This window comes from Calidris pugnax, unplaced genomic scaffold, assembly GCF_001431845.1.
Source record: "Calidris pugnax isolate Ruff unplaced genomic scaffold, ASM143184v1 scaffold219, whole genome shotgun sequence".
Taxonomy (NCBI): domain Eukaryota; kingdom Metazoa; phylum Chordata; class Aves; order Charadriiformes; family Scolopacidae; genus Calidris; species Calidris pugnax.
This window is the reverse complement of record NW_015094507.1, coordinates 5,328,560-5,472,738: the sequence shown is the minus strand read 5'-3', so window position 1 is coordinate 5,472,738 and position 144,179 is coordinate 5,328,560. Positions and strand designations below refer to the sequence as shown.

The 144,179-nt window shown below is 38.8% G+C and overlaps 3 protein-coding genes across 3 annotated transcripts in view; 1 reads left to right on the top strand and 2 right to left on the bottom strand.

Moving 5' to 3' along the window:
- Positions 1-54,830: 54,830 nt before the first annotated feature.
- On the bottom strand, positions 54,831-105,834 carry FRK (fyn-related Src family tyrosine kinase). Its single transcript, XM_014964789.1, has 8 exons — positions 104,927-105,834; positions 83,996-84,117; positions 77,617-77,780; positions 76,833-77,001; positions 65,597-65,755; positions 60,405-60,586; positions 58,060-58,225; positions 54,831-56,045 (listed from the first exon to the last, which is right to left on the bottom strand). Exons 1-8 carry the CDS (start codon positions 105,355-105,357, stop codon positions 55,858-55,860), a joined length of 1,581 nt encoding a protein of 526 aa, XP_014820275.1. The 5' UTR covers positions 105,358-105,834; the 3' UTR covers positions 54,831-55,857.
- A 13,838-nt stretch (positions 105,835-119,672) lies between these two features.
- The window catches only part of NT5DC1 (5'-nucleotidase domain containing 1), a 131,451-nt gene continuing 106,944 nt past the window's right edge, over positions 119,673-144,179 (top strand). Inside the window, exons 1-6 of the mRNA XM_014964608.1 lie at positions 119,673-119,806; positions 121,691-121,782; positions 123,769-123,840; positions 125,320-125,426; positions 126,732-126,811; positions 129,222-129,303. Of these exons, the coding sequence (XP_014820094.1) occupies positions 119,714-119,806; positions 121,691-121,782; positions 123,769-123,840; positions 125,320-125,426; positions 126,732-126,811; positions 129,222-129,303 (526 nt within the window). The 5' untranslated portion in view covers positions 119,673-119,713. The remainder of the gene's footprint in view (positions 119,807-121,690; positions 121,783-123,768; positions 123,841-125,319; positions 125,427-126,731; positions 126,812-129,221; positions 129,304-144,179) is intronic.
- Positions 135,564-144,179, bottom strand: part of COL10A1 (collagen, type X, alpha 1) — a 37,254-nt gene continuing 28,638 nt past the window's right edge. Inside the window, exons 2-3 of the mRNA XM_014964607.1 lie at positions 143,060-143,213; positions 135,564-137,687 (exon numbers count right to left, since the gene is read on the bottom strand). Of these exons, the coding sequence (XP_014820093.1) occupies positions 135,820-137,687; positions 143,060-143,198 (2,007 nt within the window). The 5' untranslated portion in view covers positions 143,199-143,213 and the 3' untranslated portion in view covers positions 135,564-135,819. The remainder of the gene's footprint in view (positions 137,688-143,059; positions 143,214-144,179) is intronic.

Genomic DNA, 144,179 nt, shown 5'->3' with positions numbered 1-144,179 from the left:
AATTCATAACTGGACCAATTCAGTACAAGATAAACCAAGTAATAGACATAAAATAAAAAGTTAGAAAATTGTGGGGCAGTAAGAATTTACACATAAAAGCAAATTCTGTGGATAATTTTTTCAGTAAAGACTAAATCTGCTTTTCTATGTGAGGGCATTTAACCCAGAGCCCCAAGCACCCTGAGAGGCTGCTGCTCCTCTTCCCTGGTAGTCTGGCCACTCATGCCCACAGCCAGCTCTGTTGCTGTGTGGCTGTGAGGTTTGACTATTCAGAAGGAGCCCGTGAGAAGAGGTCTACCAGCAGCTCCGCTTGGCTCCCCCATCATTCAGGGGCTGCATGTCAGCCCCAGCCCTTGCCCTTGGTCCTCTCCTGAACTGCACTGTGAGCATCTTGGTGCCTAGCCTTGATCTGGACCCTAACCCTGACCTAGTGACGCAGCTTCCCAGATTGACCTGAGACATGCCTTGGCACCATGGACTTGTCTGGTGATCTGGACCCTTGTCTGGCCCCAGTCAGTGTCTGCAGATCTGCCTTGCTCCCTTTGCTTGGGTGCTTACCTCCCTCCACTGCTCCCACATCAGTGAGGCCACTGCCCTGCTGGTCTTCTTATCCCGCCCTTGTTGTAGCGCTGAGCCTTGTGCTCATGATACAAAACCAAATTAGTTGTCAAGAAAATTAAAATGATGGCCTCAGAATTTTCTTTTTCTTAAAGTTCATGTGCAACCTTAATAATAACAGCTTTTTTATGCAGTCAGATCTGATTACATTATATTTGCAACCTGCAATTTCTCATTTTCTTAACATTCTTCCTTTGCCTAGCTACTATATGAAATTATTTTACTGCCCTATGAGATAAAATAATTTCATTGTTGGATCATGCAAACTCTTTGCATTTGTACTTTCTTTGAGACACTGTTGTTACTAGAAAGTCTTAAAAGCTTTCTTTTCCTAATTAACCTTTTTATTTCTTGTCAAACTTCCTTTTTGCATAAAATAAATTTATATGCACAAAAGTTGCCAACCTGAAATAGCTGACTGTTCTCATAGTTCAGTGCTTTACTCTGAAATTCCATCTGAGAATCTGTTACTAGATTATTCAATAGAAGACGTAAAGAGGTGCAAGGATGGAAGCACATGCTCCATTTTGGCCTCTGGAAGTACATAATTGGAAGTCAACGGGACTGTTTTCATTCTGCAGATTTAAAAATATGCTGAAAATATGCTGAAATTTTGTGTCAGAATCAAATTCATATATATCTATATTTAAATTTAAGCACACCAACAGGTCTTGTCATGATTATTTGAGCTGTGGTATATAGCTGGCTATCAAAATGGATGGGGGAGATCAGGCTGTATGAAATAAAAATTGTTTCCACTGAAATTGTGTCCATCTACATATTTCAATCATAAAATGACATGTTATTTGTATTACAAGCACTTTATGATATTAAAATTAATATATTTTGTTTCACAATTCATTTATCCTCAGTCATACGATGATAAACTTCACCACTACCCAGATTAACACATCAGCCTTAATAAGAGCAAAGATCCCAACCCAGTTTATTGTCCTCAAGCACGACATCCCCAGAAAGTTACATACCTGTTTTAAGAGGAAACTACTTTCTAAAGGGTAATAGTCATAGGTTACATCACACCGCTACTAAACACTCTGTAAATGATAGATGTGCTAATACTATAAAACAGCAGTTGAGAAGATTAGCAGCTCCTAGAGAATATGCAGCTCTTAGAGAAGAAATTAGAATAAACCAATGATGAAATTCAGATAGCAGTGGTGGGGTCCAAGCGTAAGAGGAAACATTAACCTCTTCTAACCACATGTACCAGACACTTTTGGCCATAGTTGTTACCTCCAGCGCCAGAAAGCCTGTGATCTAATAATGCCCAATTGTTGCACTGTGTCACATTTGGCAATCACATCGTCTGTTTACAGGTGCCAGTTCTGATTGTTCTGTCCAGTCTCCAGCATCAAGGCATGATTAACTCTAGTTTCTCTGTATTGCAGAGAAATTAAATACTTCAGTGTGAAATAACATTCTCAAGCTCTCCCAAGAAGACAAAGAAGAAGGGCTACTACGGAAACAATGGTTTTCTGTTCCATAAGTAGATCTAAAACCTGAGAGTTCAACCATGATAAAGATTGCACAAACCATCACACTCTGACAGTTCTCTATCAATATTTGAGATCAAACTACATGTCATATTTGCATCTGATACCAGTGAGAAGTTCAGCAAGGAGACTTCTGCCTCCCGGGAAGCAATGACAAACATACCCAGGGCTATTGCCAGCACATTCCCACTTCTCTCCTGCCAGCAGAGGTAGAGAAAATCTTTATCAATTACAGCAGACAGACAGTTTCTGTGCTATTACCTGACACCGAGCCAGACACCTTCTATCAGAGTTCAATCCCTTTCAGTCCAAAGAGGTGAGAGTTCTGATCTTCATCACTTCTTTTAAAGTTGAAAGTCACAGACCAGGTGCACAAGGACTAGATCCCCAGGTGGCAGCTCCCCAGTGTCTGTAAATCTAACTGCACTTCTCAATCTAACTGACTCCTTTCTCCCTTGCCACTGTGAACAGTGGCTGATTGAAAATGACCAACAGCAACCCCTTCAGAGCAAAGTGCTTTCCAGCAATTTACCCAAAAGTGTGTAATATCCACAGACAATCAAGTAAAATATAGGCTATTTGTATATTTTCCTTCTCCTGAAACCTACTCTTGCAGCCTCAGCAATTCCCATTCAGCCCATTTAAAACCAACTTTTGGCTGAGAGAAGCAGGCTGCTTTGCTACTTTTTCCAAACACTCCTCTCCAGATGCTCCTTTTAGTCACTCTATTGTGTCTTCCCTTCTATTGGGAACTTTCTGAAGCATGGGTTTCTCTTTTCTTCTCTGTATTTTTAGCCTTGGCTAAGTAAATGAATCACTCTGTCCTGCACCTAGAAAACAGCATTTTCTAAGTTAACTGTCTAGCTGCTATAATCTATCTCAAAATTGTGTATCTCTGTTACCTATCCCACAATAATTTCATCTTCTGTTTGCTCTCCATTTTGTAGAATCCTCTGAATGCAAGTTGCAAGGTTAATATTAAATATGCAAATTAAACTGCTTTTAATAATAATTGTTTTAAATCCTAATTTTACAAATTATCATCTACATGTTTATATCTAGAGTGTTTCCCTCTTTGTGTAAGGCTGTGTTTTAATTATCTAAGTCTTCCTTAATCAGACATTTATTATGGAATACAATGGCGAGTTAAACTAAAACAAATTGGATTCCTGCTTCTCTGTTCTTAGGGGCTGCTGTATGTCTAGCAAGTCAACAAGTATGATCCCAATTAGGAGCAAGATGTTCTTCAGTGGCTGAATCAGTCTTATCTTACAGACTTTTTGTGAATTGATCTTCATGTTGTGGTTTCCAGTTTCTGTTTCAGAACTCAAGGGAATATTTTTCCTTATTTGGTTTATTTTTTTTCCCCACAACAACACATCAGTGGGTTACCAGCAGCGCACTGTTCTCTAGATTCTAACTTCTCCATTCAGCTGTTGCCATTACTGAATTTCATGTAGCCTCTAATCTTCACTCCATGTGGGGCTATTGCATTTCTAACAACAAAGAGGACACAAGCAGTGACAGAGCAGTTTTCAACATCCTTAATCTGAAACAGAGAGCTGTCCATTTCCATTTCCATTTCCATTTCCATTTCCATTTCCATTTCCATGGATTCCCATCTTTTCTTCCCGAGATCCACCATTTTGCCCAGTCAGAGCCATCACCCCTAGCCTGCCATAAAACTCCCACTCATCTCATCTGGTGAACTGTATTCCTTTTTTCACCTCTTCCCCATATTCCTCATATTTCCAGTGTATTAGTAAGACCCTTATTCATATATTTACTTTAAAACCTGCTAAGCACTGTAAAGCTATGAAGCCTCACAATACTAAAATATGGGGGGGGCTTTATTTTCTGTTTTATTTTAAAATTATATACAAAATCCCATAGATATGTTGAAGTTCCTCCTTGTTCCTATTGTTACTCTGTTCAGGTTTGGCTCCCCAGCAATTCACTTCTAACCTCCTGCTCACCATATTCCCCAGGGTCCTGGCATTTGATCAAGACCCTAGCCACAGCTGAAGCCAAGTCCACACTCTTCTGTGGCCCTTCTTGCAGAAACTAATGCTTCTGGCATGTACATCAAGTAGACTCTTCTTATGAGGAACCCACACAGCCAGCACTACAAGAGTTGAAAGAGAAGATATGTCCAAAAAACCCCACAGACTGATATATAGCAATTTTAAGCTCATGCAATTTTGTAAAACCTTAAAGGTTTCCAGATGCAACTGTACTGCATCTCACATTAAAAACTCATATAAGACACTTTCAGATATATTGCTTTGAAAATGATCTGTATTTTTTTAGCAAAACCTAAGGTCTAGTTGCTGGGGTTTTGAGGTATTTTGTACCAGTACTAGAGGACGTGTGTATGAGCAATACTACTGGATACATCTATGTGGCTATAAATTCCTCTGAGATCTTTGTCCATAACAGCTAACCCAGTTAGGTCTGTAAATTTTTTCCACACTTTAAAATAAACCTCTTCCCTTACTCCTTAGGCATTTTTGATTATAAAACTCAATTTCTGTTTAACAGATACTATTAAGTCAGGATGATTAGTTCAAAAAGCTACCCTTCAAAAAAAAAAAAATACACTCACAACTATTTTGTCCAAATCCATAGGCTTTTAAAGTGATTATAGCTGGAGTGGATTAGTGACTTGTAAATATAGTGACTCAGCTGCCTTTCCTATTTCTCCACCACTCTGCATTATTGTCACGCTCCACTGTGACAGGGTCTCATCACACACATTGGGTTTAGTAAGTGAATCTTGTCAAGTGAGCTTCAGTCATGCCTAAGGCTCAGAGGCTTGTTGCAGTCAGCATTCCTTTGGACTGCTCTGTCAGCAGAAACCAGAAAAAAAGCTCCCACTTATGTTTTGAATCTGGGGCACTGGCTACCTTGAAACACCAATTTGAAGCTCAAATGCTGTGCACTCAAAAAAGGAAATGTTAGTTTTTCTAGTTTTGCTTTTACCTTACACATATCACTTTTGCCATAACTTCTCAGAGGCACTTGAAAGGAAGAGAATTATCAACAAGAAATATGTCATTCCCTGAGCTATTGCAGTAAAAATCCAATAAGAGTAGTACCTATTTCATCATAAATTACTTGCAGATCAACTTCAAAATAGAACTGTTCACTGAAGCGTTTGACTAGATATTTCAGTAGAGAGATAATGTATTTGTTTTAAAGTGAATGTACAGCTAGTGGTGATTTTGGCAACTAAATACACACAAGAACTGCTTGAAAAGTTTGAAAAATATGTTTTAAATAGTTAAACATACAGTATACTTCATGGACTAGATTCTCTGATTGGAGTTGTATCTTTTAAACCATTCAGTAGCCAGAAGTCCCTTCCAGACCGGGTTCTTCATTTCTCACTCCACAGACACTGCATTTGACACTGCATTTCTCACTGCACAGACACCTGTTGAGGTAAGGGAGGAGTCCCAGAACATGGAGAATTTATTCCTTTCCTTTCTGCCTGCTCTTCAGTGACTTATGTGCTTCAAAGCAAGCAGCAGCAGAACCTGATCCTCAATAAAAATTGCTTCCTGAAACCTTCACTTGCATTTTTGTGTGTAGATCTACAACACTGAACAGACTCTGTCTCCAGATATTTACTCTTTGTTTATTGCACTTTTATGTAAACAAATTCATTTGCATCAAAATTGGAACTTTTCTATCTTCAGAATTTAATATCATCCTACTGCATGCTCCTTGCTGAACTGTTCCTTTTCAAATATGACAAGTTCATAACAACACAAACAGAAGACAGTCTTATTGAGAGGTAAGCAAGGACCATTGATAGGAAAAATATTTGGCAATAAAGATTCTGTGTTGCATTTCCTATTGCTCTAAGCAACGTTTGCACCCTTATTGACTGAATTTCAAGAGGTGGCCCTAACACAAGGAGAAATGTAGGAAGCAGTTAAATTCTGAAATTCTTTTTAAAGCTTTCAAGTAAGGTCTTTGTAAGACAACTTTAATTCTAACTGAATAATGCAGAGCAGTTGCAGAAAGTAAATTATAAATTAATAATCACAAGTCTTCACACAGAAAACTTGATTCTTTCTGTTTCATATGAACAGAAATAGCAACATGACCTACATGTCAGTCTGAATAACAAATACTCCCAGTGAACTCTTCACTGACGACATAAACTCTATGTATAGGTTTATTGCTAGTCAGAATCTGAAAAATTAATAAAGATTTCCCTTTCCTTAAAGCACACAAACACAACACATACTCATATTACATATACACTTTATATGTGGGCATATAAATATGTATGAATGTCTTACTGAATCACACTTTAGTAATGGGAAAACCTAAACTTCTTCACTGTACCTTCTGCTTCTCTGTTTTATGAAAACCGATGTGAGATGGACGGGCAGACAGTGGGCGAAGGCATTCAAGTACAAGATCATTTAATTCACTCCTTATAGACAGTTCCACTGTGCTAAGAAAGTTTGGTCTGATTCATCTGAAACTGTGGCCAGTTCCCAAATGAGCTGGCATAAACTTCATTCCATCCCATACACCTCCCCATGCTGTCCCTTATCCTTGGAAGCCAAACTAGTCAGTGGTGTCTTCCCTTTGCTGCTGTCTCCTCTATTGACCCCAGAGTCACACAGCCCTGGAAGGGCTTGGCAGGCAGCTTTTTCCCCTTCATTCATTCCTCCTTCTGTTAGGCTTGGACCAGTAAAGCCCTGCTGGCTCCCTTTCAGTGGCTAAGCCATGGTTTAATGGGCCTTGGTTGCACTTTCAGGCTGGAGGCTGTAGAGGGGTAGGAATTCCCCAAGGTGGCAGATATTAATTCAGATAATGTTTTTTGAAAAAACAACATTAAAATGGTGGTAAATATTTTCCTGGAGAACATTTTTAGGCATACAGGAAAATAAACCTCTGGCAAACAGTTAAAACTATTTCACTAATGCATAAAATTATATTAAGCTCTGATAGTTACACTTATTATTATGTAAGGAAATAAGTTTTTTTTTAATAAGTAGTCAAGGTTTGCTCTTTTCCAGGAGGCATGTACATTTGAATTAGAACACGCTATGAAATCAATTAATGACTACAAGGTTTTTTATTCTAGAAAATGAAGATAATTATATTAATGATCTTAAATTCATGTTCAGATATTTAGGATTGCTTCTTTCCATTTTTCAATAGTTGGGTCCAATAATATGAGGGAAAACTAGGATATGTGCTAAAGTACTTGCCTATTACAGTCACTGTTGTATCTGTGTGTCAGTCTTTTCAATGTGAGCCCAGGCTCAACTGCCCACAAGCTTATTTATAGCTGTAACAAAAGTGTAACTGGTCTTTCATAACGCTGTGCACAGAATCATTTTTAGATGTTGTGGTATAGCTGAATTGAGAAAACATACAATACTTCACATCTTTTGGAAACAGCGCCAAAATATGAACATATTGTCATTCACTGACGTTTAAGCCTTATGCCTTAGAGATGACCAAGATAAATAGCCAGCACCATGTTAATCTTCGAAAAGAACTTGTTCTTCATGTCATGAAAAATTCTTTCTTTCAAGTGATGGAGTTTACCCTGTAAATTAAATCTCTAAAGTAATGGAAGAAATAACCCATGACACCGGTGGGGGAAATTAAATTAGAGTCACTAATAGCAGGTCAGCACAGTCCGAGCAGAGGTAATAGAAGTGACCACATGAATGATAAGCAGGCCTTCACTAGGCTGTGACATCTATCTCCCAGACACTGTGACAAACATTCATCTGTGTGGCAAGCAATTCACAATTCAGGCAATAGCATGTTTATAGTGCAGCCTGACACTGGCAGAGCCAAAACATGCCAGTCTTTCTCAGCAGGATGCTCTAATTGAAGACCATTAAGACAAGTAAAAATCTTTGACCCCAGTCTCTCGCCAAATCAATCTGCCACTGCTGCAGATAATCTTTTTACTTTATTTATTTATGAGCACGGAAGATATTTTCTGAACTAGTTCCCATTCCTCCCGATATCCAGCCTAAACCATTCTATGAATATTGCTAAGCTACTGTAATTCTACCCTGGAACACTAAAATGTAAGGAGGTGAAAAAAAGGCAGGAAAATGCAAAGAACTGATTCTGTTTAGGAATTGTGAAAGATCCAGAGCATGCTTTCTCTAAATACTTTAATATCACTGCAATAGCCACTGGCAAAATAACAGAGTAAGAGGTTAAGGTAAAATGGACCCTTGCATGTCATACAAAGTACCTCTGAAATTCGAGGGCTGATTTATTTCCTAATACCTGAGCATGATCACTGATCTTTTGATGTAAACATAATAATGAAATAAATAACATATGGCCAGAGAAAATACAGGTTTCTATAAAATACAAGACTAAAGGGTAAGGTTAAGTTCTACCACCTCTTTTCACTAAAACAACCTACAAACGCACACCACCATCATTACCAAATATTTTCAGTAAAGATTAAGAATACAGACAACAGAGGTGCAGTAGGATGACAAAAATTGAAGTGTTTGACAAAGTAAGTGTGTGAGTAAGTAAGAAATAAATAAACAAACCTTACAGCATATGAGCTTCTGTTCAGATAAAAGAAGCTGAAAGAAATGCTTGTTTACGTTATCCACAGGATATATGTGATCTTAACCTTTTAGTCATTACCTTAAAACAAACAGCATATTAAAATGGAAATTTCCCCAGAGTTACTGATTTGCAAAGTGAAATAATGAACTTCATATCCCTTGTTTACTCACACGACTTGTTTCCATTTAAATGGTGATTAGGCTTACTCAGTACTAATGATCATTTGGCAGTATTATTACATGGTTTAAAAATCCAGAGGTACAACTACAAGGATAAAATGCTACTGAAAATGCCAGTCAACATTTTCTGGTGTTGCAGCAGACACTAGCGCTCTGAGTTTGACATTTCTAAATAGTATCCTGGCACAAAAGTACCTCTGTGCCAAGGCTCAGGCAATCTTCAGAGGCAAAGGATTGGTCTCTACAGCTCTGCAACACTCATTTTCACTGCTGAAAACTTCCTCCTGTGAACATACTGCATCCTCCTGCACGCATTGAGAGCTGTTCAGGATATGCTATAAAACAGCATCAGCATTGGGTTCAGACCCCACTGATGTCAACAGGGGTCCTGAAAAAATGGCCAGCTGCAAATATGCAAAGTGAATATAAGGCATATGGTGGTGTGCAGATGATACATCAAAAAAAAAAACAAAAACAAAAACAAAAACATTAATTAGTTAATTCATCAAAGCCCACTCAAAGCCTAACTTGTGCATTTCCATAGGCTGGATTTCAGAGCTTGCTAAGGTACAGATTCTCTTAATTTAATCTTTAAAAGTTGTAACTATCAGTTCTAGAAGTTCTAAACTTCCTATGTAGTATATATTCTTTTCTCAAATAAATATTCTGACTCTGGACTTGTTTTCCAACAACACTAAAGAAAAGATGTATCACAGATCTCTATGGTTTCTCAGAACTAACTTGTCTGAACTACAAAACTACTTGAAATCAACCCATGTTTTAGACCTTAAGATTTTACAGATGGCTTTAGCTGATGTAATTTGAGTTGTGTGGTGAAGAAATGGTCTGGCTCATTTGTCCATCTGCGGGCACAGATTCCCACAGCTCCTTTTGGGCTGCCTCTGGACAGTGTACCTTGATGCATTCAGCGAATTCTCTGGTCTAATTTAACAGGATTTTTTGGTGGTTGCTTTCAGACCAGCAAAGAATCAGAATCACACCATAACAAGCACTATGAAGAGAAGACTCAAGGGTGGAAGCATGTGGCCAGGATCACATGAGGCAGCATTCCCCTCTTCATATGTATGTAGCCTTAGATCAATATGTGTCAGACCACGAGAGTACACCCTGAGAAGTATGCCCTTCATAAAGCTCTGATGTATTTCTAAAATTTCCTCAAGGATAGATCCTCAGCACAGAGTAGAAGTTAATAGAGTTTTTGCTGGCTTACAGTAGCCTAGAATCAGGCCCACAGCCATATATGTGTTTGTATTTAGGTATTTGTGTATATATTTCTGTAGTTCTTCATGATATGTCACACATTTTTCTGTGTAGGTTTATAAATATGTGCCTAACCGTATATATATGTATCAGATACAAGATATACAGACATTACACACTACTGAAATCCTTTCCTGCACTAACATCAGACCATTTCCAATATTACATTAATTTGCAGCATTTCTCTCAACTCGAAAGACAAGGAGAAAAAAGTTGGACATTAAGCAGTCCCATTATAAATTCATTTGCTAGGGTTTTTCTTAGCACAGACGATGATGAATTAATTTGGTATTCAAGTAATGCTAATTTCTGCCTCCAATAAGAGTTTCCTCATAACGCACCATTAGTTAAATATACCATCACAATAAAAATCTAACACAAAAAATTGCCTTTATGTTACTTTAAATAATGAGCCCTCAAAGAAGTTGAATTGGCACTATAAATTAAGTTGCGTTATTATAAGAATATACTCTTTAGGCAGCATTGGTTCACAAGAGCAAAGGCCTAGCTCAATTGTTCTGTCTCCTAATTTAATTGTATAAAAAAGAGGGAGAAAAAAAAAAAAAAAAACGCTTCTCTAGGGCCCACATATACTCCCCCATGTACCCCACAGGGATAAATCATAGATTCTAGCTTCAGTATTAAAAGAATAAGTGCCAGCCACCTACCCATGTGTCATTATCAAATTTCATTAGTACACACCTACCTGTGTGCCAAAGCCTTTAACAGAAGTATTATGTAAGATAACATTGAAGAACACTGGTAATCCATCCAGATATGGCTTCTCTTTTCAACATAACCAACTGGACACTTCTCCTTCAGCTTGCTTCCTGAACATCTGACAAGCTGTATACAAATCACCGTTTTGCTCTTGTAACTGGCACCTTCCTGTGGAGCAGCTTTAATTCAGAGAGATTAGTTTTACTACGTAAACCTCCTCTAGCATATCAGAAATATGACCTACACTTTTTACTGGTTTTGCCATGGCATACACAATACGCCGTAGAAATTCAGGTATGTTTGTCTTGCTCATTAGTCAAACTACAATATTGTGAGGGATTTTTTTCTTCTTCTTCTTCATACTTTATTGCTTTTCCTAAAATTTAAGCCACAAACACTGAAATTTTTGCCTGAATTTCAGACTGCATCAGTCTACAGGCTACGCAGATAGGAACAGTGAATACTTGTCCTGACCCACGGTGATTTTGATAGTTTTTCAATGCAAAATAAAAATATAAAAAATCAAATTTAGCAAAGAGATTCACTGAGTCTATGAATTTTTAATTTGACACACACCTGCTCTCCCACACATTGATATAAAAATATAATCCAGTAACTATCACTGGCAGCACTAAGCACAGCATAAGACCTGGTCTGTGTAAACTGGTTACATCCATGTTAGTGAATTGAAAACACAGGTATGAGTTCCACCCTGCAGTTTTCCATAAAATTATTTCCTTATATGATTTCCTTAAATGATTAGTGCAGTTTTAGCCTGAGTCAATCAGCACTCTCCTCAGTAATACTCGGGGTATTACTAGAGTTGATCAGACTGGGACAAACCTCTCCACTGTGGAAAAGGGTATAAGTTTAGTTATGTGAATGCAGACTCTGCCATAGCAGGCAGCCTCAGCACCAGAGAACAATCTTTGGCTCATTTAATTTGTTTCCTGAGTGTAAGCATAACTAAAGGATTACATTAGTAGAATTTCACCTTCTAATAAATAGAATCGTTCAGGAATTTCCAGTGAAACAATTATTTTTTTTCTTTAGAAAGCACTGGTTCATTAAAACTGAGACCTTTTGCAGGAATGATCATATCAGTTTCAGTAAAGATAGAATAGTTAATCAAAATTAGAGACAATGACATTAGCAACCAGAAAGGTCAACAGATGATGGGATATTTGCCTAGCATGTGAGATAATAAAGTTCAAGTCCCTGTTTTGAGTCAGCTAGAACAAAGATTTGTGTTCTCCTCTTACTCAGCCTGCACAACTATTTTGAACTAATAGCTACTCTGAGATGAAGTGCATCTATTTTTTTCATTCTCTATTTTTTACCTGGTAAAGTTTACCTGGTAAAGTTATATGTACTATGGCTCAACTGAATTGTATTGACATCAGAGATCCATGGTACAGCCTTGCCCCAAAAAACTGATGTCTTCAAACTCATTTTGGACTGATGACATCTGTTCATAATCAAAATATCCATTAGTCATACCTGTACAACTGCCTCATCATTCTGGTGTACAGCAGATTTAAGTGGTTTCTTCAAAGTAGGTCATAGTTTCAGAGCACCTCAAACCCCTCCAGTTTTCCTTGACAAGTGTCAAAAGGTTCCTGCCCCACTTGCCAGTATATGAGGTGGTCCTCTTTACTACTTTGCATGTGTATGTGTCTTTCTTCTCTGTGCAGTTTTTCCACTTTTTTATTTTTTTCCTTCTTTTTACTTTTTTCTTTTTTGGCACAAAAGAAGAAGCTTGCATCTGTTCTTTTTGTTCTCACGGTTTCATGTGCTCAAAAAAAAAAAAAAAAAAAAAAGAGAAAGAAAAAGCCTGAATTTAATGCTTCTGTACTAGAAGATTTAGTGTGCTTTTCAGCCTGTCACTGAACTGATGAAAGGCAGCACAACTACACAGTTTTCCCCAACTGAGCTCAGATAGGTTTGTTCACTAGAGTTCAAGTCTCCTGCCAACAACTCACTGCAGTTTCAAATTATTCTTCTTCCATATTCAATCTCTATGAGTGGATCAGCCCGTGCCCCTTCTTCCAGGCTGTAAATTTGCCAGTTTTAAAGATTTAATAGCATGATTGCAGCAGTGACAGCTCCATTTGTGGCACACCTTCCTTCCTACAGTTGATAGAGGTCTGGTGCTCGGCCATAAAGTTCAACTCTCCAACACCTTATCAATCAGCTTCCCTGTGTGACCCACTTCAGGAAAGATTTAAATGAGGTAGTGCGGATTCTTCATAGTGAAAATACATATTGGAGGGAAGAGCAAGCTTTACCTTGTTCCTCTAATACATCAGTTCTTTCAATTGATTGTTTGGCTTTGATAGTAATTCACAAATGGTACGAAAGGTGGAATCTGTGGAAAGGGGAACTAATTTCTTAAAGAAAATAAAACAAGTTCTTTTTTTGGAGGATCCTAATGGCTTCTTCCAGACTTAAAAATGACCTGTTCATGCCATGAAGCAAACATCATTCGCTGTCACTTTTGCTTCAAACCAGCTCATCATGGTCCCCAGTGTGAAATTCAAAACCATTGGGCTTCTTTCCCAGTCTTGGATTATGCCTGCTATTCCAAAAAATACACGTGAGAAGGGATAGGGAAAAACTACAGACTTGCTGAGAAGTGGAATTCTTTGTCAAGAGCAAAAGAAGCTATCTGGATTAACTGTTTATCATATAGTTTTTCTTTCTGTCTGTATTGGTGCAGACATTGGCATGTTTAATTTAGCTTATTTGGCAGGGCTGCCTGGGATCTGTTAAAAAAAAAAAAAAAAAAGAAAATTGTGGAATTCAGGAAATTCTGAGGTCTGGGAGTGATTAGAAGGAGGATATTTAATCTTCAAAAATGGACACATGGTACAGGGCAAACACGGCCTTCAAATTTCTCCTCTCCTACACCTTCATGACAAAGAGATGACTGCACTGATTTGTATGGAAAATTAAGCAAGGTCGCCTTGCATAGTAGCTACTTTCAGACCCGCCAACTACTGAGTAGTTACTACTGCTAAAGTAGTAAAGATGACCAGCTATCGTAATAAAGGATATGATGAAACTCTCAAAGTTATGAAACAAGACTCATAAACCAAGCTATAGCCTTGGCTACAGAATTCTATGAAACACAGAATTTCAATCAAAATCTATCGCTTTACTGGCTGTTCTACCTATTTTTGTGTATTTCACAATCCTTATTAATCAAAAGTAAGCCACTCCAGTTTTACAGGTAGTAAAGCAATCCATTTTGCAGATAAAAATACTGAAAGGAAACAGAAAGTCAGAGAATTTGAGGGCAGCTAAGTTATGTATTGACCATTTGTCTGAACAGCCACAATAATCTAAGACTTCATGGATTCAGCCTCTGCTTCAAAAGAGACATTCATTTCCCAGACATTTAAACTAACTACTGCACTCAGCAGTAGGGTTTCTTCTGTTTCCAGTGAGAAATATAGAACCAACCTTGAACAATTATCTTCAGAATATGAAAGACTAAAGATCCCAAGCACAGTGACATCCTAAGGAGAAATCCTTGATACATCTTGTTCAGTAGATTGGGCATGTTGATGAATCCCTTCTTCTGTGAATATCAGCCTAAAATTCCCATAAGTTTGAGCTCACTCGTGCTTATTTTATGTGTAAGTTTTTTATTTTTCTTATACAAAGACCAATAACTCATGTTTTGTGCATATGTCTGTGTAGATTTTCCCAGCACTGTAGCACTGTAGTGCAAAAAGACACATGATCCACTGAAAACATTAGTTTCATCTTCCTTGCTGACCTGCTCTTCATGAAGAATTGATGCATCTCCATTCCACTCTGATTGTTCCCTCTGTTACACCTCTAACCCATGCATCTGAAACTTCAGATGTGGAATTTTTTTTTGTACATGTGAGAGAAAAACAAGTAAATTAGTGTGAGAATGATGGAACATTAAAGTTTTTTACATAGCTGTATTGGTTTGCATGGCAATGTTTTGGTAGTGGAGGGGGCTACAGGGGTGGCTTCTGTAAAAAGATGCCAGAAGTTTCCCCTATGTCAGATAGAGCCAATGCCAGCCAGCTCCAAGATGGACCTGCTGGTGTCCAAGACTGAGCCAACCACTGACTTTTGTAGTGCCTCTGAGATAACATTTAAGAAGGGGGAAAGAACTGCTGTGCAACAGCAGCTGGAACAGAGGAGTGAGAATGTGTGAGAGCAACAACTCTGCAGATACCAAAGTCAGCAAAAAAGTAGGGGTAGGAGGTGCTCCAGGCACCAGAGCATAGATTCCGCTGCAGCCCGTGGTGAAGACCACGGTGAGACAGGCTGTCCCCCTGAAGACCATGGAGGTGCATGATGGAGCAGACTGCCACCTGCAGCCCCTAGAAGACTAATGCTGGAGCATATGGATGCATCTGAAGGAGGCTGCAAGACTGTGGAGAAAGGAACCCACACTGGATCAGGTTTTTCTGGCAGGACTTGTGGCCCTGTGGGAGATACACACTGGAGCAATCTGTTCCTGAAGGACAGTACCCCATGGAAAGGACCCACACTGGAGAAGTTCATGAAGAACTGCAGCCAATGGGAAGGACTCATATTAGAAAAGTTCATGGAGAGCTGTCCCCTGTGGATCTGGGGAAGAGTGTGAGGAGTCCTGCCTCTGAAGAGGAAGGAGCAGCAGTGACAGCATACGATTAATGAATCACAATCCCCATTCCCCATCCCCCTGCACCTCTCAGGGGCAGGAGATAGCAAGTTTGGGAGTGAAGTTGAGCCCAGGAAGAAGGGAGGAGTAAGGGGAAGGTGTTTTAAGATTTGTTTTTATTTCTTATTACCCTGCTCTGACTTTGGATTGGCAATAAATTAATTTCCCCAAGTTGAGTCTGTTTTGCCCATGGCAGTAATTGCTGAGTGATCTTCCTTTCCAACGCTCGACCTATAAGTCTTTTGTTATAATTTTTCTCCCCCTGCCCCCCTTGGGGAGGGGGAATGATAGAGCGGCTTGGTAGGCACCTGGCATCCAGCCACTGTCAACTACAGTAGTAAGAAACATACAGTGAAGTTTTACATAATAATTAGTGTCAAATAATTAATTTCCACAGTAAAATTGGTTATGTTTGTATTGGCTTTCTTTTCCATGGGTTTAATATTCTTCCTGCTCCCCATCCCATAAAGCCATCTTCACTACTATTCCCTACTTGCTACTGGCAGAAGAGAGATTTATAAACAGACATGACAGTTTATTTGCAAATTCATGCTTGGAGCTGAAAGAAACACTGCCCAAACCACAACAGCACCCCAAACGAGACCTCACATCAGCAACCCAGGCAAAAGGAAGGCAAAATGTGAACTCTGGCTGATGCTGATGCTGAGAACCAGCACTTTTGAATAGAGGGTCACTAAAAATGAGCAATGAACCAGTTTTCTCCTCATTGTCATGCACTTTGTGTTAATGTATTGTTAAGTCCTACATCAACTCAGAGATACTGATTGTATTAATAATCAATCACTGGAAGTCCCTCATCTCTGTTTGTAGTTCTCCTTGAAAACACCCTGACACCATCACCTTGTTTCCCTGCCTCCATGAATCAATTCTGGCAGCAGTCCTCAGTCTCACCTAAGTGACACAGCTGCTTGAGGTGCTGAACAGAATGGAAAAGAAATGTTTAGAAGAAAGAGGCAAATTGAGAATGACCACACTGAAAGATCACTGAAAGAGCCAGGGTTTATTAAAAGGAATGAAAAGTCAAAATAAAACAGAGCTGTTCTACCTGCTTTTCAAACAGAAGAATTCTGTACAGGAGACCCAGCTCTTCCTGGTAGGACCACAGAGGAGAAACAAGTTTCTGGAAGAAAAATGCATTCCAGGAAGTTCAAAGCACCCCTTCATCTTTTCTTTACTTGAACCCATGTTGTGGTTTCAGCAGCAATAGTTATTCCTAGCTACTAATTTATATTTCTTTTACACAGTGACCCTCATTTCTTCTCTTGTACTTTGCTCTACTATGAATCAATCACATATTGGATCTGTTGATGGTGGAAAAACTCTTTTCATGTATTTCACTTCCGTTCACCTTCTCTGGCTGGCTTTGTTATAGAATAGAAACACACAAGAGAAAGCTCCCCTGAGCAGGCGTCTTTGACTTGGTTTTCAGAGATGCTAAATACTCACACTTCGCCATCTCTGAATATCATGCCATTTATTCCATTTCAGGTCCTGGCACAGTTCTGCAAGGTGCTCATTCTGCCTGTTTCTCTACATCACAACATATCTATTCCTCTGGGTTTCGTTTTGGGGGGAGATTGTTTTGTTTTTCCCCGGATTCATTGCTGTTTACTCTGTTTATGTGTAATCTACCAATTTTACTTGGCCTTTTCTTTTGATGTTTTCAGTAAAGAACTACTCATAAGTTTTTATCATTCTTTCAACTTCTCTATCCATAGTACCTTCTATTCCCTTCAGCTACTTTTGACCTGTTATCATTCATGCACATTAGGATGAAGTCACCTGTTGCAAGTACGACGCACTCTGGAGTATGTGCTATAGCTCCCAATTTGCACTGCAGTGTGGAGGGAATGATTTTTCTGTTCCTGCTATAAAGCCTTAGTGATTAGTTAAAAGCTTGTACTTCTAGTTCAGGAGGCCATTCTATAGACTCAAGTAAGAGAAGTCAATGGTCTCTTGCTCAAGGCATGAATTCAACAAAGTTATTGACATAAGTTGCAAAGCAAGAATAACGCTACAGAATACATCACTCAATACACTTCCAAAGGGGTTTATATATTGTAGTATTTTCTTACTTTTTCCAGAAAAATTCTGTTACATTTTGACTTCATGTTCCACCCTGAATCTGAGGAACTTTTCCAGGAGAATGCCTACAAATGGATAAAACTAATGTAAAAGTATATAAGTCACTATAATTAGCGTATTCTTAGAGCTCTTGTTCAGTCCCATGCTGTTAGCCAAGATGGCAACTATCACACACATGTCTTCACAGGTCCTTTAAACAGTAGTAGGTAAAACAGTCTCAACTCAAAAAATTTTTACTTAATTTAATTTATTCCAAATAAACACAGACTTGCAATCACTGATTCCCTTTTCAAGAAAAAGAAAACATAAAACATAAAAAAATAAACACTTAGGCAAACACATTCTCAAGACTAAATTTAAGCCAATCACCTCTTCTTGCACCTTCCCAGCCTTGACAGCCATTGTTTCCACACAGTCACTCTCTCCCAGTTGCTCCAGTGAGGTGACAGGCAGCACAGGAGGTTGGAGTGGAGTGTAATGGTTTCTTTCTGCTTCTCTTCATTTCCTAGCAGATTTCCTCTACTCCTCATGCTCTTATTGAGTTTCCTCCACGTCTCTGTGCTTTTTAGTATCACTCCATGAGCAACAGTCCTCCAGGGGTGTACCTGACCTGGTGTGCGGCCACCAGCAGGCCACAGTCCCTTCAGTTTGGAGTGCCTCCTTCCAAGAGTGTGCCCCTGGCCATATGTTTCTTCATCAGTCCCCTCTCTTTGTGCATGTCCAGGAGTGTCTCCTAATGTATCTTTTCATGTATCTCAGCAGAATGTCTCCAGTGATATTAAAATTGTCCTATGGGTTATCCATCAGAGTTTGCTCAAAGAATTATGCTGAACATATCCTTTTCTTTCCAAATTACAGACCATAACATTAATTTCAGGTTTGTCTTAGATCCCTGCCTGCCTATGAAGTCTGCATTTAGATCACTCCTATGAATCAACTTTTTCTGTGAGGATGTGTGAATATGTGTTTTCTTAGTTCTGTATTTAAGCTTTCTTTATTTAAACTTATCACATGCAAAAAAATATAGCAAAAAAATCCTGAAATAAATGTCGTAATTAAAATCAAATAAAATATGCAAGGAACAAAATTGGGCAAAGATTAACGTTCTGTTCCATACTCTGCCTCTAATAATCACTGTCAGCTGTTTCCATAAAGACTTCTCAGAAAGAAGCCCAAATTACATTGTGTGGCATAGGTTCCTACAACAACAAGTCTGCTATCCATCACTATAGCATCCAGAGTTGTAAACTCAGCAATGGGCATCAGCTTGTCAAATTCTCATAAAATATGTCCAGCATCTCTCATCAGTCACAGACTTTGAAGGACAAATGCAATAACAACTGCCTGGTCAAAGCATTTGAGGTGTAGGGGTGATAAAATTAGTTCATAGTTTCCTACTTTTCACCTTCTCAACTAGGAGATATTTGCATGTTTGTAAGATACACTCTCTGTATCTTGCAGTATTGACTTTGAGCAGTAAGGATCAAAGGCATCTTCCACATTCAAATATTCTTTACTCTATTGCTAATAATGTCTTAAAGGGAAAGGAGGGAGGAGGCAAATCAGCTCTTTCTCCTGATCTCTCTGAGTAACTAGATGGAAATCCATACTGAGAAAATCAGTGGACGATTGCTATTTTACATGAGTAAAAATACTATTAATCTGTCTTCCTTTATCATACTTGGATGATCATTAAGCCAAGCAGGCAAGCTGTTAGTGTTTACAATATCTGATATTCCCCAACAATATACACAGACTAGTAGGAGGAAAACAACTCTAATTCTGCCCTATTGCCAATGGGGATTAATTTCATTCAAATAAACACGTTTATGAAAATAAAGAAAAATTCCTTCTGCAAACAGCTGGTTAAATTTGACTTTATTTTTAATTCATCCAAAAAGACCAATTAGACTGGGTGCAGTAATTGTTCTCCCCCTGCTGATGCTTTACTAATTGCCAATGTTGGTGTGTGTAAATACCAATTAAATCTGTTCCGATTTACTCTTTTTAACTGATGTTCAGATTTTGAGGGGAAAAATGGCTTTTAAAATGTATATAGACAGTGTGTGTCCTTTGTGATTTTCACAGTCTGTTCCACTTAACAACAAATGAAGATAAATACCAAGCAAAATCTGTTTGGTGTTTCTATAGAACAAACAGCCCTATTTAGAAGGTGTTGCCAAATATCTGGCATTTTATTATCCTTTATTTATTTATTTATTGGCCATTAACTTCTAATCTTCTAGCCCATTTGGTCACTTGCTTCTGGTTTCCTATGTATCAACCGCAGAACAATGACAATGACATGGTAAGTGTTATCTCACCATTTTACCTCGGTATTAATTGCCAGTGATTTGTCGGTGAAGGGTGACAGTAATGACAAAGGGGGTGACAAATAGGAATGTAATTCAAGTGGAGCTAAAGAAAGTATGAAAATACCTCATTGGGTTTTATGTGTTTTGCTTGACCCAAGTAAGCATCATTCCTTTAAATCATCATTTCAGATTGTTTTCTTCTGACATTCGGAAGATAATTTAGCAAGCTAGTTTGGTAAGGATGATTGACTAGAGATGTAATAGCAGGTAGTCCGAACCAGAGGTGGAACGAAAGGAATAAGGAGTAGGAAAAAAAAACATTTTAGATTAGATTAGAAATAAAACCTATATGTGACACATTTAGACTTAACTCTGATTAAATGGTGAAAGCTAGAAGGAAGCTGAAAATGAAGTTTCCTCGGTGTTGATTGCATTATTAGGTTTAAAGCAGTGAAGCTCCATCACAAAGGCTTTTGTGTTCAGCAGTTTCACCAGTGCACCTCATTCCTGACCAGAGGGGTTCAGCTGGGAGCCATGCAGAGATTGCAGATTCAGCCAGCTCTGAGATAACCTGCTGCTGAGGGCAACACTGGGAATTGGTGGGCAGTAGCAGAGCGGAGTGATGAAATCAAAGGAGCTTATTTCACACTGGATTCCCTTATAGCTATTTGACAGGAGCCTTTTTTTGTTGGTATCTTGGATCAGGGTCTTTTTCAACCTCCAGTCATTCATTGGGGTTGTGATTGTGTAAGCTGGGTCTGTGCATTAGAGCTGTGCTCACTGCACCTATGTAAACAAGAACAGAAGATGGAGACAGCAAAAAGGTACATTAACTTCTTCTACTTACAGAAAGAAGAGCAGAACTCTCTGGTTTCCATCACAGACCAAGATGAAAACCTCCCAAACTTTTAGCAACTATAAGGCTGATTATATGGTTGTGACTGGTTTTTGGCTCCAACTCTTAGTTCTAGTGGACTTCTAATGCAGCCCTCATGATTTGCCTTTTCCTAGCATTATAATAAATCAAGAATAATCCCACTGAAGTCCTCAATTTCAGATTGCTACCCCTGTAAAATATTCCTAATGGAAGTGGAACTCTTACATAGTGTCCTTACAGCTACTGATAGCAGGCTTGTGCTTTTTTTATTATCTTCAATGAATCCTTTAGAAGGACATAGAGGATACCTTTTTGGAGCAGAACCTGAAATCCCTTTTTCACAAGTTGGATGCCGAAATTAAAAAGTTGTTAATATGTAACCCAGGTTCCCCATACATAATACCTCTATAGTACCACTAGTTATGTAGTAATTCCCAACCAAAGAAAAAATAAATGCTGGTTTCTGTGGTGGGAGTTTGTAAGGCTCTTCCTCAGGGGCTGGACTATATTATACTGCAGCTTTTCCTGCTATTTGCTCAAATCCTAGATTTAGCAACACAAAAGATTCAGCATCTTGAAGCTGTTCTCATTTACATGCTGGTCCAAACTAGCTAGTAGTCAGTATTTGAATAAGGAAACTCTATTTAGAATAAACATCCACACCATTTTTCATGTCATATAAGCCGAAACAAAGTTGTAGCAATGGTAAGATACAGAGGATGTGCCATGTGAACAAAGCAGGAGCCTTCACAAGACTTCAGAGTGTGATTGTTGATTTCTGTTTTCACTGTCATAAAACTGGCTTTAGCTTGGAGTTAGACTGCTCACCACTGGAAATGAGGGGAAAGAGCATGGTCCAAACTGACATGATGCCTTAGGACATCAAAAAACCTTACAGAACAGCTAGACAAGTCTCAAATTCAAGGTCTGCATCTTCTTTTATTCAGGCTTTTCATGTCTCTTCCAGCTAGCAATGTGTCTCTTTATTCTATTTCTTCTGGTTTTTAGATAAGAAAAGAAAGATCGTTTAGCCAGTCCTAAACCAAGGACTTCAATCTTCACCCAGAATCATATTCCTAAAAGTACAAATATTGCTATGCCTATTTATTACATTGTAATCTTCTTTCTGCCTACATGTGTATGTCTTTGTTGCTCTCTACAACTGGGCTTCCATTTGCAGGACGTGAGGGATATAACAGAAATCCTCAGGATTATTTTTCATTCTTCTTTGTGCCTTGCACCATCACAAACATTTCTGTTCTGCGTAAAGCTCTTTTATTTTCTGCCACTGCTTCTTCTTCTTCTTATCTCCTCACATAATTTTATATCTTTCTTAGTATAATGCTCTATTAAGCTGTATAGTGTGTTTTCAGGTTAACCATCTGTCTTAATGGACTTGACTCTCTGCTACAAGCCCATTTTATATTTCACCTTGACAAATGCAACAGAGGGCATTCTGTGGACATCAGAGACCAGAATTTTCTTAGTTCAAATGTGATGTGTAGTACCTAGCAAAATATGCAATAATAAATAAAGGTATTGGTGATTTAGAGGAAAAGTACGAATGATAATGGGAGCTATATCACTTTTTATCCTTGATCCTTTGTTTATGAATTTAATCCCAATCAGTACAAAAGGTTCCATTTATTTCTCAGTCATCCCTCCAGCAAACCTGCAGGCCATGTCTACTAGGTAATAGCTTGCAGAATCTGTATATGGAATACAATTTTAAATGAGGGAAATCAACATCACATCATATCCCTGTTTTCTTCCTTCCATTTTCACCATCTTCTTCACTCACTGATGAGGAAGGTTAATATTAAACATTGTGTTAATGGTTGTCAAATCAATCATGGTTTTCACTGCGTTATGCTAGAAAGAAGCAACACACTTTATGAGAAATCAGAGAAGGGATGAATGAGATAATGTAAAATCACTTATATAGGCACTCTGGAGATGGAACCCCGTTTAATATTTAATGTAGTCATTAACCTGAGAGTGGAAGGAAGAGGGTAATGGATGGCCTATTGCTTTTACCTACAGGACAAGTTTTTGAAGTGAACTGTCTCCCCTGGGGCAAGTATCACACATGCTGAAAATCTATAAAGAGGGTCACAGATGAGAGGAGTTTGAGCAGCCTCAAAATTCCCATGCGAGCATTGTGAAAACTGCAGGCAGACCAGGTGGTGAAACTTGCCGTGCTATGCACAGCCGTGGGCCATTGCCATCCAAATGCTCAATTAGTTTATTATGGCAACAGACACACCATACTGGTCAAATAACCAACACATCTGCAGAAACTACAGAAAATAATCAATTATTGAAGAAGATTGTCTACAAGTAGCATTAGTCCCATCCTTTCTTGTTCTTCTCTTTCTTTTTTTTTTTTTTCACTCTGCCTAGATGCCCAGCTGCTAGAGATTACCCCTGAGAATCAGAAATCCATGAGCTAAATTTAACTCTGAGAAACATAGGAGTGGAGGAGGTTGTTTGTTTTGGTTGGTTCGTTGGTTGGGTTGGGGGTTTTGGGTTGGGTTTTTTTTTTATAAAAAGCTCAAAAGCTCATTAAACATTTACAGGTGACCTTCTAAATAGAGTAAATATTTCCTGTGTCACAACAGCAGAACGTACAGTATGTTTTTATGCAGAGTAGCTAAGTTAGATGATAACCACTGCAATAACAGTCAGGACACGTGCCCCACTGTCACAAGGACATTGTGCCCAGGTATGAATTTACCCCAAAGGTGCAATGGGTAGTAGTGCAATGTTTTCCTCACCAACACCATTTAGCATGGCACCCACCCTCCCAATCATATGGACCGCCCCACACCTTTTCCCAATAAGAACTGGACAGCATCCAGGGTTAAACTGTATTTCCCTGCCTCGATGCTAATTAGAGCAGCTATCGGGTCCTCCCACTTCCCTTTAAGTGTCTATTTCTAAGCACACTGATGAAGCAGGGACCTGCTGTCATGCTGGACCATCTATTTTCACAGTTACAAAGAGCCAACGTTGCATGTTCTCTTACGAAGAATGAGTGTGGAGCCTGCCACACTCCCATACATGAATGGTCTTCCTCAGCAAAGGGGATATGGTGGAGGTTGTTCTTCACTGCTGCTCTGACTGATAGTCATACAGTTAGTATATCTGTAGGTCAGTATAGACAAAGCATATGTCTGACCTAGAGGGCAGTGGAAAGATTGAAACTTCTCAGCAACAGGAATGACAAATCTTTTAAAAGTGCAGAAATACAGGTCTGGGGATTTTTTGTTTGTTTTTTTTTGAGCTACAAGGCAAATATCATGAGATATCAAACCCAGATAAATTACTAACTGCTAGCAAGTGCTAGCATTTTATTAACTTTTGCCACAATACTGTATATTGTACTAAACTCTATGCAACAGAGACAGTTTCTTCCCTGAGGAATGTACTGCTATAATGAACTGACACACAGAAGTCAACATCATCATTGGTTGCATCTTATCCACTATTTTTGGATGACTGGACTAGCTTGGCAAATACTTAAAAAAACCCAACAGTAACTAATGCTACAAGAGAAAGAGTAGTTTTATTAAGAATGGTTTCTTCCTAAAGAAGTTTCTCTTCCACAAAATCAAAGACCAAGGTCCTGTATTTTGAAATTTAATTTTTTTTAAAAGTGTAGTTCAAAAAAATACCTTATGTTTTTATTTTATTTCCAGGAATGAACAGAATGTTACTGCATCATTAAGCTTTCAGTATAAGCAGTAAATAAATTTCTGATATGCCTGAGAATCTATGTATAAAGGAAAATGTTAAGGTTGGATCTACACACGCTTTCACATCTGAAATCTAGCCTGCAGGCAACTCTCAGATGTTCCTATGACTTTGCTTCACAAAGGCTCTGGTACAATTGGTCATCCACAATTTGCATTGGACTCTATGTGAAGGAAGAAGAAAGATCACACCAGTAGGAGCACAGCAAGGTAGGATCATAAATAAAGCACCTTCATCTTGTTATGAAAGGGATTGCATCATCTTATCCTTAATGTTGCACCATTATTTATCACACATGTAGTATCATTGCTGTAACACTTCCCACGTAAATAAAAAGGCAAGATACTTGCTACAGGGAAATTACAATCTAAATTAAGCTCATGAATGATGATCAGCTGATTGTCAGTGAAGTTCAGAGACAGAAAGAAGCACAAGACAAGCAGTATTGCTCTCCAGGGACAGTACGTTATTAATAATGAGTAAATCAGTACTGCATGCTTACTCTTAGCTCAATTAATTTATGATTATTAATATAACAACAATATTATGGATACTGTAGCAAATCAGGTGATAGAGCACAACTGCACATAGCCAAGACAAAACAGCTGAAAGTAGGCATATGCTTTTAGTTCTTCATTTTGTTAAGCAAATAACCTGGTACCTATGAAATTCTGTCTTTGCTCAAATGAGTTGTTACCCTGCGCCTCTTGACTGTGAGCACTGTTTTCATGACTGAGCCTTTGGGGAGGTACTGACTGTATACCGAAGCACCCACCCATTCAAGTGTGCAATGCTCAGAGCCAATTCAAGACATGCATCCATAGGGTCAGCCCTGCTTGAGCTGAAGGTCTGAACAAGATGACCTCCAGAGGCCCCTTCCAACCTCAGCCATTCTGTGATTCTGTTTAGAACTGTAGCCTTAACACTGTTTGCCTCTGACAATTTGGACATACATTTGTATGTGAATGGAAAGTCCTTTGGAAGATGTGACTACTGGATTGATTAGCTTAGAGAGTATGTTTCTGGTAGCTCTGTCTCCATTGGATCCAAATCTCTGCAGCAGAGAGCTAATGAGTTCACAGCCAATATTCATCCATCTCAGTGTTTGAAGACAAGGATCTAAGTGAGTTCATCACACAGCTGCTTTGGCCTCCTGATGTTACGCTAGGGAGTCACCTATTAGGGCTGAAGGTTCTGTCTTTCTAATAATTGACATTTTTCTCTCTGATCTTTCAGCTTTTGTGCTTGCCAGACTACACTGTTTACTGTATTGGGTAATAAGAACAGCTTGTTGAACCACAGCAATATAAAAGCTATAAATCATTCAGTAACATTAAGAGATTGTGATTGAACTCAGATATTTTTTATGACGGTTTGGTGAATCTAAAAGTAGAAAATAGCTTATTCTGTACCTGTAATTTTTTCCCACATATGAAAAATGCTAAAAGAGACAGAGTTCAAAGCCAGAGGGGAAGTGGCCTTTACCATGAAAGATTTTTGTATAGTAATAATTAAAAATATATTTAATCATTAGAACAGGTTGATGAATCACAACATTAACAAAATATTCTAGTAAGGTCAATGGCGTTATCCATACTTATGGTAAGCAATGGGGACATTAAGATGAAATACTAAACTCTTAGTAGCTATCAGGGGAGGGGAAGAGGATATTTTAAAGAGCGACAACCAAAGCAGGATGCTTTATATGCTTTTTTTTTTTTAAGTTGCACTTCAAATTGATAGTTGTTTCTAATGCTGATAAAGCAGCAGAACTTTACAGTTTACACTGCTTTCACTGTTTTTCAATTCATGGTGAGCTTTGGTGTGTGAACATACATAGTGCCAGGAAGCTGTTATTGTTTTGGGATAGAGACAACAACATAGGTGTTTAGAAGAAGAGATGATAGACAGATAGACAGGTAGGTAGATAATATTTACAGTTTCTTTTAAGAACTCTGGATGTTATGCAAGGCCATGGGCCCTGAAAGGATTACCCATGAGCGCTGAGGAAGCTGGCTGATGACCCTGTGATGCCATTCTTGGTAACCTTTGATTGATCACGGTAATTGGGAGAGGTGCCTGAGTGCTGGAGGAAAAAAATATCACTCCTGACTTCAAAAAGGGCAAGAAGGAGGACCCAGTCAGCCTCTCTTCTGGTTTGAGGCCAGTAACAAGCCATGCACTCCAGGTGTCAATACTGGGTTCAGTACCACTCAACGTTTTTATTAATGATCTAGCTGATGGGCCAGAGTGTACCATCAGCAAATTTAATGATGATACAAAGCTGAGAGGATTGGCTGCTATGCAGAGGCATTGGTCTGAAAAAATGGGCTGACAGGAACCTCATGCAGTTCAACAAGAAGAATTGGGAAGTCCTGCACCTGAGGGACAAACAGCCCCAGGCACCAGTACATGATACACTGGACAACACCTTGCTGGAAAGTAGCTTGGCAGAAAAAGACCTGGAGATCCTGGCAGACACCAAGCTGACCATGAGCCAGCAAAGTGTCCTTGCTGGAAAAGGAGATAGTGGTATCCTGGGTTGCACTAGAAAAAGTATTACCAGCATGACAAGGGAAGTGATCCTTCCCTTCTATTCAGTGCTGGTGAGGTCACACCTGGAATGCTGGGTGCACTTCTGGGCTCCCCAGTACAAGACAGATACGGAGCTACTGGAAAGAGCCCAACAAAGGCCCATGAAAATGATGAAAGGACTGGAGAATCTCACATATGAGGAAAGACTGAAAGAGCTGGAACTGTTCAGCTTTGGGAAGTGGAGGCTCAGAGAAAACCTAATCAGTGTATACAATTACCTGAAAGGAGGGAGCAAAGAGGAAAAAAAAATAAACACATAAGCCTTATATTATTACCTGATCATTATTTTTTCCAGGGAATAGTTTAGCATTACTTCCAATAAACTATATTAACTCTATAATGTAAATATGTATGATATACATAAAAGTATGTCAATGTTAGAGTGCCTAATTATTTTTTGTTTTTAATAAAGCACCTTTAAGCATGTGCTCACAGCCTAAGTGAATTGTGAATAAGCACAAGAAAGACATAATTAAAATATTCTCACTTATGCACAAAAAAAATCCAATGGTGCAATAAAAAGAGATAAGAAGGGAGGATATTAAACACTGAGCTAAGGGTAATTTTAGTAAATTCACTTTTGAACCCACATTTTATATGTGATAGGAAAGAGCTTAAGGTTCTGATTATACTAAGTGCTTAAGCACCTGTTTAATTCCTTTGGAGCCAATGGAAGCTGAACACGTGCTTCTCTAGGGCAAAACAGGCACACACATGCACTTGGACAAGTTAGAACCTGTATTGACTCTCTCCTGTTGATATTTTAGAACACTCCTGAGACAGCAGCATGATGGAGATTCAGTTCGGAGCAGCCGTCTGCATTCATAATGTAGCTCTAGGATATCCCATGCATACCCCCATTATGGGATTTACATATAGATGAGAGATCTTAGGGATAACACTAGTTCCCCAAGCCCAGGTACACAACAGAATTTATCTAACATTTAAGCCCTTCCGATAATTATATATATCCGGGTTTACCGATAATCATGCTGTACTGTGCAACATCCTTCATTGTATAAGGATCCCACTGCTGTCCACCCTGACATTGATGCATCAGCAGGCCTAGCCTGGCAATATTAGCAACACAGGGGAAAGATATGAGATAGGGTACGAAAAATAAGCAAGAAGATAGTTTCCACACAACCACATGCGGATAACCACATAGTTATCTGATCACTTCACTTCTTAAGTGCAAGCACCAGCCTTGCACCTCGTTGTGGGCACAATAATCTCTGTTCCTTCACAACACCACCGTTTTGGGAAATCACAACACCTCGGCTTGTTGTATTTTAAGACCTCCAGGCTCACAGCTGCAGCAAGCTAGAAAAGTCCAGAGACCAAAAGACACTCTCACAGCCTTCTGAACAAAGGGGGACGAATTGCAGCAGTCCTATTTCTAGATCTAAACTTGGTCCCGAAACGATAAGGCACTAGGTTTTTGAAGAGATCTATACCAGATAAAAACAGAACCTGTGGAGCAACAGTTGTATCACTAAGTCCATTGCTGTGGGATGTACAGAAACATTTGCTGCTTGGTCTACTTCTGTTTGTCATCTGCGACATCCTAAACATCAACACAGCTCTCAAGCAGGAAAGTCAATTGCACCAGAGTACTGCTAAGAAATTCTGATCCAGTATCTGCTGGGAAGGTTTGAAAGAATTCTTCAATTGTATTCTGACCCTAAAAATCACATTACAAGTATTTTATGCATAGTTAGACCAGTTTTAGAGGCCAAGGGCGAGGGCAGAACACCCCTATATTTCAGAGTTCTGGTATATCTTTCCTTATACTACACTTCCACTATACTGTATGAATACTGATATCGTGAGGAAGACTGCATGCTTCATCTTGCAGACTAGAGGAAAGGCTTGCTTGACCCTGGAAGATAATTACTTTCTTCTGGCACCCACAGAGAGAACACTTGTAACCACAACATATAGAGTACTCTAATGTATCTGAAAGACTTGAGGACCTAACAATGGTACAAAAAAAAGGCATTTTTTCTTCACATTCTACCTCCACCATCCAGCAATTTCTACCTGAGACACAGTTATGCCTCACCCTGATGGAAGCTGGCTCTTTTCATAATGGGAAGGAGAAAAGACTTTTTCAAGGGCTTAATAATACTTCTTCTGCCGTCTGTTTGCCACTCTGCTATCACCTAATAGCACACAAAATAATAGTGCCATGACTAACGCCTGCCTAGAGAATTTCATGTATCAATTCCCTTCCCACTCCCCTGCCGAGTCAAATGTTACTGTCCTATCTTACATCCTTCTTCCATGTGAGCTCTACCACCTACTCCCACAAGAAGCAGCAGTTGGGTCCATCTGATGGTGCTGTTGAGAGAATGTCATTTCTGCAGGTTTTCACAGGTATTGATTTAAGCTAATAGATACATATTATGCACTGCAAAAAAAAAATTACTATTTTCATTACTAAGAAAACGCTTTCCTGCTGTCAAGAGAAAGCAGAAATGGTGTCCTCACATTAAAAGGCTTTTAGGAAGGAATAGGCATTGAACTCCTGTTTGCAGCTTATTTCTTACAAGACTTTCTGTTCTCCTGAGAATGAAAAAGGCCATACTTCCTCTGTGCTTACCAAGATTAATTGGAGCCTATGTCTGGAGAATACATTCACATAGGCCACCTTATTTTACTAGGGCAAACTCAAATTAGCCACAGTCCTTTCAAAGGAACGAGATTGGCCTCCATTCCTGGAAACATCTAAAATCATATACATACATATGAAGAAAAAATTCTCTGACAAAACCCTTATTAGCTGAAGCATAGGTCTGAGAATTGTATTACTTTAATATTATGCAGGGTACTCTGGAGCATTGGATTGGTGTACCAAAACTAGTATAAAACCTGCAGTCAAATAAAAGGACAAGGGATCCTTCAAACCCACCTCAATTTGAACTGAACTATTAACTTTCATTCCTTCTGGGGCCTGATCTGAATTGTCCCAGTTCTTCCATTTACACCAGCCTCTGCTGGGATTTTATCACTCATTGACAATGCTGTATCTGCTGAGACATATGGTTTAAGGATACCAAAAATTATAGCTGTCTTCCTTACATCCTTGCAGAATGGTGATGTGGTAGCAGCCTCAAAGAACCAATTCGAATGTAAATCTCCAGACAAATGCTCCTCAACACTGTAAAATATGGAATGCAGCCCACATTCAAAAGCATTATGGAATCTGACAGATCTATAGTACATGTCAAAAAAGCACACTTTGTACATTTAAAATTCTGCTATTTCAACAATATTTTTGTCTTTACACCAAAAGGGGTTAATCTGGTTATTAAGAGCTTGAAAAGCCATTCTTTTTAATATACTCTTTTGTTAGAGTTAATTAAGGTACAGAAATGCAAAACAGCAATTATGTTCTTCCTTTCTTAAATAGTATAGCAGAGTAACTGCCGAACTTATGTAAATTGAGTTCTTTTTAGCAAACACACATACAGACAATGACTCTAGTTAGGCCCAGTCCAAACAAATTCTACATCATGTTGAAGTATAATGAAAATAAGTAGAAAGGAGGTTGCAAGCACACCACTAATCTGTTCAGAATGCATATGCAGACCATGCTATATAGCAAATCAATCTAACACATTAGAACAATAGAATAATTAGCTACAAATTAATGGCCAGTCAAGAATTAGGCACACAATAACCCAACTTCTCAGCTATGAAAATTGGCACAAATGTAGGACCTGGTCTGCTCTATGCCTCAGAAATCATTGCAATTATAGATAGAAAGACTAGAAAGCAACATTCAAAGGTTGTCTCATTTACCCTCTGGCCAAAGGTGGGATCAGCTGTACCAATGTCACTCCTCACAAAAGTTTCTCCAGTCTATTTTCAAAAACATCCAGGAATGTGAACTCCTCAATTTCTCAGCAGCCTGCTCCTATTCTTAACCATGAGATTTTTTTTTCTAAATGTCTAATCTAAGTCTTCCCTGCTGTAATGAAACCCTCCTTGACCTACAAACATTGATCAAGGAAGAGATTATTGCCTTTCATGTCATAGTCATCTTTTACATACCCTTTTGTCTTATCCTCTCTTGAATAAATCATCCCAGATTTTCCTGTCTTTCTGCATCAGCCATGGTTTATATATTCTTTTTTTCCTGTCCTCCAATCTCTGTCACTAAATTCCTAATCACAGAAAGGAATTACTACAATTACAGAAGACACGGAAAATTCCGCACAGCTAAGTCTGAGCTCTGTAAGGGTATAGGTCTATGATTTGCTAGATCAAGCACTTTGACTCAGAAGGTTCTTACATATTTTGATCAGAAATAAGTGCATAAATAATTCTGACTATTTGGACTTTGTCATCTTCTGATAGCAATTATCACTGGATCTGATCCTACTGTGTTTGAAGATTGAAATTCATCCAAGAATGCCAACTCAATCTCACTATGAATGGGAGTTTAAACACAGGAAAGTGCAGAAAAGGACATCGTTCTATTTTTGCCCCAGAAAGGATGAGAGTGCTATTATACTCATAATATATTCTGATCTGCTTTGAAATTCTGCTTCTTATGAAGGGGTTAGTTTCCTTATTATAGACTTCAAAATTCTTTCAGATAACATATCATCGCCTACTGACCCTGATGATGAATTTCACCAGGGTGAATTTCATCTTGGAAAAACAGAAATTTGAATACTGACATTTGTTATGCAATAGGAATGTATAATCTCTCATAATCTCAGTCTGTCATAGTGCAAGAACAAGGAAGTTAACGGAACTTGCTAATTATACTTATTCAATAGTGCAATGCTGAACCTTTGCCTTCACAGTATCACTGCAATATAACCTTGATCAGTCCTTTCCCCAAAACACTGAATTTATTAACTGATCAGCTGAATTCTCATATCGCTAGACATAACTAATTTTTCTTTATGTTTGTTTTTGGTTTTGATTGTTCTACACTTTCAACTGATTCCTTCTTGCTTTCAACAAAGTGATCAAGAGGACTACTCTGTTCACATCATTGATCTCAGAAATATACCTTGATATTAAATTCCTGCATTGATAAATAGGACACCGTGGAGTTTTTTGTGGGGAAGGGGTTGAATAGTATAGCAGTGGCTCCCCTGAAATCTCTTCTTCACAACCGCCATTTATCAGTGAAGTTTGTTAGGCCTGATCCTTTTGTTCTAACCTTTTGTTATTGTTCATTTTATTGCTAACTTTGCATCTCAGTTATTTCACAGCTGTACGTATCTTAATATACCTTTATTAACTCACATCAGTCTCCCTGTATTGACTCAAGAAACTTGCAATATCTTTCTAACTTCCAGAAGTTAAAGCCAGGGTGAATACTTCAAAAGCAACATCTCCTGGTCCCTCAGCTACCTCTGACTGTGTTGTTCTTTCAACAGAGCACAGCAGAGAGCCATGCTGACAGCAATATTAGCTCAGACCCTGAAAACAGTGAACATTTACTCAGGTTTAGTGTTGTGCTTCTTCAATTCACTGCTCAGAGGGAGCCTGTGCAGTACCAGCTCTGTATGGAGCATCATTAAGAGATGCACATATGCTCTGGTTTATTTCTCTTTGGCCAGAGAAGTATCCCCCAACTGCAGATTCTGTTATTATACCACTATGCATCTAAGCTGTTTGCAGTTTCCAGGTTCTGATGAAACAGGGTCCCAACACAGTCTTTCCTATGTCCATGCCCTGATTCCCTCAGGAAAGTAGCCTGGGAGGAGTTTCAACTGGGAAAGAAAGTGCCCAGGTTAGAAACCAGCCACTTTCTACGTTTTTATAGGTTTTCCAGGCTGAACAGTGAAGAACCAGAACTGCAGGAGAAATTATCTCATAAGCATAATTTATTCTATATCCTTTTCAATACTTGCACTTTCCATGTGATTCTTAATTAAGAATGTTCCTCACTGCAAACACCGCAGCACTATCTGTGTATGCAGTGCCTTTTGCTATCTTTGCTTGAAACACTCTGTATATTCATCTTATCAATTATAGCTGTTGCAGCCACACACAAACACACACACACAAAAAAATTTGCCACTCTAGGCTTCTGCATTTCTGCCTTCTTTTCCTGCTTTTTTGCTTCTTTTCACAGCTCTTGAGGCAGAACAAACTGTAACGATAGGGCTGTCTGACCTGCTGGGTATATGGGGTTCCACTGGTTGGATATCCTTGGAATCCAACACATAGCTTTATTTAATCTTTAATATTTGTTGCAAATGTATGTTCTTAACTTGAAGATTACAAATGAGAGAATGCCATTATCTTCCCGATTCATTCGAAAAGGCTTTGAACCTTCCATTTCTGAGTGGTTTAGAACACCCACTGTAGGTGAGGGCAGCAGGACTGGAATTAATTTATTTTACTGGTCAGAGTAGAATCTTCCCCTGTGACAAAATTTGCAAATGGGGCAATAGAAATAAAAAGAACCAGTTCACTTTCTCTGAAGTATCTTACACATGAAAAGATATTCTAGGAAAAAAAAAAAGATTTCTTTTTTAGTGTGGAAATTCAGAAGTGACTCTGAATATAACCAGGCAGACCTTGAACACAGGCAGGTATTTCAGGAGTTGCTTTAAAGATGCAGTGATATTTAACTTGTCAGATAAGTTTCAAGTTAAAAACTGAAACCTCCTCAGAAGGGTTACCCAATTTCAGAAATTATAGGTAAAAAAAAAAGTATGCTAAGACAACTTGTTACTACTCCTACCAACTCAGAAATGTTCTCTGCAAAGACTTTCTGGCTGCAGTGTCCACCTACTGTCCAAATTAGTTGCTTGAATTTCCACCACTTTGGGGATTGGAGGAGAAGGGGATAGGGAGTAGAAGTTTTATTCTATACCTCAACCTTTTTGTGTAATTATATTTCAAACTTTTTTTTGTTATTTCATGCCAAATACAGAATGCTATTATGGATTTATTGCAGTGTAAATGCAAAAGGGACAATTATGCTTGAGAATTTACTTGAAAAAGTGAGAACGGACCCAGGCAAATGCATCAGCACTTCACCACTTACTGACTGTGTAAGCCAATAACTTATCCATAAGGACCAGAGAAGCAGAGGCAAGGGTTAAAGCCCTGTGTCAGTCCCAAAGGCTTCTACGGCGGAGTGGCAAGAGGAGGAGGAGGAGGAGTTTCTTAACTTCTCCAGAACATTCTATTACAGATTCATAGAGGAACAATCCCAGTTTTTGTCTGCTCCCTTGACAGCTCTGACTTTACCCAACATTGTTACATCTTCTTCAAATTCTCCCCGTGAAAACCTCATGAAGATGATCTTTCAAAGCTTCAAAACATATACCTAAGAGAAGCCTATACTTTGAGGACATAGGCTTAAATCCATATTCCTTGAAGCTGGGTCTCTACCAGGTGAGAATAATGGAGAAACTGGAGAAGTGCTAAGCAAGACCGTCTGGCCCGATAGGTTAAGAATTCAGTCACCTTCCCCAGCACAGGTGTTTCTGCCAAAATGTACTGAAACATTATACTCTGATACTCTTCAGGTGTGAGTAGCTTCTGTCTCCTGTGTGTGCTTGTGGAGATTCACTAATGGCCACTGGTGATGAAGCACTTTGACACCTCTGTCCCTGGACACATTTCAGAGGAGCCAGTGTGTGTTATCTGGTTTCCACTGCAGATCCTCTGCAGAAAGAAGCTAATATTTGCGAACTCGCTGGCTCCATCATGTGTTCTTCAAACAGCACTGTAAGGGGGAAAATGCTCCTCTGATTTTTCACGTTTCTAAGCTTAGAAATGAAAACACGTCTGTTTTAAAACAAACACTTTGAGTTACAAAAGACTGTGCAATGCCTCTGATGAGTACACCTGCACTGCCTGGCTGAGAATGAAAAGGCACACCTGTTCCTTATGATAAGAAAATCAACCAGAGTAAACAGACTATCTTTTGTTTTGTTTTATGTTCTCAAAGCTGAACTAGAATTTTTTTAACTCACTATTTAGAATAATGATGATTGTAGTTAACAGTGAAACGTGGGTGCTAGATTTATCATCAAGCCTGGCTCTGGTTCTTTTTCATTAGCTTGCTATGGGTTTGTGCAAGTCACAGAATTTTCTGCCTTGGTTTACCTGCAGTTAGCGCTTTGTTACATGAGAATCAAGTTTGAAGATATATTTTTGCAGGTCATGATAGAGATTTGGAAGCTTTGGAAGGAAATCATTATATGCTCTGTCCCAATTGTCCCCTATAAAACCTCTGAAATAATGTCAATAACAAATAGACAATATTATTAAGGTATCATGAACTCAGTTAAACAACATTAATTAATTAATATTTCTTGCAGATTTTCATGCAGGAGAAGTAGAATTATTGATTCTTTTCATGAGACATCCTTCATCACTATGTACTTTAATGAAAGAGAAAGTACAGGACGTGATTATGATACTTGGGAAATGCTCAGAAGGTATATTTGCTGCCATTTCTACTTGGTGTGACATGTTTAAGGTAACAACTTACAGGCATCAACAACAGTGTGGATGCAATTAATTGTGACATTCATCTGAATAAATGCAGATGTCAACAAATGTAGATGTATACATCCAGGTTAGTCCCCCCAGGCTCTCTTTGTAGTCATAGGAAAGAAAGTGTCTTTAGAGAGAGGTACAACCTATTCTGAGACAACCAACCAAACCATACCACACAAAATACCGACTAAACTTCCTTTCCATTTCTCTCAAATGACTACAAAAGGAGCTGCAATCACTAGTCAAAGTGCAGACACTGAGACTGTAGTTATCTAAAGACATGTGAGCTGACATCTGCATCAAAGTTTGGAGTATATACATGTAGGAGCTTCATTCACAGTTCTACTAAAAAAGTATTGAGAGTGATCTTTAATAATTCACTCACTCTCTTGTGCTTCCATTTCTTCATTTGCACAAAGGTGATCAGGAGATTTATTCATTATGAAGACCTTTACAGTACTCAAGTGAGAGGAAATATTTAATCTAAAATAATAATGCTATTATTATTGCAGATGACTTGGCAGGGGGAATGCCATTTTCATGTCTGTTCTGAAAATAACTGGTTTGGTTTTAGCCAAGGAAATGCTGAAGACAAAATACTCACTGCATTCACTTCTTACTAGGTTAATTTTCCTTACGGAATATTTCCAGTCCAATCATACCAAATAAACTTCCCCTGAAAATATTAAAAATCATTACCCAAATAATGTGGTATTAGTCATCAAAATTACTTATTTTGTTTGTGCATCACTATATTTCTGTTCCAGATAAGTATGGCTTTTTCATGGCATGCCTCCTTTCAGCATAACACAGGCATAACAAATAAAAGGCTGGATCTGAAGGCAATCTATACGTGCTAATGGAGGTGCTGCATCATTTTTATTCCTTTTCATCAAAACCTCCTAATTATATATTCACCAAGTAACACAGTAAAGTAGAGGAAGAATGGGAGAAGGTGGAGGTAGAGCCTCTTACCTGGCCTCGAGCCAGGCCTACTGATATCCTGTGGTCTGAGTGCGGAAATCAAAGCACAATCTTTAGAATATCTAGTAATTGGAGCACTAAGTGATTTCAATGTCAGTAATTAGCTTGTCATTTCTTAACATAAGTACAAGAGAATGCTTAAATAGGTATAATAGAATTTTACTTTATAGAAATTTTATATAACTCTATTAAAATACTTTTCTACGGCCCCAGTATTGTGTATTCTTGCTTCTGACAATGTATCCTCTATGGCTGGCTCACAGTAAACAGCCTTACTCATTTCAGATGGCATAAGCTACCATCCAAAATCTAGAACTGTCTTATTTGAGAGGTGGAAGATTCCAGAATGTACTTTGTTTTGGACACAGGACTGTCTCAGAAGACACATTGTCTGAACATTGCACTAAAAAGCAACAGTGTCATTCTTAAGTCAACATAAAGGTTCGGTTGCTAATAAATTATGGGTCACCAGAGAAGCCAGTGATCACTCCCAAACTTAAAGAGAAGATTGAATGGTTTTCAACTAATCAATGAACCAGTGGGACAAACACCAGAGGAGAGGAAAAGAAAAAGTTGCAAAGGCTTTAGGAGATGGATTAGTGTGCAAGGAAGAGAAGAAATCACACTGAACTGAGAGCTGATCCATGTGGAACCTACACTGAGTAGAAAACTCCAGAGTGAACTGGATACGAAATTTTGAATTTTTTTTTTTTAAATTGGGAAGTATCTATTTTGGATATAAAAGCCTCTGATAGAAGTACATCACTTTTAATTTAGTTCTTGATAGGACAGTTTTTTTCATTATATATTTATGTCAAAACCAGAGGGAGTGAAGGAAGAGAGAATGAAAATCTGGCAGATAGTCACCAGTGAACTAAGAAACTCCTCTAAAGTATGGGAGAGTCAAGTCTCTCATTCTAGCCTTTTGGAAGAAAATTGAATCTTCTTCAACTTGGCTAGATGACCTGATCACTTGAGTGTTAGTTATTTTTTGGACTGAGGGGAAGGTAGCTGTGAAAAATAGGGATAGCCTCAGTAATCTGTAAGAAAAGCATTTCTGACACAGGTTTCACCAAGCAACGATAATCCTAGCATGGTAAGGTAGCAAGATCAAGCAGGATCACTGAGTCCACTGTGCACACAAACTGTCATGAGTGAGTCAAAGCCTCTACTCTTTCATGTGTTACAACTGGCAAACTCACTTATTTGGGCTAAAACTTATTAAGTCTGACATATCCTGGGACATGGAGGCATTGCATTGCAATGGGGAACGTGTATGTGCGTCTCTTTCAGAAATAGATCATTTTGTCAGTATTATTTTCTGTCATAGATTGTTTAGTCATGCCTTTATAAAAATGTTGCACTGACAGCTGTGTCTCTTCCTATGGTAATTTCCAACCTTTCTGCAGAGGTAAAGAACAGCTAAAGGACTGCAATCTTTTAGTATCCCATGGGATTCCACAACCTCACAAGTTCTCAATTTTCATATGGACACTTTCACCTTCTCACCTTGTAGTTAAAAAAAATTTGGATGCATATTAAAAAATTACACTGTGTTGCATCTTTACAAAAAAATATGTTTAAGCCTCTTAATGCAGTTTGATTGTGAACAGATTTATGATTTATTTCTTGCTTTGGTAATTGGGTGCAATTCTTCCTTTTTGCATAGAACTAAAAATACGTATTGAGCAATTAGTGAAACTTTTTAAGGAAAAAAAAGCTGTCTAACAAGTGCAATGGATGAAAATCATCCTTCCTTCTTGATGTGTCATAGTGGGCAAATATTTTGGGGGGTGTATCAGCCTGGCTCCATTAGAGTAAACAGTGAGTCTGTTCCAGGTTTCTTTGTTTCCACAGTTACCTTTTTAAATGTGTTTTGAAGACTGACTAAACAATAGAAAGACTTATGCAAATCTGTGATTTGTTGTTATTATTATTGTGGAATAGATCTGATCTGTGCTCGCACTAGAAATAAAATTAGAATTCCCCCACCAAGGGAAAAAAAGAAGAATGAAGCAGGAAAACAGCCACGTTTTATCTGGGCATGCAAACAGTAAACTGCACTCCATTTTCACACTACACTCCTCTGAGAGCCCTTCATCACGTCTGTGCTTACGCACACTAGTTTCCATTAGATGTTTCTGGAGACGTGCAACACTTAACATCCATACATAAAGGGCCATTAAAGCATTAAGAGCAATAAGGGGCTAACTAGGCAGTTGCAGAACACAAATATCACAGCTTGTGTATCACAGAAATGAAATGGTGAGCATGGTCTAAGTGTATTCATTGGGAGTCCAGGGTTTGGTTTTCTGACTCTTATGAATTTTGTGATTTTTAAATAGTAAGTCCAGGCCAAATTATTTCACCTGGTAATGGTAATGATAATGATAGCTGTGCAGTGACTGTAGAACAATCTACAGGAGTTCACATTTCTTCCATAAAGAGCAGCTCTGTGCCTCGTTTTCAAAGATGTATTAAGGGATGAGCCAGTCCCCAAAGAAGGCAAGGACATTTTTCCTACAGATTTTAAGGCAATTTTGAGTCTTTCTAATATATATCAGAGACTGTAGAAACATTGCCACCAGCTTCAGCCTGGACGGGCTGGTCCTTTGGAAAGGGAATAGGGGAGACAAGCCTTTTCATCTCTGGCCTCTTTACCACTCTCTTTAGCATACCTTCTCCTTGATAAGAAAACTTGAACTGGCAAAAATGTGTACACACTGTGTGTTCAGCCAGCATCTGAACTCCATGCTTTGGCCTGCTGGATTGCATCCATGGTTAGGCATGCAGCCCAGCTGGGAAAGGGTGGCTCGAGTGCCCCACCGTGGTTTGGAGTTGGCAGGAGAGTTCATCTCAGAGGCCCTTTCTACACTACAAGCAGTTTCTTTTTTGTTTTACTTGAATGAAAGTTTCAACAGGTTTTCACTGGAAGTTAATGAAAAAATTATCTGTTATTGCTGCTGGATTTTCATGTTAACTATCCAGTTTTGTTGAGCAATTTCTAAATCTTTAATTGTAGTTCTAATGGCGTTACTTTTAAAAAATATAATTAATTGGAATGTCATCTTAAATTCCATAAACCCAGAGATTATTCATGAATCTAAAGTAACATAACATTTGGTAGTTCAGGGGTTAGAGAGAATTCATTTATACCGTAATATCAGACAGTGTCAGGATTCAAATAATATGAAAATGTGATTTTTAGGTTCTAAATGTTCTCTTCACTATTCTAGTTTCTTTAGAGGAGTCAGAAAATCTCTTAGAGACTAGCTGTGTGAATCAAGTTGTTTAAAGGAAAGTGGTAGTCTCTTTCTATAGAGATTTTAAGATTTTCCATTTGGCTTATAATTAAAATGAAAAGCAGAAGTGCTCTCTTTGCTCAGAGCAAATTCCAAAATCTTTAGCATAAAAAGAAGTGAAAGATGTTTCTATTTCTAGTGAAAGAAAACATTTTAACATCTGAAGAGAATTTAGACTCAGTACTTAACTATTTCATTAACAAATCATATCGACATTTGCAGACAAATAATTTTTATTTGGATGCACATTTTTAAAATTCCTCTGATTAGATTAATTTAAAAATGGGATAATATCAGAACTAGCATTTTCTGGTGTCTTTTTCATTATAACTCATTCATTTCAAATTTTTGTGTGTGTCAAGAAATTTTGAATAGCTCTGTTACCTAACTATTACATACAAACAGCATCTAACATCATCTTTTTACACTAGACAAGAACAAGCATTGCTTTGCACAGATAGTCTTTTCAGTGGTGATAGCTTTTCTGCTTCAACCATTTGGAGCAGAATGATGTTTACAATTCCTCTTTACCTTAATCTATCTGCTAAAAAAACTGCACAGATAGCTTCCTCAGATTATACAGAAAATGTCTGCAAAGTCTAATAGAGGGTAATGAAAACATTTTAAGTCCTATTGGTGTTACAGGTTTGTCAGCCCAGTAGCTGCAACTGGAGAAAGGAAGTCGTTACTTGAGAGATTCTCAACTTGAGAAGCTTACTAAACTCTACAAGCTTATCTACAACCTGCTTAGAAAACTTATGCCTACCACAGATGAGAAAACGTCATTTTATGTTTATTCAAGGACACCACAAAGGACAGAATACTTCTCAGACAGTTGAGGAATTCCAACAACATTACAGAGACAAGAAACGGGCAGCAATCATCTCCCTCAGCATGTTTCTTCTCTGTATGCTTGGTACTTCGCTTTGAATGCAAAAGAGCTTAGAGGTGAGACTTCTGGATGGATACCAAAGGTTATAAACTTTTTGATTAGAAGACTTCTCAATTAAGCACTTCTTTTGCCTCCATTTTTAAGGGACGTTCTATTCTATGAAATGAAAATTAGTTACAGTGTGTTTTTTCAGGAAGGTTTTTTTTTTTTTTCACGAAAAAGGTAACTCATACAAAATACTACAAAGAAACTTCAATACAAAAGTAGTGAACCTGCATGTATTTGTCTGGTCTGAATGACTGCATATAATTACATATTTAAACCATATTCTAAATTATAGGTGAAAAAGAAAAGAAAAAAGAAAGGCAGTAAAATGAGAGTTTGAAATTAAAGATTGAGTTAAAAAGAAGAAATAATTAAAGGTTTATAGAAAAATTATAAAGGAAAATTATCTTTACAGTGCTCTGTAGGTATCTATTGAACCTATTTAACAGTAAAAGCAATCATTACAGAAAGTGAAATTTTTTAACACATAGAAAACTTAATGAAAACTCTTATTCTTTCAGCCATTTAAATGTAGGTTACAAATTTAAAAAGAAACAAAACAAAACAAAAAAGCCCAAGACCAAAACCAAAACCTAAACACCCCCCTCAACCAAAGAAAAAATCAAAGCAAAACCCCACAAACAAACCAATAAGCCTTTGGCTAAAATAACCAATAACCAGGCATTATTTTTTTTTCTTTTAATATTTTATGGGTGGATAATTTGCTCAGAACTGAAGCAACTGACTAGTTACCATAGGCTGACCTCTCATCCCCCGCGTTCTGCATGTGGGGATTTGTCTCTGTGAACAGAGTTAAAAGATTTTTGTCTCCATCTTTCTACCCAGAACTGCAATAGAAATTCTGTACATAGACATGTTTCAGTATATTTTAAGCATAAAAGTGCCATGCTCTGGGCAGCTCTCCTAGTATTTTCTTCAGTATCATGATTTGAAAACACTTTTTAGTATAGTTAGAAAGTTAGAATAGTATAGTTAGAAACTGAATGGTGTTTTCCAAATACTTTGCAGCATGTATATTTGCCCCAGATACCACCCCTCAGTTGTAATTCTTGGCATGTGATATCCCTTTTCATTGTACCATATAGCACAATTTATGCCTATAGCTTCTTTTCTCTTGAATTCTCTGGAGAGTTTTATGTTTTTCCTGGGCTACAAAAAAAGAAGCAAGTTATTAATATTACACCTGCTGCAGATGAAAAAAACACTATTTAATACTCATTAATGAAAGTCGTTTAAATAATTTCATGTTTCGATAGTAGCACATCTCCATTTGTCTTACACATTGTGTTGCAATGGCCCGTTTGGTTCAGAAGCTTACAGTGAGTACCAGGTATGGAAGAACACTGGGCTCAAGGAAAGACAAGATAGTATCTGTCTGTAATTTAAACTCTGGCAGCTGGCACCCCCTTACATGCTAAATTAAAGCATTTTACAGCGATACATCAACCAGATCCAAGGGCAGAACATAGCCCTGAGGAAGCAGCAGATTTGAGAAATGCAAGATGCCAACTGCAGTTGTTTCCTTGTCTTAAAGACAGAGAGACACTGTTTTCCCTTTACTCTCCACAATTTCCCAGCACTTTGTGTATTTATGAAAGCTATCAGCATCAGATACATCAAAATCCGCTCACTCCAAGCACCCCTGGATAACTTGCTTATTTCCCCAGCCTCCAGTCTGACTTGCCGGGGAAGGTCTGCCAGCCCAGCCTGTTCAATAGCCATCTCCGCAAGTCATAACACAGCAGCTCCAGATGGAAGACAGGGCAAACATCTCCCTCCAGAGTTATCACCGATTCGGTTTCCATCAATCAACCAGCAGCTGGGAGTGAAGAATCATTCACGGCTTCGCCTGGCTCGCTCATGCCAAAGACTCAGCACATTAGAGCTGCGCTTTCTTTCACAGCCTGTCCTTGGGGAAGGAGAAGCCCGAGGCCTCTCACAGATTTCTCACATGGCTACTCAGCCCACCAGCTTCAAGCATCACGCCAAACTTAGTGCACGAAGGGGATTTTGTCTTAGCACTTTGACTTGGAATTTTTAATTCAGAGAATGAAGCTTTCTGGCTTGCCAAGCCAAGCATGTGGTTTACAGGTGAGATCTAGTCAGTCTTCTCTCCTTCCAAAAGACAGAGGAGCCTTACATGTATTATTCTAATGGCACAGGAGCAAGTGACTGGCAAGGCAAAGGCACGTCTGGGCTAACATGTGGGAAGAAAGCACACTGAATAAATGCGATTGCTCATGCCCGTTCTGCAGTTGGTAGAAGTGGTAGGAGTTGGCTGGTGAACTGTGATAATGGTGAGAATCCAGTTTCTGCTCTGTAGTAGCAGACGTGGCAGGAGGTGGCTGTTCCTTGAGCCAAGACAAAAATGGAGAGTGAACAGTTGGAGCACTCTGGCAGCAGAGTTTTGGCACAAGGCTGCACAGCAAACGCTATGCCGTGCCAGCATGACCTGCTGAGCGGTGCTTCCAGCCCTCACCTGCACGAGTGGATGGCTGCAGAAGCCAGTGCCTTGGAGGATATGAAAGAAATAAAACTGTGTGGAAAACAAACACGTAGCCTGACTGGTATCTTCTAATCTGTTACAAACACAAGCAGTAAACACCAGAGAATACATCTGTGCTCAGAACTAGGTGGGTTGACAGATAAAGCCGTTGGTTTCCTTTGAATTAATAACCCCCTGCCCCCAAACAAAGATGTTTGCTTTTACAGGAGGTCAGGGGCCTACCAAAGTGGGAATGGAGACCTGTCTGCAGGGGAATGATTGACTGTCGTTCTCAGGAATCACATTCAGTGGCCCAAATTTACCCCTTCATACTGTGAGCAGGCCTGGAAGTCAAAGGTCTCATTTTGGGGGATTTTTTTAAAGTATAACCCAGGCATTTCTGCCACACTGGCACTAGCTGCCTGGCTAAAGTGGGCAGGATTGGTTTGCATAACTTCAAATGTATTCATCTGTTAAAATTTTGACTCAAATGTTATTGGCATTGTATATCTGGGGAAAAAGGAATAGTGAGCAGACAAAAAGAAAATCATACACTGCAGGACAGAGGGGAGAAAAACAATCAACCCAAGAGGGAAAAAACAGTAAAGAAAGAAATTCAGCTAGGAAATGAAATAGTTCTATATACAAATTATATATAGAAAGAAAAAGAGAAGAAGGAAATCTACTTCTGTAGGCTAGCCTTTTGTGATCATCACTTTTATCCCTAGTTTCTATATAGGTAGCAGACCTTGCTTTTGCAGAAAACTGTCCATTAGGAAAAGAAAACTTGAATCACCTATGGGGAAAAAGAGAAAGGCCATAGGGCCGAATCATAGGAGTCAAAGATTTGAAACATTGAACTAAAGGTACAAAGCGAAAAAATACAGTGAGGAATTCATAAATTCTACATAGTTGCTCCATTCAACATAAGACATTGTTCACTGTCTCTAGTCCTAGGAGATGTTTTATTCACCTAAAAACCTGTCTTCAGTCTGTCTGAAATAGTATTTTAGTTCTAAGATACAGGGATGTCATTAAATAGAGGGCAACTTACATTGCCGTAGGGCTTCCCAATTGAAAAAATGCTCTATCAGGTGAGGGGATTTGGCATCATTGTATTGCTACTATCTACAGAAGTTAAATAAAAAATTATACCTTCTTTGTGACTTTTGTACCTTGGAGTCTCCAGGGAAATCAGGAAGATCACAACTGAGTTAAGATTCCAAATTGTCAATCTGAAGCAAAAGGGGTTTTAAACATTTTAAGTAGGGAAGTGGATCACTCCCCGGTTTCAACCAAAGGAGTGGAAAAGAAAAGAAACCCAGCCAGACTCTGACCCTGACCCTCTTTCTGATTTCCCATAGCAGCACTGAACAGATCTTTTGTAACCTATTGACAAGACTCTCTAAGATTTTAATATTCCCTCCTCCACTCCCATCTCCCTTTTTCCCAAACTCATAATCTCTGGAAGCCCGTGTGCAACTCGGTGATAAAGCAGGCTCATTTGTGGTTTTAAACATTGTCTCTGTTTCCTTAGAACATTTTTCTGCTCATTCTTAAGCTTTCTTCTCCCAACCCACCCGTCACAATTCAAAAATGTCTTGTTAATGTTTTATAGACAAACTCCTCCTGGTTTCCTCATAGACACAGCAACACCCTTGAATAATTTATACAAGCGTGTTTCTGCTCTACTTTTTTCCTGGACTTCAGTAAGCTTCCATGAAGGAGAGGGAGGAAGAATAAAATAAGCAAATTCTAGCGAGTATCTGCCTCTGCATCCAGTGTTTGTCCTCCATCGTTCCCCTCCTGTTTGGAAAGACGGGAAAGAAAATTCCTCTCTCAGAAATGTTAAAGGTTGTATTCAAGTTCAAGACCAGCAGGGCTTTCCAATAACAGCTACAGGGATCACAGCAAGTAAAATCAGGTTAAGCAAACACCTGATTGTCAATATTATGCTTAGCATCATAACTGAAAGATGTTTTAGCAAAATATGGGGTGAAACAGGAGTTTGATCATGCAGGGGTCTCCACTCAGGGTCCTACATTGCCTCCCAAGATGTTTTGTAGCTTAAACCATTTACACCTTTGCTGAAGCAAATTTAAAAACAAAACAAAGCAAAGCAAATCAAAGCAAAACAAAACAAGACAAAATAAAACCACATACATACGAAAAGCACTGCCACCACAACTACACACCACCCTCCCAGAAAAAATTAAATATAACCTTGCAGGACAGAAAAAGGTTGCAGGACTGCTGGTTGCTGGAATGTCCCTTCTTTAAGCTGAAACAAGAGTAATAGAAAAGTGCAAGGGTGGGAATCGGGCTGGAAAACCCCTGGCAGCAGCCACTTATGAGGCAGCTGTGCCCTCCTCCAGCTACCAGCCCTCCCTAGAAAGCAAATGCCTCCCTGGGCTGGGAGGGAGAGCCAGCTGGCACCAAGGGCACCTCAGCCCAGCCACCCAGCCCTGTACCACACCAGCCCGCCGCCTGGTGCAAAGCTGGAATCCAGGGCACTCTCCTGGCCAGGGCTAGTGTTTGCCCCTGCCTGTTGCCTTATCCTCCATGCAAAGGCCTCAGTTCACAGTAACCATCCTGTTTCTGCCAGGTGTTTTGGTTTTATGAACAACTACTCCAAAGGAATGAGCTTCTCAGTCACATTTTCTAAACGTAGGTATTAAATCTTGAACTATATTAATTTGCAGCTTCTTATTTTTTACGTTAGAAACCAAGTGATTGGTGTAAGCCATTAGGTGCCTAGAGATGTGGGTCTGCCCCCAACTCTGCCTTGTGCCTAAGAGCGTGATTGTTTAAAACAGGGAGACAGAGGTGGCTGCTTCTAATGCCACACAGGGCACATCACTTCGCTTGCTACAGACTGGTGTACCTAAGCCTTGCTGTCCTCATTCACCATGTAAACTTTGAAAAAGCTTTTTGTAAAGTTTACACCAGTACTACTATCTCCTATGCCACACAAGGAACTGTTGTCAAATAGCCAAAGGCATTTGTGTCTTCGAAAACAAGCTTGGTGGATTTCTTTGAATTATTTTTTTCTAGCCAAGGTCAACAAATGATGTCTAAATTCTACTGGACTCACACAGTGTCACAAGGACACCCAACCTTTTGGCCTTATCGTCTTGGAAACATCCAGAGGAGGACTCCAGCTTATTTAGCTGTCATACGTTCATGACCGCAGTGCAGGTCTTTAGACCAGAACACTTTATCCCCATAGGCATTCTTCCTCATCTTATGTCTTTTTATCTCACCTTCATCCACTTAAGGCTGGTAAATAAATTTCAGTGCAACTCAAATTTACACTGCAAATCAAAAGTGAGTCTGAAGCTTGTACAGGCTATTCTTAATCTCTTAACTGAACCCAGGAATAGTTCATCTGCAGTAACGGGGTAAAAGCTTTCAGCTGAACGTTTGTGAGGTACTGAACTCTGACTTACGATGGGTGAGAAACAATGGCATTTTAAAAGCTAGTCCAAAATGCCACTCAGGAAGCTATTTATTAAACTTTCATCTCTCTGTTTTGAAACCAAAATACTGAACTTGGGTAACTAGGTGATTTAGCCTTCTACTTATCAGTTTCTCAAAAGTACAGAGTATATATCTCCATTGCAGCTGTTGAAACTTATGCCAGCCTACCTGATATATCTTTACCAGTTAGTGTAGGGGTTGGTAGCAGTGAGGCCAAAACACCACAAAACTGTAGAGAATAACCCCTCGATACATTTCTCCAGCTTTCTCCATGAGGATGGCAGTAGATTCTTGTTCCCTACAACTATTTATTAGTGGCACCTGAGTTATCTTGTAATGTAAAGCTTGCTCTGTCATATCCATGCAGATTAAAGTCACACCTTTGTCTCAAGTATGGAAATACCATAAAGAAAATTGCTATTTCCTAATTTGAAAAAAACTATTTGAAGTACCGGAAGGTTTCTTAACTGCCTTCATGTATTCATGTTGAGAGTGTGGAACTGTAAATTTTAATTTTACAAGGACAGAAGTTTAATTTTACTCATAAAATATATAAGATAATAAAGGGTCAGATTCTTTAGTCTTAAGATAACAGCACCATTATGATTTAGATATCAGTCCTAAGTTAACTTCAAATCAATATCTGACACTTGCACTATATTTAAATTATATTGCTGTAAAGTACATCAAGAATTCACTGTTGAGAATACAGTTATTCCACAGATCAGGATAATGAAGTGCCAATGTAATAAACAACTTATAACTGTAAGTATGTTTCCCGCAATAAAGTTCCAAAATCCATCTTAAATAAATCTTGTATAATATCTCATTATAACTAATAATTTAGTTATATGAAGAATTAAAGAAATAAATTATGGTTATTCTCTAATACTCTGGACGTTTTATCTCTGCCTTTAAGAATCATTTCACATGATAATTGATTGCTGGCATCACGTCTCTTATCTTGAGGGTGAATATGAAAAACTTCTCAGAGTTTTGGGACCTATAAGAGGATGTGATATGCAACTTATCAGACCTCCAGAAATGACAAGTATTGTGAAATCTTTTATCACTATATGAGGCAGGGATTAGCAAATATATTCTCTTTATTAGTGTGACAATTGATTAGAGGGAAATCATAGCTACATTACATGGTCCTGAAGTGGAGCGGGTAAGTGTCAGGAGTCAGACATGCAGTGATATGATCATATACCACATTGGGGCCGCAATGGGTAGTTATTGGGCCACCCTGAAGCTGTTTCATCCTACCTCTGGCCCTACATAGCAATCTGTGGTGTTACAGGGCTATAAGGGGCTAAAGCTACAAGCATGACGGGAAATGAGCTTGGCATAGGAATGCTTCCAACTTTTGACCAATTCAGTCAGTTTGACACCAAAAGTTACCCTTGCCAAGCTAAATCAAATTTATCTAGAATGTTGTAAACATTAGTAACAGCTTTGGTTAGGACTTGGTTTTCCTGTGAGGCCAAAAAAGCTTAATAAACTTCAAAGTAAGAAGGGTAAAATGAAACATCCATACAAATCTAAGTATGTAAATGGATAACTGATCCAAAACCAATTAATTTATTGCTTTGAATTCTCTATTTTATTCCTCATCTCTTATTAATAGTCTCCTGAGAAATTGAGTTAACTTACTCAAGTCCTTCATCTACTTCTGCTAACAAGGAAAGTCAACAGTACTAGGAATGGGGCTTCTGCTACTGTAATCTGAAGTCTTATGAAATCTCTCAAATCACAGGAAAGGAGCTTAGCAGGGTATAATGCTTGCTGAAACAGTCTTTCCCTGCAGAATTTCCAAGGCAAGAACATAGTCTTGGTTGTGCCTGAGCTCCAATGCACACCAGTGACGTTTCAGAAATCAGAGGTCTTACCCACATCAAAAGTCAGAAGGATCCCAATTAGGAACTGCTGTTTTCAAACAGCCATAGCCAGAAGACAGCAGCTACCCGAGCTGGAGACCCTGTATCTGGTTGGGCTATTGCTACACACATCCACAGCGTACAAACAAACACTTCAAGTTTGTCACCACTGTTTGCTTTACAGGTCTCTAAGTACAGACAGAGGTTTTCTTAAAGGCAACTGACAGCAATGAAATTTCCTCTCAGTTTTGGTCTCCAATGTGTGTTTGCCTTTTGAGGCAGGCTGCCCTGGAGCCAGGCCCTCATGTAGTCATAGCACAGGTAGAAAGAAAAAGAACTGCCTGCCCTCTGACCCAGCCACAGCTGCAGATTTATACTTTGCTAACACTTTAGACTATAGTAATGTCCTGTATCACTGATTTTTCCTGCACTAAAAGTCTGGTCCATTCTCTGTTTCTCATCTCATAGGAAAATGCCAGATCAATATTAAGACCCTTATGTCAGGAATTTAGTGAACCACCACAACCTCTTGTGCCCTACTGTCAATGTTTTTCTTTTCCCACCACCTCTTCCTACACAAACAAGCCTGTGTTTTCTCTTTCAGAGGAGGCTGTTGTGAATTTTGTGATGTAGCAGCTCTCATACCTCATTTCTTCCAAATTCCAGTACCTTATTAATCTGACTACATTAATATTATTCATTCATAGCTGAGGGGTCCCAAAGATTTGTATTGAGTCATTTTTCATTAACTCCTAAGGCAGTCTGTCAACTGTGATAGGAGTCTATCTTATTACCTTAATTCAGTGTATGTGTGTGTGGCAGAGCGACAGTTAAATAAATCAGAGAAGACTTGTTAGTCTTGTTAGTGCATGTCTGTCTTTCCATAACTGACCTGGTATCTGTCAGGGATGATGGTATGGATAAGAGCCAGCTTGCTAAGGAGACGGGCAGTGCTAATGGTGGAACAACTGGAAGAGAAGAGACAGTTCTTATCGAAGTGAGTGTGGCTTCAGATGACCTTGCTAACTTTGGAGAACTGGTGCCTACATTTAGAAGATGAGGTACAAGGAACAGTGAAATACACTTTTTTGAAACTTTTAATTTTGGTGCAAATTAATCCAGAGCCAAGGAGTTCTAGAAAAACATGCAAGTTCAGTTTGCATTCTTTTGGCTTCTGAGAGAGATGTGAAGCTGAGATGCTGTTGATGGCACAGAGTGGTCAGGGACTTTTTTATAAGTAGCTGCCTCATAGGAAAAAAAACAAACAACCACAACACTGAATGCATTGTGATCTATTTTTGGTCATTTTAAATATTTGGCAGAGTAATGGAGCACTTTGGAATATGAACAGGTTTTGCTGTTTGCAAATGTAAGTAAACTAATCATAGTATAAAAATATCTGAGTTTTTTTTCTTCAAATATCAAGAACAGAAAAAAAAATGAGAGAAAAAACAATGCTGAAAAACACGCATGACCACCAACACAAACTTTATCATGTTTAGATACTCTTCGAAGCAGTGAGATATAACTATCCAGCTACAGAGGAAAAAAAAATAAAACCTTTTTGATATTGCTGTATATATATTTGAATTCTCTAGTATATTAAAACACAGAAGCCAGTATACTCAAGTAATTAGAGAGAAGAATGCAGTGCAATATGCTTTTCTTTTCTAATAGTGTGAAAAACACAACAGTCTTATACAAAGAGCGTTTTTCACAAATTCAGCAGCAACTTTCTGTTTGCTATGAAATGTTTTACCATTTTGTTTTCTAAAGACATGAAAAATTGTAAAAAGATGATAAACTCTTCCTACATTTCTCCTTTTTTTTAATGGTAATTATTCCCATTATTTGGGAATAATCTTCAAGGCTTGACTTTTTTTAACTTAAGAGTTTTTTCTGTTCTTTTCTAATCTCTCAATGTAACTAAAAAGTCCTTTTACACTATGGGTGTTCTAAGCCTCCTGTAATAATGTTGGTAGAGAACTGGGGGGAGGAAGAAGAAATAAAAAAGTTGTTGTATATCTGTCTTGTCACATATCTGCCTAATTTTACCAGAATTTATTTTGCTGAAAATAGTGGTGGAAACCAAGGTACAATTTCTATCATGTTTTTCAATTCTAGTGATATTTAGATCCAGGCATTGGCTAAAATTCATTTCTAAGATACTGAATGCTTCAAATGTACATTTTAACTTTCTCTATACCAAAATGAGGAAGGACTGAATTCTTTAACACAATGTAGTGGAGTGGAGATTAAAATGCCAAAGTACTTTTCAGTGATTTCCCCAGCTTGCTTATACATGTCATTTCTTATACTGATGATTTTTTCTTTTCTATTAGGCATTCCTGAGAAGCCTGAGATTGAAAAAATACATTACATGCATCTGCTAATAGTAAGTGTGGATAGAATGAAGTCGTCTTCATAGATGCCAGTTTGGTATTTTGTTTGAGTATATGCCAAGTTCTTCTGGGCAAACAGGGGTCTGAGGCAGGGTTCTCTCACATGCTGGAGAACACATCTGGCCCAGATGTTGATGGAACAGAATGGAAGCCACACAGCTTTCGATAGAAATATACCACACATCTGTATGTCTTTGATCACTGTGGCACAACTCGTACATGCAGCATTTTTAACTGCTCCAAAATCCATATGCTACAAAGAACTGACCAGTGAGTCACAGTGACCATGGCAGCACTGAGTGGACAGGATACTACAGCACTTTTTAAAGGAGTGAAACAGAAGCATATAGGAGAGCATGATGAGCAATCACTTGGGTGAGTCAACTGCTTCGTTTCTATGCACCAATATTTTGTTGACTCTGAACCACAATAAAATTATGCACTCTGCTGTTTGCGTTCCTTGCATGCTATTAAGTTACAAATCCATACAAAGAAAATTTCTGCTCGCAGTCAAGTCATTCAGAGAGCATGTATGAGATACAGTGGACAGAAAAATGAAAGCAGTACAAGTGATAGAATGTTCCCTGTTGCCCTATCACCTGTTTGGTGTCTCTGCATATGTTCTTGAATGCAGCTAAGGTGAGCAAAGGTTCTCCAACAGGAGTCAAAAATAAACACTAGGGACTCCCTAATATTTACAGTTCAAAATAATTGCATTGCTCCATCACTTTCTGAAGAATGGAGAGTTTAAGAAAAATAGAGGTTCTTTCTTTCTGGTTGGACGTTTTTAAGTTATCTTTTGTAAGACCACATAAAATTATTTAGCTCTCAAAGAATAACTGAATTACATAAATAAAATATTACATAAAAGATGTCTCGGTTCAATTTATGTGAAGAGAATTTCACAAGGACTGGTCTATTGTAGAAAATTCAGCTTATCTCTTCCTGATCCTTTTATTCTATCTAAACATAGAAATTTATGTCAGTTCAAAAAAATCTATTACTGTTTCTCATAACTGAATCCATTATTTTCCCTCCATGATCCATCAGGTAAAAACAAGTGGAATAGATAGCTTTAGCAAAACCTTGAACATAAAACGCCTTAAGAATAGAATGAGATAAGTTAAACCCATCTAGCTGTGCACTATAACTGCAAAAGATAACCTTGATATTTAATTTAAATCAAGTCATAGCAAAGACTTCTGACTATAATTGTTAACTGTCATAGAAATAAAATTATTATAAAATGGAATTGGACTTGGAAAGATACAGTTTTGCTTGTTGCATTGCCTGTAAAGCAAATTGAACTCTGTGAAGGTTTATCACCCTTTGCTGCCTTGGTCCTCCAGTCTTTCTCGGTAATGGATCCATTTGACTGCAAAAATAGGGACAGAAAGTGCTGAAAGCAAATGATTCATTTTCCACATTACTCTTTATTTCCAGAGCTTTGCCGATTCCATTGCAGTGCTGATTTTTCTCTTCTTTGCTCCCCTGCCAGCCCAGGGAAAAAGAGATACAAAATTAGAGCTCATATTAGAGTGGCAGCATTTCACTGGTATAACAGCAGTTTAGGGACAAACAAAATAATGGAGCAAGTGCAAATACATGGATTTAAACCAGAAAGAGGAATCACTGGATCTCATAGCAGCACCTGTGGTTTCCAAGATTGGCCTCAGCTGGATGGTTGATAGTGGCAAAAGGGCTCTACCAGGCAACGGACTTTCTCAGAGCAACCCAGTGCAAAAGAAAAATGAATTTCCTGGCCCCACAGCATACCTGCCTTCCTGCTTTTCCTTGCTAAGAAAAAGAGGGGGCACTGGTCACAGGACACACACCAATGGGGTGGAAACGGTGTTCAGGCTTGGAAGACAAAGACTGACTGCACCTCCTCACCGATAGTACATCACCTTGAGGAGGCCAAATAAGCACAGGCTGCCTCAAGATAAATACAAAATAAATTTATTTGATGCAGTGCCTATAATAAGCTGCACCAAAGTGGACCTACCTCCTGCTTTCAGCCAGTGCTGCTGCTGGTCTCCCACCCCGGGCCAACACATACAAGAGGCGGCTGGCAGACCCGGCCTCCATCAACCAGCTGCGGCTCTGCGAGCTCGCAAAGAGAAAGCACCACAGATAAAATGGCAGGATGCAGCAGCAGGGGAATCCTGCCTGCCAGCAACAGCTCATCGTGCCAAGCCATGTCACCTGGTGGCCATCACATGCGGGTGCCCGCTCTGCAGGGTGCAGCTCAAATGCAGCTTCTGCTCCTTTCAGCTAAAGGTAGTTCATGAGGCCACACTTAGTAGAAGGAGCTTGAAACAGCTAATTTCAGTTTTCAACACGTGGGTTATTACACAAACCTCTCAGCCTAGAGTGTCATCTCTCCTGGACACCTTTACAGCAACAAACAGAAAGAAGCCCAGCAAGGATGCTTCAGAGAAGAAATCCAATTTCACTTTCTCAAGGAGTCTCTCCTTCTCCTTTGACCACAGGAGAAATTAAGGAGATAAGGCATCCAACTTAGCTGGACAAACAGACCTTTTATTCCTCGTATGTTGGTTTCAGAAGGTACAGATATTCAGAAGGTACAGGTATGCTTTCTTCAGAATTACTGGTGTTTCTTCAGTGGAGCCCTTCAAGACTTCCACCCAAGGGCAAAGGCCATCACAGAACAGCTTGGACCAGCTTGTATAATCTGGAATTCTGAAAACTTTGCTGTTTCCCTGCTGTCAATTTTTTTTTTCCTGGCAACTCATCTTTGGGGGAAAAAAAAATAAAAATATAGAGAGAGCCCTGTGAACCGCACACATCTGTGTTTTCTAAGATTGTGTTTCTTTTATCAACACTTCTTTTGAGTTGGGCAATCTCAACTTTTATTTGCAACATTCTTAATGTTTTCAGTCTGAAAAATCATCTTGGAAATAGTGCTTGAACATCAAAGTTGCAAGTTTGACACAGATAAACCTGCTCTGTGGGATATGCAAGCCTCATGCTGTAACGGTGTAAAACACAGTTCCTAGATGAGAGACACATGGATTGATGGAATTTTGATAATTATAAATAATATCTTGTTGGAGCCATGAGCCAGTAACTAGCATGGGTCTCAAAACAAACAGGGATGGTATTACAGCACGAGACTCTTCCTGGGAGTCTCCCACTTCCTTCCATGCCAATTCTTATCAGGATGGGTTTGGCAAAGCCACTTAACCTCTTCTTCTTTCAGAGTGGATGATTACTTTCCAAAATCACATGGGTGCTATGACAGCTAATTAATTATCGCTGTATTATGTTTTACAAAAGTAATTAGAATAAAGGGAGTTAATAGGGAGAAACACTATGCAGAAAATTAAGGTGAATAGAGACGGAACGCTAGAAAGACTCTAAGGGTAGTGAGACAGAAAGAGGAGAAAAACAATAAATAACGAAAGGAGTTTTGAATAGTGAATACATAAGAGATGTGTGAGGAAAAAAAAAAGAAAAAAAAAAGTGTGCTGCCTTCCAAAAGTAGAGGGGAAAAGGAAATTAAAAATTAGAAGCAAGGCACTGAGATGAATGGACTTGAAGTATAAAGAGAAGAAAATCAGAAAGATGCAATAAAAGCCACCCAGTCTTTAAAGTAATGAATCTTTTCATTTATTTATACCCTTTTTTGATATTAGAGGAAAATGGTAGCACACTTATACTGAGCTCATGCTATGTTAACACAATACAGCTCTTAATTCCTGAATTATGTTGTTAAATAATTAACTGATGAATCATAAGTAAATAATTGAAACTTGGTTCTCTAAGCCTCACAATTGAGAACATAAAATTGTCACAGTGATATCAGGTTTTAGCAGTTTTATTGCAGTTAATTAGAAAAAATGAAAAAAAACCCTAGAATTTGTAGCTGTGAAGACTGCTAGCAGAAGCACCTTGGATCTATTTCCCCATGGAACAAAAAAAAACCATCATCATCTCTTATTTAAATTTCCTGTATCAGAGTTACATCTAGAGAAGATGAAAGCATGGATTGCTAGTTCCTCTGCAAAATAGTTAGACCTGCCCTGGGCATTGTCCTGTGGGAGAGGCTCTGTGAATTGGGCAGTGGGATTGGAGGGGCTGTCGCTCTAAAAGCTAAGGAAGTCTTGAGTTCATATTAAAATATCTTTTCCTCCAATATTCCTAAAATGAAGAACTATAAAATAAATCTTTACACTTCAATGGCAATAACTCATCAGTTCCATAGCACTATTTAACAGCACTAAGAGCAAACAGCTTCAAGAATTCATAATAATAATTGTGTTCATTCTTGTAAAAGAGGAACAGTAGACAAACTATCTGCTATTTAAAAAATAGATGGAAGACATTCTATTTTTTTAAAAGCCCCCCACCCCTCCAGCTTCCTGATGCTTAGTCTTGCAAAACACTTGCCAGCAGCAAAAATTTTCAGTGTCTTTGAGTCTCAGTGCGAGGATGAGAACATACCAGAATCCCTCAGCACCCCCTAATAACCTCCACGAGGAAGGATAGGCTGATTTCACAGCCCTCTTCCCCTTCAGCCATGTTGGCTGGCATCTGTCCATCAGCCCCCACCATGGGGGTCCCTTAGCCCCCCACGCTGTAGGGGTTCATTTCAACATGTTCAGGGAACGGTCCTAGGACTCGGAGTCATTGTCAAAGTAGGTCTCCAGCTGATCGCAGAGGGCCTCAAAGGTGGGCCGCTCATCCGCCACCGCGTTCCAGCACTGCAGCATCAGCCGGTAGAAAGGCGCTGGGCAGGATGCTGGCTGAGGAAGCCTGTACCCATTGTCCAGCATCTGGATCACCTGGTGCCCGGACACACCTGCAGGCAGAAAGTTCATTCATTTGTTAGACTATTCAGTGTCTGCTTAGTGATGCCACATGCCCCTATCTCCTACCCAGGTGAGGCAACAGGATGCCCTTCTGCGAGGCACACGAGGGCAGAGGTGGCCTCAGCATGTCCCCTTTGACAGCAACAGACCACAGGAATCTCTGGAGGGTCCCAAACCAGCAGTTAACATCCACCTCCCAAGAAAATCTGTCCTGCTGCTGAATTTTTCTCACATTTAGAAAGTTTTCCCTAACCTCAGCCCTAAGTTTCCTCTGGCACAGCTATGTGATGGCATCCCACCTGCTCTGTCACCATGAGAAGAAATCATTCCCTTACTTTTGCTATACCTTTATATATTAAGACTATTGTCCTGTTCCCATTCCATTTTATCCTACTCTTTAAATTAACTCTTGAATTGCATAATTTTTACTTCTTTTCCTTAGACTTCTGAATGCAGTGGTGGTTGGCAAGAATATGGAGCCAGACTCCTTTCGGTGGTGCCCAGAGACAGGACAAGGGGCAACAGACACAAACTGAAACACAGGAAACTCCATCCCAATATGAGGAAAATTGTTTTCACTTTGAAGATTACAGAGCACTGGAACAGGCTGCCCAGAGAGGTGGTGGAGTCTTCTTCTCTGGAGATATACGAAACCTGCCTGGAAGCATTCCTGTCCAGCGTGCTCTGGGTGAACCTGCTTTGGCAGGGGAGTTGGACTAGATGATCTCTAGAGGTCCCTTCCAACCCCTACCATTGAGTGATTCTATGGTTTCTCTGTACATTGACCACTGCCACCATGGACCAACATCATCTCTTCTCCTAACTGATTACTGAGGACAAACTCCTGAAAGAAATGCCAAGTAAGCAAATAGGCATGGAAAAAGGACAGTTTCTATTGTAAAGATACAGGTAAACCATGCTTTTGCAAAGGGATAATGCTGAACATATTTTCAGACAATACCCAGAATCATGGTATTACATAACATTTACACTTGAATAGTTTATTTATGTTGGTACGTGCATGTGCACACGCCTATAGTTTATATAAGAAAGAGTTGAGGATGTTTGGCTTTGGTGGCTTTGGGGGTTTGGGTGTTTTTTCAGAATGTTCTCACAGGAGGTAAGGGTGGGAATAAAAAGCAAAATCAATTTTTCCTTTTACAGGAAATACCAGTTTGGGACCCTGTGAAATGTACTTTATGGTGAACGCACTACCCCTCAGGCCTGTACAGATGCAGCACAACTTTTTTTGCTTTAGTCCTTCCCTTGTGCTCTCCTCACCAGCACAAAATGAGTCACAGTCAATCATCTCACTGATATCTTGTGTTATTGGAGCCACAGTTCCTCCAGCATTTCTCACAGTACTAGGAATAATAGCTGCTCTCATACCATTAAATCTACTTTTGAGGTTGGTGATATTTTATTCCTAACTCTTGTGACCCTTCTCTTTATGAAGACTTTCTGTTGCCATAGTCAAATATGAGAGAAGGGCGTAAAAACACCCTTATTCATTTTTCAGACACCTTCTTCCTAAAGTGCCTATGCAGCACTTTACACATAATAATCTGTTCTTTCATGAGATATCCTCAAAAAATAAATTAAAAACCAAAAAAACAAACAACAAAACAAAACAAAACAAAAACAAAAAAACCCACCCCAAAACAAAACAACAAGGGCAGGACCGGGGATAGAAAGACCTTCCCTTTTTCCACATTCCAAGAATTGGCATCATTGATCTGATGCTGGAGGGAAATAGCCAGTTGGCATAGGTGCCTGTGCAATGCAGGTTGACTCCAGAGAGAGGAAGCTTGAATGGCTGCTAATCACAGCCTTTGGAAAGCTTCCAGGGAGCCTAGGGCAGCCAGAAGGTCTGACCCACTAAATGGACCTCATCTGAACAGCCTTCTTTCTGTATTTACAGTTTTAACCCTGTCCACAGTACAGGCATTCAACTTTTCGCGTGTGTCATTCTCCAAGCATCATTCTTTAGGTAAAAGCACTTACCTGCATAAGGCATCTTCCCATAGGTGATTATTTCATACAGAAGTATTCCAAATGACCAGACATCTGACTTAATGCTGAATTTGTTGTAGCGGATTGCCTCCGGGGCTGTCCACTTCACTGGGAGTTTTGATTCATTCCTAACTTCATATATATTTTCATTTTCTACCTGTCATGGGTGAAAAATTAAGCAAGTCTGATTTCAGATCTGCTTTGGCAAAGCACTTAAGCACCTGATTAAGCTAAGCATGTGCTTAATCTTATCCTCTTTTAGCCAAGCACTGGCCTTTCAGCGTATTAAAGCACGATCTTTCTGAAGTCTATTCTTGAACTGGGCTTCAGAGTTGAGAAATGTTACCGCTCATCGGAGGCTTTTCTAAAGCATTTATCATTTCAAGTGAGCACGCAGTGTTGGAGTGGCTCATGATTAATTATGACGTGCTACTGTGAATTCTGGACCTGGCATGTAAGATTTCAAAAGTCTGTCAGGAGTGGCTGTGTAAACATCCTGCTGATGCTGGAGACCAAATGGCTCCACTTCTGGTCCTCAGTAAACAGGGAAGGCAAGAGTAAGAGCTAATGAATTTCGGAACCTTTCTTCTGTGATTTATTGTGGTGTTGAAGGGCCATTCACTTTGATAACAATCACTTAAGACAGTTTCGGGGACCAAAGAAGAAACTCCAAGTGGTTCAAATTAACATATTAGCTTACAGAGGGTCCAATTAATTCAAGTAAAGTGAAGATGAAAGACACATAGAAAAAGCAGATTTACTTGCAAATTTGTAGAACCATGTCCTTAAAGTTTTATACCACAGACATCTAAATTTTGTGAACACTTATTCTCTAATTCTTAAATGCAATTTAGTGTACATCAGTCACACCCAAGCCCCGGTCAGGTTTTCTACATGCAAATCCAGGCAAATGTGTACCAGATTTTTTTTGTTTATTTTTAATACAGAAGATACATTTTCCAGCTGCAATGCCCTATAGTTTTGAAAAGACTGGTGGATAGTGTTTTTTATCTACATACTGATACAGTTGGCATCTTGACCATAATACTTATTCTAGAAATCAAAAATTATTTCATTATGCTAATTAACGCATAGAGAAATACAGATTTCATTTCTCACGCCTATGCCTCTGGGATATTTGCATGTGACCATGTTGGTGCTTTGGCGTAGGAGACAGAATATTCCTAAGAATGTCTGCCAAGATGGTTCTACGACAGAGTATTTTAGTAAAGTTCAGTTTTAACAAGAAATGTCAACAGCTGTAAATTATTACCCTTTCTAGTGAGGACGGAGGAGAAATATCCATTGTAAGCATTGTTCATTTAAAAATATTTGTTTTCATGTTAAAAAATGTGCGATCTAAACTTATGCCTAACTAGAAGAATCAAAATTAAGCAAAAAAGCACTTTCAAAGTCCTTTGATGTCATCGTCAAGCCATTATTCTATACTTCGCTGTGTAATAAATCCAACTCTGTTATGAACTTCAATTTCTGCTGCTTGAATGGAGAAAAACAAACGAGAAGCAGAGGGCTTTTTTCTCTGTTTTTCCTTCTCAGTGCAAGAACATAAATCAATAAAAACAATAATAAAACCTCAGAAATTGTGGATTATATATTGAAATCCATAAAATATGGCAAATCAAATCTTTCCAACTCTGATCCAATAATTTTCAGAGATGGAAGATCTCATTTCTAAACCACAGCTCCTTCCGAGGGTGATCTTGGTCAGCGTGACTTGACATTCCATGTCCTCAAGGGCTAAAGGAAAAAAAAGCAGTACAATGGCAAAGAACTTGAAACTGTACCAGATTTAAAGCCCTGAGAGCTCACTTTATGAACTCTGCTATTAGTCATGGAGAGGAATGAGGTCCTTTTATGATTGCTACCTGCACTCACAAGCATCACGGAGGCAGTGGGGAAGCGAACAAGGAGAAAATAACTGTCAATACATTTTTACATGCCTTCTCTTACAGGCTCAGGAATAAAATTTTGCCATCACTCCTGTGACCTCTCTCCATATGGCAGACACCGGTGTTGTGGATAAAGGTTGTGCAGCAAAGGGTATTGCTTGCCAGGCTCCTTCCTTAATGGCTGAGTGGGAAGCAGACACAAGGATGCCATCTTCAGACCGACACAAAGGCACAGGTTGGCTTTTAACCTTGCATGGGATAATGCAGACAGAGTGTGCAAATAAACACGTTAGGGGTCCTTCTCTCTCCGGGCATGCCTTTTGCCTGAACCCAGTGATACACAGGCTATAATTCATCCCTTAGCTGACCTCTTCCACCTTGTTCCCCAGAGTTAAAGTAGAGCCAATACACCCTCTCGCAACCCACCTTGAAAACTCTTGCAAGTCCAAAGTCTGCCACTTTGTAAACCCCGTGTTCACCAACGAGAACATTCCTGGCTGCCAGATCCCGGTGAATATAGTTTTGGGATTCGAGGTAAGCCATCCCGGAAGCCACCTGAGCAGCCATGTCTACTTGATGCTGCAGGAAAATTTGGGAGCCTGCATCTTCTGTTTAAAAAGAAGATGACAAGGAAAACATAGCATCAGTGGTATTCAGACATAAATAACATGACAGATGACTGGTTCAAATAGCCAACACGAATCATCAAAGCCATGCAATACAATAAAGTAACAGCCCGACCAAATGATACAGTTAGTGAATGACACTACTTAAAGTTATGAAGCCAATTTCACAATAACTGAGTAACAATGCCTGTCCCATCTTCTCCAAAATGAGTGGATACTAAATGCAGCAGCTGATATAGGCCTACATCTAGGCCTAGGCTAGAGTCAGGAGCTGCTGACAAAGTCCAAAGAAAAAGGCAAAAGCAATGCAGATGTTTGCCTTTCTGGCAAGTCCATAACCCGTTCCAAACTGTGAGTAAGAGTTAATGTCAGTATTCACTGGGTGTAGCCAAAGCTGACTAAAGATGGAAAAGCACAAAATTAGCCTTGTTCCCTGTTCTCCAATGATTCTTACTAGGAAATATACCATCTGCTGTCAAGTGTAACTCTCATTTTCACTTTCCAGTCCACTTGACTGCTTCACGCTGTTATCTCTGTTGCTGCTACTCAACAGCAGGACTCCTTGAGCTGCTTTCAAGCTGCTTGATTCTCTTGTAGAACTTTCTGAAGCAATGTGAGTGCCATTCCCACCACTGTAAGATCAGCAAGTCCCAGAGATTTGGCAATCAGAGATCGGCTGTTCAAAGTAGTAGAAAACCTTTGAGCAGAGCAATGTGCAAATGAAGGAAATGAAGGAAAGAGCCTTAGGCCATGAAAAACCGCAGGCAAAAATAGTAAAACAGGTACCCAAAAAAGTCATTGGCTTATTTACACATTAGAATTCAGAGTCAGGGTCTGTGTGGCATTCTGGGGACAGCCTACTTCCTCATAGCAAAGAATTTATACCCTAAGGTATCTAGGTAAGCCAAATCGGTGTCATATTCAAGCATCAATGTCACCCAAACCCGAACACTGCAGCACTGAAGCATGAGTGCCAGGTAGTAGTGCATGAGTAGCCTCTAGTACTCAAAACAATTTCAATTTTCTGTTTCAGAATCTTAACTGCATCAAAAAGCTGTTTGCTGCTACGTTTATCAGTAGTTCTCCTTTCTCGTTGAGGATGGTTACTTTTCCTTACTGCCTCTGTGTTAAAGAAGTAAAACATTTGTTGCTGGCAGTTTTCTGTTGCTTATTTTTAATTGATTTGTAGTGAAAGTGTGTCTTAGCATTGTTTTGCATAGCCTGCTCCAGTTCTGGCATTTTATCTGACCTAACCTTGCAATCACTCCTTATGAAGAGTGCGAAATTCCATTGTTTACTAATCTATTCTGCAATCTCCAGGCCTTCAATTTCCTGCTCATCTGGATGTTCTGAGATGAATAGGTAAAAGAAATTAATTTTAAATGATTAAACTTGCCCTGTGTGTGTATTGTCCTACTTCCTTTTTGAGGCTAAACTCATTGTCATGATAATCAGGCGCTAAGATTATTTACTTCTATTGTTGACTCAGAAAGTCTTTTTCTCTCCCACACATATGTTTAATAGCTGCCTTGACCTTTAAAAGAGAGAGGGAGAAAAATCAGGCTATGTGAAAATCTATGGCTTAACCATCAAGAAAATCCATCATCAGGTCACGGAATAATATAACACTCTGAAGTTTTGCAGTTCTGATAACTGTCAGACATCAACATTTATTATTCAGCTTGCTGAACAAAGATATAAATCCACAAACGATGCTTATGCTGTATTTAATCAGAAAATAACTACATATGTACAAGTACCTTGCATGAGTACCTGGGGTTTGGAAACTTGCTAATGTGACTCAGTTTAAAATCCCTCTCTCCGTGTTCCCTTTCACACTGCTCCGTCATCTGCCCAGGCTGTGAACTACCTCCTGGTGAAAGCAGACAAGGATGCAGACAGACTTGAGCACAGGTTTGTCATTGCTCTGCCAATGCTCTGGCCTGAAACAAGCTGGCTCCAAGAGACAGAACAGCAATGTCACGGCAAAAAAAAACGGATGACTCATATGCCTTGTGTTTAATGAGCCCCTTCAGTGCAGAGTAGGAGTTAGAGCTGCTAAAACCTCCCTGTCTCATTCCCTGCAGGACACACAGGCTCACTGTGTTAAAGGACAAGGATGAGATTCACTTCTAATGGCAGAGTCGCAGCTAAAAGAATATTTCTTTCTATCTGGGAAGAAAGTTTAGGATCCCAGACCAGGCTGACCTACTGCCTTTAGCATGTGGGCTGTGGGAGGGGAAGAGGCCACCACTGTCCTGGCTGCTGCAGTATTTCTTGGAGAGTTTCTCTCTACGAGCCAGTTCTGCACTGCTGCGGTCCTGGAGCTAAAGAAGGGAAAGCTGTAATGAGGAGCCACAGTGGATCAGGAGCCTCTTTGGGATCTGAAGTGCACATCGTACATGGTTGTCTCATAAAGATTTGTTACTACACCTCCAAAATCCCAGGTTGGGGCAGCCAAAGTACACAAGTTCAAGCACAGCACTGCATTAGTACAACTATGAGGTTTTCAGACCAGAGCCAGCTCCTGTCTGGCTGGCTGAGAGCAGGTCAGAAGAGTTTCCAGCTGTATTCATATGAGTATACATGTGCTTCAGTTTTTTTTAAAATGTTTTAAAGAAGGAAAAACTACAACAAAAAGCCCCAAAGTTAATATAACTTCCACACTCAAAACCAGGGACTACTGGTGAATTTATAAAACCTTCCCATAGATTATTTTTTATCCTATAAAGAAAATGTAACGCCTCCACATCCTGTTTTACTAATACTTTTTGACAAAACTATTGCCCTTATATGAAAAATTTATTAGAGAAAATATTAAAGAAGGCTTAGGGTCTGCACCCAGTTCTAAGCAATCAATCACAATACCTCATATAGGAAAAACAGCCAAATATTCTCATTGACAGATGCCTGACATTAAATAAATAAATAAATAAATAAGCAGCACTTTCCCCAGTTGAGAGCACTGCCTCTGTAATAATTCATCGAACTTCAAGACTGTGTCCCTGTCAGAACAAGCCCCAGGTCTATCAGAATTGATAAAAACACTCATACATTTATGACAATTTCATTCACATCCAATAACAAAGAGAAGTTTTCAGTTGCATTTTTCTCATACTGGTGGCAGCTCAATAACTCTGCACAGAAGTGTTCATCAGGAAGTATCCCTAAGTACATTCACAGGGTACACAGGGAATTCACGTGCCCATCGTTATTAAGTAGCTGTCATTATGGTGGAATGTGGTAGTCGCTACACATGAAAAACAAGGGATTTTTAAAGCTGGAAAAACATACCATGCATTTCTAGGAGGGGAAATTTAACCAAAGAATGGTCTCTGGACTTTGCCTCTGTTCCAGTTTGCCATATTTACCCATAGCAGACATAGAGGAAGCAGCCTTTTGGAAATATTTTCCAGGTCCCTGAAGTGACTGAGTCTCAGAATGCTTATCAGGAGCTGGGCACTGACTGCCAGCTGATACAGGTCACTTCCAGTCACAGAGCTTTATGCAAGCTTCACATTTCTTTTCCTATTACACTGACAGCAATGACTTCTCTCTGACCAATAGCTATCAAAGCACCTGGACCTCTACTTCCACCTCTTAGTTCTGTTTATCCCCCCGTGCCTAGGCCATCAGACAAGGAGAGATGCCACCAGGCTGGGTTTCAACCAGCCATTTTTTACAGTTATCTTGACGGCTGCCTGGAAACCAACTGACTTTCCACAGTCTCCCCGATGCAGGACCACAGCACAGGAATGAGGGCTTCGCCAAAGGTCAGGCTGTGGACGTGTTCTGTCTGCAGCAAGGGCAGCTGCTGTGCATGTGCTGGCAACTGATCGCTGATGTGTCCCAGACACGTTGTGCTCCGCACACAAACAGACCAGTTTTCACCTCTGCAATAGCTGTGACTCATCCTGGGTTTTTTCAGAGCTACTGCTCCAGTGCAATAACTGTTTTCATGCCCAGCAAACATTTTCTGATGTGCCAGGCTCTTTCAAACAGATAGGCAGCAATCTGCACAAAAAGGTACCAAAGATGTGAATTTAAAGGAAATTTGTGCCTCTTGCTGCCTCTGGCCACTAAATGCCTACAGAACTTTAGATGTCTGGCCCAAGGGTCTTGCAGCCCTTCTGGGCAGTGCCTGGTGGAGTTGTCCCTCTACCAAAGATTTCTTTAGCTGTAATCATCCCTCGACTGAGCCTCACTTAAAAAATGGTTCCACAGAGAAGATGGGGGAAGGCATGTGTCATAGTAAATACTGTCTGTGGTATTTCACAGGGCTTTGCCTTAAAGGCTGGATAGAGAGAAGAAATTTAGCAAGACAATTGCAGCGAACATTTTGTCTTCAAGAGATCATTACAGCTTTGGAGACATTTAGCATCTCAGAGACGTCTGCTAAACTGAAAATGGGTAACAACATTAGAATCAAGAATTTCTCAATAGCAGGGGTGAACTTAAAGTGCAATCATTATGCTAGTCTCTTCCAGGCTGTACAACTTTATTTTTAATTATTATTTGCCTTCAAAAGAGCACTTTGAATTGCTGCTGAGATAAAAGCCCTGGTGCGATAGGCAAGGGACAAATTCACAGTGAAAGGCTATCCCTGCCTAGTAATAGATTTCAAAGTTGTTAAGTACATTTTGTGTAAGTGCCTCTATTTCATGTCAAATATGATGACCTATCCTTCTGCATGCTTGTATTTTTATTCTGCCAGTGTATGTTTCCATCTACTTGTAGAACTGTGTGGAAAAATGTGGGTCATTATAAGGTAAGAATCAAACTGTGAATGTGATTCGCTCCTGTTTCTCAAATACTTTGGCACGTCAAAAATTCATAAACCTCTTTCTTTCCTCTTTTCTCATCTCCGCACGCAACAAATAATGTAGCTTTTATATTAAACCAGAGTCTTGTACTTCTATCTTTTATGTTAGTGTATTTACTAAACTGACAGCTGTGGCACCCCTTGAAATTATTTTATAGTCATTTGCTTACTTTGAAGGTATTCTAGAAGACTTCCATATCTCATCAGCTCTGTAATAATATAAATTGGGTCCTCCAAAGAACAGACAGCATAGAGTTGTATAAGCTTTGGATGTCTCAAGTTCTTCATTATTTGTGCTTCCCTCAGAAAGTCCTTTGAATTCATTGAACCTGAAACAACAGTGTATAACAAAACATAAGCTCAGGTTATTAAAGGCCTTCCTACCAGCCTGACAGTCTTAAGGGAATAGCTGAGATTGTTTTCTGTCTTTCAAAGTACATTAGCATCTCAAATCTTCACAGTTCCCACAGAAAACAGACAGCACAGCTGAAATAAACAGTTAATGAGTGAAACATGCCAGTTGCACAGGGACAAGGAACATATGTGTTCCAGCCACCGGAAATATAAAGGCTAAAATTAACCTCCCCCAGGCCTCCCCCAGGCAGAAAAAAGTGAGGCTAGAATGTTAACTGATATAATTTAAGCAAACAATTATGTTACAACTGGTTAACGAAATGGCCAGAAACTGAAGTAAGAGTGCCTAGGTAACGAACATAAAATTTCTGACAGAAAAATAGTGCTGCAATAAGAATTTTTTTGCACTGTTATTTCTGCTTCAGCAATCAAAGCCTGAAAGCATTTAAATCACTATAGCAGATCTAAAGAGTGGATGTATGCATCTTATATACAAAAATACAAATACCTATTTACAACATTCACATAATATACAAATACATATATATCTCATAGTCATCTGGAACAACCTTATTAGAAATACCAATGTATGCACAGATGTAACAGTAATTTTTCAGTCCCTTAATGCAGAAATATCTTAACAGCTTATGATCCAAACTTTTTAAATGTTGCAGAAGGTCACAATATCTCTAGTTGTATTCATATACAAAGTGAATCAATGCATAAGCTATGTCAAAGAAACAATACAGAAATGGCACAGGGAGCTTAGGTCAGTGGCAAATTTAGGATTAGAGCTCATACATTCTGAATAAGGCACTGATTCCAAAAAAACATGCAGAAATAAGGAAGAAAAGCTTTCTCTATAGATGATCCAGTAGTGTTTGGATACTCCCAGATGTTTGAGGAAGATGGTAAATAACACCAAACACTTGTCACAAACAAATGTGAAATTATCCAACTACCCAAATGTTTCTTCTTCTTGAATCAAAACAGTTTCATTAAGAAAAGATTACAGTAAATTTTTTGGGAAAAAAGTAATCGACCCAAGTCTAGTCTGCTGTATGCCATGTTTAAATAAAACCTCTTTTCTTAGTGTAAGCAGAATCATTTGAGAAGCTAAGGCTGCAAGAGTAGGAGTCTTTATTTTATGTTTTTTTAACATTAGGTAACCAACAAGGTTCATTTGGGAGTTTGGCTCTGTTCCAAACATGGTTGTTTAAATGAAGTGAAATGCTGGGAGGATGCTAAATGGCTCAGCAATAAAACTTCATCAGAAAATCTGTTATACACCTGCCTTGAATGCTGCCTCCTGAAAAGTGCTCCAACCTACTTCCCAAAACACAATGAGTACATCAATGCAAGACGACTGACTCAGAAATGCTTCTGACATAGACTTTATGAAAAAACAGCCACTTGACATTGCAACTTGTGAGAGCAAAGATTATTGCAAGGGACAGATACTCCTCTCTCTGGTGTCCTCATTCTTTCCTTGGCAATTCCACAGGGTCCAATTTGACAATATTTTGTAGGATGCTATTAGGAGCAATGGTGAAAGGTAATGGATTTCCATGCCATCAATAAATGGATAGCGGCCAATAATACATCTCCTCAGCAGGTACATGCTGTGGCCATTTCCTATTGTCACTCTCAGAGGAAAGTGGGGGCCTGCATGAAAAGTATATGACTCATACTTAGTCTGGATAAAGCAGAGATTATGACAGCGAGGTAGAAAAAAAACAAGTATCTGTAATGCTAACACCATGTCCTTTTCCTATTTAGAGCACCACAATTTTTACAGATTTAATTCAACTTTCCACTTCCCAAACCCAAAAACCTGGGGTACTCTTCAAAGTGTTTGGACTCACTTTGATACCGCTTTAATATTGTGGTCCCTTGTTTACCCTTTTCAAGACATATGATTTTGGTGTGGAAATCACCCTAAAGTCTACAGAGAAGCCGCATGGTGCAAGAAATTCTGCCTTCAAAGGTAAATGTGTAAGCGTGACTAGTGATTTAACAGCGGTGCCAAAATTTGTCATGTTGATTCTACAAAGGATAAAGTATTTGCTAACTTGGGGTCTACCAAATCACCTGCCCTCTGTGGATCATTATACAGGATTTCTTCACACTATAGAAAATGACAGTCTGATTTGTTCCCATCATCAAATTTTGTTGACAAGGAATCTCTCGGTTTAATCTTGCTATAAACTTCTTCCAACAAACTGAAACCAAACAACATGTTTTTCATATCTGACAACTTCCAATAAATTGATCAGGAGGAAAATAATCTATTAGCTGAATAGCAGCAATTCCTTCTTTACGCTGTAAAAGTAGCTAATAAAAATACTAACAAACCACTGACAAATATCAATAAGTATTTCCTGCATATTTTAAAGAGCATAATGTAACCTTCAGTTTTACTTAGTTTATCTCTTAAAATACCACCAGTAGCAGATAGTGACCAAATAGTCCAGCCCCCCCCAGCCCCAGCTCTTATACTCTAGTTACTAAGTGGACTGGATGTTAACTAAAAAAATGTAAAAGTGTCTTTATCAGTGTTTTTTCTAAGATTACGTTTTAGCAACTAGATAAGCAAAGTAAAAACTGCCTCTGAAAACAGAAGAACATGCTTGTTACAAATTAGTTAGATAAAACCTGTCACAATAGTGGCAAAGAAGTTACAATACATTTCTTTGAGGAAGTTTATGTAAATGAAGCATATAAAATATATGCCACATGAAGTTTCAAATAACTGGGGTTTTTTTAGTTTGTAGTTGAATTACCTGTGTTTTTAATGAAGTATATATTTTCAGCTGTAAGTGGTAAACATGGCATGAAGAGCACATTCGTGTACATAGAAACCACTTGACCAAGAACCAGCTAGTTAACAGAAGGCTTTACTGAAACAACAAGTATTCCTTGTGTAAGATGCTGGTTTGGGGTAGATTGATCAGTATCTAAAGAAAACACGGTTTTAGCAATTTGGTTTTTGAATGAAAAATGTTTTTGTACATGTCAAAGTCCTTCTTAAGAATAAAATCGTAAGAATATGATTCTTTGATGTGTTCTACGATGTGCTGCTTTGCCAGAAGTCACCTCTAATTTAATCCTACTTAAAGCAGGTATATCAGTTCTGATTACTTTTTTTCTGAAAATGTTTTGTTCTAGAATTTAGGAAGCTTCACATTATAAGGTAAACACTGATAATTTAGAAATTAGTAAGAGAGAAGGGCCGGTTATTTTTACATGTTTTCCACTGGCCTAAATGCAAGGGGTCCTTAAATATTTGATAAGTCCCTCCAGAGACCCTTTGTTTGCAACTTTCAATGACTTCAAAGTAACCTTGTACTTCAGAGCAATCTTGTCTTCTCAGTAAGTTTATACAAAATGAACTTATGTACAGAGTACTGTGATCTTCTGAAAAGTTTATGCATAATAAAGAAATAACATTTAAAAGTATAATTTCTTGGTAACACAAGAAACTGAGTGTAAATTATTCACACTAACAGGAGAATGAGATAGGTATCTGACAGTCCTCAAGCAGCTTTCTCGCCATACAGAAATGAATGTACAAGTTAGTGTAAGGTTATGCATTAAACTAAATTGAATAAAAGAATATCTTTGTTCAGGGAAATCGTGAGACTTTCCTGAGTGGAAATCTTTTTACATTGCATATGCACTGAAGAGAGCTGACATATTGAAGAGTTGAAAATATTATTAAAACCTTCACTGACAGTACCAACCCAGAGACTATTTTGAGAAAGCCTCCTAAAAAAAAAAAATCATGCTTGGGCAGCTTCCATGCACAAAGAGAAGCTTGAGAGATGCTTCACAATATGATAATGACAAATGCATCTGTCAACTTGAACAGGCATAAGGAACTTTTTCAGATACGATTAATTGGTGATGATAGATGTCTGCTTTGCATGCTGACAGTTGGAGAAGCAAGTTATCCCAGACAATAGGTTCTAGAGAATCCATCACACTCAGCATAGGACAAAGTGCAAACCCCTGCTGCAATGATTTCCACTTAAATAGAAAAAACAATGCCTTAGTGAGGAAATAAAAACATAAATGTGAAATGACATGTTCAGGGACCTATAGCAAGACAGTGCAGACCCAAGAACAACCAAATAGCAATTGCTGGCTTCTAGACCATTTTCCTATTTGCTGATCCCTACACCTCTCTGATGATTTTAGGTCAACAACTCAAAAGTCAGAGCTGTTCCTAACAACAAAGATGTTCTTGTGTTTTGTTTTTTCGTTCACACATCGATTGCTACATTTTGGCTGGCAAAATATCACAGATGTCTCCAAAGCAGAGTCAAACACCAGTGCACAAGTGAGAGGATTATCTGAATGAAAGCATCACATTACTACTTCTTTTTGTTTATAGTCACAGTGATCAACAGATTGTTTCAACAAAATCTATAGTTCTTTCTTTGCTTTCTAGCCTAGGATGCATATGTTTTAATCACTGTGGCCTAGAAATACTAATGTGCATTCAACTTTTAAACCCAGCTGGAGTATCTTTACCGGACTGCTGAAACGCTTAAGCAACTCACTGACAGAAGCTTGAAGAAGCCTACCATTGGTTCATGCAATGCAGTTCTTCAACACAGGCTGGATGGTTCACGTTTATGCACCTGTATATTCCCTGTGGAAATCTGGTCTTGGTAGCACATTGGACAGTTACAAATGCACTCTGCTCTATATTTTCACTTGTTGTCTAAAGTAACTGTGTACTCAGTCATGCTCCTGTAAAGTTAGGAACTTAGGTTTCCTTTGATATTAGGATTACTGCATAAGATAAGGGGTTTTATAGACATATGAAAATGCAGTCATGGGCTTTTCCTCTGAAGGAGTATTATTTTCAATGTAAACACTAATTTGGGATAGCATATAGGAGAGTATTAAAACCAGATTGCATAATCAGAGGGCAAGTAGAGAAGGAAATCCATCATGGACATCCTGGGGAGCACCAAACAGAGCAGGGAAGTAGTAACTCTTTAGCTTCCCCGCAGAATTAAAAAACAAAACAAAACAAAACAAAACAAAACAAAAAAAAACAAAACAAACAAACAAACAAACAAAAATAAACAAATAAAAAATAAAATAAAAAAAAAAAAAAAACAAAAACCCTCCCGCTCCGCTGACATTTTTTCATCTGGACCAGGTCCCACTTTGGAGATGCCAAGGAGCACAGTACGAACAGCTGGATAGAAGATCAAGGATGAGGGAAACTGGGAAACTCAAATCTCTGGATGTTTATGATTATTGAAGAGGGGATGTAAACATCTGATGCAAATATCTGATAGGCTGTCTTACCAGTGCTGGGGGTTTAATATTTTTCCTAGAACTTTTTTTTTTTTTTTTTTTTTTTTTCTCCCCCAAAAAAAAAAAAAAAAAAAAAAAAAAAAAAAAAAAAAAAAAAAAAAAAAAAAAAAAAAAAAAAAAAAAAAAAAAAAAAAAAAAAAAAAAAAAAAAAAAAAAAAAAAAAAAAACAAAAACCCTCCCGCTCCGCTGACATTTTTTCATCTGGACCAGGTCCCACTTTGGAGATGCCAAGGAGCACAGTACGAACAGCTGGATAGAAGATCAAGGATGAGGGAAACTGGGAAACTCAAATCTCTGGATGTTTATGATTATTGAAGAGGGGATGTAAACATCTGATGCAAATATCTGATAGGCTGTCTTACCAGTGCTGGGGTCTCCTCTTCCTGTGCCATGCTTCCCGGAATGTATGTGGGAGGAACAATAAGAGAGTGAACTAAAATTGCCAGAAATAATGAGGGGAGAAGAGGAAAAGGGGAAGAGGAGAGAAGGTAAAAGGGAAACAAAGAAGAGTAGGAGATGGCAGAACATGACCACCATCTGTATCCTCTGCAAAGGAGCGTACTGTCTCAGGGGGACAAAACGCTACAGTGCCACCTCTGAATATAACACCAGGAAGTGGTGACATGACACAGAAAGTTAGTATTAATTAAAAGATCAAGATTTATGATTTTTAGCTTAATGACTGCCTGTCTCACACTCACAAATGAGGTTTAGGACAACCAAAAGTTCTAAATATTGTTGTATTAATGAAAGATATAAAAGATTATACTTGGTATTACTTTAATTAAAAGACTGTAGTGTAATTATGAGTCTTGTGACTCTTCCTGCAAGGTTAATAGAAATCTTATATAAATATAAACATCACAGACTAGTTGTCTGACATTTTGAAGGTCCCCATAATCCACCACTGGCTCTGAAAAAAGTCTAAAAAGTCAGGGGGAAAAGTGGTTCTCGATCAATAGATTTCACCTTCTGATGTTTGGAGATGGAAAATAAACTGCTAGCAGAAACAGGAATCCATAGAAAAAGGATGGTTCATAAAATTTGAAAACATCTCTGGTCCCGTTATTTTTCCTGCAAAATCTCCCCCATGGTCCATAAGGGTTATGTGTGGAGCCTTGTTGTCCATAACCAGTGGATTGCAACTCCCAAACTCTGAAGCTGGTTAAACTAGATACTACATAGTCATAAAGGCAGGGGGTGAAATTACACTCTACGAGGTTCATCAACAGACGGACACAGGAACATAGGTTTCTTAGGAACCCCAACCCCTCTGCAGTTCTTGGTCAGAGGGCTCCCAGGCTAACCAGTTTAATGTCTCAGAAGCTCCAGCAGCTTGACGTTTTCCTCAGTTTTGTTACTATTCTGTGGAACTACAGAACACTGCTGGTAGCTGGACTCACCTCCTCCAAACCATAGGCAATTATTCAGGCACCTAGATCTGAGCTAGTTGTCCAGACATTGTAATCATGGGAAGGAAACATGCTTTAATAACATATTATTCTCTCATTGTAATGTACATTTCTCATCTATAGTATGATTTATCTAACATGTCAAATGCTTATTTCTTCCCACTAATTATTAAAAAAGCCTGATATATCTAAGATGTTAGATGCCTAAAAATAGGAAAAATGTAGCTATTACACTACGCATCAATTTTTTTGAAAGAAACACTTGTGAAATTTCCAGTTTGTGTGCAATATCTGAAAAATTGGCTCTTGCTCCAAATTGGAATGAAAACAGCTTTCTGAATACCCTAATTACTCACAAGTCAGGAATCTCACATTTTTATCAAGTGAGAACTGGCTCTGGAAAATGTCCATCATTGCCATCTCACCAGAATTCTAGGAATTTATTTTTTTCCTACAGATTGGAAGGTCATCTACGTAAACAAGAGCATTTTAAGCCTTTCAGTAGGAATAGCTAGAAATTAATGTAAATCCAGGAAAATGGGGAGAGCACCATATAACAAGAAGCTACATTTAGCCTTTCTAAAGACAATTGAAAATTGGTTTAATTTGCTCTGCATATACTCCAGAATGGAAAGAAAACATAATGTATACAAGAAGGCTTTTATTTTATTACAAGAAGACATAACAAGGGTTAAAGAGAAGACATCAGGTAAATCCAGATGAGAAATTAGGCCCACGTTCTTATAGGTGTGCTGATATAGCACTGATACAAACTGTCAAAGACAGCAAAGGCAACTTCTCTCCGTGCCTCCATCTCAGGACAAGAAGACTTCTAGTTATTATCTAGTCAAGAACAAGCTGTGTTTTGATTAAATATAAATACTATGTCTCAGCAGAGAAGTGAAATGTAATGGCATATAACAGCAAAGTATTCATGAACTAGGACAGATTTACACTGCAAAATAACACTCAATGGAAAAACTCAACTACCAGAAATCCCTTCTGGCCTTCAGACCTATAAATCTACACTGTTCTGATTGCATTATGCTCTTCTATATTGTTTGCTGTGTGATTACCTTACTTCATTAATCTGCTTCTGCTTGAAAATGGGAGCATGGTTCCACAATTTCTCTGGTGGTAAAGCCATTTTAACAGAACCCTCTCTATCTCAATCCCCTATATTTGCCAGATCACTTACAGTTTATCACACTCCTCTGTTGCTCTGATGACTTTCTTCTCCGGTGAGCCTACACTGTAAAGTAGCTTAGCAAAAAGACTTTGCTTTAAAATATTTCCCCCTTCCACAATGTAAATACAACTGATTTAGACCTTCAAGCCAAGCAACAGGAGACGATCATTTTGCAGTGTGTCACACTTCGAGCCTGAAATATTGTCTATGTGAATATTGGAACCTTCAATCATCAACATCTAACATGATTCATTTCTTGATTACTCATGAACTACTATGTTTTCCATTCACTTATCATCTTTATATTACGATGAATAAAATTACCAGATGTAGACTTCACTAAAATTTTATTAGTACCAAGCTAAGAATTTATTATTCAGATTAGGGTGAGGGCATTGGGGTTTTTTCTTTAATTATTGAAATGTTATTCCTTGTGAGTAATGATGAGAACAAGCTATGGAAAACCAATGTGCTAACTGATTACAGCAAGGCACTCCAAGTAGTGAAGAGCATTGTGTAGAAGAGGGTAATTCCCTAGAGAGGTATGCTAGAAGGTTAAATGCTTCCATTTGAGACTGTTTGAACTGTTTTTGTAGAACAAGTTAGTTCACAGAGTACAGTGATAAGAGGTCCAGTACTTCCTATACAATGTATAAAGATGGCTTTGAGAATCAAAGTCTTCATCCTGAGCATCACAAAGTGCAATGCACGACTTCTCTATCACAGTATTAGATCACACTCTCCAGTATTCAGTCATTGCATCCTTGGTGGGGCTTGTGACTGCCCTAACTCAATATAACCCACTGTGAAATCAATGAGACTACTACTGTTGACCTTAATATGAGGCAGACTAGAATGAAAAAAAAAACAAAGATGGAAAAAGTATTGATTAATCAAGGCCTTTTTCCCAGGAGAACTATGATACTACAAAAAGTATCACAGTTGAAGTGGCTTCCGCCTCTGCACTGTGCTAGTTTGTATGTAAATAGTACATTTATTCCAGTGTAAAATTTAATTTTTAGCTAACTGAAAAATTTATGTGATTTTTTTTTTTATTTATGGTCTTCTTTAAGTGCATTCTCAGGACACTCTATTATTATAGAAACAAAAAAAAACCACCTTCTTTTCCTGCTCATGTCGCACTAGAAGTACTGTGTTCTCCATGTGCTTTATCAGCAAGATATGGAAAGGATAATGAATTGAACAGTCAAAGAAGGGATCTCTACAGATCAGCTTGGCCTTAAACACATTAAAATCTGTTTCAGATATAAAATTAACTAACCCTTCCTTTTCTTCAGGCAGAGTAATAGTAGCAGTTGTTCAGCTGATCAGCATTGAAAAGAAAAAGGAAAGAAAAAAGGGAAAAGGGAAAAGGGAAAAGGGAAAAGGGAAAGGAAAGAAGGTAAATTGTTGCTGGAATTTGCCACTAGTATTTCATCTATTTCTGGATAGTCTTGTCAGTTTTAACTGAATCCATTATTAAAATAGGAATTTGTTTCAGATAGAACGGATAATATGTACTGTCCCCATTGCACAGAAGGAAGAGCTAAATTGTCACATGGAGAAGAAAGGCATGCATCACATCGGACTGTTTGCACAAAGGACTAGCAAACACGTCAGAAACATGAAGCAAATCCCTGTCTTTAAACATCTAGACTTTTTCTTCCTGTTAGCATCATACTTGGAAAAAAGTATGGTTACCACTTCAAACAGCCCAGTAAAGATCTCCTGAAAACAATGGGACATCTAAAACATGAGAGCTACATGAAGAACCCAGTTGAGCTGTTAAACCTAAGGAAGATAAGACCGAAGAGGAACTTGATAAAAGTTTTCTAGTACGTACAACACTGCTGTAACAAGGAAGAAAATAATAGGTATTCTTTAGTATAAGACAAGAAGTAATGGGCTTGTACTGCAGAATGATTCAGGTCAGGCATCAGGAGAAAAACACTGGTTTGAGGCCTGTAGTTTCAGAAGTCAATAATAATAAGCACATGGATCCCTGTCACAAAAGGTATAGGCTTAGTGGATACTGTCTTAGGAAAGAGAAATGGACGGAGAGATTTGAAGATGATTTCTGAGTTTACTGGGCCACTAGGGAGATGTACCAGTTCACTGAAAAAACAGTATGCTGTCTTCACATGAATTATAAAAGGCCTTTAGTCTGAGCAGTTTTTCTAATGTCAGTTAAGCAGAAAAAAAAAAAAAAAAAAAGGTGCTTATTTGCTTTCAATCTGCAAGTTCCAAAACACAAACAATATCCTGATACAAGATAGCACTCAAACACATGCTTAAATTACTCTGTGTTCAGGAGACCATTCAAGCAGGGCTCAAGTATATTTAATTGTTCTTCAGAATCAAAGATCTGAATCTGTTCTGCTTCCTGAAACATGATCATTACTGTCCAGCAGAAGCTTTTTCAATTAACAACAACTTATTGTACTCTTATCAGTTTTTAAAAAACATGTCTATCACCCCATATACCTTTCTTATCTATGTGGTTCTTGCCAACTGCTGGCAGATATTTTATGTTGTCAACTTAAAATGCACAAATTACTTGAAGTTAATGAAAAATAATTAAGAAAAATCTTAAAAGCTGTTTTATTCATTATTCAAAGAAATTATTATTCAAATTATTATTCAAAGAAATTGTATTCAATCAATATTAAGATTAAGCACTTCTTAAATACAAACTTAACATCATATATGTTCTATATTACCAAAGAATCATTATGATTAGCATCTAATCGCTAGAATAAATTCTACAGATGACAAACCAGTAGTAAATTGATTACTTCACCTACAGACAAAATGTAGTCATTCAATTCCATACATGCAATATTGTACCAAACCCCTTGTTGGGGTTGCCTTTTTATGTAATACAGATGGTGAATGAGTTCAGCTCATAACAGAAACAGAAAACTGTATAAAATTGTAATTCAAAATACCAAAGAATACCTGGATCTCGAGCTTTAGCAATTTTCATGTTTAAGTGCATGGATTTTAAGAATGATTTTATACATGGACAGGCTTTCTTCTCAGTAGCATTTAAAAAGTAAAGGAGCACCCTTGCTAACATTTCATATTATGAGCATTTAAGAGTAATTCACATACCTGGTTTTAATGTTTTGATTGCCACAGGGGTGGTGTTATTCCACAGTCCTTCCCATACCTCACCAAACTGACCAGATCCTAATTTTTTTACCATTTTCAGAGATTTCCGGTCTATCTCCCACTTATCCACCGTTTTATATGACAAATCGAAAGTACTAGGAATTTGTACCTGGTAAAAGAAAATAAATAACATAGTAATTGAAACTTCTGATATTTTTTCAACAGTATATGCAAGTCATTTTTAACTATGTCATGTAAAGTCACAACTGATATAAGTAATGCTTCCTTGGAGTACATGCACATGATAAAGTAATCTGAGCCCACACCCTGGGTACTTTTTCTTAGAAATAAGAAATTCTCTAAAGAAACTATCCTGCCATTAAAAGTAAAAATTCGGAAACATGCCTCTAGCAAGCTTTTTGAAAAGTGACGCATTGCTTGCCTGAACCTTGTAGTATTGTCTCAGTAATTACTTATGGACAGCTAGAGTTATGAAGTTGGAGATTTCACCTCCATACACATTTATAGAAAAGAATTCATAAATCATGATTTGGCATATTTTCTCCTCCAGCCACATGATGATTTGTTCAAAATGGCACAGTATTTTATTATTAACATGTCAACTTCAAGAATGAAACTGTAGCACTAACCAGAACTTCCTGAGAATAAGTAGATCATCAACATTTTTAAATGGCAGAAGCAGATACGGGGTTAACACCGGCTGACTGATTTCTGAGTTAGCTTAGAAAAAAAATACGTTGCATAATGTAGCATCCACTCTTACCTTTATACATGGCTTTCCAAGCACCATGCAGAGGCCATCACTGTTCTTACTGTAATAGTCAACAAATTCATGCAGAGTTTTGAAAGTTTTCCGTATGGTTAGGTAAAAGCCTCTTTCATCCTGCTTTCTGATCCTGTAGTGCTTCACAGATACACCATCAAAAACTGAGAAGATTTAAATATATTAAGTTTCCAGGAATTATAGCAATGGCACAACATAACTTACAGCCAAACCATCATAATTTTCCTAAATGTATTTATGAGGACTTTAAAATAAATTATTATAGTTTCAAAGACAAAAACTCTACAAAATCTCTTTTAAACCAAAGCCCACTGTTTAGACATTTTAACTTATCTAGTCTATTGGTCTTCAACCATTCAGGTTCTGAGATTCTTGCTTGCATCATAAGAGCTGACACAAAAATACATGAAGATATCTTCTGTGAGGCAGCTCATATTTTCAATCTTTTAAGGCACCAAAACCAGCTGGTAGTGTCTCATGGGGTGTCATTTAGCATGATACTCCATGACTGAGGCATCGCTGTCCATTTCCAATGGACAATGGAGAGACTATGTTATATACCGAGGGGTAACTGATTTAGTTTCTACCAGAGGGCTAGCCCACCCTGCAGTTAATGAAAATATACAGTGATTGTCAATGATGTGCGAGGAGAGACCTCTCAAGGGGAGGCTGATGCTCTGGTTGCCATCAAGGTCATCACCCAACATTACACCTTTCCAATAGGCCAAGTGATTCCTTCCACAACCATCAATCCGGGAAATTACCATGACTGTGCACTTCTCAGGCCCCTCACGCAAGATGGAAGTCCAAAAAGCCAAACAGAGGCATAGGGGAAAGGCTTTCTGCTGTTTACCTCCAGTATGCCTTTTAGTTCCAGCAAACACATTCAACTTAGTCATGTTGACTTGTGGCTACTCTTAGTTCAATAAATTAATGGAACTATTTTTCAGTCCTTGAAGCAGCCTCAGTCTGTTACATTCAAAAAATCTAATTATCTAAAAAAATATTATTTCTCTTCCCTGGAGATATTATAGCTGATAGATCCTTGATATTGTAGCACTGCATGATTTTTGGTAATTGCTTTGGTTATACTAACAGAAGAATATACAGCTATATATTGCATGTAGAAAAAAATATAGAAAATTATGGGTTTTGTGCAATTAACAAAGCTGATGTTAAGTATCGTTTCTCTTACTATTTAATGAATTAAGTTAAAAAGAAAAATCTCTCGTTCCTTAAGTACTGTCAGGTATGATCAAATAGCTTTCTGCTCTACTGTGCAATTGTCATTCCAGACCACCAGAGGGCACACAGGAGCCAGTGAAAACAGCAGGGGATTTTCTCTCTGACACAGGTGATATTTCAAGAGACCTGATTTACCAACCTAAAACTCTGCATGAGGACCAGAAACAAGAATATTTGTAAATATAACTCCATAATATAGAGATAATTACATCACGCTTTTCAAATGCCATTTCTTTTTAATTTAACACCTCTTAATTAGTATTTTTTAATTACAAAATGCATATCGATTTTTTTGATGTACCATTTGGAAATGTGGCTAAAGCAAAATGAGGGAAAGAGTAATTCAGTAACAACAGACTGGAAATATAGTGACTTTTCCAAAGCTCACAGTAAAATGCTTCTGGCCAAATGAATTGCTATTTATGATGAATAAAAGGCCAAAAGGATGCCTGTGTTAATCCAGTCTCACCAGTATATCACAAGTGATAGTAGTTTCATTACTTGCTGTCTTTATTAGCAGCATTATAATTATTACTTGTGAAGCAGCTAATGATAATGTGAGAGTTGGTTTGAAGGATGTGCTATAAATTCTTAAATGAATCTTGCATGAAGCCTTGTGATTGGCTTATGATGAATCTGGACCCAATTTCCGCACTGATACTGTCTTTGCTTGTGCTAAACAGCTGAGGTTTAGGGCAGCATTTGACAGGGGACTGTTTACTCGTACCCCAGGGCTGAGTCTGGCTGTAGGAGTCCCGCACCGCACGCTCACAGAGCTGCAGCATCACACAGCTCCTCTGCCCAACAAGACACAGAGCACGTGTCACTCAGGGAAGAGCCACGCGTAACCCCCTCGGTGCTTGCAGCCATCCCTACATCCACACCAGACCATGGAACAGGACAGGGTTGCAACTTCAGCTTCACACAGTTTGACAGCAACTAGGGGTAAAGACTGCAATGTTTTTCTCATCAACTTTCCCTTCCCAAAAGAATCACTGCTCCCCATTAGATTTCTGCACGGCTTCACTTTAACAGAAGCATTCCCCTCTCCCTGTTTCCCATCTTCCTAAGGCTGGGCCATGCAGGAGTACATTTCACCACCCCAATAATGAGAACAAAACAATTTACTAGTCCTTTCTCAAGGCAGCAAAACTCAATTTTATGGTGGCATCAACATCTTCACCAAATGAGTCGTGGAGACAGGAAGGCACCGTTACCATCAGTGTCCCAACATCTCTCCTATCAGCAGTCCTTCCCCAGCAGGGACCGTGCAGCGCTGCTGGCAGGAGCTGTGCCTGGTCTCCATGCCCAGGGTGGATGTGGGAGGAGGATGGGTTATGAGGTCACCCTCACCAGCACAGAACGGGAGCAGGGGCTGCTTCAAAATTGTTCTCCTGCTACGGCCATCTTTTTGCCACTCCTACCAGCCTGCTGCCTTAAACTATTACCTTTTCCTTCCTATGCTGAAAGCCAATCTGGCCTAGAGGAAACCACACAATCTTTTTTTAGGAGCAGGGAAAAAAATGGAGGAAAACACAAACCATTTACATTGTCATTTAATGCAATCAGTCTTTCAGATGCCATTATTCAGTGAGGGGGGAAGTATAGAGCCTCCTGCTATCATTGGCAATGACACTCAATTAAGCTGAGCACATCTAAATTATGGCTTTTAATTAAAAAGAGGCAATGTCTAAGATGGCACCAACATGTCTAAAATTTAATACATTTCACACCAGATGCTGGAGTCATCAACATAAAAATCTGTCGACAACATGTGCATTTTTAAAATGGGAAAACCTATTTTTAAAATGTCAAACACTTTAAAATTATAGCAACACATCTCAGTGGCCTATCTAGTTTGATGTGCTTTCCATTTAACCATTCACAGTCGAGAAAAACCTTGCTGAATATGACTTCTTGTTTTTAATTTAAATAGTCATTTATCATGTAAATTTTACAAATTGTGAGTTTTCTCATCAAAGTAAGTTAGAAGTGAAAAGTGCCATTTTAATGAAAGGTACGGTTCATTTCTTTTTCTTTTTTTTTTTTTTCTCCTAAGGACATCCATTTGTCTCCCTCATTAACATTAACTCTCTTATAGATTGCCTATGAGTATGAAAACAAGCATGGAAGTCATAAAACCAGTTTATGGGTGCTTGGGTAAAAATCTCTCTTCCTTTTCTACTTCTTTTCCTTTTTAATTTTATTATACTTAAATGTTTGGCTGGACAGACAGATACAGTATTTTCTTAAAGACCTTAATTCTGAAAGCCAGGTTGTCATTCTTCTAGTTATTATCATCTACCCTGGAGTGAAACCAAACCAGAAAAGCACGTAGAGCAAACCCAACCAGTTCTACAGAGGAAGGGAGTTCAGGGGTCTATTCTTTCTGCACTGAAAAAATTAGAAACACAAATTAGGGATATATTCCAAAATATTATGTTTTCACTTCTCCCCTATCAGTGTATCAGCTACCATGGAGAGAAAGAAGCCATCCAAGAGCTGTTAAAAGAAATGCTCCTGAACCACTATTCCTCAAGAAAACACTGCTTTTCTGCCTCAGTTTTTAGTGGTTCATAATTCCTTCTGATGGAACAAAGAGGAGTCAAAAAAACTGCCTTCTCCATAGCATCTGGTGGACTAAACAACCTTCCTTCCAATTAATTCTCCCCACAGTACAATCCAGTTCATCATTTGCTTTAGACTGCACTAGCTCTCCCAAAAGTAGACATAAGTAATGAGATTATGGACATACAATGTCTGGACCACTATGTCCTATACTATTAGATTGGAAGCAAAAAAAACTTGCACAACACAAACAGAAACCATTTAGTCAAGCCTATTCAGTAAACAGCAAATAATATTTAGCTCTTCAGGATGAAGTAGAATGTTGAGGCTAAATTAGGTTCAAGTTTGGGAAGCTTCTAAAAGATATAGATGCAGTGGTAAATGATGCCATTAATACTCACTGTCTACAGACTGCTTCAGAGTTTATTCTCTTTCTTTTCCTAAAAAAGCACAAATGTTTAATAAATCTGAGATGACACACATATGCATGCTCAGAGAACAACCCATGTTTGTGCATGAAGGAGAGCTGGCTCCTGTAGCTGGAGCCTGCCTTTGTGTATATTGTGCTCTTCAGCACCACTCTTCCCTTCCTTCATCAAACAAACCAGCATGGAAGAAATCCACACCGATGATTTTGTGTCTTGCTGTTATCAGTCATCATCAAATCCCCTAAGCTTGTAAGGAAACCTGAAAAATGTCTACCACAAGCTTTTGTAATTGAATCAAATATAGTAAATCAGACAGAATATAGTTTCTATCCATGATTTCTAAGCAAAAAAAGTAAAGAACAATATCAAATTTCATCCTACCACAAATGCTGGCCTAATATTTATTTCCATTCTCTTGGATTTTTCTCTGTGGCACCTCATAGGTTAACTAAGGTAATGCTGCCTTCCTGATAGAGGAGTATTAAGGACGGAGGGTGAAGAATTAAGATTTTGAATCTTTCCTAGAAGGCTACAGATGGAGAAAAGAAATTGCATTTCCACCCCTAGGTGCACAACACAAGATTTTTCATTGATTTTTAGTAAGGTGTTGTGTATTCAAGTGCCAGCAGTAAGCAGATAACACAGGCCTATCTATCCTTCCCGGCATCACACCACGCTGCTATCGGTCTCGCCCAGTCCTTGGATGAAATCAGTTCACTGATGAAGAACCCTTGAAGGAAGCTGAAGTTGGCATATAGAGGGGAAGCATTTTGAAAGGTTTGCAGCCATAATACAGTCTTTGGATAAAAGTGCGAGCGCAGAGGGGTCAGTTCAGTCACAGTTTGGGAGCAGTCTGATTTCTTGCTGATGTTATTTTTCTTATGAGAGCTTCTTGGCAAGAACAAACTTCCTTGAGGGCAAACTAAAGACTATGGAATGAACTCTCCCAGAACAGTAAATATCCTATTTATTTCATAAACTTCCCTGTATTTCAGTCCACAGGCAACACATATCTCTTTGTTTTGGCAATAAAAAGCAACCTTCCCATTACCACAAGACGTTGCAGGTATATACCCTTTATGATTTGGAAAAAGAAACCAAGAATGTGTCAAAAGTTCATTAAGCTGCTTAACGTGTTTCTGTGTACTGCTCAGAAGATGACTGACACATAACCATCCAGGCAGAAGAGGAGCCAATATGAAAGAATCTGGTTATGCACAAGACACCTCTCATTTTACTGACGTAATTCTGCACGTGACAACTTACCGTTTATTCACAAACATCAAGAGTCTTTACTGGCGTATGGAACTGTAAAGGTGGAACACATTAGGAAGTTTGGGTGTAAAACCCTGTTGTCTCAGGGACAACATTATACTCCTGACTCACACTTTCATGACAAGTTTGATAGAAAACGGTCACAGAAAAAAAACAATGAACAATCATTTTTATTATCTAACATGGCAAATATCTCTGACATTAAAAAGATGTACATATATGTGAGTAAGCAAAATTACTATCAAGTAACTGTCCTTCCTCTATAGTCTTCAAATAAAGGATTACATTTCAAAACCCATCATTATCATAAATCTAAGTTTTTACTGATGTTTACAACTAACTTTTCAATGAAGTATGTCTGATTCTAAGTTAGAGCTTTGACAATCTTCCTATCATTTTGCCCCTGAAAACAAATAAATATAAACCTAAGGGTGTGCTCTAGCAGAAATCTAATTTTCTTAAACTGCAGATATCTGCCAACATGGTTTAATTTTTATTTTGTGTAACAATCTGAACAGTAGTGTACAACTGTAATGTATTTTTTGGCATTTTAATAATGAAAATAGTTTCTATTTTAAGACAGCTGGAACGCTAGAAGTACTGAGCATAAGAAAGTTAATTTCTCTTCTGAGCATATTAATAAACAAAGCCTATGAAATAAATGTTAGTAAAAACCCAAGTGAGTCTTGCCAAGTTTTCTTTATATATCTCCTGGGAAAGAAATATTATCATGAACTTAATTTCATTTTCATGACTACATTTTATTGTTCTCAAAAATGAAAAAGTCTGGATCACCTGAGAAATTTTTAAAACATTGCTTGAGACGAAAAACAAGACTATACCTGAAAGTGAGTATTCGCCTTTTAGACTTTCACTTTCTCGAATTAGGAAGGCTCCTGCTTTGTTTCCAGGGTATGACAGTTGTCTTTCGGCATCTGCTCGTTTGAGTGGGCCAAAATACCATCTGAACAAATAAAAAACATTAATTTTACCAGTCAGCAAAACATACCAGGAAGACAATTTAGCTTTTATAAACATGCTGCATATTTACTAAAAGATAATCTGTGCTATGCTAATTAAATTCCAATAGTTTGGGGGAAAAAAGCCAACAAGAACTACACAACAAATTTATTGCTAGAAAATATTGCTTACACATTTGAGTGAAATCTGGATTTTACTGCTGACGGGAAGTCCTACTGATTTCTAGGGAACAAGAATTCAGAAGTGACAGACTGGCCTTGTCCCCGGAAAAATTCACCAAGAAATTTTGCCAAGGCTGCTGTGGTAGAAATTGATGCCAAATCCTTTGTTGCCACTTGAACTATGCAGAGGTGCAGGTATGTGCTAACACCTCAACACCTTAAAAGTGAGAGATCCCCGAAACTGCAGAAGGGCTCTTAGGTTCCAAGACAAAAACCACTCCGCAGCCTTCCCCATTCCACTGCCTTGTCGGTATCTCAAATGAGTTACTGGCAATTTTTCAGCTCTGCTGCTGTCAGACAAACAAAACCAAGATGTCCCTCAAATCCCTGCAAACATCTCAACATGCCTGTGCTGTAATAATCTACTTCTATCTACACCTTCTAAAATGTATTTTTCCTCTCTCACTAAACCCTATACTTTACAACGACTTGTTTAAGCAATAGTTTTAGTTTGCCCCTCTGAGGGTGCTATCTAGCTTTGTGCTGAGTGTAAATTAAATGGAAATAAAACTGAGATGAGTCAGCATTTTCAGCTGGGGCGGCATTCAGCTTCCACCCAACAAACATACGAAGCTCTTTCCAAGATTAGCTCCACCTCTTATCTGAAGCAAATGGTGATAAATTATTTTCAAAAACATGCCATATCATCATAGGAGAACTCCTTTTAAATTAATCATAGCTAAACCTATTATGCAAACTTTTAAGATAAATCAATTGCGCTATTGCACCACAAGTAAGTTGCTTATTCAGCTAACTACTTGATCTGTCAATTATGAGGCGAAAGTACAGTAGGAGTCATCAACAAACTGCTTTAGTATCTGTAAAGCTTGAAATCACCAGGAGGAATGGAGGAAATAAATGAGAACACTTTGGGTGACACCTCGGCCGAGCAGGCACGAGGAATGAAGAATGGTTTTGTATGAATAAAGAGGAAATAAAAAGAGGCAAATACAGATGGTGCTGACCTACACTGAATATGCTTTATTAACAAAAGAAAATGAAACCCAGAGATTTTGGATTGTATTCCTATCCTCTGACTTGAAGATGATTTAGATAAAATAGGTCTTAATAAATATTTGGTAAGGAAAGGAATCTCATTAAAAAGGTGGAATTTGTTAGTAATAATTTTAATTAGTTAAACATGCTAATTAATTCAACTAATTAATTAAATTGCTTCATTAATTAGACTGTAGAAAACTAAGTAATCAATAAGTGTCCAAATCCTTGTATGAGGTTCCAATCAAAGGAATGAGAGGACAGAGTACAAGTTCAACTCTATTCAAGTCCCAAAGAAAATTGGTCTACCCTAAAAACTGAAAAAGAACGTTTCTGAAATTTCTAAATACAACTGCTCTGAGAATAACATCTGAAAACTAATAAACCATATTACTTTTAATAGCATTTGAGTACAGGATTCTTAGTTCAAAGTCATTGAGTTTGCAATAATAATCATGCAGTACCAAAAGCAATACTGGTTGTGAAAAAATAGACCCTTAACCTCAAAGCAAATAATTTAATCTGTTCTTCACTTTTTTTAACAAAAGCACATCTGATTTTACAGTACCATTTCCATTATAAATGGAAGTTTAAATTCCTTTTATAAAGCGTGAAGGGCTTATTTCAATTTCCAGGGATTGAATTTACGCTTCAAAAGTCTTAATATTTTACTTCATCCGAAAGTGTGTATTTTAGAAGAAAAAGTACTCTAAAGAGTAATAATGAATCAAGGTAATTGCTCACCATGAGACATTGTTCTGTGGGATAGGAAGGTCAAACCAAAACAACACCCAATTCTTAGTAAATCTATTTGGTTTTTATAGCTCAAAGTTAGATGGAGGTTTTGAAACAGAGCACTTGGAAAAACAGGACTAAAACATCAAGCGCCATCCATTGCACAAGTTACTTAACTAGCACTTTCTCTGACTTCAGTGAGCCGTATTGGCCCCAGACAGGTCAGGAGAAGGTTGCATTAGCAATTCATACACAGTTTCACTCTGAGCTTCAGCTCACAGCCAGATCACTTGGATCACAATTATCAATGCAGGTTTAGCAGATTACCAGGTATGGCACAGATGAGTACATTCAGACTTCAGCGTAAGTTTCCATTTCTAGCAGGAGCTGTCTGGTTAGTACAGTAGTAGTGCTCTTCCGTCAGGAACTTGTTTTCTTGGCCAGAACAGCGTCCAACACCCCATTCTTTCTCCCTTTTCAGTGTAAGATGACAGATCTGCTTTTTGGGGATTGTTTCTAAGCAGCTTCCTCAAAATTCCTTGTTTCCACCATCATTCATACCTCTCAGGAACCCCTTCATTAAAAATTCCATGCTAATTCCAGGTCAATTCTGGCCACCTTATATAAGAGGATTTTGGGGACAGCAAAGATCACTTTCATACAGGTCTATAATAAACAGTCTTACATGGTGCAGATGATACCCAATACCAGAGTACCAGTGTGGTTCATTGAGGTCATTCAGAGTGTAGTGATCCCATGCCTATCCATCATCAGTCCCACTGGCAGGTTTTTGACCACAGGATCAACAGCCGATGGACGCATGTGTCATAGCAGGCTTTGTCATGGGATATTCCCTGACATGACAGTATCATTACTCCTATTCTATGACCCTTTTCTTCCAGCAAAGGAAAGGTTATAGCTTCATCAATGTGAACGCTGGTGGTTATTCTTGAAGGGCAATTTTTTTAAGAAATATCACCTCTGTTCACCCCTGCCTCCCCATGCAGTCCAGCTTGAATCAAAACAGAGTCATGAACTCAACAGAAGTTGATGGTGTCACTTGGCTCCACCACTGCCTTTGCTCAGAAGTTCTCTGTCCTCCAGGTTGCAGTGTGCTTCTGATCTTTAAGTGTCAAAACCCCACTTACCTGGCTCTGCTTTTTGTCTCCCTGTGCTCTGCTACATAAAAATCAGGTAAAATAAAAATAGTTCTATTTCTGTACTTTTTTTCCTATAGCAGGAAGATATGGAAGGAAGTTTTAATCTAGAAGGTAGAAGAGAGGAACAGTAACGGGGGCCAAGGGTATTGTATGCTGCATAGCCTCGGGCAGAATCACTAAAGCAAAGAAAGATAGAGAGGAAAAGTTCTGCAATTCTATACCACTGGCAAAGTTTCCAGTGTTTGGCAACATGCCTAGAAAATGAAACCCCAGTGGAAAAGCAAAAAACATGAATATCCCCATCTAAAAATGAGTATGCAAAATGAGCTTTCTTCCCTTGCATTCTGTTCCCTCCCATTAATGTAACATCCCCTTCCAATCACTGATGGATGTCACTGTCATCAGTGCGATGCACTCACTTGAGGTAGAGACTGAAGATTTAACAGAGGATCTCAACTACTCTGGGAACTACAGGATCTGTTTCTCTCATGAAATTAACTATCCAACACCCAGAGTTAAACAAAAGGACTCCCAGCCACAGTCCAAATGAAAAAACTCAGAGGGAAACATTTTTTGTCAGCCTAATATTCCTTGGGGAGCCCTCTTACAGCCCCCAGCTCCCATCTTACCCTGGAATTTTATGCTTGGTCTCTCCTAAGTCCCAAACACACTAACTCCTAGTCTAAACCATGGTGTATGCTGAGCCTTAGCCAGAGCCACCCAGTCATGGGCTAGACAAAACGCTGCTTAGCAACAAATCCTTTCCTTGGACAGCCCCTTTGAAGCCCTACTCCAACAGAAACTCTAGCTCATGATGAAAGCCTCCATGTGCATCCTCCTTTGGGACATGGATAAGATCTTCATCACTAAGCCAAACACCAGCTACGATCTTTGGCTTTCTTGGAAATTTCAGCAGATCCCTCACTGCTCTTCTGTTATCCACACTGAAGTCCAGCACTGAAAATGATGTGGGAGTTCTGACTATGTCACACACTTCCATTAGGGCTCACCAGAGCACAGATTCCCACTCTTATCCTCTACCTTTACTTAGATTAATATGTATAGAAGCAAAGTCAGAATTAGCTCCACAAGGTCGTATCTGAAGTGACTGAATTTGCTTTTATAACTAGCTGTAGCTGGGATGAAGGGGGATTATCGTAGTTTCTCATTCAAGTTGCAGGACGCTGCAGGTAAGATAAGGCTAAAGGCAGAGGTCTGAGACGTACTCTGAAGTTTGTGAATGCCCAACTGAAAGGGAAAATACTGAAAGCTGAGTCAGCAGCAAGGTATAGCCACATATAGAAACCATGATCATTACAATAGGAATGAGAGGGGAAGAAAAGGGAGAAAAATTGCTGAGAAGGACTATATGTCAAGGTCATTCAAAGAGCATGGAGGTATAACACAAAAAATAGTAAGAAATCAGTCACGTGAAGATGTTAAAATGGACATCATGATTCTATCTTGGATCATCACTTTGTGGCATGAGGGCATCTCACTTCTCATTTTTCTAAGTGCTTGCAATTGGGATTTACCTTCTCATGCTAGGGTAAATCTCATGAGACTGCTAAATTTCAGCCACTGTGAGGATTCTGGTACCTGACCAGAACTCTCCATTATAGAAGAAATTATCATGACAAACAGGTTAGCTGGCCCTCTAGTAGACCAACTGGATTGTGTTAACTGTGTCTGTAGTGCTAGGCTATGATGAAAATAGAAGATTTTCTGGACCAAGGAGAGTAAAGAATTACTTCAATTAGAGCATTCTTGGGTGAGGAGAAAGAAAAATAGATACTGTATATCTACTGAAACCAAATATATCCCAGTCTCTTCTGGAATACAGAAAGCTTGTGCAATAGCTAAAACAAATAAAGAAAAGCTTCAACAGTATATAAATGTTACATTTTAAATGTCTCAGAATCTACAGTCATAGAAAGCTGCAGCTGCAAAGTCAAGAATCCCAAAGCTAGGAGATGGTAATATAAGTATTGTTTTCATGGCATCCACTCAGCCATTTTCAGGAAAATCCAGTACGATACCATCTTTAATTACATGGCCACATCTTCTGCTTCCTACAGTGTTAATATGAATGCTGCTCACTGAATAGTTACCCTCTATTTTGTTTTGTCATTGCGTAAATGGAGTTTATTTACCGTGCATTGTTTAGTCTCTGCTCTCAATACAAGTCATAAAATTACATGAATGGCTAATTTCCTAGCAGCTTCTATTATAGTGTTCATGACTATAATATCCGAATGCTTTACGAACATTCATTAATTTCTTTTTGTGGCACTTTTGCTTGTACAATATTTTTTACAGTGGAGAAACATCACAGAAAGGGACTAAGGCAGTAAGACATTATTGTAAGCATTTTCTACTAATTTTGGAGGCCCAATTTGAAATGCCTAGGGCTTACCTTTCAGGGAATTTAGCATCATACAGTATGTAGCAGTTTATTCAGAGATCAATAGCTGCTCACTTCTTTGTCACAGAAGACAAGGAGAGATGCATGGAAAGCTAAAGAGGTAGAGAAAGAGAGACAGAGAGACTCTCCAAGGTCTTATTCAACTGCTTTCATCACATGACCATCCGGTGATCACTGCCCTTACTCAGCACAGGGGAACCTGAACAGGCTTTCCTGCGCCACTCTTCACTGCCATCATCCCTGCAGGACAAAGGGCTGCTGAGCCAGCTTTTAATCCATGCCAGGTTTGCAGTCTGCTGTGGGTAAACATCAGCGCAGAAGCAGTGAGAGAAGTTTACCAAGGGCGTCACCAGCACATCCCCTCCGTGCTGAGGGGAAGGCTCCAAGCACTCACCGGGTTTTCCCAAAATATCAGAAATATAGAATGCAGCTGTCATATTCTAATGAATCTCTTCAGTTACCACATATAAAGTGCAATTTTATTTTTCATAGGCTTGGTTAGTTTAAAGCAATTTTTTTCTGAGATACCAAAAAAGCACACACTGTTAATACAGCAATCTCCCCTTTCAAATACCAAGCTTTTCCTCCAAAGTACATGCACACAGGATTTCTCATATTGTTCTGAGCCACATTTTTTGACTTCCAGGAGAAAGAGGCGGCTTGTGCCAGGTACCAACTCTGGAAAATTCACATCCATCAGGTAAAGCCTGGAAAAATTACAAGCAACTAAACAAGCTCTTATGATAGAAAATATTAGGCTCCCTTAATTATAAGACTAATGAGGTAATATCATTTCTCCCAGAGCTGACATTTCAAGAAATTAGGAAATATCACTGCAAAGTTGAAAGCCTTCCAGATATAACATAGTTAAGAAACAGATGTGCTTTACAAATGATGAACTGCGTGCATGAAGGAGAACATGGGAGATGAGCACTGGCTGCTTCAATTTTCCCTTTATACTCTACAGTGAACTTTGAAATGCCTAGGGCTTACCTTTCAGGGAATTTAGCATCATACAGTATGTAGCAGTTTATTCAGAGATCAATAGCTGCTCACTTCTTTGTCACAGAAGACAAGGAGAGATGCATGGAAAGCTAAAGAGGTAGAGAAAGAGAGACAGAGAGACTCTCCAAGGTCTTATTCAACTGCTTTCATCACATGACCATCCGGTGATCACTGCCCTTACTCAGCACAGGGGAACCTGAACAGGCTTTCCTGCGCCACTCTTCACTGCCATCATCCCTGCAGGACAAAGGGCTGCTGAGCCAGCTTTTAATCCATGCCAGGTTTGCAGTCTGCTGTGGGTAAACATCAGCGCAGAAGCAGTGAGAGAAGTTTACCAAGGGCGTCACCAGCACATCCCCTCCGTGCTGAGGGGAAGGCTCCAAGCACTCACCGGGTTTTCCCAAAATATCAGAAATATAGAATGCAGCTGTCATATTCTAATGAATCTCTTCAGTTACCACATATAAAGTGCAATTTTATTTTTCATAGGCTTGGTTAGTTTAAAGCAATTTTTTTCTGAGATACCAAAAAAGCACACACTGTTAATACAGCAATCTCCCCTTTCAAATACCAAGCTTTTCCTCCAAAGTACATGCACACAGGATTTCTCATATTGTTCTGAGCCACATTTTTTGACTTCCAGGAGAAAGAGGCGGCTTGTGCCAGGTACCAACTCTGGAAAATTCACATCCATCAGGTAAAGCCTGGAAAAATTACAAGCAACTAAACAAGCTCTTATGATAGAAAATATTAGGCTCCCTTAATTATAAGACTAATGAGGTAATATCATTTCTCCCAGAGCTGACATTTCAAGAAATTAGGAAATATCACTGCAAAGTTGAAAGCCTTCCAGATATAACATAGTTAAGAAACAGATGTGCTTTACAAATGATGAACTGCGTGCATGAAGGAGAACATGGGAGATGAGCACTGGCTGCTTCAATTTTCCCTTTATACTCTACAGTGAACCCAATGATGGATTAAAAAAAAAAAAAAAAGCCAAACACAAAAACGAGAAAAATCTGTAGTCAGGTTAAACCATGAAGGTGAAAATGTGGTTCCTTTCAAGAGCATTTTCAAAACCACAAGCCTTTCCAGATATGGCACAAGAATCTACATAGTGAAAGGTCCAGGACTACTCTAGGGCTTGCAGACTCTCACTGCACAGAGGCTGGAAAACCTAAGATCCGGTTTCAGGTGCTTTGGAAACAGAGCCCTTCCTCCTTACTTCCTTCTACAGGCGTGCCTGGGACAGTTTTTAATGCTGTCTGTCTCTCATTGGCATTTACTACCAGATACTGAAGGATGCTTGGGACAAGGACAAAATTTAAGAGGAAGGAATGTAAAGGTAATGATAAAGGAATGCATAGGAAGGAAGAAAACAGGACAGTAAAAATTCAAAGCAGAGAGGACCCTAGAATATTATCAAGCAGATGGATGGAGAGAAGGGAGAAAGCCAGAGCTAAGAAGCAACAATGAAGAGAAAATAAAGACAAGACAAAACTAAGGACTGCATTTATTGCCCAGGGGCTATAACCTGCTGCTGCCTGAGCTGCTGCACCTGCTCAGCAAAGGCTGGTTTCCAGCTTATCCTGCTCCCGCAGGGCATGTGTCTTTGGCAGCAATTTCAGTCCTTCTTGGGGAAACAATTTCACAGAATATCTCCTGAACCAATTTCACAGACTAAATCTCACTGTAAGGATTTCTCTCTACGCATCTTTCCCCTTTCCCATTCTCATGTTTGTACTTGCCAAGAGAATATATTCATTTCCATCATATATTTATTGACTCAAGATCACCACTAAATGTGCCGGTTTAAACCTTACTCACCAAAGTACCATTAGCAATAAGTGAGTCAGACAATCAGTTAATATCAGTTAAAATGTTAACACACTGCAGAAAGTACCTGACTTTGACAACATTTGACACAAAAACTCATTTAAAATGTATATGTATGGTGACACAGCTCACTTCTGATTACTTATTTACCATAATCAGAAACTAGTTTCCTCCAAGTGAAACTAGAAATTCAGGTTTTCAGGGATGGTTATGTAGGTCAGCACACTTAATCTTTGGCAGCCACAATGGATGTGCTTCATACATAAAGATCCGAGTCATGAGCATTGCTCAGATCCTTGTTATTGAATAACTTATCACAAACTATAACAAAGAATATCCACACGCATTGTGTGTGGGGCCCGGAGCTTTTAAGTCTTTCCACAATAAGTGGGATAACCCCGGTTTTCTTTCCACGAGGGAAAACAGGGAATATGTGTACAGTTGTGAAAAGCTAAAAGCTCCTTTCTACACTATGTAAGCAGCAGAGATCTTTCAAAATAACAGATCAGCATTAGTTTATGTTATGTACGTAATGTACGTATGTTGAAGTCTGCTGGTATGTTTGAAAGTGACAGTCTGACTGTAGCAACACACTCTAAGTTCCACCACGTTTTCCGTATTTCAAGATCAACAGTGTGACTTTTCCCTAAATAACCATTACAACGCGAAATACACAGGTTTGGAAAATAAGAGATCCCATTTTACCCTTGGCTTTTGGATAACATTTTGCTAATGTTCTTGCCAAAAACTATAGCTAATTGGTTGGTGTTTTTCCATAAATACTAAATTTATATTAGAGTTTTATCGGTGAGATGGCAGAATATAGGAGGTAATAAAGGAGGAGAGCAAAAAAAAAGAAAGAAAATTAAATTACACTTCTCCATGTAATTTCTAAATATGCATTACACTTTTCATATATTTTCTAAACAACATATTATAGTTTAACTTGAGAAGGTACTAAATGTGAAAAATTTTCAAATTTAAGGGATTTTTTAGTTCTGTTTTCAAATGGAGTTTCCAGTAAAACATAAGCATTTTTTCTTTCATTTTGCTTCAGAAAGGATGAAGTTAGCTGAAAACAAAATACAACCAAGTAATACTCATCATTTTGTTTCAGCCCACATTAAATATTTTGATTTCATACAAAACTAAAATGAAAGACTCTTGAGAAACATCACTGCATCTATCTTTCAGGAAGAGGGTGCCATTTTTCCTTTTTCTCTTCCCATACTTTTTTGATCATGACCAAGAGCACTAGGACACAAGTGATACATTCATCCACACAGCAAGGGATCTTTAATTAAAATGAGGCAATTTAAACCTATGTCTCTAACTTACCATAGTCACTATTTTGCTGGAACATACAATGTGCACAGTAATGTGGAGAACACACATCCCACTGTAACAATAAAGGTAGTCATTTTGGGACTGAACTACATAAGCCACTGCTAAAATTAGGCAGAACCTTTGCTACCTTTTCCTTTTAGCAAGATGGGAAATCGCAGGTTATTGCTAGAAAAAATTCTTTATACTTGTAGTCTCAAGGACCAGATTTGCCACACTTAGTTTGCATAGTGTCTTTTTTAAAAAATGGTTTTAATTTTACTATTTGCTGAAATCTTGACTCTAACACTAAAGAGTAGCTTACTCCACACCATCACAATGACTGCAATGTAACCACAGTAAATGTGTGAAAATACCACCTGCCCAGAAAGACATATACCTGAGACCCAAAAGGAGCCCCAGGTTGCACTAACAGATCACTGGGGGAGCCCAGCTGAAAAATCTGCAGGAGATTATTATCTTGAGAAGAGGGCAGCAGAGGTGTCAAAAAGGACTCCAAGCCTCTAAAGTCTGTTTGGGTCTAAGAATTGTCTTTGGTTTGTGTTACTCCATTGTTTTTGTTAGAAATACTAAACTGTGCCCTACGGTAAGGGCCTGCCAGGGCTTTAGGGACTCTTACAGTAAGTAACTGTGTGGGATTGTTTGGATAAGGTAACATTCAACAGTGAGTAAGTGTGATAAAACCCACCACAGAGGTAGGCATTTCCTCTTACAGTCTAGAACAAATTTACTGTCTTGAAAACGTAAACACAAAGATTACTTGGGCACTAGTCTAAAAAAATCCATGACACATCGTGTATAAACCTTTTTAGTAAGTACTTCAGTAGTCCATAACCATACTGTTGTACAATTCTGTTATAACAGATTATGCATAATACTACACTAATTTTTCAATAGTTGATAATAGCAGTTGACCGTGCTGGAAACATGGAAATGAATTTGCTGTGAGTGTGCTTCAGGGTGACAAACCATTGCACCTTTGGCTACCCTGGCACTCACTAATGACTGTGAAGTGACTATTTCTCCTGTAGGAACAGTATTACAAGGCCAAGTGATGAGCTCTGTAAATTAGCATAGCTCACCCAATACTAATTTCACTGCACAATAGGAACAAAAGATAATAAACCAGCAACCAAATCACAATCTGATCGAGTTCATTTGAGGAAATCTCCATATATAAATCTCATCCTATGAGGCCCCGCTTCATTATTGCATAATTAATTTCAATGTTTTCATTCATTCTCCACAATATTGGTCAACTGCACGCTGCATTACTTAATCTGCTCTGAAGTTCTTCTATATGAGAAAAAAAAAAAAACCGTAGATGAATGTGATATTATATTACTTTTTCTGTGGTGTTTTAGTTACCTAAGTCCCTGGTATTTCTCCAATTTAAGGAAATAAAACCAATCAAAGTTTGTTCCCAGTAGTGGTTTTTTACCTGTATACGTACCTCATTGCATTTAAAACTTGTTCTAAAACAACTTGTATTTGAGTCAATAAAAGACTACCACTGGCTTTAATGGGCATTGCTTTGGGATGCTGGCTGCGAAATACAGACATATAATCAACTCTTTTTAAAAAAACCCGCAACTTAAAATATGTTCCTCAGACCCTATTTCTGCTGCATAGAGTCTTCCAAATAGTGTTGTAAAATCTTGCATCAGTGCTAGTACCTGTATGCATTTGTTAACACATACACGAACAAAAGTACTGATATACTGCCATAATATACTCTAAAAGTAGCAATAACTCTGCTATTCATAATAACTGAGGAACAAAGTTGAAACCTTGAGGTAGCCTTAATGTTAGCATGGTACAGAGAACACTAATAACATCAATTGATTTAACATTAAGGGAAACTCAAAGGGACAAGAAAACGTTCCATCATATGTTCACTTAAACCATTACAGCTTCCAAAAGCACTCAATTGATTTTCTTGAGAAAATCATTCCCGAGAAATTATTTTCTTTTCTCACAGGGAAACTCACCTCAGTACAGAAGTAATAGAGAAACCCTTGGAAACAAAAAGACTCTCTTGCCTGCACAGGACGCTGGTGGCAGAGCAGATCTCCCCATCCGTTTTGCGCAGAGCTGTCTCCTGGACATTCACTTGGACACATACCTCCTCAGCCTGTTGCCAGAAATCCAAGTAGAATCATTCCCTCTCTCGGGTCAACTTTCAGTGGAGAACAACCAGGTCACTCTCCCAAAGGGGACTCGGAAAGGAACTGTACAGTTTGGCACCCCCAGTGACCCTGAGCCAAAGGACAGAATGGTTCTTTCACATGGGTACAAATGGACTCCCAGTTTTCCGGGTCACTTTTTCAGGGTGACAGATGGAAGGGTAACACGCTAAAGACACCTTTGACTTCCAGAAGTAGAGCTGGATCACACTGAACTCCACATCAGTATATGCACTATCAGCCCAAGACCCACACAAATGTTTTATTTTCTAAGAGACCACAACACCCTATCAGAAAGGTGTGTCAGCATCAAAGGAAGTTTCTGACTGATTTTTCAAACACTTTAGCTCTGTAATAAGAATGAGATCTCATTTTCTCTTGTCTTTCCTTGAAAGTATTCAGAAAACTAATACTTATCTTTCCACGCTTATGAAGTTGCCATTCTGGAACTTGACATAGCCCCACAAACTCCTCCAACATCCTGAACCCTAGATTTGCATCCTTATCAGCTGGAAAGTCCAAGTTCTACCGTTTTTTCTTGATAGCCCATCAATTAGTACAGCTGACTGAGATTATTTCTAATGACTGTCTTTGTTAACTTTAATCAGTCAGGTTTGCCATTTTCCTTATTGCAAGGTCCTCAGATAATCTTCCTGAAAAAGAAATATTCCTGTGCTTCACCCCTTATCGGTGAGTGTGACTAAGCAGGCTTGTTTTCTTCACCATCTCCCTTCTCACGTTTCCCTCAGATTTGTTTCTGCACCATATACCATTAGAGGAGCAGAGACTCCTTCCATATACCCTTACAGAGACTTCCACTAACTGAAAAGATCAGTAGTCTTAAAAGGAAGGTTGAGGTTTGCGAGTTCTCATCATTCCTGAAATTTATGGGATATATTCATTCCTACATGTGAATCTCAAATTTCTTTTTTTCTCTTCTTTTGCAGCAAGGTTTGAAAAAGTGTATTGCAAAATAGTTTGTGCTATAAATATATAAAAATGTTATTAATTAAACTAGCAATATATCTGCTTTAGTGAGAGAAAGCTAAGGGAAAATGTTTACTGTTACTGCAGATAAATTTATAATGTAAAATATTATAGAAAGTAGAGTAGCCTGCATCAAAGTAATGAAAATGTCAATTACTGCAATCCTTTCTGGAATCATTGCTTATTATTTAATTCACTGTTTTGGTTTTCCAGTTTTCATTGATTAAGATTAGTGTACCAGCAAAGAAAAAACCATAGATATTTATATTTCTATTTGGTTTAAGTGGTAAAGAAAAGGAATGCATTAAGGATCAATATTTTGTTTGATCTTCTGAAAAGCTAATTCTAGACCAATTCTAGGCATGTCTGGAGAACTGAAAACTGCAAAGATGTAGATTTCCATTCTAATTTCTTTTAACTCTTATGGGTTATTTTACATAGTTATGAGGTGCAAAGCTGAGTGTTAACATTTAAGAAAACTCCAATGAAGAATAAACTTCTTAACTAAAGTTTAATCTCTCATATATAAAGTTCTAACACAAGAAGGGTCTCCAAATATGTCCCATATGGTACTATTGAAAAATCACTGCAAATTGTTTTTTCAACTTACATGCAGTAATAAACATGTAATAATATTTTGTCATTTTTAAAATATCACCTAATAAATTGCATCCTTTCTTTGTTATGCATACTTTGCTTGCATAACTTGAACAAAACAGTTTATGACAGAAAAACATCTGAATACTGAACAACCATATTTTCTCTATGAATCTGTTTTTTTCCTAATAGCCTGGTCTTTGCCTACAGACAGAAATAAAGAATTGTGCAGTGTCAACACCTATGCTTTTGCTAAACAGACTCGATAATAGGTCCGTAATTAGACATGGCAGTGATGTACCCTCTGACATTGCTTATACAACAGTTCCAGCCTCTGGTGAAGTACAAAGGGAACAGATCAAAGAAAGTGGATGGGCCGGTGCAGTTTTCATAAAATCCTTTCTGAAATAGAATAACGGGGCTAGAGGGACCATTATTTTGACATTGTAGGGTATCTCTTACATTTTTATGACTTAATCTCTTCCATACAGATATGATCCTACACAAAGAAAGCCCCAAAGTCCTCTATAACCAACAGTGTTTTTTACATGTTAGAAAATAGTTCTTCACAGAGATACCTGACCTAGTTTGTTTAAAATCAGCCCAGCTTTAGGACTTCTTAGCCTGGCTGAACTGTTGGTTACTATTTTTCAGTTCTAAACCTGCTCAGAGATCACTCGGCTCTGCACAGCTCTGTATTGTGCTGCGCAGAAAGCCATCAAAGAAAACTATTGAGAGAACAGTAACCATTGTGTGATACCTGGTGGATGTTTTTGCAAACATTGCTCAAAACTAGCCAATCTAGGCTAGCACACACAATGCTTATTCCTACTGAGTCTGAAGAAAAACATTGGACAGGACTATTGAGTTATTCTGATCAGTATATCGTCTTTGTTTTTCTAAAAGGCACTGTAAAGGCCGCCTGGGTTTCACAGTGCCCTAAGAAAAGCTAACTGGCTGTGTTTGCAGGTTTTAACTGTACTGGTTTTGGTCTTCACAAGATTCATTGTCAAATCTTTCACAACAGGGTAATGGAAACTAGGATGTAATGATTATAATGTGTAATGTACACACTAGTTTCAAATAAAGGACAAGGCAGGAAGAAATTTCTTCATTTCTCAGAATTTGAATAGACAATAGTAGATTTAGAAAACCTCATTGCCAGAAAATCGGAGACCTAAATTAAACAAGCTTACATGAATTGTTCATCTACAATGCCACAATTCCTTCCACCTTTCTGAGCAGAGACACACATTTTCTGGACATGGTTATACACATGGATGCGTAAAAACTACTTGGTACTTGACAAAATCTGACATTTCACAACTCTGGAAACCATCTCGTTTTGTGTTGTGTACCTTTGCATATTTAAAAAATAAGCATAAATGAAGACAAAGTTTGAGATGTGTTTGAAGACAGCACTGGAATGTTCAACCACAACTAAAGAAGTGATTAAATTCATGGTCTTTTTGTAGTATTCAATCATTTAAATTCAAGAGAGGCACTCCAAAACATGCATAGCAGTTCCAAACTTAGGGTACTTTAGATGCTATGAACACAAGGTCAAAAAACATCAAAAGGATGATCTTCTGGCTTTTCAATACACACTCTGTCTCACAGGACTGTTTTACATGGTCTTAAAAGTATCACTCACAAACTTTTTCTATGCTCTGTGTGTGCATACACACACATGCACACACAAAACCACATACCTAAAGTACACTGAAAGAAAAGATGGAATTTCAAAAGAGTTCACATACAGCCATTTCAATGATTTATAATTAATACATTTTTGACAATAAAAAAACGGTAATAAAAAACCTTTTCTACCAAAACCTATATGAGAATAGCTTTTGTACTTAACTAACAGGTTCCAAGAATGTGAGAACAACCTACTATTACTTTGTGTAATGTTAGCAATGAAGAGTTTTTACAAGTTCATTTTGTTACAAAGGTTACTGCTGATTCTGGTGGTGTCCTCAGGAGTTTGTACTGTAAAAGAGAGGAATTAAGAGACAGAGAGAAAGCGCACAGAAACCACAGCGATTACATTCAGTTTTCTGAGGTATTCAGCAGAATCTAAGGTTTCACTTTAAAAAGAGCCTCTCAATGTATTGGCTCTAAATACCTCTTTGAAAAATGACCCACGTGAACCAAAGAAACCCCATAAGCCTGACTTTGCAGAAAGTCTGAAACAGGTCAGCCCAGGGGACGTGCCGTTGTTCACATATAGTAACTCAGATTCAGTCAATGTATGAAATAGTTAAAGCAGAGTCAGGTCACAGAAGGTGAAGGAATTATGGAGATTGACAAAAATAACCTACAAGTCACTTCTGCTTTCAAAGGGTTGTTTAAAAAGCTCATTGTGGAATTGACTGGTGAGGTTTCATTGATTAGGTCTGGGGCTTGGTTTCCACCAGCTGGGAAATACCTATATAAGAAATCTCTCTGAAATAAGGAATGTTTCTGCAACTGGCAAAACTTAAAAGTAATTGCTGTGATCTTTTTTGACCTGATCTACTAGGAATTTGTGTGAATTTACTTCCCTTAGCAATGCAGTCTTGTGTCAATAATGTTGGCATGAACATATGGAATTAAGTTGACTTTCAGTAAACATCCAACAGGTCCATCAGGATGGCAGACGATAGCCCCCTTTAACTATACTCCACCTTTCCTCTAGAAAACAAGAATATTTTTTTTTATTTTTGCTTCATTAAAATTAACTGTACAGCTGCGCCGTATTTGTTACCCATAACAATTTGCACTATGTGGTTTCCTTGTTTAGTTAAAACAACTGGCAGTAATAAAATAAGGGCAGGTGAATGCGTTACTATGGTTCCTGTTTATAGTACAGAATAACAATCACACAAGAGCACAGAGATAGGAAGGTCACACTCCTTGCCAAGGAAATTTATGTCTTTTAATTCCAATTTTGGTGTTAGTTGAATCACTCTTTCTGATCATCCTTTGTTGGACATGCAAGCTAAATTATGCATTCTTTGCTTTCCGTTTTCTAAATGTTACGTGTCTAAACCCAGAAAGAAGAGCATTCCAAAGTCATGGGATGCAGCAAATACAACCTCATTCAAACTTCCTTAGAAATGAAAAATCTATCTGGCTCATGGTTTTGACTGCTGCCTGTGATGCAGAGGGAAGAAAAGCACCAAGTGTTCCTACAGTTGCTAATTTATCATTAGCGTAGTCTGCGTCTTCTTTTGGTTAGATATTACGTGAAATAACATTTTTGCAGTAACAGATTTATTCATGAAGGGAAAGTTCACTGCACGAGTACAGTCTGCTAGGTGAATGCTTCCACTCCCTGGCTGCCCTGTCCCAGCCCTTGTCCCAGGAAGGGCCAGGAGCACACACCTGTCTCCCGAGACACTGGGCACAATCCCTTCACAATCCCTCCACCCTGACAGGTTGTTATTACACAAGGAGTACTGCAGGTGCTAGAAAAGATCAGCAGTAAGAAGATGCTTTACTGGTAAATATATAAAATGAAGGGCCTTGTTTCCTCAGTCTGTCCAAAACAGCCTTTGTGGTAGCAGGTGTGCATTTCTTGTACTTAATCTTACGCAGTACATATCTAGACTACAGTGCTGCATCAGGCAGAACCCAAGCCATGGATTTATGATTTTTTCCCCGTCTCCAACTCACACAGAATGCTACTGATTTCATCCAAGTCATTCACACTGGAAGGGATCAGTCCAGCCAAATGATGGAAGCAAGAGAAACCTCTTTTGAGATATCATGCACAAATTATTTGCCTTTTGGTATAAGTTACTTATAAATATATTAGCAAAGTATAATATAAACAAAGTCTCTCTTTAACTTTAGCATACAATTCCTACCAATAAACTTTGGTCTGAGGAAAGCAACACAGTAATCTCATTCTTTGTCAGTGCTTCTTGAACATTCTGATAGCCAAGGATACACCAAAATTCCCTTTGTTATAAATAGTATTTAATTTTTGTTTTCCCCAGACTGAAGATAGTGCACATCCTTCCCATTCTTTCATCCAGTTATTGATCCCCCTTATCAGCACTACCTCAGTCATATTGGATGGAGTCAAAGAGACTTCCAGTAAGAAAAACTGTTATCTAAATGAAGACAAGAAAGAAAAGTTTCTCACTTCCCTTCTTACTTTACTTCATTCTCTTTTTTTCCAAGGAAAAGTTGAAAAAAAGCCTTTTTCCCTGAAAAAATTCACAGACACTTCAGTGACGAGACAAAATGGTCTGCGGCAGCACTTGCAGAGAGCAAGCAATTACCTGGCATTATCATCTGCTGGAACAGACAACACAGATCCAGATGGACTTACTGATCTCTAACTGGCTCTACAATACAGACCATGTCAAATTCTTGATTAAAAAAAAAGGCATAGATATATTTTGTTGTTAATAATCTTGAAGGTTACACTCAAAACTGAAATGATTAGCAAAAGAAATTTGGCTGCTCTGCATGCAGCTTTCAAGCATATATTGGCTAAAATTACATAGTGGACCTATCATCTCTAAGTCATTCCATGACGTATAGACTATTTCATGTTCCTCTATCCCTTTATTTAAGTGAATTTATGGAGTATCCATGCATGCATATGAATGTCAATTTAAAAAAAAAAATTATACACACTCATGCTGAAATCAGTTGCTAAAGAATACGGCCAGTTTGGTTTCACCCCAAGCTTCGCAAGAGTCCTATCACAAATCAAGTCTGTTTCCCAGAACAGTCTAGACAGTTTGGCTTGATCTAATAAAATGGAGATCAGTCCAGAAATAAGCTAAAATTCCCATTGTCTCTGTAGACATATAGAAGCAAGCTGGTGCTAGGGGATGTGCCTTTAACTAGCTCAAAGGCTGCTAATTAGCTGTGCCTGGCAAAGCATAAACAACACACTGCAAATGCATGATATATATGCATTTTGGCAGGTGAACATGTGGTAGAGATTGTAAGTCTTCCATTCTTTGCCAGTTCCAGACCATAAAGGACTGGTGTAAAGGATGGAAGGATGCAATAAAATCTTTTCCCGTTTCCACAAATGTCTATATCATGGCCATGAGCAACTGGCCAACACCAAAGAAGAGTGCTAATTAAAATCAAAATTCAAAGATGAAAGAAGTTAAATTTAAATTTCAGGCCAAGAATATGATTAAAGCACTGAATTTTAATTAAAGAGACATTAAAATAATTTTTTTTCATCCTCATTCTTTTAGTTTAGGAAAAACAGGGGTCAGTTCTTTAAAACACCATCATTACTGTTGCTCTTATCACTTTGGCAACAGATGTGTGAAATATAGGTGATGGGTGAAAGAGAAGTCTTGGAGGAAATTACAGCAAGGAATATTCCAGTTGGATACAAGGAAAAAAAATCCTTACCATGAGGGTGAAAAGCTTAATGGGAAATGGCCCTAAGCAAATGGGTATAACTTTATTTTGACCATGTGTGTGTTGGGATGACTGGTTCAAATGTCCTTCAGAGGTCCTTTACACCCTGAGTTAGTCTGTGGCTATACAAAAGCATATCTATGTGGCCTGACAGCAGGCAGTCTTAGATATACTTTTTTTTTTTGAAGGTCCCTAAGGCCACCCGCCTTAGGAGGAAAATCTGAGGAAAGAGAACTTGTTTAGCTGGATAAGTTTTGGTACAAACTTGTCAAACATTTTGGATTCATCTGAGCTGTAAAAGCTCTCCATTTCTTCCTCTGCTAACAATCTATAAAGAAAAATCTTTTGGCAAAACTTTGTCTTTATTAATAAAGGGAAAAAGGTATATAAAAAGTAAAATAAAATTGCTTGTATAACAAGAAAAAAACAGAGGTTATGCGACAGTACACTTTGGCAAAGTTAACTCTGTATTTGATGCTGAAGGTATAGAAAAATAAAAGGGACCTTAAGAGCTGAGACTTTGTTGTATAACTGAGCAAAATTACTTTCAAAGTATTAACAGCAAGCAGAAATCTCAGATGACTTGCAATGACTTGTAATAAAACTACTTCTTGAGAGAGCAAAGGCCAAGATGAGTTGAATTAGAGCCTACCACCATTTCTCTAGTGGTTCAGAAAATGCCTTCCCTGCAGTTTAATTTCTGCAATTGGAAGAATTCTTTTGAACATGGCCATTGAAAGGGTTGTCTGCCTGAATACAGAAACAGAAACAGCTGCTGAGAGTCCGGAAATTAAGGTCTTCAGGTTAGAGGAGAATCTTACAGTTGCCCTAAGATGCCTCTAGCACAAATTCTACAGCTGATAAAAGACTGGCATAATCATATCTAAGCCAGTTTTCCTTGCCCTAGGCAGTACAGTGCGCAGATCAGATCAGAGATGATGTTTCAGGTCCAAATAAGATTTAACTAAAAAGCTGCAACATCATCCCTCTAAAGTCATCATTAATTCTGAGACTAATGATGAATGCCATTTCTGCTGTCTCTTTCCACACTGATAATTTTGGTCAAAACATACCTCTGGAACTGCAGTCAGACCTATTTCAGTAAACTCTGCCTCTAACTGCAACACACAGAAGTTACTGTGCGTCCCAGGCTGACTCAGACCTTACTCATCCAAGTAACTGATTTTATGGGATTTCTTCTTTAGTTCAGAATATTAAATAAGACGAAACATGTTTTGAAAGGGCAGAAAAACATGGTCTGCATAATTAAAACTCTGTGAAAGTTTAACAAATTCCATTTGTATTCTGTTGCTATATCCTCTCCTTTTGCCCTTTGCTCCAGTTAAGTTTGTCCTGAGAGCAGAGATTTGCTTCCAAAGAAGAAACAAATGACATAGAGGAAACCATAAAAAAAACTTACCTGTTCAAGACTCATCCATCATTTTTAAGAAGATGTAACAGGTTTTAAGGGTAACTTCCTGAAACTCTGGTTAATTTATAACTGCAGCTGTTTAGACTGAGTGCTGTTTGGGGAAAGGGTCATGTCATTCCACTTTCTGGGAAGCATCTGACACACGCTCAGTTATTCAAATCGAAATAATAAATCATCACAGTGGTAACCAACCTGATATTCCCAGATGCTTCTTAAACAGGTGATTAGGGTTTATCAGACAGGGAAATGATCTAAACCAAAACCAAAACCCTCAACACTCTACCTTTTGTAATTGATTTTCATGTGACCATGCTGCTTTTTCCTTGCCCACGCCAGCTAGCTCTATCACTGGCAGGAGCACTGGAGGTTGGCTGTGGCAGGGTACTACTCAACAGAGAAAAGGCTGTAACATCCTGTCCCAAAACCACTTATCCTAACTGAAAAGAGACTGCGGTGTACGTTATGTGGGTTACTCACGGCTCAGCTTCGATGCTCTGGTCAGCAGCTATGTAGTTGGCGGGGACGTAGCCCTGGAGCTTGTGGTGAGAATAAACTGACCCCGTTGGCAGTAGGAGCCTAGCGTACCACCAGCCCTGATGGGGTGCATCCAGCACTTGAAGCTTATCCCCGGCTCGGAAGCTCAGGTCGTCCTCAGTGCGAGCCTCATAGTCAAAGAGTGCCACAAATTTGCAAATATTCACCAGATGCTGTTCTGGCAGCGGAGGTAAAGGTCTCTCTTTTATCTTATTGTCTCTGTCATTCTGTCCTGCCTGGAAGTTATTCCTTACCACAGCAGGGTTGTGAAAGACTTGGCCGACTTTCTCATCCTGCTCACCTTCTTTCCTAAAGAATAAGCACGGGATGAAGGGCTTCAAACAGGCACAGTACTTCCGACAAAAGTTTCCCATCCTGTTCCCTTGGGCCTTCCTCTGCTTCTGCTTTTCTTTTGCTTTTCCCACCGGTGGTACCCTTAGGCCAATTTTTGCACCATCAACATTTTAGCTTCTTGCAGGATTTCTTCTCCCCCTCCTTCTCTGGTGCAAAATGAGATCACAGCTTCCACCTATTCTCTTGGCACAGCTGGAAACTCCTCTCCAAGCCCCACGGAGAGCTCATTACAGGCAGCTCCTGAATCGGGAGCGAAACCTTAGTATCCAAGTGCCGCAGCACACGTGGAGGGAATTTCTCACTTCCTCTTCAAAACAGGAAAACAACACAACAGCTGGGCTGCGCTCCGGGAACAACTGGGGACCGAAGAGCAGCTTCTCCCACAGCAAAACAATGAAGTCAGAACATCCAAGCAGGGGAGGCTTCTCAACACTTACTGCTTGGGATGGGTGTTTGCTGGTCTCAGATGGGATCCTGTTATATGAGCAGCAGTGAACGTCTCTAAAGTCTGTCTTGGTAATGATTAACCAAGCTGACCTGCCTGTTTTCTTAGCAGTCTCTGACGTGGACAGCTTGAATATTTCTTTTTGTTTCCTGGTTTGTGCTGGCTTCAGTTCAGGGTGGGAAGCTTTTTCTCGCCTGGGGCCGGCAGATGCCCTCACCTGGAGCGCACCTGCGGCTTCTGCTCTCCCTCACACCCGGTGCTTTCCCCTGCTCAGCATCCGCCCTTCAAACCAGTCCTCTGGATTTTTTTTTCTTTTTTTTTTTAATTGGGTTTGATGCTTCTCACAAATAAAAATAAAAATAACATATGTGGCATACAGTAATACAGTAATAGGTTTCATTCCTTATTCTGCATTTCAAGGAAACAAAGGCACTAGCCAGAAAATTGCTATAGGTGGCCAGGTAATTATACCAATCACATATAAAAGTGACAGCTATCTTCCAGTCACCAAGTACAACTAAGCCAGTCAAACTAAGTTGAACAGTATATTCCCATTTTTAAAGCACATATAAACTGGCATGCAGACCCAGCCTGGGTGTGTAGATGGCAAAGCAGCCTGGAGAGGTGTGTGCCATGTCCCAGCAGTGCAGCCCCACCTTTCTAACAGCGGGAAATCACTGCAGTCTGCGAGACACATAATGCCCAGAGGAGAAAGCACAGGCACAGTAGCCCGTCTGCACCATGAGGTGGCATTTCGGTAAGAGGCAAAGTCTTACAGATAAGAGGTCAAACAAAACCTAACAGATCTGTAGCTTCCTGATGATAAAGAAACCTGGCCTGTTTTCTTAGCAGTCTCTGACGTGGACAGCTTGAATATTTCTTTTTGTTTCCTGGTTTGTGCTGGCTTCAGTTCAGGGTGGGAAGCTTTTTCTCGCCTGGGGCCGGCAGATGCCCTCACCTGGAGCGCACCTGCGGCTTCTGCTCTCCCTCACACCCGGTGCTTTCCCCTGCTCAGCATCCGCCCTTCAAACCAGTCCTCTGGATTTTTTTTTCTTTTTTTTTTTAATTGGGTTTGATGCTTCTCACAAATAAAAATAAAAATAACATATGTGGCATACAGTAATACAGTAATAGGTTTCATTCCTTATTCTGCATTTCAAGGAAACAAAGGCACTAGCCAGAAAATTGCTATAGGTGGCCAGGTAATTATACCAATCACATATAAAAGTGACAGCTATCTTCCAGTCACCAAGTACAACTAAGCCAGTCAAACTAAGTTGAACAGTATATTCCCATTTTTAAAGCACATATAAACTGGCATGCAGACCCAGCCTGGGTGTGTAGATGGCAAAGCAGCCTGGAGAGGTGTGTGCCATGTCCCAGCAGTGCAGCCCCACCTTTCTAACAGCGGGAAATCACTGCAGTCTGCGAGACACATAATGCCCAGAGGAGAAAGCACAGGCACAGTAGCCCGTCTGCACCATGAGGTGGCATTTCGGTAAGAGGCAAAGTCTTACAGATAAGAGGTCAAACAAAACCTAACAGATCTGTAGCTTCCTGATGATAAAGAAACCTGGCTCCCATTTTTTTTTCTTTTTTTTTTTTGATCAGGATTAACTGCTATTTTCCTAAGCTATTCACATATGTGTCTCAGCTCCATTTACAGTTGCTGACTGCTGTCGCTTTACTTTACTAGAAAGAACACCCAATTAAACAGCTTACAAACCAAAGCCACTTGTTTTCATCATGTCTCTCAGTCGGTCCTTTGAATGGAGAGACCAGTGGCACAGGCAGACGCCTACTGATGGACTACGGACTGTGAGATGACTGAAGGAATTCTCCACTGAAAGTTTATGACTATCAGGTGCATCTCCATTGAAAAGCGATTAGGAACTGCTTACTCACTCCTCTTCTGCAATGCTGCAATAGAAACTAAATAAAGGAGAAAGTACCATACACATTAAGCAATCACTAAACCCTACAATCTGTAGCGAAGCACCACTGGGAATGATTTTTCCTCACAGCAATTGTTAATCCCTACCCAGATCAAAAGGAAAACAGATATCTGAGAGATACTTACTTTTCTTAGGTCTGATGGGCAATATCCAAAGTTGGGAAAAGCCTGTGTTAAAAAAGAAACTATCTTCATTGGTCTTGTTTAAAGAATTATCTAAATTTACTGAAACCAGAGAATATTAGAAAAGATGCATTAAAAAATCTGTTTTTTTTCAATTTGTATATTTAATTGGCTTTTCCTGAAATGTTTCATGGATCTGGCAACTTGGGCATTAATCAGGAAAAGATTTGCATACACATTTACTGCACAATATAGTTACATCATGACAAAGGAGCCACTTATATCATACAGAACCAATCTCATGCCCAGCTCTTTTCAGGATCAAGACCCATCTATACACTCACCAATATATATACACATTAAAAATCACATTGTTTTCACTGACACCACTCAGATAAATATTTAAAACTGTAGCTAGAATGGGATTTAAGCCTACAAACATTTGTGTGTAAGAATATCTTATATCAAATAAACCCAGGCATTAAATTCGTCTTCTCTCACGATATTTGCCTGCTTGGCTTTACAAGACAAGAAAGACTTTTGCTGGAAGGGATCAATAACTATAAATCAGATTACTTTCTTCCCAACCAACTCTTGAGGATCAATTCTATTTATGAAACAAGTAGACTTTAACAAACAGCCACGAAGATTTTTTCTTCCAATTCAAAACTCTCCTCCAAAAGAGAGAGGAGTGGGGCTGCTGAGAACTGCTGAGCAGATTCCCGAGGCTGTGTGGGGCAGGACTGTGGCTGAGCTGTGGTGGCCACAGCAAGAGTTTACTTCCTATCCTGGTGACTTTATTGAAGATTCTCTGCATTCCTGAAAATAAAGCAGTACTTTTTATGTTTTAGAGACTATATAATTTTATCTAAGGCAAGAAAAAAAATGAGCATGTAATAAAAATGTTCTTGCTGGTTTTACAGAAAAAAATAAAATCTTATAAATCCCATAATCCTAATTTTCATGCTCACAGTTTGGAACAAATGAGGATAATCATGTATATTCAGGGGCTTTTCAATATAAACTATTGTCTGAGTCCTCTGCACTGTTATTGCATATAATAAAATGGGATAATATTTGCAGCACCTATTCCTGGGCTTAATTTAGTTCTTTTGCTTTGCATTCCACTATGTTTTCTTTTTGCAAAAGGAGGCCAAACAGATCTGTATTGCTTACTGCTCTTCTGTGACTTTACTTAAAGTCACAGAAGGAGGCTGAGAGTCAAACCAGAAATTGTCCAAATACATAAGCTACTGGATGCAAAGTGACTGTGAAAGACTTAATCAGAGATATTGATTAATTTTATTAGCAAAAATGATTTGAAAAGGACACAAGTCTCACCTCATTCTTACAGCCAACAATAGCTAGCAAGAAAGATGAATTTATTATGACCAGAGTGGCACAATTACAGTATAGGTACTGAAATTTAGTATTCTGGTCCCTATATTATTTTTTTTAAAAAAACAACATTAATACTGCAAATAGTTTCTTGAAATACGCAAACCTTAAAACAAAGATGTATCATTTACAATCTGTGTCTGACGATCATATAAAATTAGTTTTCAAAAAAGGAAACAATTTATTCAATCAAGTAATACTTTCCTCCTTCAAACTATGTAATTCCCCATTGTTTTTAAAGTAGATTTCCTTGTTTCATGAAGAAAAAAGGTCCCAACTCATACTATAAGTTTGAGGCTGACGGATATCTGCAGTTATTTTTTTGTCTTTTATATGTTGCTTACAAAGTCCTATATAAGTAAGGCTCTTGCAAGGAGCCTTACCCCTGCTTAAAGGATTAATTTGCAGTCCCCTAAATCCATTAAATCAAATTCTAATTAACTTAAAATCAATATTCTTTAGGCCTTGCTTATTCTACAAAACAATCAAGTTTAAACATGGTGGTGAAACATATTTCTCTTAGCCGCCTGAATGGACAGAAAAATAATGTGTTAATACGATATGTTTTAGTAAGCCTAGTGCAAACCTAATCTGCAACATTGATATTAATTGAAGTGCTCTTGGAATGAGGTACTGCTCTGCATGAATTAAGGTATCAGACTGAGTCGTATTAAATAAGTACAGATAAGGTTTGAATCTATAATATTTCAAAATCTTGGTTCAATAGAATTCTTATTTGTATTCCATGCCTTCAAAAACTATTTTGTTTGAATTTTCATTACAGATATTTCCTATTTTTATTGATTTGTATGTGCTCTGTATGGAACTATTGGTATAGTTACATAAAACCGTAGAGTTTTAGAAAAAATGAACGCTCCTGCATCTCATAAATATGCAGCACTGTATTTCGGAGACAGGGAATGAACATCACTGAGCATCAGGCTTTGGTACTGATGATACATGATGTTTGAAATAATTCCCCTATGCCATGCAGAGAAGAATTACAGTCAGAACAGTTCTCTGCTGGGGGAAAAGTAGAAAAAATAATATTCCAAGGCAATATCCACTAAGAGTTTTGTTAAGAAATATGAGTCAATTCAAACTGGAAATTGAAAAAGGGAATGTTTTTTCTTAATAATAAGATGAGAACACAACAGAAACAAACATTTTCCTCTGCAATTGTGTTGAATTTGTAAGGAGGAAAACAATCCATGTGGGAAAATAAGAAATTAAGATATAAAATACAAGGATCATAATTAAATAATGTATGAAACTGCTGCCTGTAGTATCACTTTCTATATTGTATAATCTTTTTCAAGTTGGTAGTTATACTGCTGCATTAATATATGCTAATTTAAATATTTGATATAATATACTTGCTTAGAAAAACATCTTAATGCATTATGATAAAAAAGTCAAATGTTCCAGCAAAGTAAAGTATTCAAATAGTATGATCTTTAAAGAAATTAGAAGAAAAGCATACTGCTTTGAATCTGTGCTTGGGAAATAATTTAAATTGTTAAACATTTTAAAGTTGCACTGTTTTTTTAAAGTAACAAATTGAAATGAAGCACGGCGATTTTTTTTATTACAGCTGTCTTTTCAGCTATATTTCTTTCCATTTGCACATTAGAATGGAACACATTACCACCACTTTGTAGCTTTTTTATAATCCTTTTCATCAGCACTTCCATTTTGTTTCTGTAATTTGCAAATTGCCATTCTTTTCAATGAAAATAAATTATGTGTGTAATTTTACTCTTGACAAAATTGTTTACTCTTATTGATTAATCACATTCCTGGTTTTGTATATTATCTTAAACCATAAATCCTCAAAGACATAGAGTTGCATTTGATTCAGCATTTTCCAATGTTAAATCTTTTGCATTTGTAATGAGAAAACTCTGACTATTTATTTTCATAAGGCTGATCCAGTAATCCATCTCTACTCTAGAAAGCATTAAAAGTACATTTTCAAGTGCTTCAGTGATGAGGCTTGCTTATTTTTTAACTGAATTGGGGCCTAAAACAGGCTACGTCTGACAGCAAATGAACACAGAGGAAAAAGGCTCTGTCAAGGGGTGACAGAATAGAGACTTTCTCTGCTTGCTCAAACAATCAGATCTCACTCTGCTTAAATTTAATGTGAGTTTTGCCATTATCGGCAACAGGACCAGACCTCAGCCATTACTTTTCATTTTATCATACATTATTCTAAATGATATACAGCCCATAGTGTTTAATTTGTAAGTTAATTTGCTTTCTGTGAAACAACCTTTCTGAATAAAACCATGCTGTAGCTCTCTAAGGCATGAAAAATACTTCTAATTGAATCTGTCTCTGGGTGGGAAAAAATATGGTAAGTGGATGACAAAGAATTATCATTGAACATGACTTTACCATTCTTTAAAAAAAATGTATTCCAAACCCAACCCTGTTATGTGTAGTTTTTAAATTTAGAAAGTGTATATATTTATGAAGATTTTATGATGGGTCAAGATAATTTCTCACATAACTCTAGCCAACTATGCATGCTCTGACATGGATGACTTATGAACATGATTTACCATCTTTATCTTCGGAAGTTGAAAATGCCTCAAGAGAAGTAGAGTAGTACAAACAGGGACTGGTGGAAAGGAATAGTGGACCAAAGTACTGTACTCATTGTTTCACTTCTGAATAAAAGTGGGGTCAACACTCTCTCCTGAGCTGTGCATGTGGGAAAGGCAGCATCTTACAAGGAGCTAAAGGTTACAATTATATTATATCAATTTACCATATAAAGGAACTTTAAATTACTAAAATATTACATGTAAAACCAGTAGAAAAACACTAGCTATAGAATAGAATAGAAGAGAATAGAATAGAATAGAATAGAATAGAATAGAATAGAATAGAATAGAATAGAATAGAATAGAATAGAATAGAATAGAATAGAATAGAATAGAATAGAATAGAATAGAATAGAATAGAATAGAATAGAATAGAATAGAATAGAATAGAATAGAATAGAATAGAATAGAATAGAATAGAATAGAATAGAATAGAATAGAATAGAATAGAATAGAATAGAATAGAATAGAATAGAATAGGAGTTTAGTTTGCTTGGAGGGTTTGTACAGTGATCCTCTAATCCATCCAATTCATGGCTGAACACTTTGGGGCTGACCAAAAGTTAAAGCCTGTTATTAAGGACATTGGTCCAAATGCCTCGTGAACACTGACAGGCTTGGGGCATTGCCCACCTCTCTAGGAAGCCTGTTCCAGTGTTTGGCCACCCTCTTGGTAAAGAAATGTTTCCTGATGTCCAGTCTAAACCTCTCCTGGAGCAACTTTGAACCACTCCCACGTGTGCTGTCACTGGATGCCAGGAAAAAGAAATCAGCACCTCCCTCTCCACTCCATTTTTCTTTTATTCTTCCTGTTAGATAAACTGTATTTATACAAATTGTTCAACATTACTGTAAATTGTGGACACACTAGGATTTTATACAGCTAAAATTTCTCTGTAGGAGAAGGGCTGGGTCTATAATAATCCGGTTCGTGTGATTATATGATTATAAGGAACTGGGATAGGAAGTAAGCAGCTTTATTGATACTCACTTTCAGTGAGGACTTGTGATACAGTTTTCTGTTATTGCAGACAAAATAATTTACTCTCCTTCTCTGAAAAAAAAAGTAAGTCCCAAATTCATAATCCTTTGTTTTTGTTTCCACAGCTTTAAACCTTATCTGAATTCCCTCTCTCCCTGCGAACAGCATGAGGCTCAACACAATAACACAGGTAAACGTCAACATACTGTTTTCCTAAAAATAGAAGAGATGGCTCTGACCTTCTTCACAGACTTATATAGAAACAGAGTACAGATCTTTAAAAAGTTGCATCAGCATGAACTTTTTGAGGCTTAGCATGTAGTTTTAACACATATTTTTCTAGATCACTTCCTTCTTATCAAAATCCAGCACACTTTTTTTATCCTTTCATCTGATCATTACTAGACACCCTCTAGAGGCAGAAGCAGAACAGTAAATATCAAAAGCAATTTATATTCAAAATAAGTTCTTATATTTGAGATTTATAAGCACTGGTGTTAGCATTTTGTTATTGCAGCTCCAAGGAACGTCACTCTCAGTATCCAGTATAATGAGCAATGAACACATGCATAAGAAAATATTTCTTAAACAGAAGATCAATCACTCCGTAAGAAAAATAACTTATTATAAATAGAAGTTTAAAATTTTATTTCTGTGCTCATCACAGTGGTAGGATAGAATTTGATCTTGAAAACCCTAAATGGTGATGATGGTAATGAATTAAGTAACTTGTAAGTTACTTTGAAAGCACAGATTGCTGTGTTTCATTACCGTGGCTTCATTATTTCTGTAGTCAGCCCTAGTAAGGCCAAAACTGGAGCAACGTGAGCAGTTTTTGATACTGTATTCCAGCAAAAAAAAAGATATGGACCAATTTAATAATGAATGATGAATGAATATCATCCAGTTTGAGAATGAAACCTAAGTGGGGTCAAAACTCCTCAGCCTTTTTAAGGAAGGACCTTAAAGAACTAGACAAAAACAGAGTGTAGGAAAACATATAATAACAGCCTTCAAATAGATAGAAAGCTGGTGTGCAACGTCATCGTTCTCACATCTGCTAGGCATAGAACAAGAAGAAAGAAAAATAAATGCATTAGAGCAATGGAGATTTCATTTTTACATGAGGGGGGGTAGGAGTGGGAGAGAGCAGAGGGTATTCTGTGCGTAAGGACTGTTAAACACTGGAAGGAATTGCCTGAGTGGCTCTTTGGGCTGTTTTAAGAAGTTAGGCAATTGACTGTTAGGGATGTTTGTAGTTGGATTGATCCTGCCTCAGGGCAAGAGTAAGAAAATGACTGTCTTTAGGTCTTTCCCACTTCTGTTATCTTCAAGTCTGTGGTTTTATAATTGTGGCACTTCCCACTGGCTGTTTGATAGCTCTGTTCCATGATGCAGACTGTGCATAGAAATACATCAGATTTGTCTTTTATGCAATAATTAGCAAGTGTCAGGCTTGAAATACAGGCCTGTTTCCTACTTGACCAACTCAGAAATCCTCAGATTGTTCCAATTTTAGTAATGAAGAAATTGAAGCCATAAGTGATTAAGTTATCTGCACATGAATACACCATGAATGGATGGGGAATAAGAACTGCAAACTTAGGAGCCCTACTCTGGATTTTGTGCTTAAAATTGGAAAAATAAAATAATGGTATGTCAAAAAAAAACCCAGGAGAAATAAGACAGCGTCCCATAGATCATAGGAACTGCACAGGTCTACTTTGAAAGTATAGCTTCCCAAAAAGTCCATATTTCCAGTACAATTTTTTTCTTCACTAAGTACAGCTTCCATTCATCTCAAAAAGAAAAATCTTTCCAAGTACCTTTAGACAACTATTCAGAATTTTAAAATATATACTCACTAAGGCTCCAGCAATCAGTCTTGGCTATTAATCACCCTGACAAAATCATTGATTTTCATTTCCTTCTTTCATGTTGCGTGGGAACAGCCTGAGTTAGATTACAAGATCTGAGAGAGGTGATAAGGACAATAAGCAAGCTTTTGAGAAATTCTGAGCATTTGGTGGATTACTTTCTGTTTAACCTTCTAATGAACTCCTGAGTTTAGTTTTAGAAATCTTGTCTCTTTATCAGTACGAGTGTCCTTTCCATGCTGGTGATGGAGAGAATGTAACCAATATAGTACTGAGGTGCCAGATGTAATCAGATGTCCCACTCCCAGCAGGGTGCTATAAATTGTATGTGCATGATCCCACTGAAAAAGTTAGTGTGTCCATATCTTGTGCCACATAAAAAGGCTGCTACACAACCCAGTGAACAGTAAAACTTCTGACATGGCTAGAATTTAATCAAATCTTAAATCCTGATCAATAGTCAAGTAAGTTCACTGGGTTTCTGTACCTAGTGACAAGTCACCCAAGAGTCACAGAGGGATGCCTTGAAAATTACATAATATTTTGCTAAACTTTTAAAGGTCTGCTAAAGAAATAAGTGCTAGTGACTGTTTTTCAAAGCATACATATATTTGACAGCTTTCATTCTCTCACAGAGAACCAGGATATCCTTGAAGTGAATTAGTGTTGTTAAATCTGTCTGCTAAAGCATCACTCTATAATTAGAGGCCTCCTTCTATTCTTTCCTTATTCATCTGATGGTTCCTAAACAAAAGTGTTTCCTTCTAAGTGTCCTAAACTTAAAAACATAGAACAAAGTCCTGCAATCCTGCTTAACTTTAAACATGTGAAGAATTCCCTTGAAAGTACAATTTCATGCAAAGTTCCAGAAAAGAATCATACAATCATACAATCATTTAGGTTGGAAAAGACCCTTGGGATCATCGAGTCCAACCATCTACCCTACTCTACAAAGTTCTCCCCTACACCATATCCCCCAACACCACATCTAAACGACTCTTAAACATGTCCAGGGATGGTGACTCAACCACCTCTCTGGGCAGCCTATTCCAATGCCTGACCACTCTTTCTGTGAAAAATTCTTTCCTACTGTTCAGTCTAAACCTTCCCTGTTGGAGCTTGAAGCCATTCCCTCTCAATCTGTCACTAATTACCTGCAAGAAGAGAACAGCACCAACCTCTCTACAGTGTCCTTTCAAGTAGTTGTAGAGAGTGATGAGGTATGCCCGCAGCCTCCTCTTCCTCAAACTGAACAGTAAGCTTTTCTTTCAAGCTGTGATTGCAGGCCAGAGGTGAAGCTATGTTTATGCTCCTCAGGCCCTTTGACTTTAATAGATACAAACATCCCTATGCCAAAACAGCTATGTTGTATTTGAATCTGATTATTGATCCAAGCATAAGAGAGGAAGCAGAAGAGTAGTGGTGCATTGTCAGGAACTGCCTGCAGGATGGGAGCTGTGTGGTGGCTTTTCAGGAGTTGTTAAAGGTGGTTGTGTGCTGTGGCAGTACCAAAAGGGCTAATACTTGTGTCTGCCTGAGATGGGAGTGACATTAGAGCAGTATTTGTCTGGGGGGTACCCCAGAATGTGGTGAGGATTAGGGGAGCTCTCAGGAGATGTGTATGCAGAGCTCTGTGAGCTGGGCCAGTCGGGTGAGCCTGAGATGTGGGCTCTGTCCTCCTGTCAGCCAGGGATGGAGGTAACAGTTCTCAGATGAGGAGTCTGTGCTGGGGAAAGCAGGGAGTTATCCCAGCAGGGAGAGCGGGCATCATGCTTCAGTGGGGATGAAGGTAGTCTGTCAGTGCCGAGGGAGGATGCAGGGCTGCGAGGCACTCCCCTACCTGTGCATTGAACAACTTTGTGGGTTAAAAGCTAAATCAGGTAAAAACCTGCGGTTCAGCTCTTACCAGTGTCCTAAAATAAAATTAAAAAAAAAAACACCACCACTTTTTGGTTTGACTTCTTCTACTCCAAAAGCACTTTCCTTTGTTTTTTAAAAAAAAACAGGGAAAAATCTAGAATATTCTGAGCTTACTTTTGTGTAAGAAAGTGTTACTTGTCCAAAATAAAAATGCTTTATGTTTGTTCAAATTCTTCTCTTATGCTCACATATCACTAGTGCATATTCTTCCATAGCCATATGAGGGCCCCTTTCCCTTTTTTAATTAAATTCTTATAGCCTTTGCCTAAGTAGGAAAATGGCTTCAATGCTGCAGTCGGGAGAAAACACAACTGGCAAAGTCAACTTACACAGCCTTAGGAAAATAAAAGTGAAGCTTGGGGGAAGCAGAATAGATTAAGGTGACACTGATTCAAAGTTAACTTGCAGATGCTCCATTGTATCGTAATGCTGCCCTCTTAAGGACAAAGAAAGCGAGGAGCTGGAGTGCCCACAACTCCTGTGTGACAGATAAGACTTACTTGTGGTATTTTGACGTGGTTCTTGTGCCTTTATATATGTTACCAGCCTCTGGTATGTTACGTTCCTTTTGCAATCCAGGGCATGTCAGTAGGCTTCTCAGCTGTAAAACTACATGGTGGTAGGAGCCTCTTCTGCATGGAAACCAGGCATGAGGCATGATGAAAACCAAAATGCCCCTTGGTCTGTCTATAACAGTCTCTGAGACATCAGATTTTGCACCTCACACATGTTATCTACAGGTAGCTAAACATGAGGGCACCAAGTGCAGGCAGCACCCACTGCCTTGTCCTGCCTGCTCCGTGGGGTCTGTGTGCCCACGGGCAGCACCCACTGCCCTGTCCTGCTGCTCTGTGGGGTCTGTGTGCCCACGGGCAGCACCCACTCCCCTGTCCTGCTGCTCTGAGGGGTCTGTGTGCCCCCAGGCAGCACCCACCTCCCTGGCCTGCTGCTCCATGGGCTCTGTGTGCCTACGGGCAGCACCCACTGCCTTGTCCTGCCTGCTCCGTCGGGTCTGTGTGCCCACAGGCAGCACCTACTCCCCTGTCCTGCTGCTCTGAGGGGTCTGTGTGCCCCCAGGCAGCACCCACCTCCCTGGCCTGCTGCTCCATGGGCTCTGTGTGCCTACGGGCAGCACCCACTGCCTTGTCCTGCCTGCTCCGTCGGGTCTGTGTGCCCACAGGCAGCACCTACTCCCCTGTCCTGCTGCTCTGAGGGGTCTGTGTGCCCACAGGCAGCACCTACTGCCCTGTCCTGCTGCTCCGTGGGGTCTGTGTGCCCACGGGCAGCACCCACTGCCCTGTCCTGCCCACATACCTTCATGGGGTATGTGCACCCACAGGCAGCACCCTCTTGAAATTTCCCCTTCTAGAACAGCATTTACAATTTCTCCCAATGGGTTATCAGCATGTATTTACAATATAAAAATAATTACTGTGACACATAAACTAACCATGGGGAAACCTAAAATATTACCATTTAGGACTTGACAGCCCGAAAGGACAGCCTCAGTATGTGGACATCTCTGAGCAGCCCATCAAACTTCAAAGATAGAGCTGAAAAGGTAATCTAAGGTAGTTCAGTTGTTATGGGGGATTTCAATTAAAAGCAGCCCTTTTCTGACAAAGGCCCTAGAGAGGCTTGTCAGTATGTTTAAAGGATTCATGTGAAAAGAAGAAACTGAGAGACAAAGCAACACTTTTAAGACAAAAGGAGAAGAAATTAATTTTGGGGGGTTTTGTGCTGAAAGTAAACTGCTGAGACTTTCCTGTTATCAGGTTTGTGCTGTGAATACTGAATATGAAGGTGATATTCTCTCATTTATCTTCTTTTTCCCAGAACTGAAAACCAATTCTTTTCGTCGATATCTTCTATATTTCTTGTTGTCATAGTTGTAATTTAATCTTCAGCTTCATGCCCCTGAAATTTAACTTGCTGGATCTCTCCATTGCTCAGTATTGTTCCGTACACAAAGTGTATTAAGATTAAATATGATTAGTACTTTTGTGTTGTTAATTCTAAGATAGCTTGTCATTACTGCCAATTTAATCATGCAGCAGTCACAAAATCTGGATGTTCAAGATTACCTTCGGTTGCCAGTGAATACAATGACCACGGGGTTGGATTAGATGACCTTTAAAGGTCCATCCCAACCCAAACCATAGTAGGATTCTATCAACAAATATATGATTTTCAGTATCTGACTAGATGTTTTAATACTGGAGTGTGTTAAGTTGTTTTTGTGGTGAGTTTTCATATAAATGTTTTACAGGCACAGCAAGCAAAGCTGTAAATTTAAAATGCCGTAATCTAAACATAATTTTGGAAGCTGCATGAGTCCTTATGGGGAAAAAAAGTCATTCTGGAATAAGAGAGCTGTACCCATGTCATCTGCAAGTCAGACATACTTCAAGTCAATGCGAGGATAGTGAAGAGCAGCAGTGATGGGTGAACTCTTGGACCTACTGAAGTCAATTGAAATTGTCATCATTTACTTCAGCAGGGCAGGAATTTGCTCTGTGTTTCCTAAATTGAGCTGCTTTAGGACGAGAAGATGTCCTGTGATCAGTTCCCAGGCTGCTGCCTCATCTTTATAGTTGCGACCCCTGTTGTGTGCAAGACCCTGGATGAATCTCTTCTTGTATGCTGGGGTTTCACACCTGTTAATGTGGAAAATGTATATGTACATTCATATGTATGTATGTATTCAAACATATATATGTATATAGGTATATATTTATTTACGATATATATAAAACATATGTATGTATCAGTATGTATATCTAATTTATGGTGTATACATATAATGTATGGTGTGTACAAATATATGGTGTGCGTATACATACACAAAACAATATTAACATCTGTGGGAGACACCGGGAACCTTCGAGAGAAGCTGCAACCGTCGGAGGTGAGATTACACCACCCGTTTCTTTTTTTTTGCACTGACACCTTAAGTGCTCACCCTCGCCTACTATTAACATTAGTGCATTTTATCCCTCATTTCCGTGCTCCTCCTCCTCCTCCTCCTCCTCCGCCCGCCTCCCCGCGGTGGCGGCGGCTCGGCCATGCAGCAAGACTTCTCCTTGGCTGACTGCGATGTGATGGGCTTCGACCTGGACCACACGCTCTGCCGGTACCAGCTCCCGCAGAGCGCTCGGGTGAGTCGGGGGGACGGGGACGGGGACGAGACGGGACGGGGACGAAGGGAGCGTCCCCCCGAGGGACCCCGGCTTGCGGGGACCAGCCAGCCCCGAGCCTGCCGGGCACGGCAATCCCTAGGGAAAGCCGAAAAGGGAGGAGAAACGCTCTCCGGGCTCGCCGGCCGCCTCCTCGGCAGGCCTCTGGCCGAGCCAAGGGGACAGCCATGTCTTCTTCCTCGGAAATGGTGCTTCTGGAGAGCTTTCCCAACTGTAGCGGCGCTGAGGAAAAGGTAGAGCCTCCCTCCCTCCTTCCCTCCCTCTCTATCTCCTTCCCTGCCCCCGCCAGGTCTGGAGATGCTGCAGACAGTGGGAGCTCCGCAGCACTTTCGACAGGCGACCTTCGCAAACTTTCTGGCGCTTAAGATAAAACGCCGGGCGTAGCGGCGCTCAGCATCTGCGGCTTTGGCCCTCTTGTCCCTGTCATGTGCGGTCCCTTCCCGCCATTGGCGCTCTTGCTTTGCTTTTTTTTTTTTTTTTTTTTTTTTTTAAACTCCCTGGTAACCCTTCATTGCCTCGTCCTTCTTCGTTGGTGTCAGGGCTTTGCCACTTCGTGTCGTGGATGATTATGGTGTCCCCCTCTCCCCTTTTATTTGCCTCCGTGCACCTACATCTGGCACTGCCTGGGATTCCCACGGTAATTGCAAGATATTGACGAATTGTGTATAGAAACCAATGTTTACGAGGTGTCCCTTTCATAAACTGGTATGGTTGGGTGCGTTCTGTCTTGAAAAATTGCGTTGCTGCCTTTAGCTGTGAGTGATTTTTCTGTAGAGAGGCACCTTTCTTACAAAAGAGGGTTCAACAGTAGCAAGTTATAAAATGTATGTGCTCTTAAGTTCCTGCTGGAAACTGTACAACTCCAGGCTTACCTTCCGTCTGCTTTCTGTTATGCCACACTTAGTACATCTTGCACAGGTGTGTTCCTCCTGATAAGAATTTTTTCCGATGAAGGCGGGCGTTAGGCAATTGTTAACTGAAGAGTTTACAAAAAAAGGAATAAATCCCCAAACCAATGAACAAAACAGGAAAAAAAATAAATAAAAGCATTTGCTAAACTTAGTTCACTCTTTGTCTTCTCACAGCACACAGGCTGCCACATGCCTGTTGCATGCCTCCTTATCTGTTGGAAATAAAAAATACTTTAAAATGCGTCAGGCACAGCTGAAGTTTGTAGTCTTTCAGGGTTTGACTTCATATTAATCCTTCTTAGACATTATTCATATTAATTTCAAGAGTTTTTGTAATTAAGAAAAAAAAGCCAGGAAACAGCTTTAATGAAAGAATAATGAAAAAAAAAAAGAGCAATTACCATTTTTGTATGGTCTTTAAAGACCAGGTGGCATCTACATAGAACCTGTACAACTTGACCAGCATGTCAGTTTCTTCAAAATATGTTCCATTGGATACTTCTAAAATGTCCACTAAGGGTAGTTGTTTATTCGTTCAGAAGCTGCTTGTTGAGTCTTGGTAACAGTGACACTTTAAAATAAATAAATAAATAAATAAAAAGGTTGGGGAGGGGAGACTAGTGACTGGTCTTAGGTACTTACCATCTTAATTTCTCAATGGCCTCGAAGCGCTGGGTAGTAAGGTAGGATGCTGTAAGCTTGGTTATGCTGGACATATTGCACCAGAACTGTTCAGTCAGCATCTTAAGCTGTTTTCTATCTGTGACAAAAATGTCCTCAGGCACTATTTCCCAGCAGTGGGTCAGGCCCCTAGGTCCCTGGTTTGATATTTCTTAGGAGGCACTAACACTTGCATCTTGCCACTTTCCAGGGAAGCAGCATCTTTGGTGTCATTTAATCAAGATAATTAATGCATTTATTTTTTCATTTGTAGTTAATATATGATAGCTTTGCCCAGTATCTGGTAACAGAGAAGGGTTATGATGAAGACTTGCTGAATGTAGCTCCAGACAGCTTAGACTTCTGGTGAGTACATTGAAAATAACTTAAACTTTCTTCATAACTTCCTTCATGCTCTAACTTCTGCAAAGCTTGGAAAACAGCTTCACTTATTAGGCAGTTGATAACAACTGTTGGACCCAATAGATAAATCCAAAATTACAGTTTTAAGTATTTGTTCCAACAAATATTTACCATGAGATACTTCTAATATGGTATTTTGAAGAGAGAACTGAGCATTTGTCTCTGCTTCTAGCTGTCTGGGCACAGGGCTTTTAGTCTGACTTACTCTCATAGCTTGTATATTCCCTTTGTCTTCTACCTCCATTTCAACTGCTAAATCCAGTTAACTATAAGAATTTAGTAATTTTTGTCTTGAGAGATGTGTCTGTGTGTAAGGTGGAATAATTCCAACGGCCTTCTGAAGAACCAAGGAACATTGATGTGCCAGGAGGTAGCCCATGAGTGGCACGTCAGGCACAAAGCTGTGATGCCAAAGGCTGAAATGCAAGTTGCTCCTCTGAGCTCAGTTGTCGATGAGCAAGAGCTTGAACATGAAACTTTAATAGTTTATTTTCTAGGCCAGGGGACTGGGGGTTTGAAGCCTAGGTAATCACTCAATTGTTTTAGGAGAAACACAGTGTTGGGTTGTTTGTTTGTTGGTTTTTTTAGTTTTTTTTTTAAGTAATGTATGCATTAACCATGTGATCAGGCCCAGCCAGCATGGGTTCACAAAAGGCAGGTCCTGCTTGACAAACCTGATCTCCTTCTATGACCAAGTGACCCACTTGATGGATGAGGGAAAGGCTGTGGGTGCTGTTTACATGGACTTTAGTAAGACCTTTGACACAGTTTCCCACAGCATTTTCCTGGAGAAACTGGCTGCCCACGGCTTGGACAGGAGTACTCTCCGCTGGGTTAAAAACTGGCTGGAGGGCCAGAGAGTGGTGGTGAATGGGGTTCAGTCCAGTTGCTGGCTGGTCATGAGTGGTGTCCCTGAGGGCTTGGTACTGCGGACGGTCCTCTTTAATATCTTTATCAATGATCTGGATGAGGGTATTGAGTGCACCCTCAGTCAGTTTGCAGATGACATCAACTTGGGAGGGAGTGTTGATCTGCTGGAGGGTAGAAAGGTTTTGCAGAGGGATCTGGACAGGCTGGATCGATGGGCTGAGACCAGTGGTATGAGGTTCGACAAGGCCCGGTGCTGGGTCTTGCACTTGGGTCACAACAACCCCATGCAGCACAACGGGCTTGGGGAAGAGTGGCTGGAGAGCTGCCTGGCAGAAAAGGACCTGGGAATGGTGGTTGACTGTCGGCTGAACATGAGCCAGCAGTGTGCCCAGGTGGCCAAGAAGGCCGACAGCATCCTGGCCTGTCAGAAATAGTGAGGCCGGTAGGACTAGGGAAGCGATTGTCCTCCTCTACTGGAGAACAAGTCTCATGAGGAACATCTGAGGGAACTGGGGTTGTTCACCTGGAGAAAAGGAGGCTGAGGGGAGAGAGCTCTCTACAACTACCTGAAAGGAGGTTGTAGTGAGCGGTCTCTTCTCCCAAGCAACGGACGATAGGACAAGAGGAAATGGCCTCAAGTTATGCCAGGGGAGGTTTAGATTAGATATTAGGAAAAAAAAATATATACAGGAAAGGTTATCAATCATTGGAACAGGCTGCCCAGGGAAGAGGTTGAGTCACCATCCCTGGAGGTATTTAAAAGACCAATAAACATAGTGCTTTAGTGATGTTCCATGTCCATCATGGAACGATGGAACTGGATTTATTTAGTAGGAATTTGCTATGAAAGTGAAATCCAGTCCTCATTGTAGTAATATGTATTTGCATATATAAAGCATTGTTCAAACATGGAGGGTTTGAAGGGTTGTGATTTTGCTCCTTTTGTGTAGCATCATTGTATACCTTCTGTAACTGCATTGCACTATTCTGATTTACAACAAGATGTACCTCTGAAAGCATTAATTGTTTGTTTCTTCCTTAAAAAAAAATTATTCTTAGTTGTAAAGGCTTGGTGTTTGACATTGAAGATGGAAACTTCCTGAAACTTGCAGAAGACGGAACAGTTTTAAGGTAACATTGACAATAAGTTTATATTGTTAAACAAACACAAAAATTTTATCCTCTTTCTGAAAGCTATCTCTAAGTTTTATTAAGTATTTAAAATACTAATTTCAGCATACATTCATTTATTAGATATAAAAGTTTAAATACTCTTTGGTGATGTGGTGTTCAGTTTCTGTTACTGTTCCACATGCATTTTTTTCTTAATGTTTCCGTGATGGCTGCTAGTAAAGAATATCTCACTTTTTTTAAACATCTAAAACTCTAAGGGCTGTACTGATCTTGAAAGCAAATTCAGTTTTCCAGTGGCTACCAGTGTACTCTTTTTCCAGTTCTGCTAAGATCCAGGGTCAGGTTTTTGAGTTGTGGTTAACCTGACTCAGAGTCAGTGCTAATGACGAGAGGAGTATTGTCTTTCTACCATGCACATTCAAAATACTGCAGGCCTACAATGTATAATTTAAATAGCCTGAGGTAAATTAAATGCAGAAACTGACACATTCACTTTCAAAACTGTTTGTTTTTTTTCTCTTGAAAGCTATATTTTGCCTTCAGTCATCATTTCAGTACATCCTTAGTTCCTCTTTCTCTTTTTTTTTATAAACATAGAAGACTTCTGTTTTGAATCACAAATCTGAAAAGTAAATACATTTAAAGTTTAGCAATCCCAGTCCCATTTCCCCCTTATTTTTCTCCAAAATGAAAATCTATGTAATAGACTACTTTTTTTTTTTATCACATATGAGAGAAGGAGCTTGAAGATGCATAGGGAAAATCACATCTCATTGAAAGAAAGGAAGAAATACCTGTGGGTCTCTGCTGCATATCTTGAAATTCATTTAGCACCATGAATTTCAAAGTATAAATGCAGAATTCAAGACTGCAGGATATACCACAATAAAGGGAAGAGTGATACATGATTTCTTCTCCTAGCATTGCCTGCGATTTCCAGTTTTGAAGCATCTGTGCATTCTTTTGTGGCCCAATTTGACAGTGAAGCTAGTTTGTTTTTAATTCCTAAAAAGGCTTGTGTGTACTTCTGTGTTACACAGCTGCACGCAGGGCTCAAGTTAGCACTTTTCCATAGTTCTGCCCTGCACTCTGAATGTTCCCAGGCTTCAGAATGATGTATAGGCTTTCTGCACTGGGCTTTATTGTGCAGTGTATATGGATAGTTCAAGTATAGCGAGTGTCCTCACACAATTGAGAACATTCGAGCAACGCAGAGTGATTGTGTTAGCAGGTGAGGCGCAGTAGCCGTGCCCCCAGCCAACCAAACCTCTCTGTAGTAGGGCTTTTATCAAGGCCTGTAATGTATATGATGGAAGCATCAAAGTTCTAAAAAGAGTTACTTCTGGTCAACCTGCATGCACCTCAATATTCAGTTGCAATGCATTACTTTGCACTAGGAGTAGTTTGGTTGTTTTCAACTTTTTCCTTTTTTCTTTTTTTTTTTTTTAAATATGCATAACTTAATGAATCAAATAGGGCAAGCCATGGTACAAGAAGCATGACATCCGAAGAGATCCTGGAGATGTATGGAAGGAGGGAGTGGAAGCATTTTGATACAGTCAGTGGAATGGTCTCCCGCTCAGGTTAGCATGTCCTTACCATAGCATGTCCTCGTCTTTGAAATTGCTCCGGCCTCTTCAGTGCCTCATAGTATGAGTTCTTACCACAAATACTTAAAAATACTTGAACTGGGAATTCATGGAATAAGTGAATGATTTTGGGCAGAGTTGAGGTTTTTTTTGTATTTTCAACTTCTAACACTAGAGTTCAACTTAGATTTAGCTCACCAGTGATGAAACAAACAAGCCTGATGTTACAGGGGTATTTCAGTTGTAGAGATGGGCATGTTGTTCCTTGATGAAGTAGGCTGAGATTACCAGCCTATGTCATTTAAGACAGATAATGGTAAATCTTATTACCATCAGAGCTGTTACTGGAGGCCTCTGTGCAGGTGCAAAGAACAGAGCAAGCCTGGAAACAAAACTTGCCCTCCTGCAACTGTAGTTTCTTGGTTTTGATATGGGTTGCTTTGAAGGCACTGTTTGCGTTCTTGCTAGCTGCTCTGTGCTTCCTCTCCATTTCACTTTCATCTTGGTAATTGTGAGTAATACACATAACGTGCTAAGTTGCATTGTCGTATGTAATGGAGATATTTCCTTGAGATTTTGCTGACATAAACTTGTTTGTGATGCTTATTCTAAACTGCAGGTAATCGTTTGCAGCAAGGTAGAAGATAAAGGTTTCCTTTGGTCATACAGCAAATGTGCCTTTCTTATTCATTGAAAAGTGCACTTGCTCTCTATTGTGAATGTTAAAAAAATCACTGGTTAAGTCATTTACTCCTAGCAAAGAGTTGTTGAACATGACCTCAGTCTGGCAGAACATTTGCACCCTCATGATTTTGTTCTGTTTTGGGGGCTCACGTAATCCTGTGGCCATGCTTCCCCTTAGGCTAAGGCTCTGTCTGCAGCATGTGTGTGCAAAGGACAAGAATATGTGTAAGACCTGTCCAAATGTTTCTGAAACAACTTCTCAAACTCCTTCTTTGTGTTTCCACTGCTAGGGAAAAGGGTATTCTGGAAGAGTTAAGTGATACTGACCTGACTCTTAAAACTCATGGTTTCCCCCATCTCTTCCACCTTAACTTTTAGAACTTTAAAATGAATTTTTAAAATACCACTGCCTTGATACAGATGAAGAACTTTCATTTGTGAATTATGAGAATCAAAAGCAGGAATAAAGGCTAACTAAGATTGTGAAGCAGATAATGCTTATTACCAGTAAAATCCAAATAGGAGCTTGTACTATTATTTAAATGTATTTTTATTTGTGTTTAAAGCATACAATGTGGCTTTTTAAAAGTAGATTTTTTTATTATTATTTTCCAGCTAAATACTACTTGTATGACAATTATTTTGACCTGCCAGGAGCTCTCTTGTGTGCAAGGGTTGTGGACAGCTTAGATCAGGTAAGAACTGGAGTGTTTGAAACTAAGTGTTGCACTATCTGTCTCTTCCCCCACCATCCTGCTTGCATGCATTATTAAATGCATGCAAATAGTGTATCGAACAACATCAAGGTCTTTTTCCTGTTTGGAAGTTTTCATGTTGGACTTAGTGTATTAAATTTGTCTCTGAAACTTTGTGAAGAATTGTGAGCTACATGGCATGTTCAAATAAATGTACTTCCACTAGAGGGCACAAATAACTAGGATACGAATAGAAATGCAATGTTTTCTCAAGTTTACTCTGTGATACGCAGAATGTAGTTCTTAAAATAGTATTTAATTACACTTGATGGTACTCGAATTAGATCTAATGTAAGTCTTCTGAGTAACACAATTTGTTAATTTGCAAGGTGTTAATGAGTTGAAAGCTTAACTCCATCCTTTTTTTAAAGTTATTTTTGTTTTAAACATTGATCTGTATACACAGATACATGTCTAAAACAATATCCTTTTTTTTTTCTTCTGCTAAACAGCAAGTTAAATTCTCAAGGCAGAAAATACAATTGCTTGAATGTTTTTCAGTGTGTTTTAGATGGGTAGAATGTCTTAAAACCTGTCTGTGAAGTTTGAGGCTAACTAATTTGGTTGTGTTAAAGAAGGCTTGAATCTTGAATTTGTGTGCAGCTGGGGCTTGCAGAGGGTTCTTCTCATGCAGCAGGTATATTGGAGTCAAAAAAATACAGATGTAGTCTTTTGACTGAAGGTACCAAAGTGCTGCAGCACTGAAAATTGCGAGTACTAAACTTTGTTTGCAGAGTGAAATTCAGAGCTGTATGATGGGTATCTGGGATCCATTTGGGTATCAGCAGACTCGAGGCTTTAGTCTCCACTCCAAAATAGCACACTGAGTAGATTGCTGCCTAAGTCTGAGTGCTGCATGAGGAGTTAGGTAAAGCTAGCTTATAAGGAAACACTGAGGATAGGTGTGCTGTAAGACTCTTAATTTTGTGCCTCATTAATCTCCTTTCTCCACTGTTCACAGCTTAAAGCCCTCTCTCAGATGCAATATCTGTATTGCATTATTTTATATTTAATTTAGACTCATCACAAATCACTTATTGGGAGAGAAAGCATGTCGTAGAACGTGCAATAAGCTTGCATGTTCAGTTACTAGTTAACATGCTGGAACACTGACCCTGGGCAGTGCTGTCCTCGGCCAGAGAGAATGAAACCTGTGCTACCAGATCTGGGTCCTCTTTATCAGCTAGCAGTTCTTGAATATTTTAGTGGGTGTTGGCCTGGTTTCAACAGGAGGGCTGGAGGAATTCCCCAGAAGGTTGGCATCAGCTGGGTGAGAAGGGTGCAAGGCAGGAGGTAGTGGGCCTCTCCAGCCCTTGTGCCTGCAGAATGCTGCACCTGAAGGGTTAGGAACCGTCATGTTTTCTCCTCCCATGTTTCTGGAAGGAAGTAGAGGCTTCTCTTTCCTATTCTGGCAGCCTGTTTAGTAAGGGTCATTTTCTTACCATTTCTAGCAAACATTCTCGGATCAGGAAAGCTTCCTACTGGAAATAAATAGGAGAACTGCTAGGTTTGGATTCAAAATGGGTTTAGACAGGAGTTGGATGCTGGGCTGCTCTGCAATATTGGCTGGCTATGTAATTGCACCTGATTAATTCAGCACTCATGAAATTTGTGGAGTTTGAGAGTGCTGTGGGGCTCAGCTGGTTGAGAAGCTTTTCCTGTCCCTTGGTGAGATGCTGAAAGGGAGGTTGAGGTCAGTGAGAGCACTCCTGAGCCTGGGTGGCTTTCTAGGAATGGCGAGAGGCTGTTCACAAGCACAGATCACCTTCCCCTGTCCTCCCGCCAAAGCTGGGCTTTGGCAGTCTTCAGGGGACAATGTGACGCCGTGCTGCTCAGCCTGGCTCCTGGGTGAAGGTTTTATACAGTGTTTGGGGTGGAGTTGTTGGCAGGAGGACGTTACCTCTAAATTATAGCAAAGGATTTTGCCAGTTCTGAGGGTGGAAGGTGATATGAATGCCAGGCTGTAGATAATGTCAACCTGCTAATTAAGTACAGCATCTCCACCTCTAGGCACCTTTTTTCCCCTGAAAGTCAGTGGAATGGCTCATTCAATAAGTCGCTGTTCTGTCTAATGCCCCTCTTTGCTGTAATGTCTTAGAGTTCCTCACAAATATGAATCTTTTCTCCTTGCCCCTTTCTCCCCCGCCATAACCTTCTGAAGTAGGGAGATGACTTGTGTTCAGTCACCCAAAGTTAAGCTGGGTACTGCTGGGTCCCAAATCCTACTGTCTAAGACTGTTTTCCTCAAAATACTTTTGTTTATTAATGGCATTGCTGTCACTGTTTAAATATGGAAGCTCAAAATAGCTGATACTTGATATAATGACTAGGTTCATTTTGACACTTACAGCATGATGATCAGAAAAAATATGACTTCTGGAAGGATGTGGTGGCTGCTATCCAGCATAATTATAAAATAACAGCTTTTAAAGGTAAGTGGGTTCACTGAAAACTTACTATAATAGCTGAAAATATTACATGTGCTTGCCACAGTGAATACATTTGCAGGTACACTGTAGACTACTCAACACAGCTTTTACTTTTCAAGCTGTACAAATAGTTCATCCTGGAATAGATTTTTATCATTACTATTTCTATTTCATTTAGCTGGAACTGTTTTGCTATCTTTAATAACACTGTGATGTACTTCTTCAGTAAATTTAGAGCGAAAGTGGTTTCTTACTGTGATTTGTATGGTAATGTGGAGATCTTTGAACTGTATTTTGATTTTTTTCCTTGTGTTCTTGTAATCATAAATAAAATCAGAAATGCATTGGAAAAAAATAAAGTACTAACTCATATGTGATAATTTTCTTCAGTGCTCTAGTTTTTCATTAGAATTCCTCGTGTAGTATTGACACGTAGTATATTGTAGTAAGGAGATTGCAATTTTTAGTATAAGAAAACAACAGAGGATATTTTTTTTAATAGCCTTCCTCCACTCAATGCCGACCTTGTAATATAAATTAGAGTTGGAAAACATCTTGGATACCCTTCAGCTAGCAATTATTTTCCTTCTTTCACAGACTTAAATTCTGAGTTTCTATTAGGCATATGAAATAAGAAGTTGAAAATCAAGGTTATCCATCTTGTGTGTGCACACAATTAATTGAAATTATTTTTAACTGTGGGTTTTTTGTAAAAAAGACTATATTCGTCTGAGTTCAGATTTCTGTATCATTTTGCTAACAGTATTTGCTGATAGAATTACCTCCGTTAATGCAACATTAATTAGGTGCAGGTGTAGTTTGAAGCCTCTTAATATTTACCTCTTGTTCACCGGAGTTGTGCTACTTGCTGTATTTCTTTCAAATGTAATTGACAAAATTGTCTCAGAAGGGTTCCAATAAATAGCAGAAGCTGATGTCAGGATGCATATTAAAATAAGACAGCACAATATTCATGAAATGTTTTGTTTGTTGTTGTTACTGTGTTTTCATTGGAGCTTTGAGTGTGATTGGTAGTTAAGAATTTCTCTAGGAACTCATTCGTACATGAAATAAATGTGTCCTTTGTTTCTGTTGATGTTTAACTTATCCTAATCAACTGTAACTATTTTTCAGCATTTTTGTTAATTCTTTTTTCAAATCATGAAAGCTCTTTGTTTTAAAAGGCATGGATCATGCAGCATTTGGTAAAAAGAGTAATTTTTAAAAGTGTTTCTGGAAATTAATTAGATCAAACAGAAGTCAAAGTCTGATCTTTCAGCTTGTGTAAACGGTTGGTTTTACTTATGCACATGCAAGCAGACACTCATGTGTACATTTATGCATATATCTACCTGTTGGGTATGTATTGGTGTATGTAAGCATGGAATCTGCATCCAAACAGGTGTGTGATATGACTTAATCCTTTCTGACTTTTACAAGAACTGGTATTTAATTTAACACACCTCATGCTCTGTTATAAAAGTCACGAGGCATGTGCACAACAGGGTTGAAAATATAAGAAAAAATAGTAACTGATAGGCACGAGTTATTTTGGATAAAGCTCTGTAAAATCAGAAGTAAAATCATGCAGATTGTATACACTACTTAAATTCTTTCATGTGTGAAAGTACTATGCTCTGTCATGCATCACTTTGAAAGGCCTCATAGTGGTCTTATTTTCCTTTTAATAATGTGGTCCAGTGGATAAAGTGCTGAACAGGGAGTCAGAAGAACCAGAGAATGTCTTCCTATGTCACTTACCTGTGGTATTCACATGGAGTATCTCTTTTTGCTTCAGGTCCCTCTGTGCAATGAGAATAACAGTACTAGTCTTCTGTCACAAGCTTGTGACAAAGAGATTTATTTTTTTCCTCAGCTGCAAGCTTAATGTGAGTTCCTGAGGAAACTTCTACACTTGGCTCCAGCCCAACGTCTGCATACCAGGAAGCCCCACCATCTTTCTTAGCCCACAGGCTGTCCTGAAAACCACAGCCTCTTGACTTAACTCCATGCCTTTGCAGAGAGTTTAACCCTTCGGAGAAAAGCAGTGCTTGTTAGCAGTTAGTCAAGGTAAAATTTCTAAAACAAACTTTAAGAGGTCAGTTGAGGAGACACAAAGTTCCCAAGTCAAAATTCTGTCTTAGTAGCGCCATTGTCAGTGACGGAGCAGAACGACTGACCGTTTTATTTTTTGAAATCCGTAAGTGTTTGCAAGTCACTTGTGGTTTGTTGTCAGTATGCCCTTGTTGCTCTGTGTCCCTTCTTTTTCACATGATTTCTTTGATCATAATCAGGTGTCTGGTGGATTTTGCCTTTCATTGTCTTAGCTATGGTAATTGCCTTCGATAATTGCCCTATGATATTTTTTTTGGATGGCTCTTTCAGATAGCCATGATTGTCCTGACAACTTAATGAGGGGTATTAACCCACTCTTCTACTTGTAATGAAGTGAGGAATTGAGGCTTGCAGAGGGAGAGTGAGAGGATTCCTAAATAGTCTTGTGTTACTCAGATCTTCCTTTCTAAAGAATAACTAAGAAGAAAAAAAAAGAGGGGGATCTATTAAACAATACTGTCAGAAAAGCGTGATGTCAGATAGCAATAAACACAGATACTTATATTTTCAAAATAGTAATTTCTTGCCTAATAATACCTGCAAGAATTCCCTCTGCAATTAATATCCAAGTTGAACTTATATTACTTGAGTAATCCTTTTTGTAAATCTTTTACTGGAATATTTTGCAGCTTTAAGGTGATTAACATTAGTTTGTATGTGTTTCTCTTAGTTTATATGCTATATAAATTAGTAAAGAGCAATTTTAAAATAAATGGGATGTGGCAGTGTATTTTACATGTGGACAAAGTTCCACAACATGTTACAGAAACAGACTTTGGTCTTTAGTGGAATAATAAGGGCTTGAAGTACCATATAGTTATTTCCATGTGAAAAAATTCAGATTTGGTGATATTTGGACAGAAAAAATCAATACTTTTTGTAGGAGGAAGTTGCCTGATATAACTTCTTAAAGCAGAATTTTGTAAAATGTCTTCTAAAGGCTGCTTTCTCTCTGTCTTCCATGTTTGTATTTCCCTGTCATTTCCCTGACACTTCTGAAAACCATAGCATCTGTGGTTATATGGTGAAAAGGACATTTTTAAGATTTTTAATCAGTTCATAACATATTTCATTTTGGAAGTAAAAAAATCATGTCTAATATGGCAGCAGAGACCTCATAAATTGCCCATAAAAAGGGTGGTTGGGTTCTGCTCTCTGGTTTCAAGGATGTATCTGAGAAATTTGTCACTGACCATCTTTTGCAAAAAGGAAAAAGATCAGAGAAAGAAAGTGCTGGACTTAAAAACCCGGGGTTTAGTAACTTGCATTTTTTTATTTTATGTGAATGATAAGTATTCTAATCAATACAGCAGCGTGCTGATATATATGAAGTGTTACTTTGGAGATGAAAACTTTCAATCTTTCTAAACTACTCATTCTCCCCTCAAAAACGTGCACACACAGGTTTTTTTGATTGCAAGTTTGTTATTACCCTCTTGTCTTGGCAGAAGACAGTGTATCTAAAAGTCCATGATATGTGCATATTATTTATATGCAACTTCAAATACAACAAACAAAAAGCAAAGATGTTTTTCTGGCCAAAAGGAAAGAATCCTCCAAAAATCCTGCAAAACCTAATGTTGATGTAGATCAGCGATGAGAGATCATTATTTGTTTTAATTGTGAAAATGGCAACAGAGATAGAAGCAAACGAATTTGTTACACTTCTCTTTGGCTTTGTTACACTTCACTGCTGGCTTTTTCAGCTAAGTACAGAAGGGGTTCCATCAGGTGTTTGAACACTTAAAAACTACTGAAATTTGTCTTGGAAATATTTTTGAAGCTTTTGGAAGTGAGTTTTGTACTATTACAGGCTCTTAGGTTTTCATTTTAATCTTGTAATTTTCTTTCCTCTAATGCCTGTGATCCAGAAAAGATGTGGTTTCTGGAAGAGCTGTATCTTTAGGTAGATTGCTGATCCTCTTCTGGAGAAAAATATTAAAAGCCCCAAATTTATAAACCTTACAGGCTTTCTCAAGGTCTCCTCTAAATTGAGAATCCAAAGCTAAAATAAAGGTGGAAGTTGTGCTTGTGCCACAATTTGGTGTGTAATCTCTAGCTTTTCTGTGTTAAGAGTTGCTTTCTTAGTGACTTAGTGCCTGAACAATTATGAAGAGCCTTCAAAAAGATGGGTGTGAAGTACAAAGAGGTAGACCGGCTTGAAGTCCTATATGCTGATACGAGATGTTAGAGGGACAAAACCTGTTTTAAAGTGGGTGGATGATAAAGTGGGTGAACTCTGCTTTTAAGAATACTGTCTGAGCCTAGTTTCTTGTGCAGAAGCTAGTTAATTGGAATCACAGGACAGCAATGTACTGCTGAGCACTGAGCATCTCCAACAATTTTAAACATGTGCTTTGGCATGTCTTTCAGATGTAAAGCAATTACCCAGAAACTTTACAACTACTGAGCAGTATTTTCCAGCTGCAGGATCCGATCCCTCCGTTTGTTTCTGAAAGAGAAGTGCCAGACTGGTTGAATGTATTGGCAGCAGCTCATGCTGTGTTTAAATGTTGGAAGGTGCTGCTGAACTAATGCAAGTGACTGCACAGGGAAACATTTTTAGTGCAATAATGAGAATTCTTAAGAGATTTGTAATTAATATTTGGCCTAAAACAGGAAGGTAGAAAAGTGAGAACAGACAATTCAGGCTCAAGAGTATTGACTTGTATTTTGGCTTCAAAGAGAAGTAGTGCGGGATTGCCACTTATAAATTGTGGTACTGTTCACTGTATTATTTCCATACAAACATTTTTGTGCAGTGTTTGTAACAGTAGCACCTATTTTGCCTAGGTCTACTTGGCCGTTAAAATAAATGGATCTCAAGTTACTCTCTCTACTTAAGGATTTATTATTTTACCTATGCATAGCCTAAACCCCAGGCTTCCTTATCCAGCAGCGCTTAATAAGGGGAGAAAAAACAATTCTGTGGAGTTATTTTCTTGGTTGTTCTTTACAGTTTCCAAAACATTATATAGTTTCAGTAATGATGGGTCAACCCAAAGGTGTCCTCGCTTTTTTTTATTAATCGTGATGTATTATCAAGTACTTCAGAAATGCTGATTTCAAATGTACACAACGTAACAAGCCTTAGGTTCTGCTTTCATGAAGAAATGGTAATATTGCAAAACTTGTAACATAGGCCTACGTACTTCTAGTGCAAGTGATTAAAAACTTCTGTTTAAAAAAAAAATGCTAAAAATAACAGTTCAAGAGTTCATAAGGTTTTGGATGTATATGATACTTTTAAAGCATGTGAATGGTACTGTCATTGGAAGAAATGTATGATCAAACTATTGATGGTTTCATAATTTATAAGCACTAATTTTACAAAGCTATCTTACTTTATACCATTAACTTTTCACAGTGACATAACTGATGTATTGTCTAATGTTTGTGAGACATGAGTGTATGTAGGTATGGTAAATGTGATTGTCTACTGACCAATTACTGTCACCACCTGATAAATTTACCATGTAAGTAAAATATATTCTCCAGGCTATTGTGTTTTAAAGGAATGAAATGTTCAGGGAAAATCAGTGCGAAGATCATCTCCAAATTTGGGGTAGTAAAGATGTTTTGAATTTCTTGCATGCTTGTGAAGATATGTTCTTAATGTCTGGATTTGGTGATAGTTGTTTGACAGTACTCTGAAAATTGTAGTTTCACAGAATGTTAAAGGCTTAAAAAATACTGAAATACTTTGTTGCTACAGACTACCAAATGTGCATCAAAGCAAGCTAAGTGGCTTCAAATCTGGTTGCTTTTCAATATTGTGAAAGTCTTAGATCTTCAGTAACAGGTACTAATTTATAAATCTACCTTTCTCCAAGGTGATTATTCATTAATAAGGAAAGTGGAACTAAATTAAAAGTGTGGTATGATATGCAGTGTATTAAAGTTGTTTTCTTGACTCCTGTTTGATAGCTTAAAGATAAAGCTGACAGCAGAATCTTCCTGAAGTATTTTATCTAGCTGTTGGGATGACTGTGGTGTATCTGAAACTGTTTACTTTGAATAATACCTTCAATTATTTCAAGTGTAGTGAACTATGATCTAGAGTCCTATTTATTGTGTTACGAGAAATGATAGTTAGAAATTCTGATTTTCCTTTTTTTAATTAAGAAGAAAAGAGAGAGGCTGTTGCATTATATTAATTCATAAAATTTTAATGTTGCATTCAGTTGGACAATTGATCATTATTTGAAACAAATTTCTTATGACAATTCTCTAAAAACATACAATATTATTCTACTAAGTTTGAACCAATCTCTTCCACGTTCTCACTCCCTCCGTTTCTGTTGCAAAATTGAAGTGGCATGACCTGCTAATGACGAATCAGATCAGCACCCAGTTAAAATGGTCTGAAGGAGAGAGTGTCAGGACAGTGTAAGTGGGATGTTTTTAGCTATGAGCAAATAGGAAACCTGAGAAAGAAGAGTGAACGTAGTCAGAGGAATAGAGACCATTAGATTCTGAATTGGGCAGTTGGAGCCATACTTGATCGTTCTCCGTGAGGTCAATGACAGCACTGCCAGAAGCCTGGTCAAGGTATCCTTTCTTGTACTCATCATAGGTGTACATAAGTGGGGAGCCATTTTTGTAGAGTGCAACCCAGACATTTGTTCCTTTTGCATGTACATGGTAGGAGAAATAATACAGTCCAGGGATCCTGCAGGTGAAGATTCCTGTTCTGGGGTCATAGTGTTGCTGCCTATTGTACAAGATTTTATCAAATTTGATGGGGACTGTCGCCCCAGGGTAGGCTTTTGAGAGGATGACACTGAAAGCAGACACTGGCATCCCTGTAAGAGCTTGGTTTACTCCTCCTTTCATGTAAGCCTCTCCTGCTTTAACATAGCTTTCGGGCATCTGTGGGACTTGGCCGGGGGGACCAGGAGGACCTGGGGGGCCTGGCAATCCGGGCTCTCCGTTGTTGCCTTTAGGCCCAGGGGGTCCAGGTGGTCCCATGGGTCCGCTTAATCCTTTCGTAGCGATACCTGCTGGGCCTGGCAGTCCTGGTGCTCCTGGCTCACCTTTTGCACCAGGGGCTCCTGGCAGGCCAGGGGGGCCGATGGGGCCTCGGATCCCAGGTATTCCTGAAGGCCCTCTGGGGCCCGGCTCGCCATTGATCCCTGGAACTCCCTTTACTCCTTGTGGACCCATTGGGCCAGGCAAGCCAGGTAGCCCAGCGTGACCAGTGTCACCTTTTGGACCTGGGAAACCTGGGTGTCCCTTAGGACCAGCAAGACCCTGCTCACCTGGGTATCCTGGTTTTCCATCTAATCCTGGTAGACCTCGTTCACCCTTGGCCCCTGGGAATCCCGGCAAGCCTGCAGGGCCCATGTCACCCTTGGGTCCAGGTAGACCATTCTCACCAGGCAAGCCTTTGAGTCCTTGAGGGCCCATGTTCCCTGGTGGCCCGACAGGTCCTGGTTCTCCTGACACACCAGCTGGGCCTTGGTCTCCTTTAGGTCCTGGGAGCCCAGGAGGACCTTCAGGTCCCCTATGTCCCTTCATTCCTGGCAATCCTGGCTTTCCAAATCCTGGAAGACCTGGGGATCCAGGCAAGCCTGCAGGTCCAGGGTGTCCCTTGGCTCCGGGGATGCCTGCTGGCCCTGGTGGTCCCATTGGCCCAGGCTTGCCAATGCCAGCTTCTCCAGGTTCTCCTGGGGGACCCTGGGGACCTGGGATACCAGCTGCTCCGGGTGCACCTGGTAAGCCTCTGTCACCTTTCATACCTGGCTGACCTGGAAGACCATTTTCACCAGGCTTCCCTATCCCAGCAGGGCCGGGGGGACCCCGGGGTCCCTGAGGGCCTGGAAGACCCCTATTACCTGGACGGCCCGGAACACCAAATCCATTTTCTCCCTTTTGTCCATTAATACCAGGGATACCTGGTTCTCCTTTCTCACCGGGGAAGCCCCTTGGCCCTTGAGCTCCTGGAGGGCCTTGTGGTCCTGGCTTGCCAGGAACAGACAGTCCTGCAGGGCCAGGAGTGCCAGGCGGTCCTTGTGGTCCTCTTGCTCCTGGGAGCCCAACAGGTCCAGCTTCTCCTTTCTCACCATTTAGTCCTCTCTCTCCTGGCTTTCCTGGTAGACCTGGCATGCCTGGCTTTCCAACTGCAGAGAATCCAGGTGGTCCTGGGGGACCAGGGGGGCCTTGGGGACCAGGACTTCCAAAGCCTGGCTTTCCTGCAGGTCCTGGTTGTCCTCGTGGTCCGATAGGGCCTGGGGGACCAGGGGGTCCTTGTTCACCCCTTATCTGCACACCTGTGAGAGAGAAGAAACCAGGTCAACCAGGGGAGCTGTAACAGATTTGCAGACTTGTAGCATGGTGGTGAATTGTGCAAAGGGTTAATTTAACTTGAATCTCGTAGAAGACTAGTTTCTGATACTGTGTTTAGTCACTGAGAACCTGACATTCAGAGCAAAAGCCTCTCAGAGCTCTTACATGAATAAGTATCAAGTGCAAATGTTGTAGAGTTGTGTTGTGAGCTATGAGACCTCTAGAAATTTTTTTTGGCTTCAATACATTTAGGGTCATCGGAGAGTTTGAAAGATGCTGTGTAAGTAGATGCAAGCTATTAAGGAATTAAAAACTGATTTAGCAAGCCATCAGACTCATCTTGATAATGAATGAATCCAGAGAGAGCTTCCTGTGCAGGTATAGCTGCTTTTCTGAAACTACTTGATGCTACATTTTAATCTGTGGGACTTTTGGCTTCTCCACCACACAGTCTTCCAGAAGTGAGCAATGGCTCTGGTTTTTTTTGATAAACATATGGCTGTTATATTTTCAAATACTGTCTTAAAGATTTTTGTTTGTCATAAAAATTTCACACAATGACAAGGTCACAACTTCATCTTTTTCAGTCAGAATTGGGCATTGTTAATTTTTTTTTAATAATACTTCATTTTCTTAGCTATCAAAACAGCAGGTGGAGCCACTTAACCAAATGTCACAAATGAAGAAATAAACAAGTTCACTGCTTAGTTTTCTGAGCACTTTGGGGGAGTTTGCAGCTTCCTGTTGGAATTAGGGTGCTGATTTATATGACATTACAGACAAGATTTGCATAGATATTGTGAGACTACTTCAGTAGTTTGCAGCAAGTGGCATCATTTAGAACAAAATACCATACCTATGGTGAATGTTAATTTAAGAAGTCATATTAAAAATAAAAGCTGAGAGATATTGAAAGAGCATGTATTCTGGGTTGTTTTGAGTTTTTTTTTTAATAATGGTAATGTTCTGTTTGATGTAGATCAAATTTTTCTTACGTAGAAAAAATTGATAATTGATCAACAATTGGCTCAGTTAAAGTTTGCATTTCAGTCTCTTGCCATGAGAGAAGTGTGTGTGTGTGTATATATGAAAGCATATGGAGTGATTATTTTGCTGTCTCTTAAATAATAAATTGCTTTTTCCAATCTGTGGGTAGTCTTGATGAACCAAAAATGAGATGGAGGAGGAAGAAAACTATTCCTGTACATATTGCATTTAAAAAATATATATATTTATATGAAATGCATTTGATTTTGGTTCGATACTGGATTTGCAAAGTTACCTTCTTCCTGTAGTGCCAGGGAAATTGTTTTTCTCTACCAAGAAACGTTTTGGTTTTTGCTGATGCATATAACTAGAACAAATGGCTATCACCTTATTTTGGACACCTTCCTATCTCATCTTCCTTAAGGCAATGAAAAGGAAAATAGTTGTTAAAAATCCTACACATAGGAAGAAAGCAATGTCATTTATTGACAAACTGAAAATGCAAACACGCATCCTTCTCAGCTGCAAAGGAGATTATGGAATCTGTGAGTACCAGTGACAAGAATGGTGCAGTCTTTGGTATCTTACTGATATTGTTGGATTTCTTACTACTGAACTCTCAGACTCAGTAGGGTGCAATTGCAAGTTGGTTTGTTTTGGTTTTTTGGTGTTTTTTTTTTATAAATGTAGGTGACATAAGATATTCAAATTTTAAGAACTACATTGTATGGAGAAAATAATTTGGAAAAGGCTTACACCTGTCAGAGTTAGCACATACCCTGCAGTGGAAGTGGTGTGTAAATTTTCTTGACATGTTTTCTTTTTGCTACAGGTAAGAAAGCTGCCATTAAAACAGCTTACTAAACTGGAAGACTGTGAATTTATTCCATATGTATGGATAAAACTTCAAAAACTATCTCTTCACACCAGAGAACACAGGCAGGTCAGATCAAAGCCTCAATACAAATACCTAAACAGGTTCCTGAGCTAATGCTGTTTCAGTTGTAAAGCATTAGGGGAAACGTACAAATGGTTTTTTTACATCAACCACATAAAATCCCAAACCAAGCATTTATGTGGGTACTTTGGCAGAAGACAACAGTGACCCCAGCCAGGTCTGCTCTTTCCTAACCATAGCTCAAGGAACTACGTCTAGGCCTACCAGATGTATTTTATTATTTAGCAGTCAGAGTGAATTTAACTTCTGCAGGGGCGTAAACATGCATTTTATTCAGCTGTATTTAAGTAACATGCAATTATTGCACTTGATCTAATTTTTTTTTTTGGTGGCAAGTTACATCAGACTTTGGCTTCAGAGTGCTTCTCTTTCTTGCTTCTTACCGTGTTTTAGATGTACATTCATATCACTCCTAGATTCACAAGGTGGTGGGTGCTGCCTTTTTGCCTAAGATGCTGAAGGCTCTGTCAGTGTTCATGGTGTTATAGGGATTTTACTGTGAGGCGCTCTACTGTTTCAAAGTGGTGCTACTTTTAGATTAAAATGTCTGATAATTGCACCATCTAGAGACAATGTTAAATCCTCTGAGGAAAGGACAGCTGAGCACATGAATGAAGCAGGATTTTTACCAGGAAACCTGGAGTAGGGATGGGTCACTTTTTTTTTTTATGTATCTTGGCACATATATTGATGCAAAATTGGTTTATGTCCTCTGAATGCAGTCAGACCCTATTGGATTAAGTATGAAGACTTTAGCATAACCTGTAATAATGGCTTATTTAAGCACTGATGAACAGTCAGGCTTAATTCAACGCTTATTCTCAACTAGGGGTTTCAAAAAATCTCAAGCCAAAGAGCTACTGGTTTAAAAATCATGTGCTGCTATATTTAAAAAAAAATAACACTAAATACATACAGAAAAGGAAAGTATATTCTGACTGGAGAGCTGTCAGGAACAAGCTTTTTAAAACTGCTAAAACAATTTCAGCAAATTAAATTAAGCTTTACTAGGGTTTAATTGCTAACAGAAATTGTATGATCTATTACATGTTGTCCTGAGTCACCAGTTTGGGCCTAGACTGAAATTTTAGTTCCAGGCTGCTTTTTGGCGGAGCTGTACAAGACAAAAAGATAATTTATTGGTGACTAAATCTTCAGAAGCTAATACTTGGTGACCAAATAAGAATAGTTAAGTGTTCCATGATCACCTCAGACTAGAAATTATTATTGCTAACAGTTGGCCCTCTTTAAACTCTTCTATGAGCCCTTTACCAGGATGCTTGTTTTCCAGACTGAAGAGTAGCAGTGATTTTTCCAGTCCTTCATTTTGATACTTGTTCCTCAAATAAAAATTTGTCAAGCAATTTTGAATGACTGAACTCCCATGTCTGTAAAACTGTAGGCTGTTCCTGCTTTTGAGGTCTACTATATATAGCCTTTATTACCTTAATAGCATTTTATACTTCTCACATGTTGATATAATCACTCACATTCTGAATATGAAGTTTCAAGCGTGTTAAATTTTGTGTTAGTATAAAAAGTGAAAGCTTAGTGCAGGACAATTCATTTCACCCTTTCACCCTATTTCCTGTCTACCCTGCACCTTCCTTAGTTTGCTGCTGGTTTCCTGCTTTCCAAATATTTTGGTGGGGGAGGGAACCCAGAGGAAGCTAAATAAGGTATGGTAGAGGATAACCAAGTAAATATTGTATTACAAATAATATAAATATGTAAATAATTCTGAATAAAGTAATGGAAAAATTCTATGAAAAGTTAACAAGGGGAGAGGAAGGAAATGCAACTCTAACCCAGTGGGAATACCAGTGAGTGAGTCCTCAGAGTAGCTGTTTATGTACATGAACCTAAATTCAGTCTGAGTGTGCTGGTAGGATTCCAGAAAGTCCTTGTGCTCAAGGCAAGGGACGAAACTGTGATGGTATTTTGGTACAGCCCAGAAGAACATTTTGGGGGTTAAGTTTCCCAGCCATGCTGCTTTCACTTTATTCTTAAAGCAGAGCATTCTTGCAGCATGTGGGCTAAAGCAGGTTACAATGAGACCAGGGCTGCCTCTTTGGAATTGATGTATGCTGCTGGTGGGCATCCAGTCCATAGGATCAGACTAGAGATATTCTGAAACAAAACCTCCTAAACGAAGGCCTTGTGGATGCTTTGTTCTGATAGCAGCTATTCTGCTCTCCAGATAAGCTTCTTTTCACCAGAAAAATGACATTTTAGGCTATATCTGCATTAGGAAATAGGGCAGCACAACAGAAGCATATTTGCAAATCCTGTGTTCCAAGTCCATCATTCAGTTTCCTCATGTCTGCCCAAGTATGATTATTATAATTAAAAGTAGATGGGATACAGCAAAAGTGAAAGCTAGTCTGAATAGCCTTTTGGTATCTAAAAGAAAACAATGGGGGGACGAGTGGATGTTTACAAAGAAGATTTAGTTCTCTTGATTTTAGTGATGACAGTTTTGACTAGAGATCATCCTTTGGGGAACAACTGATCAAATAAAACCAGCACTACAAAGTCATAGAGTTTTGATTTTGAGCTTTTTAAAAAAGGCTTTGGACTAAGCGTGGAAAAATAAAAGAACTCAAATAATTTCAAACACTAAGTATAGCCACCCGTTTGACTTAAAAGGAAAGAGACAATGCCCAGAAATAAAATGTCACAATGTATAGCATTTCAATTATATATGGTTTATACAATCTGTCATAAGACTGATTTATGAAATGAAGAGAATTTATTATAAAGCTAGAATTGTTATATTGTTATGAGATAAGTTTGATAATTAAAGTATAAGCTTAAATCACTCATAAAAATTATGTAGAGACGTCACATTTTTATTACTATATATCAATTTATTTTGCCTTTCTAGACTTCAAATAGGTCTTCATTTGTTCATATGTTTCAGATATGTATTTAAATTCACACCTAAGGTCTGCTTTGAGTAGAGATAACATGACAGAATATGTAAAAGATGATAGGTCTAGAAACCCCAGTGTTGAATCAAGAAAATTGAGGATAATTAGCATGGTCAAGGCCAGATTGGATAGAGCTTTGAGTAACCTGGTCTAGTGGAAGGTTCCTGGGGAGTTAGAACTAGATGATCTTTTAAGGTTCTTTCCCACCCAAAGGGAACACTAGATCTGTGGCTGTGATCTTGTTTCTATAAGCCTTAGTGACTGTGTTTAAAAAAAAAAAAAAAAAAAAATTGTGACAAGTGTACATATTTGTCAATAGAAGGCAATTGCCAGAGCCACTGCTGGCTCTTTATGCAATCATGACCTTATTTTAAAAAACCTATACTGTTAGTAAAAGTTGAATACCAGTAGTATATATAAAAAAAGAGCTTTTGTTCATGTATTGACTATTTTTATTATCAAAAAATAGTAAGCTTACCTTGACTCTTTACATTGAATGGTAGAAAATGTGGCCCCTTAATGCTGGATTGTTTCTGGTATCTCTCAGAAAAATATCCATCGCTACCATGGACAATGTTCAGACAAAACAGCAGCAGTAAGGATATTTGTAAATGCATGTTTCCAAATCCGTCCTGTGTTAAAAAGGGGAGAAAAAGTTTATTAAAAAAAAGTTCTATTTCTTGTGCATGAATAAGTGAGTTTTCTTAAAGTATTAATATTTAAAGTAATATTTTGTGCTTACTTCCTCCTGCTTTCACAAGTTCTGAAAAATCCTCTAAGAAAAAGGAAATCAGTATTGCTATCACTTTGAATGCTGGAGCTCTTGTTTAGATAAGCTAGAGGCAGTACTCTCACTCTTAAGAAAAGAAAAATTTTAAATGGATGCCAGCCTTTCTAAAATTCCTGTCTTTAGAAACAGGTATTATTTTCCTAATTACACTAGAGCTCCAAAAGTAAGTTCAGGACTTGTATATATCAAAACTCTTGAAATGAAGAAAAGTTTGCCGTGGAAACTTACATAGACACTCTACCATGACCTTATTGCCTCTGTCTAATGCTATAGAAAGCGAAGCATGAAGTCCTGGCTCCTTCAGCATCAGTGGCAAAAATCTCACATTGCCTTGCTTGAAGCCAGGCTTTTATCTGCACCCTTTCAAACAGCGCCAGTGGCCCTTAAATATCAACCCCTTTCCCTCCCCAACCAGAAAACATGCATCCTATAGAAACCAAATTGAACCTATAGAAACCTTCAAAACCAAATTGAAATGAAATCATAACATACCACAATGTTGTGGAGCTCCGATGTAGAGTGGTAGAGCAGTGAATCCTCCTCTACCGAGGAGTTCTTCTGCCACTGGTCAGTGAGCAGAAGCTGATGATTTCCAGTGTCACCCTTCAGTATTTATATGATTTTCCCCCTAATAGGGTGACTGTTGGGCATAAGCTCCTCCCCCAAAATCAGTAAGCAGTAATTATCTGTGTGTATATGTGTGTTTTTTAGGGGTGGGGGAAGCTATTTTGGGCAGTCATCCTAGATCCTGTTAAGTTTTTTGTTTTGTTTTTCTTTTTCTTCCCTTGGATTTCTTATTGTTGATGAA

Excerpts from the sequence above, each read along its gene's own strand:
- FRK (XM_014964789.1), bottom strand. The coding sequence starts at position 105,357 with ATGGGAAACTTTTGTCGGAAGTACTGTGCCTGTTTGAAGCCCTTCATC. Across the intron at positions 84,118-104,926 it reads CAGAGCATCGAAGCTGAGCC|ATGGTATTTTGGCCCACTCA; the intron begins GTGAGTAACCCA and ends TTATTTGTTCAG. Across the intron at positions 56,046-58,059 it reads TGGGAAGATGCCTTATGCAG|GTGTGTCCGGGCACCAGGTG; the intron begins GTAAGTGCTTTT and ends TTCTGCCTGCAG.